Below are 128,959 nucleotides of genomic sequence, written 5' to 3'. Positions count from 1 at the left end.
AATTAAAACAACATAGTGTATTCATTGATAAATGAAATTGTGTTATGTTTTTTTTTTTTTGTCTGATTTAAATTTTAAATCAGTGATGACAGTGAACAGATTGCTTCTGGGTGCCACAGGGAAGTGGAAGGGCAAGACGCTTAGGAAGTAGGCAGCCTGGGTTTTGACTCTGCTGACCAGTTCTCTGACCTTGGGCAATCCACTTTGTTTCCTTGTAACTTCCCTAATATCAATCCTTATACCAAATCCACATTTAAATATCCATGATGTGGGGACTAGTCCTAGAAGTGGCTAGTACTCACCTCAATCTTCTGGAGTTTGAATTTTTCTGGAGGCTGGCTAGCAAGCTTCAGGTATCCTCCAGACTTCAAGCCTGTCCCCCAGTGCTGCATTTGCAGACAAATGCTATCACATTCAGCTTTAAACGGCTGCTGAGGATCCAAACTCAGATCTTCATGCTTGAGAAACAAGTATGGACCCACTGAACCATCTCCCTCAAGTGAGGCCCTCAGTTCTCACGTGCGCCCTGGGACTCTCTCCCTTACGTCCTCTTTTCTTGCTGGTACAGGCTGTTTTCCCATTAAAAACATCAGGTATTCTGTTGTGATATTAAACATGATTTTTAAAATATTTCTTAAACCATCATCATTTTTATGTTTAATAATCATCTGGCTTTTATTATCATGGAAGTAACCCTTTAATAATTAATTTTTCAGGCATCACTTAAAGACATAGTGCTTGCTCCCTCCCAAGAGTTCCCAACCATGTTTATTATTGGGAGACATTTCTTCATGGTTTTCTCATATTTTTGCATTCCTGTGCAGCAGAGGGACTCTTCTTTGTTCCAAGATACCTCTTTGAGATACACTTTGAGAGTATCTTTATAACAGAAGTTTTGAAAGTAGAGATCATTTCTCTGTGGAGCAAAGGCCAGGTGTGTCCTGCATAGTGCAGATGCAGAGTTCCTCCTGGACAAAGGCCAGACAAGCTTCCTGCCCTTAATAAAGACTCCATGCTCAGATGCTGTTCTTCTAATGTAACGTTTATGGGACAAAACGTGGCCTGTTGTATTGCCCACTGACTGATGCTGTCACTGTGGACGACAGAGTCTTTGGCTTTGTCTTCTTATATTCTGCAGGCATCACCGTTAGCTTGCAACAGGGTTAAAAATTTTCCAATCCTGTCTTAGCTGGTTTTCAATTGCTGTGACATGACACCATGACCAAGGCAGCATATAAAAGGAAACATTTAATTGGGTCTCAATGTTCTAGAGGGTTAGAGTCCATGGCCATCATGGTGTGAAACATGGGAAGCAAGCAAGTAGGCATGGAGTTGGAGCCGTAGCTGAGTGCTTACATCTGATCCACAAGCACAAGGAAGAGAGTGGGATGGTGGAGGGCCTGGCATGTTCTTTTTGAAATCCTCAAAGCCCACCCAGTGACAATCCTCCTTCAATAAGGCCAGATCTCCTAGTCCTTCTCAAAATAGTCCCATCAGCTAGGGAGCAAACATTCAAATTTATGAGCCTTGTGGAGACCATTCTCATTTACACCACCGCATTCCGTTTCCTAACCCCCATAGGTTGATAGTCATACCCTAGTGCAAAATGCATCTGGCTCAACTTCCAAGACCTCTCCCACCAGTCTTTCAGTCTTAAAACTTTACAGGGCCAAAGTCTCTTCTGAGACCCAAGGCAACCTCTTAATTGTAACTTCTTGTAAAAACAAAAGCAAAAAGCAAATTAAATAATCCTCACATACAGTGGCACCTACATTACCATTACAAAAGGGAGGAATAGGGGCACAGTGAGGAGATACTGGACCAAGCAAGACCAAAGCCCAGCAGGGCAAACTCTAAATCCTGTAACGCTATGTCCCATGTCAAAGGGCTTATATGGCTCCTCAAATATCCCATTCCTTCTTTAACGACTGCAACCCTTTCTTCTCTTTCGGCCTGGTTCCACTCCCTGCATGCAGCGTTCCCTGGCAGATATCCCATGGCTCTGGCATCTCCAACATCTTGGAGTCCCCAACAAAATCTAGGCTTCATCTTCTCAGCTTCAGGCAATGTCCTCTCCAGGCTTCCATGCAGGGACACCCCTAACATATGCCTGGCCTTAGCCGATTTCCTTTACCAAGGAAGAAGGTTCCACAACTTGACTCTAAAGCTAGAACCGCATGGCTGATGCTGCCTGCTGGGGATGAAATATTGGCCCCCTCCTTGAATTATATTTGCATAAGCTTTTCTTTATTGTTGCTCCTTAGGGACAGATAATTCCTTAAGCTTTTTATTTTTTTACAGATTGCTGGATTAACGTGTGTGTGTGTGTGTGTGTGTGTGTGTGTGTGTGTGTGACACCTTGAGTGTACCACTCCCTGTACTCCATTTAGCATCAGGCCTTTCTTTAAGCTACTCATTTCTTTGAGCATGAGACTTGGCTTCAGCATTACCTTCCTGGTGCTCTTTTCCTCCAAAACTGTGTATTTGCACGTCCTTTTGCCCTGCTTGCTCTTTTTCATTGTAGATCTGCATAAAAGTGTTCATTAATAACTACCCAACAGAATCACCGTTAGGCTGTCTTGAAATCTCTGCCCATGAAATTAGTTCAGAACTCTTCAATTTTAGTCTCTTGCAGATTTTTAGGACAAGGGCAGAACGCAGCCACATTCTTTGCCAAAATATCACAAGAATAATCTCTTGTCCAGTTGCTAATATTGTTCCCCCTGAAGCCTCCTGAAGCAGGCCTCTTTCAAAGTCCACATTGCTCTCAGCACTATTGGCTTCCAGGCTCCTACTGGGATGGCCTGTTAATCCTTGCTTACAGTGTTCAACTGATTTTTCTAGTCTCAAGTCCTAAAGGTTTCCTCTTTCCCCCACGAAGCAGGATGGTCGGGCGGGCCTGCCACAGCAACATGCTGTGATCTCGTCTGACTTAATCACTTTTCCATTGCTGTGATGAGACACTGTGACCAGGCGGCCTATGGGAGAAAGCATTGCATTTGGGACTCATTGTTCTAGAGGGTGAGTCCATAACTATCAGGGCAGGAGGCATGGTGGGAGGCAGTGGGGAAGGGGAGGAGGGGGGGGAGAGAGAGAGAGAGAGAGGAGGAGAAGGAGGAGGAGGAGGAGGAGGAGGAGGAGGAGGAGGAGGAGGAGGAGAAGAAGAAGAAGAAGAAGAAGAAGAAGAAGAAGAAGAAGAAGAAGAAGAAGAAGAAGAAGGAAAGAGGAGTGGAGAGACAGAGATACTGGGCCTGATGTGGGCTTTTGAAATCTCAAAGCCTACCCCAATAACACACCAATAAGACCAAGTCCCTAATCCTTCTCAAAACAGTTCTGCTTGTGGGGTTCATCCTCATTCAAATTACCACAGACCCTTTGGAATTCTCAATTGGTTTCTATAGCATAAAATATATCGCATAACAAGGCATCCTGCTCTTTTTCTGTTGTCATTTGTTTGAGGGGAAACTGAGACACTGGGATGAACTGAGCTGATTTCTACTTCAGATGTCGTTTATCTTCTGTTCTACCATTTTCCCCGAATTATTTTTTACTTTGCCCCTTCAGCTTTCAGATACACAATCTCTTAGCTGTTTCCTGGATTTTACAAATGCTCTGCCCATCAATAATACATTTTGTGTGAAAACTGCTTCTTTTGATTTGGTCTTCAATATAATCTCCCAGAGTGCCTTAGTGAACTCTGTGAGTAGAGAAACAGTTGTGAATGAATGCTCTGAATAAGGGATGAAATTGAGCGGGATCAGGGAATTAGTTATCTTTTCCACCAGAGGGCGCATGCCACCGTAGTTTAAGGATTATTTCAACGTCAGCTTTAGAGACTTGTGGGTGGGTCACATACTTAACAGGATGCCTTAGTGAATGTATAAAAATATAATGGAAAATATTCGAAAACGAAACCTTTGTTTAGCTACACTGAATGATGCAGAAGCTCCAGGTGATAGCGAAGATCAAATCTTAAAACATGAGTTCCTGTGATTTTTCCATTTCTACAAACCTGAAAATGTATGTCAGCATGCACAGACTGACTGCAGACACACAGTAGCAGCCTGGCTAGAAATGTGCACTTTTGGCCACCTTGACAGCTATGAACAAACAGACTCTATGTCCCCTGTGTTGGTAAGAGACAGTATTTGACTACTGAGAGAGTGAAGGCAAAAGTGGCAGATGATTGTTTTCTTCACCTATAAATGGGTTTATTTCCTCTCACCTTTAACATTTCGCACAAGGATGTCAGAGTTAACTTCCAAATAAATTTCCAGAAGTCTTTGACTTTTAATGAACCTAAGTAGTCCGTCCTAACCAGGTGTTACAAGTGAATTCTGTGGTTCAGAAACTTCATAATTTTCTATGCAACCTCTGAGGTTTGAGCTGAGATCTTGCATAGTAAGATACATGTGATAAAATTCCTTTCTGCTTTTTGCTCCAAAGTTGCTCACACCCTGGACACTGGTCAGGGAGACTGTGCTTTTAGCATAAGTGAGGTTGGGTGAACTATACACAATCATTGGCTTTACCGAAAGGAACACTGTGAAGACACAGAGCCTACCTAGAAGATAGGAGTGAACTGCACCCCATTCTTTCCTTTAAGAATGGCTTTAGTCTTGGGGTTCCGGAACTTTGCTAATGAGACAGGGCTGTTGTCTATGGGGCCCATTACTCAGGAGACGTGAGTGGGGCATATGAAGTTGCCAGCTGTTGTTTGAGAGAAAGGCCTTGTCTTCATTATCTTTATATTGGCTGCTTGGAGCTTAGCTTTTGATGGTGTGCTGGTTAGAATAAGAACGGCCACCACAGGCTCATATATTTGAATGCTTGGTCACCAGGAAGTGGCACTGTTTGGAAGGGTTAGAAGGCTCAGGAAGTGTGGCCCATGGTGTATTTTCACAGCAATAGAACACTGGCTAAGATGGACACAGAAGGTGCTGGTTAAATGCATATTGAGTTGCCTACAGGGACAGGAAATGTTCAGACACCTTTTCTGCTCCTCCTGGTCAGGCTGCCCGTTGGCCTCTGAGAACCAGGAGGAGGAGGAACGCCAGCGCCTCTCTCTATACCTTTGTCTCCAGATGCTCACAGTCATTTGCTGGGCGCACAGAGACCTCAACGTTGGATAATGCCCGAATGTTTTGCTTAGGTCTCGCCTTTCCTCTTGGTGAGGCGGGAAGACTATGCAGTGGAAGCACAAACTGTTTACACTGTCTCTAGGGACCTTCGTTAAGTTGATTTCACGCTCTTTTCAATTTCTCTGGGAGTTAATGTTGGTGCTGGAGTCTTTGCTTCATTCTAAAATGGATCTTCCCCCTCTTTACTTCTTCAAAAACTGTCTAAAGCCTCACAGCTCTGGAGCAGGATTTCTACAGAGAGCGCCTGAACAGACGCCAAGATCTTGCCTCCACCCTCCTTGAAGCATCAGTCCTAAGAGTCAGGTAGACAATGGCAGATTTCCCCCTATCCCCTCCAGCTCTCAAAATTCAGGTCCACCTCGGTAATTGTGATTTCCCAACTCAGACTTCTAGTTGGCCACTAGGTTGCGCTGTGTGACAAGAAATCTCAGGATCTTGAACCCCCGGGAACCCAGGACTCGAAGGGAGAAGAGGTGGGAGCGGAAGAGAGGGAGAGCCAGGATAGTCGATCCGGTGATGTCCTCCGAAGAGTAAGACCCACAGGAAGCAACTAGACTGAATGACTACAGTCAGCTGTGCTTCAGTCAGCCAAAACCCACTGCTTTACTGCGAACCTAACGGATTCCAAGCGGAGTTAAGAACTAAATGCACCGTTTGAAAGGCACGGGGTAGAAGAGGGTTCGTCCGCGTTTGTCCATTTACTGTCCTGGGAGTCAAGCGTACAGGCCCCAGGAGACCAAACAATTCAGCCTGTGAGGAGTATTTGAATTGCTCCGTATTTCCTTGGGAATATGTGTGCTTGCGTTCGTTTGCGACTGTTCCTGTCTACTTCACCCGCGTGTCGCCTCCCTTTCCTCTTCTAGTACCCTGAAATTTTGCGCAGGGATCTTTTTTTTTTTTTTTCTCTCCCTGAGGGCGAGAAGGCATTTGCATGAATTACTTTTCTGGCAGCAATTACTTCCCAGCCTTCCTGTTTAAGACTGACCAGAACAAAAGAAAGCCCCCGCGTGGGTGCTCCATTCTGGAGAGGGTGTGTGCGCCCAGAAGCTTCTTCCACTCAGTATTCAGGCTGCAGACTGAGCAAGAGGAAGCTAGGGGCAGAAACTCTTCATTCTGGCAGCTTTCCTTTTCTACGTAGGGAGTGAGTGTCCTTGTGCCTGCGTGCTTCTGTCTGACTGCTTGCCTGCCGGTGTCTGTCTGTCTGTCTGTCTCCCCTATGGCTGGTGTAAGCCTTTACCTGCACCGCATAGCCCCCATGGGGCGCTGGGACGTGGCCCTTGGGGATTTCTCTGCTCTGTCTTGTTGCCGCCTTTCCTCACGTGTCTGGGAACCATGTTGGACTCTGTTCCCTACATGTGCCTGTGGTGCTGAAGAGCAGGCTTGGAAGCTGAGGTCCCTGCAGGCTTGAGAGGGGCTCACTGCCTGGGGTGCTCTAAGCACCACAGGGGTGTGAGCCAACAGCTGCGTCGCACCCTTTGGTGTTTGCGCTCACATGCTGGAGATCTGTCGGACGTCTGAACTGTGCAGATGGGAGAGAAAAGTCTGCGCGCTGTGTGGGTGCTTTGTGCAAGTTGCTCAGTGGCTTTTGAGTGGGCACTGTGTGCTCCAAGAATGTGCAGAGGTGGCCATTCTCATTTTTCTCGTTTCTTTCCTTCCAGACTCCTCTCTTGGTCCGGCTGGCTCTGGCCAGAGGCAGTCTGTGCGTGGGGCGAGGCGCAGGAGGGCTAGGAAAGAACGTGCAGAAAGTTTGTGTCTTTCTGAAGACTATGGTGCCTATAGGAGGCAAGGTCAAGTCGGCAGAGATGAAATGAAGCAAGCAAGAGAGGCTTACATCAGGTGTGACCTCAGCTTCTGCTATTAGGGGGCGGTTGATTCCAGGGTCCAGGGTTCACTCCTGTTCCCAGTACCTCCTAGCCCAACCCTATAGAGGCAACTTCCCTGGCCTTCAAGAGGCTGAAAGCTGCGGCCGAGTACCGAGGTCACAAACGTGTGTAAGAAGAATCCGTCTTCGGATAACATCGTGCGACTACTGGACGCTTCCTCCCATGCGTCTTGTACAATTTGGCAATCTCAAGTGCCAGACTCCCACTGTGGCCAAGGGGTGGAGTGCCGGGAAAAGGGGAGCTGTAGAAAAAGGCTATGTGCTGGCAGTGTCCGGCTCCTCGTTGGCCTTCTCAGTAGCGTGTATACGTGCGTGTTTTTCTTTTTCTCTCTCTCTGTGTCTCTCTGTCTGTGTGTCTGTGTGTCTGTCTGTGTGTCTGTGTGTCTGTCTCTCTCTCTCTCTCTCTCTGTGTGTGTGTGCGCGCGCGCGCGCGCGCGCGTGCTCACGAACACCTCTTCGCCCTTTTCACCTCTAGGAATTTTTTAAGGGCAGAGCTGACAGTCTGAAGCCCCAACTTGGGCCAAGTTTTTGCTCCCAATCTGGCAAGACATTTCTATGGTGAATAAAACTTGTTCTTGTGTGTCCTGCTGGGATGACCCCCAGGTACCGACAGTTTTCCTCTCCCTCCCTCTAGTTTGAATGGAAGCTTCCCAGCTCTATCCTGAAAAACCAGGTTAGGCAGACAGGCCTGGGAAAGTCATCCCATCCCTGAACTGGAGCAGGAGACCGTTCGAGTTTTCAGTCTCCACTTGGAGACTGGGAAAGACAGAGGCCCGCCGCGTGCACAGACAGTTAGTTAATGGAAACCCTGTAAATCGGTTTTAAGTGCACCCAGGACAGAGGGGGAAGAAGGTGGAGATGGTGGTGGCAGGGGATGGCATAGAGTGGAGGGACCAGGGGTTGGTTACCCATCCCACCGTTCTGAAACTAAGAACAGCTTCCCCGTCTCCATTGTTCTTAACTTAGAAAAGTAAACGTATAAAAGAAATAAAGCGGGATAGGGAAACCCGAGCCCCCTGCCCGCCCCAAGCGGAGGAGTCCGCGGCCTCCCTTGGCAGGGAACCCGGCTGCGGCTGTCCCCCTCTCTCCCTCCCTCCTCCCCGCCCCCGGAGGGGCATTGCTACTAGGGCGATCGCCAGCCACCTCACGCCGATGGAATGCTCGAAGTATGCACACGTTCCCAAAAGTAGACCTCCTTCACCGCCGAGTAGCATACATCACCCGTGGCAGCCTTCCACCTTCTCAGGCGTTTCGTAACCGAGTAAACTGAGAGCCGGGAACAGCCCTCTATTAAGTAGCCCGCGGCGCTGAGCCTCTTCCCAGTCGGCGAAGGCAGCCGCTGCAGACGCGTCCGCCCGCCGCTGCAGTCAGTCCCCCTGCCTCCGCTCCGCGCTCCAATCGCCACTCCCGGGTGCTCCGGCTGCCCTTCCCACGCTCGCGGCTGCCAGGTGCTCCCCGGAGCGCAGCGCCCTCGCCGGCCCAGGGGGTCCCGCACGCTGGCTGCTGGACGCCGGTTCCCTCTGCCACTGACGGCTCAGGTCAGTATGGGTTCTGTGCCCCCACACCCCAACCCCGCGCGGCCTTCTCCAAAGATAATTGGGAAAAGTCGCTTCTTGCTTGCATCTTGACCCAGGCCAGGCAGAGCGCGCGGCAGGAGCCGGCTCGCTGGGGAAGCGGTTGATTTGTGTGCCTGAGACAGATCTGCGGCGCAACAGAGGAACTTTGCGATTTCTTTGGAGTTTTGGAGGGAGAAGGAAAGGTGACTTGTTCGGCTCAATTTGTCCGTCTGCAGGGGAATGTCCCCTTATAGACGTTGTCTGCTCTCAGTGAAGTGCATGGGCTGCTTTAGATCGCTCTTTATTATCTGGTGGCTGCAGCTTTGCCAGGGTTGTTGGCTTGCAACCTGGGCACAAGACATTGCAGGAAAACGAAGTGAAGTTCTGCACACGAGGTGCAGAATTCCTTGGAGGGCCAGTGGAAAGCGCTCCTGCGTGGCGTGGCTGGGCGCGAGTAGCATTTCCAGATGCTCCCGGGGAGTGGCCCTGGCTGGCTTCATCCTCCACTGCTTTCAAAGGGTTGGTGGGTTAGGCCGATTTTTCACAGCTTCTGAGACATCCTTTTGAGTTCCTCCTGAACGCATTGGGATTAAGACCTACCTAGGGTCACTCAGTAGGAAACCTTGAAATGGTTTCCTCTCCAGTTCTTGGGTACAGAAGTCAGAGTGTAAGGAGTTCGCGCGTTTACAGAGCCTTGACAAACGGGACCTGCCTCTGGCTTTTTCAGCCACCCTCCAGCGACCAGTTCGGATCTCTGGCATACCTCCCCACCCCCAACTCCAACTCCAGGGTTGGAGCTTTCAAAGGAATCATGGGGAGGGATGGGGAGGGAAAGAAACTAAGCTCGCCCTTGGCTAACTAGGGTCAAGGTTGCAGTTATAGAAGAGGTATGTGACTTCTGGAATCTGGATGGGCCCATGGAACATATGTGTGCCTGTGGGTACGTTTGAAAAAAAAAAAAATTAACTTGAGAGAGTTAAGGAGTTGGCCTCTTCCAGCAAGGGGTAGGGGATGGGCGAGTTGTCCAAAAGGGACCAGTTCCCATAGCGCCCCCACTCCAGGCAGCTGATTCATTTTCATTCATGAGGGGGAAGTGAGGGAAATCCTACTGCCACGTAGGGGCGGCCGCTTTCAGACATCTATGTCTGAGAATGCTCAATGAAGTGTTGCTAAGCACTCCCATAAATGTTTTGGCTAAGAAGGAGAGAGAAGCTTTTCTTTTAAACGTATATGGCTGGCCGAGAAGGTTGAGTTATTCATCGGATACCCCAATGAGAGATGATTCATTCTTGATGCTGAGTCACGAAGCCGATAGGTGGCGCACTAGACCCAGATAAACGGACTTCCAAGACAGGTTTTTGTTCAGCTTATATTAAAGACAACCCCCCAAAAAATGCTCACAATTTTTTGTGAGTAGATTACTACACTTTAACTCTTCACGAACCCAACTGCCAACTTTATTCCAAGTTATTATATCAACGTTATGGCCGGGTGACGGCAACAATGGGTCAGTCATGCTTTTTTCCTTAAAAACATTTTTTTTTTAAACGAATTTAAGAAAGGGTTAGAATGTCACAGTTGTTAATTAGGAAAAAAAGACATTACTAAAATCCTTTAAATCCCCGAGCTGCGCCAAAATTTTAATCTTGGCTTCATAAAAAGGAGCTCTGGGCAATTTGGCTTGCCTGCTCGTCAGACATGTAAAATGCAATTTCCACCCAGAAGAAGAAAGCTTTTCTGACCCGTGTGCCAGAGATTTGGAAAGGCATGGCTGGGGATTGTCAGTTTCTTTTCTCAAGGAGAGCCCACGTTTTGGCTTATTTTTGGATTCCCAAGCACCAGTGCCCTCCTGCCAGTCCCCGCCCCCAGTCCCTCTCCCCCAGTCCCTCCCCCAGTCCCTCTCCCCCTTGCATTTCTCACAAGGCCTACGGTGTTGCCTTACAGTAATGTGTAAGGACTTTCCTCGTGTGTGTGAGTGTGTGTGTGTGTGTGTGTGTGTGTGTGTGTGTGTGTGTGTGTGTGTGTGTTTGGCCACAGGCACCTTCTCAGTCCAGCTCATTGATAGTAACTTTTGTTTCTAGATTGGACCTTAGAGTATATTAGGATAGTCCATTGTGCTGATTAAACAGCTGCTGTGTGTTGGGAAGCTACAAAGAAAGAGTAGGACTCTTGGTCATTAAGGAATTAACCTAGTTGCAAAATCAGGAAAAAGTCAGAATAGAACCTTCTTGCCTCTGGCGCTTGGGTTAATTGTAATCTTCCAGCATTAAGAACTAGTTAAACACAAAGATGAATTAGTGTGTTTATTTTATTTATTTTATTTTTTTGAGTCAGGGTTTCTCTGTGTAGCTTTCCTCTTTTCCTGGAACTCACTTGGTAGTCCAGGCTGGCCTGGAACTCACAGAGATCCTCCTGGCTCTGCCTCCCGAGTGCTGGGATTAAAGGTGTGTGCCACCACGGTCCAGCTCGAATTAGTGAGGTTTTTAAAAATATAAGAACTTTTAGAAAACAGACAAGGATATTTTACTTCTTTCTACTGCTTTGTCTCTCTTCGTTACGCATTTTAGAGTTGGTTCCCCCTGGTCTTTGGTAAAGGGTTCATCAGATGGGAAAACAATAGGGTTATCAGAAGAATTGGTTTTCAGTTGGGCCTTGCATATCCCTATATCATCTCCTATATAATCTATTCCAGATCTTAAAGACTTGCATATTTTTATTCAGGACAAACTGAAGAAAATGGAATGAAAGAGGATTATTATTCTTTCCACGTCATCCTGTGGTCACTACAGCACAGTTACCTAAAGAGTTCAGCCGTAGGAAAAAGTGGTTAAATGAAATCCCCAGCTGGCAGAGACATTTGGTTGAGTCAGGGAGGGATAAAGTGACCTCGAATTTATCCATCACCTTGGCAGGAGGAGGCCATGTGCGGTCTGGTCAGGCCTTTACAGGGCACTAGTACCCCGGGGGAAGAGTACCCTCTTTAATCTAGAATTCCCTGCTAGTTCCCTGATCAAATCTATTGGAGGAACTTGACCTCCTTGGCTCCACAATAGGTCCATTATGTGCTGGGCTGGGCGCTGTTGTTATTAAGGCAAAGTTGTCTGGGTTCTGAACCATGTTTAGGCCCCTTCCTAACCTGTTCCTGGCCTGCTCAGGCTGGGTTCTGATGGATCACTGATTCCTCCTGCAGATCCCTTCATGAGGCTGTGAGCCTGAGGCCAGAGCATGAAGACCAGGCTTCCCCGAGCGCTGGCCGCCCTGGGCGTGGCCCTTCTCCTGTCTTCCATTGAGGCAGAAGGTAAAATGCTTTTACTTCTATGGCAAGTGACCCTGAAGAATTCAAGAAAGGAAGACTCTCTTCTCTTCTGCTCCTGTTGCTTGCTCTGTTTCCTCTGCACTTCTCGGTGACTTCTCTTCTCCAGAGAAACGTCCTCTTTCTGAGGTGTGTCTGTTCCCAAGCTTTCAGGTCCAGCTCTTATAGTCTGCTTCCCCTGTTCTGTTCAGTGCTGTGTGGTCTCTTTGCACTTGTCTGCAGTGTGCTGTCCACACTGCCGCCTTCACTGCCGCCTTCCCCGAGGACCAGTCCCCTGGATAGGGCAACAGCTGCATCCTGCTCTACCAAGAGGATCCTGGAGGGCTGGGTACCAGGAACCTCAGAATATGGACATCCTCACCGGATCAACAGCTGATCACCTGGGTCGGGACTGTGACGTTGGTGACAACATGAAATAAAAGACTCCAACATTGCCAGCTCCGCGCGTCTGGTTTTCTTTTCTTTTCTTTTTGAGCAGGTTAGGGAAGCTCAATTGGCTAGGCAGACTTTCAGGCAGAGGAGCCAACTGTCAAACTGACTGCCGCTTGGGTGGGTGTGCAGGGGATGAGTGACAAGCAGAAAGCTACACGTAGGAGGTGCTCACTCAACCTAGGGACTCTGCTTTTGGTGTTTGGTTCCAAGGTCTCTAAAGCACGTGTGTCCCAGAACAACCCAGCTCAGAGAGGTTGGCTCTGGGCCAGGGTTTCCAGCCTGGAGGCGGCTGCAAGCCGGGCACCCCCTTGGCGTGCTCTCCCTTGCTTGGCTCAGGGAGACCTGGCCGCGTCTGACCTCAGTGCCTTGGCACTAGGTGACCAGGGACACCACAATACAGCTCCAAAATGGCTCCTTGTGACCCTGCGCTCTAGAAGACTTCCGTTAAACTTTTAACCTAATTTTGTTTTGTTTGGTGCACTTGATGGTTTAATGTCTCAGTATTTATTGAGCAAGGCATTTCTATGTAATAGTCTTACCGGCTCTTTCAACTCTCATTTGAGTTTTGGAAACTAGTCGTATTCCACAAGATAAACGAGTTAAAAAGCTTTTTACCCTCTCTAATTAAAGAAACACCTCTAATGAAGTTAGGGGGGAGACATCTGTAGGCTCTGGAAATTCCAGGGTGGATTGTGATGCTTGTAGAGGAGAGTAGGTATGTAGGGCTATTTCTTGACAGCCTTGATTCTATTATCTATCTATCTATCTATCTATCTAATGTTCTACTTCAAAACTGCAGGCACAGAGAATTGATGTTAGGAAAAAAGAGCATCTCCAAATGTGTAGCACATTTAAGACCCAGAGACGCTTGCTGGCCCGGCTCACTTGATGAGTAAATGTAGGCTACTCTGCCCTCCTGCAGGAGTATTCTGGTGAGGTGGCCTTTCAGTAATCCTTGCTCTGTCGTCAGTTAGGAAGGAATTTTATTTGAGAAACTTCTGGAAGCACTACTAAAGATATCTTTAGATAAGTCCCTGAAGTGGCCCGTTTACTGCTCATTAAGAAAATAGTTCTTTGAAAATAAAAGTTTTGAGAATTCTTAAGTATAGGGTTAGGTTGGAGATAAGGTGAGTGGAAAACATCCCCCCTTTTTTTCCTGGTTTTTTGAGACAGGGTTTCTCTGTGTAGCTTTGCGCCTTTCCTGGAACTCACTTGGTAGCCCAGGCTGGCCTCGAACTCACAGAGATCTGCCTGGCTCTGCCTCTGAGTATTGGGATTAAAGGGATGCACCACCACCACCCGGCAAAACATCCATTCTTAACTGGTAATGACCAGCCAACAAAATACAGTTAAAAAGGGACATTATACTATTTGCCTCCCTGATTATTTCTGTTATTTCTCATATTTCATCTTTTAACTTTGTATTAATTTCCACATGGCGTATTTTTTTCTTTCTTAAGTTCCTGTCTTTTCCTCCCTTAGGTCAGTATGTTTTGATAAGATTAGTTTTTGAGTTGTTTTCTAGCTTGGCAGTGTCAAGCAGAAGTATGAGTCACAAATAGAAGCCATATATATAACTTAAGCATTTCTTCTAGTCATATAAAGAAAGAAAAGGGAATAGGAAAACTGATTTTTTGATGAAAGGTTTTAACATAATATTAATGTTTCAACATGTAATTGATAGGAAAACCATCAGCGACCTTTTCTGCATTTCTGTGCTAAGTTTTGGAAGCTGGGCATGTACTTTACACTTGCAGCACATTTCATTTTGGACTGGCCACAGGTCAAGTGCTCCACAGCCACAGGAGACTGTTTGCTCCTCGTAGGGCAGCTCAGCTCTGGTGTTAACTACCAACTAAGTGGCCCCAGGAGCCTGTGAAGAGCTAACAAAATTTGTGGCCAAAGTCTTTCTGAAGATACTGGGCTAGAAAAGGAATTTTTTCTCCCTGAAATCTTTCGTTTGGGGCATTTCAAAGTTTGAACTTGCTCCTCTGGTTGCAATCTTCTGCAAAGAAAGCCAGGGTAACAGTGCATCCTTTTGTGTGACTCATATGCTCTTGTAGTCATATGGTTCCTGGCTATTTTTAATTTGCTTTTTATGTGCTAGAAACACAGTTCTTTTGTGCTAATTTAAATTATTTTGAAATTTACATTTTGCCTTTTAAAAACCATGATAATAATTTTCCACATTGCCTCTATTTGTATGATGAATTATATTTCCATTTACTGTGTCCTATAGAAATAAAGGCAAAGATTGCATTCTTTTTTTTGGCCTTAAGGATTTATTAAATAGACTAGCAAACTTTAAACTGCACTAGTGCTCTGTATGACCTAGATTGTGTGAATTAGTCTGGGATCATGTATCGTATGTTAATAGATTTCTAGAAAAGTTAACTTTGTATTAAACAGTTAAAGGTCAGTGTTCCTTGAACATTGAATACTCTTTTCCTTTATCTAGTACTTGAGATGGACACAAATTTTGTGAAATAGGGTTTTAATTTTTGTAAGTTTTACTTATAGTTTATAACATGTAATAAACAATCATTATCAGTTCATCAGTGATTTTAGGTCATGTCTTCAACTGCCCTGTGTTTAGATTAAGGGACTAATTTAATTTACATTTCTATAACTCTGTATGTAACATGCAAGAAAACATTCAAACCAGAGAATGTAGATGTTATGTATTCTGATAGTTTTATTTTCTAAATGAGGAAGTGAAAGTTCCTCAAGTTGATATTTAAAAGAAATGTATTTATTTTATTTTGGCAAATTGGTGTTTTGCCTGCATATATGTCTGTGTGAGAGTGTTGAATCCCCTGGAACTGGAATTATAGACAGTTGTGAGCTGCCATGTGGGTGCTTGGAACTGAACCCTGGTCCTCTGCATCTGAGCCATCTCTCCTGTACCTTAACTTGATATTTTAATGTAGCTTTTAGATTTTCTTTATTTCTAATGTATTATATTATATCCATTGATTCATCTATCCATTCACCCATCTATCCACCCGCATATCCATCCATCCATCCACCCATCCATCCATCCATCCACCCATCCATCCACTCAACCACCCATCCACTCACCCACCCATCCATCCATCTATCCACCCACCCATCCATAAATTTGCCATGACTAATTCTTGAATATAGACTCTTGTTGGGTGCTACAATTGGAAAAAAGATGATTTTTCTTTTAAAACAAGATAGACACACTAGTTTTAAAATTGTTTGGACAAGTGTGTGAGGTTAATATATCAAGTTCTATTTATATCCACATTGATGGTATAGTGGTGAGCATAAATGCCTTAGAAATTCTATCTATATTTGAGTTGCAGATATCTGCATGCCACCTATATATTATTAAGCAGACACAATTTCTTCTAATAGTGGCTTTTCAGAGCATAGAAAAATATGTATGTACATATTAAGAAGTACTATAAGTGTTGAGTCCTAAAGTTTTTTTTTTAACTGAAATATTTCTTCTATTTACATCTAATCTAATGTGTGGAAAACTATACAGACAACAAGATAGAATTGTTGCCTATGAGCTGTGATGATTTCTTTTGAATTTTAATTTGTAGGACAAGGATTACAAGGCCTATAGTTAGGTTATTATAAATACAAAAGGAAATAACAAGTAAAATGTCTAAATGTCTGCATGTTATATAGAAGACATTGAATATTTTTACATAGTATAATCAATCTTACCATGTCCTAAATCCCACCAGTTTATATTACAGATATCTCATCAGAATGACACTTTCATATCACAGTATTTTGATAACAAAAGCATCATGTTTAAGTATAAAGTTAAACTACCAGTTATAAATTCTTAAAATTTCATTTCTTCATGAAAAATACCCAGGCTTTATGAATCCGATTGTTCTTTGTAATTTTAATTTTGTTTCCCTTGGCTTGACTTTAGTGGTTTGCATTTACAAGTCATATGTAGCTAGTTAGTGTTTGTACTGTGCCAGCATCAGCATTATTTTTGGGAACACCTAGACTCTGTGACAATGTAATGGTGGTTGTGAATTAATGTAAAAAAAAATTCCCAAGTCAATAAAACATAAATTTGTAATGATTTAAATGAATGTGGGTTATACCCACACACCTACTTCATCATTTTTTAAAATGAAAAATCCCAAAATTATAAATGAAATGACAATTTGAAATGTTGTATATTTGGTAAACTCAAAGAGACGACCGGCAGGATGGGCTCTGCTTTTTACCTCGATAGGTCATTTTTCCTACTTTCAAGTCCCATGTACCACATCTGACTTCCCATGAGCACCTTAAAGTCCTCTAAAATGTTCAAGACTTTTCCCCCACAGTCATTTTTTCAGTCTATCTGGAATCCTGGTCACTTGGATATCAACAAGGTGGGCCGCTGCTGACCTTCAGCAGTTTTAACCTAATGTCCGCTGCTTCAGGGCTATTTCCTCCAAGGTTGGTGGTACTATTTTTCCATGTACTGATTTTTTTAAAAGCTGCTCAGGCCAGTTGTGTCTGCCTTTGCATTAAATTTGTCCTGAGCCATTGCTATCAGAACAATATTTTATAATGATATTCTTAATACCCATCATCCTATTAATATCTGTTGCATGTTTGTTACATACACTAAGTGATGACTTCAGCTAAACGTTGCAATATGGTTACAGAAAGAAGAATGCTGAATGATTAAACTGTGCATGCAGATTAATAGTCCTAATCTCACTGCCTGTGTATGGATAGTAAGAAAGTAACATTCATTCTTCTACTGGTGTAGCCAATAAAAATAAAGACATCTCCCACAGTTGGAGGTGGTGATTTATTAAAGCAGATATTTGCCTGATGAGTTTTGTTTCCTTTAAAAATGTGCTATAAATGTTAAAGACAGCTCTAATCCCATTAAATTCTGACTTGTGTCTCAGAGCTATTACTGCATTTTGATTGACTTTCATAAAATTCTAAAAGGAGATGGTACCCCTTAAAACAGAGGTAAACCATCTCACTCACAAGGAATAATACTTGTAGACTAAGATATTTAAAGAAGAATATGGCTGAAAATCATCTGCTTTATCGAACTCGCTTCAAGTGTAATGATTTTCAAAGCATCGACCATGCACTGACAGTGAGTCAGTACAACGCTGCATGAGGAGGCATGAACATTGTTGTGGAGAATATCATTATAAGATATTTCAGGAATGTCTTTGTGTAATGACTATTGTACATGGAAGCTTTCGTTCATTGTGGGAAACTAAAAATAAGTCAACATTTTATTGACACATGCATGATGCTGTACAGTTTTGTATGTAAACGTTCCTTTCTGTACTTTGCAGTTTTTTCTGTCATTGATTTCTCCAAGTTTTTATACACAGTCATGTCTTCCAATGCTGATCCTTCCTTACTGTTTCTTCAAGTCCTGTAAATAATTGCCCATAAATATATATTGATGTCATCTTTTCATAACTAGCCATTGTTTTGTAAAAGGCCATACAGGCATTTTAACTTTAAACCCTCCTTCTAGTATAGAGGATGCCTACTATCAAGGCAATGACCATGTTGGTTTACACTTTGGGAACACAGCAAATTGCTGTAAACAGGCAGAATATCAGTTTTATAAACATATCTAGCACTGTTTATATACTCATAAATTATTAACATTAATATGACATTAATATAACATAACATATAACATTAGTATGAATATACACTTAAATGTATATTTCCTTGTGAAATATATTTCATTTTCTATAATTTCTACTTTCTATTCAAATACATTTTTAAAGCCTCTGCCACAGACTGAGATTTATCCAAAAACAATAACAACGCAACAATGCAGAGATTGAACCCAAACCATCAGTGATTTTCTTTCCACATTATAAAAATGTATTATGTCACTGTTCTAAATTAACGTCCATGGTTGTACGCAGGTCGTGATTTGGCATGCTTGTACAAAGTGCACTCAGCATGTATTGAATTTCCTTAATCGTTATGTGAATTGTTTGCATATGTGGTTATTATATGTGACTTCATTGTTCTTGTATCCAGACATGTTTCTATTCTGCTTGATTTTGCTGGCCATTCTTGAATGACCTAGCAACTCAAGAATCAAGTGTTCTGTGCTGTCTTCTGTAATTTGTACACTTTCTGATGTTTTTGTCATATCTTGTCAGCTTTTAATTTTATTCTGATCCAACAAGATATCTTCTATATTTGTTGGAAACAAATTTATGCAAAGACAACTTTAGTAAGCTTTGCTCAACACAATTCATCATTAATCATGTTAACCATTTTCTGATGTTGGAAAATGCAACTAATTTCAACTCTCTTTTTGCAGTTGACCCACCTTCCAACTTGAATTTTAAAATTATAGATGAAAATACTGTTCATATGTCATGGGAGAGACCAATTGATTCAATTGTGGGTTACAGAATAACAGTGGACTCTACAACAGGTGAGTTCCAAGAAGCTGAGGTTTTAGGACAGAGATATCAAGATCATACAGTTTGCCTAACTTCACATTTGATCCTGAGGAGGGCAAGAATGAGCAAGCCAGAGGGATTTGGCTGATGTCACCTGGTATTTGGTGGACTCAGGACTACAGAGTCCAATCCAATACTTACTGTATGCAAAGCAAAGCAAAACAAAACTTGTTTCAAATGGTCTATTTTGTTATCTATAGTGTTAACCAAGTTGCCCAAGTGTGGAGAACCAACATCTCAGAATAGGTGGGAAAGCTACTATTTGTATTGGTTAAGTGATAAGAAGTCTTCATTGGTTGGCAGTGAATATGGGTATTGCCAATATTGCTAATTCACTAGGGCATGCTAACTTATCTCTTGGCCTTTCAGAATACCAGTTGTTTAAAAATGCTTTCTCGTAAGGGAGCTTTTAAAAAAGGACAATATGGCTAAAGAACTGAAGAAGGGGTAAAGTCTTTTCCTTTTGCTGTTTCTTTCCAAGTTCACTTGGTTAATGGCTTCACTTATTTTAAAGAATATTCTAAAACAACCCAAATAGGGTCCACCCTTTTCCTAGATACTGGGAATACTGGCTTCCAATGTTCAGAATGGGCACTACAAAGAGCCAATCTAATATATCCCTAATGTCCTCACGGCCCACTGTGCTTTGGCCCACATAGATATAGTACATGGCCAGGAGCATTTCTCAGAGTTTTGTTACATACGCTCTCTTTCTTAATTATGCTTTGTGAAATATTTAATGTAATTGAAGTATTAACAAGCATGAAGTCCCTAGATACTATCAGGCTTTCTGACTGAACTAAAAGTTAAAAAGAATCTAAATGAAAGTATACTGTACATAAGTAAACACTCAATATATGTTATCACAAAACGTGATACTCAGTTCAATAAATTCAGAGAACTACTGGTATGGTCCACATTTGAATGTGGTTCTATCTATCTTTCTGTTCTTTTCCAAATTATAATTTAAAATTAAATTACTTTCTGAGTCATATCTTATTTACAACATTATTTATTTATTTATTTATTTATTTATTTATTTATTTTTGGTTTTTTGAGACAGGGTTTCTCTGTGTAGCTTTGCACCTTTCCTGGAACTCGCTTTGGAGACCAGGCTGGCCTTGAACTCATAGAGATCTGCCTGCCTCTGCCTCCTGAGTGCTGGGATTAAAGGCGTGCGCCACCACTGCCTGGCAACATTTTTTATTATTTCATGTTGTTATCAAAAATGATGATATATTTTTGGTCTGATATTCTAACATACCTTTAATTTAGAAGAATTTTGAGCTTTTAAAAAATATTGAATGTGATTGTCAGATAAAGGCAAGGCCATTGTAAATATTGGGTTTTCTAAAAATGCAAGGTCTTATTTTGGGAAGACAGTTAAAAACAATGTTTGGATGTCTTGAAAAAGTTCATATGGCAAAAATTTCAGTTTTGTGGTACATTTAGACTTTTAAAAAACATGTTATTCTTGGGAAAGTTTTGTTGCAGTCATCTTTTCCTTCTTGTATTTACAGAGGGGCCTACTAAAGAATTTACCCTTGCAGCTGGTACCACTGAAACTTTATTATCAGACCTTATCCCTGAAATCGAGTATGTGGTGACTATAACTTCCTATGATGAAGTAGAAGAAAGCGTGCCAGTTATAGGCCAGTTGACAAGTAAGAGCACGGACAAGTTTAAGTACTTTAATAATACCATCCTATCATTTTCTTCCTTCCCATTCATCCCTCCAGCCCCCACCCAGTGCCCTTCCTCCAACTCCTTCCATGTCCTCCCCACTTTCAAACCGATAGCCTCTTTTTCTTTGGCTATTACTGTCACATAGATCCATATATATGTATTTTGCAGACAATTTTCCAACTTCAGATTTAATGTCCTATTATATAGGTAACATATCACACCACTTTCTGTGATCCTTGTTATTAGTGTTTATGAACAATTCATTCAGGCCTTTTAACCTTGGTCTTTGGAAGTAGCAGAAATGTTCTCAATGAAGATTATTTGAAATATCAAAATTTTCAAACAATAATGTAAACTGTTTTTGAAATATTTCGAACATTTCATTAACATAATTTATTTGTAAGGAAATCATTGTTTGACATTCTGACAAGCTGGGCAAGACCAAATATTTGAAAGACAATATTAAAGAACAATGTGTATGTTCTGTTCTTATGATATATATATATATATATATATATATATATATATATATATATATATATATATATATTTAGTAATTTAGTTAACAATGGGCTTTTGACTCAGTTCAAACAGGTGGTCCGACAAAGCCAGGGGAGAAGAAACCTGGAAAAACAGAGATACAAAGTGAGTTTCTTCCTATATTTTTGCTTGGATTTGTAGAAGTTACAAATGCACTATAGTAGATGTTCTAATTATACACACAGCTTTGATCATCTTCCCCATATTAGTAACTGTAATCTTACTCTAAAAGAAGTAAGGATAGATGAGAGAAATGTATAACTAAATACTTATAAACCTTGAGTCCTTACTTTCTGGCCAATACATCCTCCTAAGACAAATTATATTAACAGATGGTACTTACAGGTTTGTGGGAAAAGACTGAGATGGTCTTAGTGCTTGAAGCAACTCAGATGCTATAAAACACACTTTAAGTCTACTTGTAGATTGAGCTCATCTCTGGGATATTTCTGTCAACTTGGCTGATGATGTCAGCTTTTCCAATCTTTCCAGAGTTCCTGCAGCCCATCTCTAATAAATTGACTATGTATCCAGATGAAAAGCACTTTTATTTAGTCTCGGCTTTGAGGCTGTTAGCTTCCTATTGTCTGATACTGCTTTGTGTGGCTCGCTAGAATGAACTCCTAAGGAGTTTCTTGGACTTCTGATTTTGCCACTTTGTAAGTTGGATTTATGACCCAAATTGATCATAAAAACATTATAAACACAAAGGCCTCTTTCTCTGGAAAATTTTCCTCTAGATCACTGTTTATCATTCTCTCAGATGTGGAATAATCTAAAATGAAGTTTCTCCTATGCAGTTACATTATTATTTTTCCAAACTATCAATATTTATTCTAAATCAAAATATTCTGCCAGATATGGGTTTTAATAGACTAAAATTGCCCTATTAAACATCATACAAAAATTATTTAAGCATGCAACTTGAAATTGTCTTGCACAATTTTCCAGGACCTTTTCCTGCTCCTCTTTGCCAAAATATTTCTTTTATTATCTACCAACTAAATTCAAGGACAAAAACATCTTCAGAAATCCACTAAATGTTGCCTTTCAATGTAGATTTTCATGAAAACTAACTTGCCTCCTTGACCATAGAAGAAGGAAAGATAATGCATGGTCATAGAAGTGCATTTCATTTTAATCTCTTGAGGATACCACATGGCCATTTGGACTTGCATTAGCAATATTTCCTCTTTTTGTTTAGTAATGGAGGTTTTAGTTGTCAAATTTGAATACAGAGATAATGAAGATAAGATATTTTGGCTACTTTGCATGACTATATCCATAGACTACCTTGACTATAAACTTAAACATTTATATTGGAAAATATGACAGACTATTAAAATATTTGCTCTTCTCTTCAACTCAGATGCATCCGCTTGAAGAGCACAGGTTATATTTACCTGTTGATAAATAGCAGGGCAGGAGAAGACTCTGTTGCTGTGTCTTTTGTGTGTCTCCAGATTGTTTGATGAAATCTTCATTTGGGGAAGAGTAAAGACATGGTTTAGAAAAACAGATTGGCACTGCATGTGCTTGGACTGCGTTCCCTGAGCAGCACACATCACATATCTAGTTATTTCTTTGCACAGAATGTCTTAGCTAGCAATTTAAAGACATCCAATCCTGTAACTGGATCTTGATAAAGTGCGCTGAAAATGCTTTGATAGTATAAGATTTTATATTCTTTTATATGTGTAAATGGAAAATAATAGGTTCAACACATTATAAGGAATAGAATGATTCAGGAACTTTTTTTTGCAATGTTAGCCCATGTTTTTTTAAAGTGACTGATTGAACCATTAAAAAATATGTTAAATATGTTTCAGAGTGCTCTGTCAGTGCCTGGACTGACTTAGTCTTTCTTGTGGATGGCTCCTGGAGTGTGGGAAGAAATAATTTCAAGTACATTTTAGACTTCATTGCTGCTCTTGTGTCTGCTTTTGACATTGGGGAGGAGAAGACGAGAGTTGGGGTTGTTCAGTACAGCTCGGATACCAGGACTGAATTTAATTTAAATCAGTATTACCGAAGAGATGACCTGCTTGCTGCAATTAAAAAAATTCCATACAAAGGTGGCAACACAATGACAGGTATGTTTCAGAGATGTCTTTATTGTTTAAAATAAATGAAGTGTTCATTTGGGAAGAAATAAAAAAAACCCATTTGATTATATAGTAAGTGCCTTTGGAATTAACCTTTTAGTCTTTAGCTTTGGCAAAATGAAGGAGAGCCTAGAGTAAATGAAGATGTTTCTTTTCTCCCTTCAGGGGATGCCATTGATTACTTAGTTAAAAACACTTTCACTGAATCTGCTGGCTCAAGAGCTGGCTTCCCCAAGGTGGCAATTATTATCACGGATGGCAAATCTCAGGACGAAGTGGATATTCCAGCACGGGAGCTTCGGAATATTGGAGTTGAGGTTTTCTCTCTGGGTAGGTTAAATCTGACCAGCCATTTTCTTTCTGGATCTCCTACAGTACACTCAATGCTTAAGAAGATAAAGGTTTATTTCCCAAGGAATGATGTTGTCAAAAGTGCTTACTGCATTTTATAGGATATAGTATTAAGCCAAATTGTCTTTGAGTAAAAATTCTGCTTATCTACTTCCTCATAAAGCTCTTTTAGCAGATGAATTAAGTGAGGTGATAGTAACATGCTTTGCCAGCTCTCTACTTTTCAAAGAACACTCTGCCCATGATTCTAATAAAGATCCTCCTTGTATTATCATTAAGTGGATTTTCTGCATTATATAATACTTGAAGTATTCGCAGGGCTCCAGCTCATTCAGCACTGTGGGAGAGCAAATACTGTCTTCACAGACGTCAGAGACAAGTGCTGACAAGGTTAAAATGGGGGCTTTCTCTATTAACCATTTGTCTTTTTTTTGAAATTATAAAATCTTTTGTCACTGAACATTTGTTTGTCCTCTACGTATCATCTATAATCTATCTATCTGAGATAGGGTCTCACTATGTAGGTCTGGCTGTCCTTGAATTCATAAAAATCTTCTGGCCTCTACCATGAATGTGCTGGGACTAAATGCATGTGTCAAAGCAACTCTGAATTTTGACTTGAAAAGGGTTAAAAATACTTTCAGTTTGGGATTTGGAATTATTGCAAAGATTGAGAACTATTGCAAAGAACTTCTTGTAGTTGGTATACTTCCCATTTTAACATATTCCCACCTTTTTTCCCCCAAGGTATTAAAGCTGCAGATGCAAAAGAACTCAAACAAATTGCATCCACACCTTCCTTGAACCATGTTTTCAATGTGGCCAATTTTGATGCAATTGTGGACATTCAGAATGAGATAATCTCCCAGGTGTGCTCAGGAGTTGATGAGCAACTTGGTGAATTGGTTAGTGGAGAAGAAGGTGAGTGCTTGTGTCTTGAGAGGCATGGAGAAGCTAGCACTTTTTGACAGCGGTTCCTGCTATACAGGTATTCTAGAATAGATTTATCTTAACCATGCCCTCCAGTGATAGTCTGGTTTCTGAAGTCATCTTGTTAACATATTGGTATTATTTCCTCTTTCTAGTGGAAAATTTGACAAAATATTTAATTTTCTGTGAAGTCCCCAGACATTCTTTTTGGAGGGGCAAGTTTTGATTAGACCTAGTTTATTTAATATTTTTAACTTCAATTAAAATATAATGACAATTTCTGCCCTCTCTTTCTTTCCTCCAAACCCTCCCATGTTCCTCCTGCCTTCCCTTCAAATTATGGATTATTTTTCTTTGTTATTGTTACATATATGTTTGCATGTAAATGCAAAAATATATTCATTATTAATCATCACAGTTCTTTTTTCTTTTCTTTTTTTCAGTCATTGAGCCTCCTTCAAATCTGGTTGCCACAGAAGTGTCATCAAAATACATTAAGCTGAGCTGGGATCCATCTCCCAGTGCTGTGACCGGCTATAAAGTCCTCCTCACCCCAATGGCCGCAGGAAGCAGACATCACGCTTTGAGTGTGGGGCCTCAGACGACCACGCTCAATGTCCGTGACCTCTCAGCTGACACGGAATACCAGATCAGTGTTTCTGCCATGAAGGGACTGACATCCAGTGAGCCCATTTCCGTAATGGAGAAGACTCAGCCAATGAAAGTTCAAGTGGGTAAGTTAGCCATTTCATCTCTGGGGTTGGAATACAGCAGTATGGCCTTCATTTTAAACACAGTCTTTACAGTAGTTTTCTTCTCCATTGTTTTTGAGTTTTTTATTTTTATTTTGCAATGGATAGAGTCTTTTCTGGTACCTGGAGCTTGTTGTTTTGGCCTAGACTGGCTAGTTAGCAAGCCCCAGCATCTGCCTGTCTTCATATCCCCAGCACTGCATTACAGGTACACTCGGTTCTTATGTGGGTGCTGAGTAGCCAAACTTAGGTCCTTATGCTTGCTGAGGAAGCACTTGATCCACTGAGCCACCTATCCAGCCCTGCAGCAGTTTTTTGAAAAGAAGTAGACTTACAAAGAAAGTGAGATCTCTAGAGATATCCAGACATTAATTTTATTGTATTTTAGTTTGTATTTGTGTATGAATGGATTTTCTTTCTCTTCACAGAATGTTCACGTGGTGTGGATATAAAAGCTGATATCGTGTTTTTGGTTGATGGTTCCTATAGCATCGGGATTGCAAACTTCGTTAAAGTTAGAGCCTTTCTGGAAGTTCTTGCAAAAAGTTTTGAGATATCACCAAACAGAGTACAGATAAGCCTTGTCCAATACAGCAGAGACCCTCACACTGAGTTCACATTGAAGGAATTTAACAGAGTTGAAGATATAATCAAAGCAATAAACACCTTCCCCTACAGGGGAGGATCCACAAACACAGGCAAAGCAATGACTTATGTCAGAGAGAAAATATTTGTGCCTAACAAAGGCTCAAGAAGTAATGTACCGAAAGTCATGATTCTCATCACTGATGGGAAGTCATCAGATGCTTTCAGAGACCCTGCTATAAAACTCAGAAATTCAGATGTGGAGATCTTTGCAGTTGGTGTAAAGGATGCTGTTCGCTCAGAGTTGGAAGCCATTGCCTCTCCTCCTCCCGAGACCCATGTGTTCACTGTGGAGGATTTTGATGCTTTTCAGAGGATTTCGTTTGAACTCACACAGTCTATCTGTCTTAGAATTGAGCAAGAGTTGGCAGCTATAAAGAAGAAAGGTTGGTAGATTTTGGAAAGTAAAAGGTATTTGCCTGTGAACAAAGCTTCCTAGTTCTAAAACTATGGGGAGGACTCTTCTTCCATTCACTGGGTACATGGAAACGCCCCACTGCTATTGAAAACCACTGAACTGCATGTATTTGTGTTTGGCACATAACTTTCTCCCGGGTATGCATATAATTTCATTTCTGGTGAAAAAAGTTGTTTACTCAAAGAGTCACGAGATTTCCCTCCCTAGGTCTCTGGGGGAGTTCAGGACCCAGCTGCATCACACTATGTGTCATAGCCAATTAAACAACCACTTACTGAGTTTTCTACTGTGTAGCTTCAGATCCAAGTCCTTTGAACCCAAAGCAACTAAAACATTCCTGGACCTTTGGATTCTTTTTGTGCATTCCCTTTCCTTGTTTTGGGATATGACACCTCACATCTGGAGTTCTCTAGTCTTTCTTCTTGATTTGTCTAAATTCCGCTTTCCAATGTTTAAAGTATCACCCCCCACTTCTAAGCCCCCCTTAAGTTTTCTAGTGCATGGCACTTTTACACATTTGGTGTTTCTGTTAGTAACTTCATACTTTCATGTCTCTCCTGTTTGTGTGCCCCCAAGGACAATGTGCATTAAGCATAGTCTCTTCTTATGATCAGTTTAATGCATGCTCAGTTTAATAAGAATTCTTTTCAAAACCTTTGTTTTGTAAATGTGTATATGTCCATGTGCATATGTGTGCACACACACATTTATGTTTGTGTAATGATGGACATGCACATGCCATGGCATGTGTGTGGAGGTCAGAGGCCTTCGGTGTTGTCCTTGACTTCCACCTTATTTGAGACAGTGTTTGCTGCTTGCTGCTGTATATGTCAGGCTGTGTTCTCTTGTCCTCAGCCCCGCTTCTTGTAGAAACACTGGAATCCAGAGGAACCCCACTGCACCCAGCTCTAGATGGATTTGGAGGATTCAAGTTCAGTATCCTCACATTTTTATGACATGTGCTTTCCCCACTGAGGCACCTTCCCAGGTGTTATAATTATTCATTTGCCAGAAAATTCCTCAATTTTACTTTGAAATATGTGCCTACCTGCCACTAAGAGTTAATATTCAAGTACCAGGATGATTGGGAAAATTGTCATAGTTCATTTAAAATCTGCTGTTTAAATAAACACTTGGTGAATATTTATTCTATTACTGCTTTGTCTTGAGAAACTCAGAATTCAAGTTCCATTTTAATTAATTACTTTCTTTGTATAATATAATCACTGTTGTGGAGAACCAAGGAAAATGACCAGGACTTCCTTTTAAGTGGGAGGCCTTCTCTCCCTTCTCTCTGTGGTCATGTACGTGGGTCTCAATGACCCTACCCCCAAATGAATGGCAACAATTTGGAAGCACAGAGTCAAGAGGTCTATTTTTATTTCATAGACTTAAAAATTTAAATTATTTAAATTATTTCTTTTTCTTTTTCTTTCTTTTTTTTTTTTAAAAACAGCTTATGTGCCACCAAAGGATCTGAAGTTTTCTCAGGTGACTTCTAATAGTTTCAAAGCTGAATGGTCTCCCGCTGGAGAAAATGTATTTTCATATCATGTCACATATAAGGATGCTACTGGGGATGATGAGGTCACAGTGGTGGAGCCAGCTTCGAGCACCAGTGTTGTTCTCAGCAACCTGAAGCCAGAGACCCTGTACTTGGTAAATGTGACTGCAGAGTATGAAGATGGCTTCAGCATTCCCTTAGCTGGAGAGGAGATCACAGATGAAGGTACAGTGGGGGTTTCTTCCATGTTTTCTCAAAACATTGTAATTAATTAGATAGCAAAGTTATAGCATGAATAAAGCTCCTGCTTTTAGTACATGTTAATAAAATGAAAAGCAGCAAACAAACCCTTTTCAGCCATTTCAGCCATTCTTTAGGTGCATATTTCAACTGCATGAAGTGTACTGACCTTGTATAGCCACCATCACCACCATCCATGTGCAGAATGTCATAACAAAACCTTATAGCCATAGTGGGTCTCCATTTTCCAATGCCCTGCTCCTGGACTGTCAACCTACTTTCTGTTTCTTTGAATTTGGTTGTTTGAAGTCCTTACTGAACATAACCATGTGATATTTATCTCTTTGTCTGACTTCTTCCACCTAATGTAATTCCTCATCCATGTTGCAGCTTGTGTCAGAGTTTATGTATTTATTGAGACAGGGTCTCACTATGTAGCCCTGGTTGACCTTAATTCGATGTGTAAACCAGTCTAACCTTGAACACACAGAGATCTTCCTGCCTCTGACTCCTGAGTGCTATTGTTGAAGGCCTATACCACCATGCTTGGGCAGAATTTCATTTCTTTTTAAGGATGAATGAATGTCACCTCATTGAACAAATACACCACTTTCTATTCATCTATTTCGGTTGTTCCCACTTTTAGCTGTTATGAATAATGCTGCAAGAACATGAGTGAATTAATTCTACTGGTGTTTGAGGTGTGTCATCTTTACTGATTAGGGCTGGATACCTTTTGTCATAATTAATTTCATTTGACATTCAGTCTGGCCAAGAAGAAAAAATTAAGACACGTCAAGTACTCTTCGTATGGCGACAGTGATGATTCCAAGAGATGTGGATTCTCTTCTCTGTTTTGATGGGTGCAAGGGAAAGACTCCAAGGGGCATCATGGGAATTTAAGATGTGCAAAGAAGTACTTGCAGACAGATCTGGCACACATTGCACTCCTTACTGATAAAGTTAGGGAATATCATCTTTGTCTCTAAAACATTTTTCAAAGGAGATTTTTTCCCATTTTTACATGATATAGGTATAGTTATAGCTATAGCCCAACAAAAGTATCCAATATATCTTTTTGTGTGTGTGTTTCTATAACTTAGATATTTGTACTTAAGATATTTCTGCTTTTTTTGTTGATGGTTTATACTGTCTACCACAGCTCAAGAAGAAACTTGAGTCTGACATCTTTTAAAAACTGAATGCTGGCCGGGTGGTGGTGGTGGTGGTGGTGGTGGTGGTGGTGGTGGTGGTGGCGGTGGTGGCACACGCCTTTAATCCCAGCACCTGGGAGGCAGAGGTAGACAGATCTCTGTGAGTTTGAGGCCAGTGTGGTCTACAAAGCGAGATCCAGGACAGGCACCAAAACTACACAGAGAAACCCTATCTCAAAAAAAAAAACCAAACCAACCAACCAACTAACCAACCAACCAACCAACCAACCAACCAACCAACCAACCAACCAAACAATGAAACAAACAAGAAACAAAGAAACAAACAAACAAACAAACCAAACAACTGACTGTGAAACCGTCTGCCTAGCTGTTGAATTTCACTCTCCTATTTACTTCCACTTAGCTTCTGGTACAAATAGACAAACTGTTTGTACTGATGGTTTCTTATCCTCCCAGAACACCAAGGTTTGAGAGGCTGCCATGCTGGATGGTTTTATTTCAGTTCTCTCTTCAAACACAAGGGAGCAAAGTACAAGTTATCTGTGGAAAGAGGTAGAAGGCACATGAGACAACTATGCTATTATTCACTTTAGGACACTAACCTTGGAATTAAGCACTTAAAAAAACAGTTGTGTTATCTTTACTTAGTGTTATTTTCATTCTACTTTGCCGACAAATTGTTCGCTTTTGGCCATGGGGAACTGCTTTCCCCTGTAATAGTACTTATAGAGTTCTTTTTATTACAACTTTTTTTCATAAAAATAAACTGTCAAAATAAACATACTACATTTCCATTCTCTCTCTCAAAGAAAAAGAAGAAGAAGAGGAAAAGGGAGTTTTGAGTTGAGGCCAGTGTATTCACATACACTCAAATTTTTAGACATTAGACTACCACAGAAGAGCTTAATGCCTGACAACTTTGCTGCTTTTCAGGAAATTGTGATATCTAAAGTTTCATTTGTAAATATTTGTAAAAAATTCAAGTTTTAACATTTAACATCTTAGTTGAGCTGGTGGTTTTTTGTTTTTTTGTTTTGTTTTGTTTTGTTTTGTTTTGTTTTGTTTTTTTTTCTGAGACAGGGTTTCTCTGTGTAGCTTTGCACCTTTCCTGGAACTCGTTTGGTAGACCAGGCTGGCCTCGAACTCACAGAGATCCACCTGCCTCTGCCTCCTGAGTGCTGGATTACAGGCATGCACCACCACCGCCCGGCGGTTTTTGAGCTCTTACTAGGTGTCCTATGCTATGCTACTAAGTGTTTCCCATGCATTGTCTTGTTCAGGCACTAAAGTAATCTAATGAGCAGTCATGTTTAACTGCTGAACAACCTGTGGCTCAAATTATATAGCTATTAAGCTTCACAGCCATTAGTCATTCTGCTTCATATGTTTTGACTAATTTGGTCTTTTTTCTTGACATACTTAATGAATCATAGGTAAAGTTTGCCAACTACAACTTCTTTCTTTCCTTGCTTCTTTCCTTTCTTTTTCTCTTTCTTTCTTTCTTTCTTTCTTCCTTCCTTCCTTCCTTCCTTCCTTCCTTCCTTTCTTTCTTTCTTTGTTCCTTCCTTCCTTTTTTTTGGTGGGAGGAGGAGTCAGGGTCTCACTATTTAGCCCTGGCTGACCTGGAACTGTTTACGTACACTAAACTGGCCTTTAACTGACAGAGATCCACTTACCTCTGCCTTCTGAGTGCTAGGATTAAGGTATACAATTACCCTATTCCACATATTTCTTTTATTGATGGATTTATTTTCTTTCTGTTTTTTTTCTATCTGGAGTGATCTATTGGTGTGTTAAATTTTTCTTTTTAAATTCGGATTTACTCATTTTACTTTTATTTATATGCATTTTTATTTATTTATATGCGTTTCCTGCATGTATGTCTGTATACCATGTGTGCAGTGCTCTTAGAGGCCAGAAGAGGGTGTTGGATACCCTGAAACTGGAGTAACAGGGGCTGTGAGCTGCAGTGTGGGTGGTGGGAACAGACCTGTGTTCTCTGGAAGAACAGCTAGCTGTATTTTCAACCACTGAGCCATCTCTCCAGCCCCATAATGTGTTGAAATTTTCAGTAAACTTCTAATCCTGTTTGTCAGTCACATACAACCACATTAGACTACAGCTTTGCCCCAGTGAATTGAGAACATGATGACTTTGAGTTCACCATTGTTGAATGTGTTGTCCATATGGACAGTCTTTCTTCTTGAGCATGTTTATTAAACATAAAGTCCAATCATGTTCTCATTTGGGCTCTTACTTGAAAATGTCATTGAAGGCCCCAAGTCCATGTTATTCACATTGCAATTCGACTTTGAGGTTTATATTTAATAATATTCATTAAGTGCTTATCACATACTTCTCACTTATAATACATAGTTCAATTTTTCCTCCACAGTAAATGACCACACACATAAATTATTTGCAGAATGGTTTCAGAATCTATATCTAGTCTGGCTAAATGAATGTTGTAACCAAAATCTAGTTTTTTGGTACTCATATAAAATCAGCTAGCTTTTAAAAAATATGCATTTTTAAATTTCAGTAAAAGGAGTTCCACGAAACCTGAAGGTGTCGGACGAGACTACAGACAGTTTTAAAATTACCTGGTCTCAAGCTCCCGGGAGAGTCTTAAGGTATCGAATTCTATACAGACCAGTTGCTGGTGGAGAAAGCAAAGAAGTTAGTACCCCAGCCAATCAGAGGAGGAAAACACTGGAGAACCTGACGCCAGACACAAAGTATGAAATCTCTGTAATTCCCGAATATTCCTCCGGACCGGGCTCTCCATTGACAGGAAATGCAGCCACTGAAGAAGGTAGAGGAAATATGCTGATCACATGGGAACAACACACATTACTCAGTTCCATTTGTAGGAAAGCTTTAAGGAAAATACTTTATGTGGAAGATTCCGATGACAGATTTTACATAAAAGATTTTTTCCTTTGAGACAGAATGCATGTATGTAGCCCAGGCTATCCTCAAACCTATGATCTTTCTATCTTATATTCCTAAGTGCTGGAATTGTGGGAGTGGGCTACTATGTCTGACTTCTATGGAAGATTTTAATTTGCATGAACACAGAAAAGGAATCAGATATTGTTTGCTCATTGTTTATTATCATGTAGGACACTATTTAGCAAGGCTTATATTTTGTTAGCGAGGCAGTAGTGAATATTGCCACAGAGTCATTATATAGGATGTAAATTTGATATAGCACACATATGGAAAAAATGGGTGTTTTCAAGTCATTTTTTAACTAAATAATGCCTTTTGATACTGTCATCTTTTTTTTTAATGAAGTTAGAGGGAATCCAAGAGATTTAAGAGTTTCTGACGCTACAACATCAACTCTGAAGTTGTCTTGGAGTGGGGCACCAGGAAAAGTGAAACAGTATCTTGTCACATACACCCCAGCAGCAGGAGGTGAAACTCAAGAGGTCACTGTGAGGGGAGACACAACCAACACGGTGTTGAGGCAATTGAAGGAAGGGACCCAATATGACTTATCTGTGACAGCATTGTATGCATCTGGGGCTGGGGAAGCCCTTTCCGGTAAAGGAACAACACTTGAAGGTAATTAATGTCCTGTGTTCCAGCAAATCTTGAGCCTGTGTGTGATTCTGCATGAAGAAGCTGGAAGTGCTTTTAGAGAATGAAATTTTGAATATGTAGTCTTTTTTTCTTAAAAGGAATGTGTATTTAAAATGAGTACTATAAAACAACCTATTATATACAGATATAACACAAGCAACTGATATAAAGCCACAAGCTGCTGCAATGAAATAAAATGAGCAATATTCAAGGGAAAGGACCTTGGGAAACATGTACATTGGAGTAGCTTTCAGAAGGTTTATGGTCATGGCTCCATTCTTCAGGTCCACATGGGAGCTACTCTCTGGCTTTAGTTATGCCCTTTTCATAAAACATTTGTAGTTGCTTAAGGAATATGACACTACACTATAGACTCTTACGATTATAATATTTTACAGCAATTATGTGAATTAATCATTAGAGAAAAGTTAATCTGAAGTACACTATGAGTGTAAAAACTATAAAACAAAACAGTGGAGTTGGGCAAAATATTCAACATTAGTTGGACCCAGGAGTTTGGAGTGTTGTAGGCACTGTAACTGGCAGCAACAAGGCCTGGGAGAGACAGTTTTGGACTGAAAAAAAAAGTTTTAGTCAAGAATTGAAAACAAATCAGAAAAGATTAAATACTAGCAACCACGAATTTCATCTCAATAGTCAATAGAATCCATTTTGGCAGAGGTTTTAAATAAATTGCTAAATACCAGTATTAAAGTACGGATAACCAGAAGAACACTGGATATGCCACTTGTCTATGTGACCTTGAAAGGAACCCTTTGTTTCCTCCCCCATGTCAGTTTGCCTCTGTACAGAAGGCTGGTCCTTTTCCTTTCCTCCTCTTAGGGTTACTAGCTCAAATGGGAGAAGGCTAGTGAGATCCTTGGGAACTGTAAAATACTACCTATAAAATAACTTAGCGACTTCAGACCTGTTGCCTACAAGTAAATCTTCTGTAGTTCATAGTTATTGACTGGCTGCATAAAAGCCTTGAAAACAAGAGGCAGACATGGAAATTACCTTAACTATGGAAAAAAAGAAGCACATGGTCTTTCTATTTGGAAGAACATCCGAAGTGTGCTCTCCGACCTTTCGATATTCTCCTTTTCACAAACTTTGCATGGACTTAAAGCGTAGACTGTTCAGAGAATATTTGTTAAAGTATAAACTTTAAAGTGTTATTTTTTTACAGGGTAGGTGTGGATTATATTTGTTAAAATTTCTTCTGTATAGGGAGATTCCTGGAAATAATACTTTCCCTTTTGGATGTACTTCTAATTTTGATACTCACCTGTACTTTCTGGATTTTAGACATACACACATACTTAGTCAAAACCTTCTTCATTACCTTTAGTTTCTATTATTTATGTGTTGTTACACTTCTATGGGTGTATGCTTGCTTGCATGCTGACCATTTTTACCCGTCATCTCCTCACTACCCCTGGTCACCTTCTCTGGTCCCCACCACTCTTTCACATCCTTTTCTTTTTGTGTTGTCTTGGGATCCATCGAGATTCAACCAGGGCCGTCTGTGGGACTGTAGGTTTGGAGCTATCTGTTGGAGCTTTGTGGATTAGTAGTGGGCAGAGACCACTGAAGACAGTGACTCCCACTCTCCCAGACCTGTCGTCAGCCAATAGTTCAGAGGTCTTCCCCTTTCCTTGAATGATAGTGATGGGAGCAGTCTTGTAAGGGACTAGTGCAGGTAACTACAGCTGATGTGTGTGAAGGTTTACAATAGTTGTACCCAGTCTAAGAAAAGGTATTTCATAGCCCCTCACCCCACCTTTCTCTTTTTTAAAAAGCAAGTTACTGATTTGTATTTTTATGTACATTGGTGTTTTGCCTGCATGTATGTCTGTGTGAGGGTGTCGGATTCCCTGGAACAGGAATTACAGACAGCTGTGAGCTGTCATGTGGCACTGAGAATTGAACCTGGGTCCTCTGGAAGAGCAGCCAGTGCTCTTAACCACTGAGCCATCTCTCCAGCCCACCCCATCTTTCTTGATTTTAAAAATTAAAATATTTTTTAACCAAGAATAATGTACTAGAACTCTCACATAACAAAATGAGCTTTTTTAACCTTTAGCAAACATTTTCTTGGGCTGTAATTTGTTTTAGATCAGATGAGTAGTATAATTGTTTATAAATTTATAACTTTATACAAACGGTATGGAGGGATTGCCAAATTATCTGTGCATATGAGTGTAAGTAAGCACACACACATCTACATGGATTTGACCAGAAACTGTTTCTGAGGAAATGCAGAGGAAGTGAAATGAATTTTAAAAGAGAATTGTTTCTTATTTATTGAGAAGGAAGAAAACTAGTTTGTGGACTTGCTTAAAAACATGGTGATTCTGAAACTAAACTGTGTTGATCAAACACTTCTTTCTCACTTTATATTAGAGCTTTTGACCTATCACGAAGATTACAAAAATGCTGTCCTCCTGCTTTCATGAACATATTTATCCTGTTGCATTATGTGTGGTAAACTTGATGAGTCCATGGAAGTGTAGTTGTGGCTAAATTAAAATAATAGAAGACTTTTGCCCCTGCTTATTCCATTTTGTTTTATTATACCAACTCAGCCAAATCCACATACCATATTCAGGAATAGGAGATGATGGTGAATGTGGGGAGTGGAAAGCCCAAAGCTGAGCCAGGCAAATGCTTTTGAGGGCTGCTGTTTTTCTAATCTGGTTCTCTCCTGGGACAGGAGGTGGTAAGAGCAGACCTTGAAGGAATGCTTCTTCTATCCAGCAAGAGCCTTCTGTAGGTTAAGAATTCTGCAGATTATCTTGAGAACATGTGGCTTTCAATTTAAAGAACAAAAGTTCTGCCTTATTCTTTTTAGAATACTTTGTATGGTCTACAACCACTCTTAACCTGAATTTCTTTCCTCATGCTTTTTCCTTTTGCAATGCAAGCGATGATCTGAAAATTCCCTGTCTCTGGAAGAGAGATTTATTAGCATTGGCACTGGGGAAGTTCATGGTTGGCTTAGGACTGTTGTGTGATAGAATCACAAAGGCAGAATTTATTACTATTTCAGATCCAAACTTCAGAGGAATCTGAGCAGAAGCCATTAAGTTTGATTTATATTGTCCCCAACTGCCGTTGTTGTCATTAGAGTAGATAGGCTTAAATGTAATTACTAAAATTCTGCTGTGCATGCAAATGTACTTTAAGTCTGGATAGAAACCTTAGGAGTCACTGTTGGGACTTGAGAAAGAAGGGAACCTATTCTAAATGAATAATGCTTAACTTTGATTCAGAGATTCACACAAATGAATGGATAGATCAGTTTGGGAATAATACAGTTCTGTTTTTGAATTTTGAGTATTTTCTAGCTATGGAAACCATGCCTTTTCAGGATTTCCTTTGTTTCAGTTACTGTAGCAACCTGTTAGTGCCTGGCATATGATTGGCTTCCTACAGATCAAACCAAGTTGACATTTTGTTACAGTGAGGTTTTCAGCACAGTGCAAGGATTCTGCTTTATGCACAAAAACACAGGGTTCTCCAAGGTGGACTGAACAAGGCTTCTCTGTTTTCTGAAATTTATTGCTGTCTCATAATTTGAAAAATCATACATTGGGAGTATAAGCACTCTGACATTGCCAGGGAACTTTATCACAGTCATTGAAGGCTAATTCAGTTTCTTGTCTGTGGCTTAATTGCTTACCAGAGAGAAACAGCTAAGTCAGATTTGGAGAGGCATTAATGAGGGAAGAAATGTTTCTACTCGTGTAGCTCTGAAGCTGAACTGCAGTTTTGTTAGTTGCCTATTTCTTTAAGGAGCTGAGCTGAGTCATCAACAGTGCACTTTACCCTCTGGAATGGTGGCTCTGGTTCTGTTTCCACATGAATGTTATCCAGAAGCAGGTCTTCTGCAGTCTGCTGTGGAAAGTTGGATGACTTTTGAGCTGAGCTCTAACGGAAAAGACAAATTGATTTAGAAGAGCATTTACATTACATTTTAAATTGAACTTCTATTTTTGAAAGTGCTGTGTGAAGTCCAGTGAAGGCTGGCTGGAACAATCTATAAGATGAAACACAGCTTCCTTACAGGGTGATTCATTCTTCAGTTATCATTGTTGGCTAATTTATATTTTAATTATGTTTGAATTGGATGCTAATTTCCTTTTCGGAAGGCAAATGGAAAAGAGCTAAGGAAACATAGGAAAGTTACTTAAATGAGACCTTGGCTCTTTGGCATAGCATGTGGAAAATATTGTATAATTCAACTCTTTGTGGACGTTCAGATCATGAGAAATACACCTGTCTGCACCACTTCCACAGCATCGGCAATGAGGCGAGGCAAGCAGGCATGAGAAAAAATACATTTTGAATACATATACATATACATGAACATGATTTATAGTCAGAGCAGAGATGCTGAATACCAAAATTGTTTTAAAGAATATTAATTTTTAAAAATAAGTTCATATATTATATATAATGTATCTTTTTTTTTTTTGGAGCTGAGGATCGAACCCCAGGCCTTGTGCTTTCTAGGCAAGTGCTCTACCACTGAGCTAAATCCCCAACCCCATATAATGTATCTTTTTAAAAAAAATTTATTGTATTTGTGTTTTAATTTTACACATCAGCCATGGGTTCCCCTGTCCTCTCCCCTCCCGCCCCCGTCCCCCACCTTCCCCCCTCCCCTCCCTTCTCCTCCAGGGCCAAGACTCCCCTGGGGATTCATTTAAACCTGGTGGATTCAGTATAGGCAGGTCCAGTCCCCTCCTTCCAGGCTGAGCAAAGTGTCCCTGTGTAAGCCCAAGGTTCCAAACAGCCAGCTCATGCACTAAGGACAGGTCTGGGTCCCACTGCCTGGGTGTCTCCCAAACAGTTCAAGCTATTCAATTGTCTCACTTATTCAGAGGGTCTGCTCCAGCTGGGGGCTCCACAGCTTTTGGTTCATAATTCATGTGCTTCCATTCGTTTGGCTATTTGTCCCTGTGCTTTTCCAATCTTGGTCTCAACAATTCACACTCCTATAGTCCCTCCTCTTTCTCAACAATTGGACTCCTGGAGCTCCACCTGGGGCCTGGCTGAGGATCTCTGCATCCACTTCCATCAGTTATTGGATGAGAGTTCCAGCATGACTGTTAGGGTGTTTGGCCATCTGATAATGTATCTTAATCATACCTTCCCACTTCCCCTGGACACTCAGGCTCCCACAGTAAACATATCCTCTTCCTACCTTCATGTCCTCATTAAAAAATACAACCCACTGGAGTCCAATTGGTGCTACCTGAATGCACTAATGAACAGGCATGGGGCCATCACCCTGAGCATAGGCAGTCTACCAGTGGGCATACACTCTTAAGAGAAAAACAATTCTCCTCCCCCAGTAGCCAATAACCAACCAATAGCTCCTTGTGAACTCCTCCACATTGAAATATAAACTGGCTTGGTTTTGTGCACGTTGTTTAGGGAGCCACAGTTGCTGTGAGTTCATGAGTATAATCGCCATATCATGCCCCAAAGATGGCGTTCCCCAGCATTTCTTATTTCCCCTCTTACATGGTCTCTACTCCTCCTCTGCAATGGTCATGAAGGAGGTTAGCTAGAGGTTACTTTAAATGCTCTGTTTAGGGCCAAAGACTCAGAAGACACTTATGCTCAGCCTTTTGACTGAACACCAATATTCTGAAATCTGATTGAGTTTTATATTTTTGAATGTATGACAGAAATGCACTCCCATCCCTTATACTTACACGGGTGATAGGATGAACGTATAGGAACACTCCTGAGATGTCATCAAAGTCAAAAGAAGTGATGGTACTAGGAAGATACATTTGAAACAAATGCCACAGAGTCTATTCCAGAGATAAATTAAACATAGGAAACACAGGAATGCAGTGCGGAGCAGGAGAAAGCAAGCACTGTGAGATTAAGTGTTATTGGAACATGTCACTAAGGAAAAACCCTGAGCCATCCTTGGGATCATAAAACAAACATTTGAGGAACTCATGCAGGAGGGAGGGAATAACCCCTACAGCAGATGTGGATCTCAACTCATCAAGGCAGTGACAGAGGAATGAAGCCTGCTGGGTTCTGCTCACTGCCAGGAGACCAGACTCTGACTTCCAGTTTTCCTTTTCTCCTTTCTCTCCCCTAATGTATTCTAAAAATGGATGCCTGCTCAAACCCAATCTTACCAAACTAAAATATTTTCTGGTAGTTACTGGTAACTGTAGCTTCTTTGAGGACAGGATCTATAAATACATTAAACAAGCAAATGTCTGCCTAGATGACACTTTGACTAAACCCCGTAAGAGGGCCACTGACTGTTAAAAAGGAAGCATGCACTGGGTGTTGGTGGCACACGCTTTTAATCCCAGCACTCGGGAGGCAGAGGCAGGCGGATCTTTGTGAGTGTGAGGCCAGCCTGGGCTACAGAGTGAGATCCAGGAAAGGCACAAAGCTACACAGAGAAACCCTGTCTCGAAAAACAAACAAACAAACAAAAACAAAAACACACAAAAAAGCATGCATTGAGAAACATTTTCTTTTAAGACAGGATAGGGCAGAGAGAAGAGAGGTAGACATCCACATCACGTTTTATGATATAGAAAGCATGTGATAGTAGGTTAAATCAACTTCCCAGTTCTCTGAGTGTCAGTCTTGAAGTGACTTTGATTTAATATGTGTGGCAATAAAGGTATAAATAGAGGAACCACCAGCAATCTCAGAGATCATAGCCATGACCCACTTGTTGAACAGTTTTTTTTTTTTTTTTGTTTTGTTTTTTTTTGAGACAGGGTTTCTCTGTGTAGCTTTGCGCCTGGAACTCACTTGGTAGCCCAGTCTGGTCTCGAACTCAGAGAGATCCACCTGCCTCTGCCTCCGGAGTGCTGGGGTTACAGGCGTATGCCACTGCTGCCTGGCTAAAATTATAGACTTTTTTTTTTTTGAGCTGAGGATCGAACCCAGGGCCTTGTGCTTGCTAGGCAAGTGCTCTGCCACTGAGCTACATCCCCTAGACCTGACCAGTTTTGCTCATCATGAATTCTTCATTTTCAAGGAGCTGTCATTCTAGGCAAAAGCAAGGGTGAAGGTTCATTGTTGCTCTGGCCAAGTGTATCTTTTGAACAAACAGCTCCGTAGGTCTAAGAGAGGAGCAGCAGAAAGAGATTCGACAGGAGTGTGTGTGTGTGTGTGTGTGTGTGTGTGTGTGTGTGTGTGTGTGGAAGGAGAGTGGAAAGTGTGTGAAGAGAGACGTGAAAGAGCAAGAGCCACGGACAAATGAATCACAAGGAAGATTTAAAAGGTTTTTAGGAACTGTTGGTATTATACAGTCTCGTGTTCTGATTTGAGCAGGGTTGAGCTTTGCCGCTCAAGGCAAGTCTATGTACCTAATCATGTCCAGTCTAGATGCTTTGTTACCAAAGCACCAGGAAGTGGCTCAGGTGGTTGCACACTTAACCCCAACACCAGCTGAAAGCAAGCTTATGCTCTGCCTGTTGTACCACAGAGTCCTCTGCAGTTGCTTTAGGTTTTGGTAATCTAACATTTGACCAAACCAAAGACCCCATTTAAAAAGAAAACAAAAAACTTCACAGGTTGTAGGTCTGATATTTAGTCTCCTGGAAAATCCATGTTACGAAGTATCTTGTATAGAATGTGTTATGGAGAAAAAGCAGCAGTATGCCTGGTAACAGTATAAACTTAACATTGAAGAGTATTCTTATCACTTTTCTGATACAGGAAACCGGTTTGAACCATTTGCCTTTTCAGTCATGGCTTCTAAACTGAACATTCTCCTCCTATCTTTGGGGTCTGAACTTTATCTTCAGTGTGGACTGTGGCAAAATGTGTGTCTGCTGATGCTGTTCATACACCTCAGTCAGGAACTTTGTGTTGAAGGCCTGTTCCTTGTGGCTGAGAATCTTCTTGGAGGTCACTCAAGTCCTTGTTGGTGTGCCTTTAATGAGAAGTCAAATATCTTTTAGTTGCTATCTCATTTGTGTCTTAAAGAGAGCTTTTGCTAATTAATTTCAGGACAGTAATGCACTTGACAAAGCATTGTGATTTTATTAGTGTTTTGTTCTAGCTTTACAAGTCTTTCGAGTGTTAAAATAGTTGGTTAAACTCATGGGAAGACCTGTCTAGTGATCAGGGATCTTTTTGTTTTAGGATCAGAAACAATCTCTCTGAATATATTTTTGCTTCAACCACAATTCTCTTTCTGTTATTTTTCTCACAGTGAAATTATTTGCTTGTGTTGGTGAGACTGATGCCTGTTGTCATGGAAACAAACAATGCCACAAATTCAGTGCTGTAGAAATCAGGGAGAAAAATAGACTAAAAAGCATAGCTCTTAGGAAAAGTAGACACTGATGATTAGCTTGGTATTAATTTGGAAGAAAATTTCCATATTCTAGCTATTTTTTAATGTTTGGAGAATATCATTAATGTGTTAATTAGCTTATTTAAATCCAAAGTCACCATCAAGTGAGTCCTCCTGACTGCAGGCTAAGAAATTCAGAAGCAAAAGCGCGTATGGAAAAATGATCTACAGTAAGCAATGGAAAAGTGTACTGTAGACTTGAAACTTATCAGAGTTGTGGGAAATTAATCACCAAAACAAGTAGAAAACAACAAACAACCAAACCAAGCCAAGAAGCCAGTAATTCTGCAAGTAAAAAAAATATAGAGGTTATTACCATGCAATAGGAAATTCTCCTATAGAAGGCTTTTTAGCTCTTAAGTGTGGAGGGAAAAAAGTCACTATGTTCTTGAAAATAAGTCTTCTTGGTTTCAGTGAAATATGCAGCTAATTTCCTTTTGGAGATGAGATGTCCTGTCTGCTTTCAAAGTTATTTATAATGGAGTAAGAACTTTCCGTTAGGATCTGGTAGGCTTTCAGCTTCTGTTGTATTTATCTTTCCCTTTAAGTTGTACCATGGATGAGGAGAGTGTTTGTACACTGACTTTTTTTTCATTAACCATTATCATTATTTTTGATTGATGCTTAAGTGTTTATGAGTAGTTCTAAAATGTTCATTTTCATTCTGAGTTAAGAAAATAGCAGCTTTCAAAAATCTAGTATGTGCACTATCAATTACATGAATGTAAAACAATTACTGGCATAATGTATGCTGAGGAGGCAGATAATTTTATATTTATGTCACAATGTGGCATAAACCCTAGAAAAGCACTCAATATAAAGTGACCAGTATATTTATATTACATTTAAAATATGGAAAATGAAGGTTTTATTAGAAGACATCTGTGCCTATTATTAAGTTGAGATTTCTATGTTTTTCCATTTAGGAGATGTATATATTAATAAAAGAGCCATCTATGATTTAGTAGCGGACCATTTTGATCAGATAGAACAAGCAGTGTGCTCTTTTCGATGACTAATTACTTTTAAGTTGTCCAGATGTATTGGTGACTTTCAGTTTCATTGGAATTAAGCTATGTTGAAAGTTTGTATTTTTACTCTTTTGAACTGAATATGCAAGTAAAAGTTTATTTAGAAAGCTGTTGTGGGAGTTAAAGTTGCATGCAAGTTATATGCAAGTGGTATACAATTGTTGTTGTATCAACTGTAATTCATATAATGAAATTGAGATTTATTAAAATTAGAGAGAAAGGAAAAAAATCCCAGAAAGGACATGGAGATCTTTGTGAACAGTGGGCTATGTCCTAAAGCACACTGAAATGTAATAAATATTGATACTTAGACATTTTTTCCTTTGGAAAATTTGAAAGTGTATATTTCTTCAAATTTGGGTGTCAGCCTTGGCCTCGAGGGCCCTGTAATACAAATAGGCACATGAAGTAAGGTTGCTATTTAGGAATTGTGCAACATGGACTTTCTTCTGCGGATTTGTTCCATTGTTTAAAAACAGCTCCAAAGCTCAGAATTTTACATCAGTTTTAGAGAGGTTGAGTTTGAGTCTAATAGGTTAGGATATCTACCAGGATAAGTGAATATTTAATTATTCAGTTGACATTTAAAAAGTGCTACTCCTTTAACCTCTGTTCTAGAACGTGGTTCACCTCAAGATCTAGTTACTAAAGACATCACGGACACATCGATTGGGGCCTATTGGACATCTGCTCCAGGAATGGTTCGAGGGTACAGGGTCTCATGGAAGTCACTTTATGATGATATTGAGACTGGAGAGAAAACCCTCCCTGGAGATGCACTTCATACTATGATAGAGAATCTACAGCCAGAGACCAAGTACAAAATTTCAGTTTTTGCAACTTACAGCAATGGAGAAGGAGAGCCTGTGACTGGAGATGCCACAACTGAATGTAGGTAACTTCCCAAGTGTGTTGGGATGCATTTTGTACCACCTAATGACTAATCAGCTCAGGTGACATGCGATTTAACCACTGAGGTTTTTTCTTCACTTGGGAATAAGATCTGAACATTAATTAAGCTTAAGGAGTGTGGTTTAAGTTCAAATTAGGTTCTCATCTGAAAAATAGTGTTATATCTGGACAATTTTGAATTCTTCTCAGTCACATGGGTTTGTCCATTTTGTTTTCTAGTAAAAGGATATTCAACTAGTGAAAATATAGCTCCAAATTGTTTCTGTATTAGATACTCAACTAATGAAAATACCGCTCCCATGTAGACTAAGAGAATTTAGGAGCGTTTGTGATTGCATGATCTTAGTCAAGTGGCTTAGCTTTCTTCCAATGTCAGTTTTGTAATCTGTAGAATACAGATGATAAATTTCTCCTCTTATAGTGCCATGAGGATTAAATGAAAGGACAGTAGACAGAGCAAAAGGTACAGTGCCTAGTCACTTAAGGATGTCATTGAACGATGTGAGGCTGCTGAATTTATGCTTTTTACATGAGAGTAATGCTCCATTTGTACCATTTTCCTGTTACCTTTACTAAGATTAACTCAAAAGCCCACTCAATTTTCTGTGGCTCAGATTGACTTCTGTTTCATTACTTTTTTCTTGTGAATGAGTATGAACAGTCTATATGGGGAAGGAGGCATCAGGACATCTTAGTTTTCCTTACTGTTTTTTGATTGACAGTGTGGATGTTTAATAATTTCAACAAGTGTACCACTTTGGTGAGTATGTGGATAATGGAGAAAGCTGTGTGTCTGTGTAGGCAAGGAAGGATACCTGGGGCATATCTGTGCTTCTTGATCACTATTTTTTTTCTATTTTCTTTTTGAGAGAGGGTTTCATTACGTATATCATGCTAGTTTCAAATTCATAAAGAGCTGCTTGCCTCTGCCTCCTGAGTGCTGGAATTAAATGCATGTGTTGCTAAATCTGGCCTCTTTGCTCACTTTTGCTGTGACGTGATAGTGTTCTAAAAGAACAAAGTAGAAGGACAGGGTATGGAAGGAAGATACTCAATTCACATTCTATCTGATATAAAGGTGTCCTTATATAACTTTGTAGTATGTACAATGCATAGGCACAACAAAAGCAGAATAGAAACAACCCCTCCCCCAAAAGCAAAGACTATTTAAACCTAACCAAACAAAAACTAAACCAAACCAAACAAGACAGCAGCAATTATAAAAGCAAATAACAACAAACATCTGTTAGTCACAGACATTTCTAAACGTCTAGAGAAAAAATTTTTTTCTTTCATTTTGGAAAGTTTCACATTTTCACATGTGCTTCTTACGTGTGTTTAGAAGTGTGTCTACTTTCAACTGCAACTCAAGGACATGGCACATGGATGCTGATGCCAGGAAAGTGATGAATTGGGATTAGACTGTTCATTGTCCCCCCTCCAGGTGTCTAGTTCAGCAGTGGCTTGGCGAGTGTCTGAAAGTACACTGTGAGTGTTAAAACATGAAGAGAACTTGCAGACTGTAAGCCTGCCACAGCATTTTTGTAGCACCTTTTAGAAAAATATAGATGCCTACTAATTTTTAGTGTTTTTCAACAGTGATAACCTAATAAAAAGAAATTTCATTTTTCTTCTCTTTTATTGTAAGATACAATTAAAAATATTTTTTAGGATAGCATGTAAAGGAATGGGTTTCACTGTGGCATCTTCATAGCATGTCTCAGTATGTATTTATTTGTCCTCCTTCTAGACTACCAACTTCCATGTTTCCAGCTTTCTTTCCCTAGTTAATTCTCTTTTACTGTTTTCTAATCACAAGTATTTTATTGTTCTATTTATCATCCTCCATTGAAATCTCTTTTTCTCTTGTGAATCCCCGTTTTTTAGTTTCACGACCTACAAACACACCTATATAAACACACATGCTTGTTCACCCATACACATATACACACATTCTTTACATCAGAGATGGGAATAGGGAAGGCTGAGCATGAACTGGTGTCTCCTCTTTCTAAACTAAGGTCCCTGACATCATTAAATTAGGGCTTCATATATACAAACTTATTTAACTGAAACTGCCTCCCCAAAGTAATTGCTCCCTGCAAGTATCAACACTGTAGGTTAAAGCTTCAACGTGATTTTTAGGGAGGACATAATTAAATTATTACAACCAAAATTTAGGTAATAAATTTGTTCTTGGTATGCCTTATAATTTTTATTTGAATCTAGATATTGTGAGTTTCATTTTGTTGGGTTCTGGAAAGTATATTACTATAAATATCAATCTTACCCCCTACCTAGAAATATAGTTATTTGGAAATAGTTTGAACTTTTTGAAATTCACTTTAAGACCTGTTTTAGTTTAAGAGCACTTTTGCTGTATTATTGAAGCAATCACCTGTTGTATACTCTACATGTCATCACCACAATTCTAAGGTTTGGTCTTCTGGCTGGGGGATATTTTCTGGCCACACGTGGGCTTCAAGAGTGGTTATGCTTGTTTTGGGTGGTGTGTTCTCTGGTTTTTGGTACTTTCTTCACACATGGCCCAATTTATCCTGGGTTGGGAACCCAAAGAGGATCTTCTATATGTTTTTGGAGCATTTTATTTGTGGCATGCTCTCTAGGTCTGTGCTCTGTCTGTGGATTCCAGTTGATGTGGACTCCCACCAATTCCTCAGTTAAGGGAAGCCACAGGGCTCCATCTGGACCCCACCTGCCTGTGTTGGTTTATGGAAACACTCCAGCAGTATTATGGCCAACCACAGAGTCAGCCCAAGTCTGTTCTCTAATGACCCAGGGAACACTAGTGCTAAGTGATGTTTATTGTCTAAAAAGTATTTCAACAAAGTTCCCCCCCCCCATTTAAAGCTGTTTCGTTATGATTCTTATCCATTTGAAAATTATCCATGAAAATTTCTTTGAAAATCAGGAAAGACAGTTGACTTTGTTTCCCTCAGCAATAGTGCTCGTGAGTCTTCCAGTCTTACAACTCTTGCATAGAATTAAATGATCCTGCTGATAAACCCATTATTTATAAGAAAGGGGATTTTGGTTGTATGAAGGTATTTGGTGATCTATTTCTGTCAGTTATTCGTAATAGTGAAATATTAGTAAAAGAGCTAATTGAGTGAAGGTATTAGCTACACATTCGATGCATGTTAATATACAGTGCGTCCTAAAATACTCGATGTGTATGCTTTCTTCTACTAGCCTTTGAGATATTTTCACCGATTTCACCTAAGAGTTGCCTGCTCTTTTAGTTCATAATCTTGCTTGCACAAGGAAATCAAATCAGAGATTGGTATCAATCATCCTACCTCTGGCCAGTCATTTACAGACTGTAGCTTCTTCTGAAAAAGCCCGAATAAAATTTCTAACTCTTTATTTTTGATCTTTAGCATTCTTTGTGGCTGTATTACTAGAGGAATTCTTTTCAGATAAAACACATTAAAATTTTAAAACCACATCATTGGAGATGGATTTTTTTTTTAAACTAAAGTCTCTAGAATGCAAATAGGAAATCCCTGCAATATGAACTTTCATATTTTAGTATTAACTGGATAAAGCAAAGCATCCTACTGAGGCCACGCTGAGATTAGGCTCACATGCCATCACGAACCAGAGAGACTACAATGTTAAGCAAGACATCTGTGTCCACACTTAAGAATCCAGAGTTTCTTCTTACGTGAAGGATTATTTTCTTTTGACATGCTATAGGTTAATTTTTTTTCTTTCGTTTCCATAGTATCCCAAGATTCCAAAACCTTAAAAGTGGACGAAGAAACAGAACACACAATGAGAGTTACGTGGAAACCAGCACCAGGGAAAGTTGTCAACTACCGTGTTGTGTATCGCCCTCAAAAGGGAGGGAGACAAATGGTCGCTAAGGTGCCACCCACAGTCACTTCAACAGTGCTAAAGAGACTTCAACCCCAGACCACGTATGACATCACAGTTCTCCCGATGTATAAGACAGGAGAAGGAAAGCTCAGGCAAGGATCGGGGACAACAGGTATACAACAATAACAATTCTGATCATGCCTTTGGGGGAGCAAGTATGGTGCATTTTAAAGGAAAGCTGTAGTGTATCTGTTTCATTTGTGAACATTTCAAATTGAATCTGGGGTTGTGCCCAACAGGAACAAGATCCTGGATTCAAGGTTCTACATGCTAATATATCAATCTAAGACTCACTTGAATGGTGAAGATTGTGTATGCTGCTCGGGCACCCCAGCTGTTTCTCGGGGCTTTTATTTAACCTGACATCTTGTATTGCTGGACTTGACTCTTTATACACACATGTTTTTGTGGGTGCTAATAAAATACACCTAAGCCCATCTTATTGGTAATATTAAAAAAAAAACCTTTTTAATTTTACAGCTTCTCGATTTAAATCACCAAGAAACCTCAAAACTTCTGACCCAACAATGTCAAGTTTTCGAGTGACTTGGGAGCCTGCCCCTGGGGCAGTGAAAGGTTACAAAGTCACATTCCATCCTACAGGCGATGACAGAAGACTAGGGGAGTTGGTCCTTGGACCATATGACAACACAGTTGTCTTGGAGGAGCTTAGGTAGGAATGAACTATGTTTGTGCTAAAAGATTGCATCTCTTACTTCAATTAGTAGATTTTACACAAAGAACTACCTCATATCTGTTTGCAGAAACCAGCAAAGAATTAAGCCTGAATGAATAGTTTGTATTTTTTAAATATTTCTTTTATTAAGTGATTAGGGATAACTTAAAAGAAAAAAGAATACCTGGATTTTAACATGTCCATATCACATAGTTTCATTGCAACTGCAGCCATGTAGAAATGTGTGGCCTGCTAACTCGTTCTGAGACACTCCTTCCCCACGCAGTGTGGGTGTCCCTGCAATGAGGCATACTGGAGCTCACAGGCCAGAGTCTGAGCTTGTTGCCAGCTGGCAAACCAGCTTTGGGTCAATTAAAGGTCTAGTTGTAGACAGTGAGTTGGAAAACCAGGGAGTTTGAACAGCACTCCACATCCATCCAGTGGTACTAATGGGGTTACTGTACATTCCTCTTGGAAACTTTGTCTGTTCAAGTATTCATTTAATAATGTTAAACCTATATACTGCTTGTTGTTCATTATCACTTGAGTAGATAGAATGAAGGTTAGTGATGTCACTGTTTGATGCTATTCAGTGCTCAGTGCCTTCGGTTACCTGGCAGACATTGAACATGCTTAAACCCTGCCTCTCAGAGGCAGCAGAAGCAAGGCAGCTCCTTCTTCCCGATACTGAGGGGCATGGGGGAAATGCTGCCTCTGGCAGCAAAGCCAGTCCAGAAGTGGTGCTGTAAATCCCCGGAGCTCCCTGGAATGCTGGGTGGCTAATATCCCGTGACTCCTCACCATCAAGCTGGAATGTTGATGCAACTATTTTTTTCTCTTTCACAATACTGAACATTTTAAGCTTCTCTGGGTAAAAGTTTGTTAGTGAAGATGAGTGTCTTTAACAAGATGAAAACTGCTTCCCAGAGCCCATGGTCTATACCCATTTTGCACATCACTGTTACAGGGCAGGCACCACCTATAGAGTCAATGTTTTTGGGATGTTTGATGGAGGAGAAAGCTTACCACTTGTTGGGCAAGAAATGACAACCCTTTCTGACACAACCGTGACACCATTTTTATCCTCCGGTAAGAAATTGAGTTGTATTGCCATAGGAAATTAGTATTATAAAGCTATCTCAAATGTTAAGTATTAGATTATTAGACAATGATAAGTAATTATGATTTTTCACTACAAATTATTTAAGTAACTCACATATTTTATGTTTGAAAAAAAAACCTGCTTCCAGATTTGCAGCTGATCCTTTTTTTGGCTTATCTTTTTTAGTTTTTCATTAATTAAAATTGTTATTTAAAAATTAGTTTTTATTAAGTGTAATAATAGTAGTTACACTTACTAGTTTTTATTTCTAGCTATACAATTTTCTTTTGTTATAATAATTACATATTTTTACTTCAGTGGCTTATTTGGGCTGAGAAAGAAGGCTTGACATACAAAAAAGTCGTCAGTCATGATTTGCAAGCAAAATTGTAGACAAGCTCTTTAGACATTCTGCCGCTTGCCATAATTACAGGCTTGATGTAAACAAAGCCAGCATTTAATATAATTAGAGGTGAGAGTAAGAGGTAGAGTTCACTTCTAAACTTTTAAAAACTCATTTGCTGAAACCAGTAAGTCTTAGCATAGGCAGAGATTTTGAAGGTGTAGGTCCTAGGAGCAGTGTTTGGGAGTCTTCCATCTTGGGGAAGGTATTACATGGATGGTACTTTGTAATTGGTAGTGTTATGAGCATTACTTAATTTTCTTTCATTTTAAGAGTGATATAAACATGATCTGATAACATTGCAATAAATGGTAAACTTTATAGCTGGGGCACAAGCTTCTAGAAAAAAGAGCATTTAAAGTTAGGTATGGATAAAAAAGTCAAATTTTGATATTTTGCATTGTTTCATTGTGTCTCTTATGATGATATTAACTGACTTATATTTTTATTTTGTAGCTTGTCACTGAGGATATTGGGATTATTTTCTCTTCCCAAAGCACCTTAGCTTTGTATCTGTGTTTGCTTGTTGTCTCTACAGCCCCCAGTCTGTGTATTTCTTGCACACTTTTCCTAGTTGTCTTCCTCCTTCCTCAACTCTTTGAATGTGCAAACTTGGCTGTCTGATATCTCCAGTAGATGAAAAAGTTGAACAATTAACAGTGAATAATATAACAATCTGTTAATTTTCCAAAATGTGTCTTTACTTCATAAAGTTCTGATTTTAGGAGTCATGTGTCGATTCCTTATAGCATGTAATAGTTACCTTAATTATTACAAAGGATATTTTTGGCTCACTGAAACCATTTATAATTTACACACTTAATCAGTCCATTTTATATTTGTTTGCTAATATCTTAAATAGTGAGGAATGCAATATTTTACCTTGTATCAAATCCAAATCTTATTTAAATTATTCACATTTATTGTTAGAGAGATATACATTCTCATTTATTATTTTAAGTATGGATTGCGTGAGCCTTTCATACTGACTGCCATGGTTTAATTAAAATCTCTAGGTTCTATGGTCATGGCCAGGAAACATAGTCAAAGATGAAGATTTGCCACGGAAATAATCTTTGGAGAAATTGATTCTTGAGACTGTTATTTGAGGTTAATAAATTATAGTTGTGGCTTTGAATTATTAAGCTTAGCTGGTATGTTGAAATAGACAATGTGGGTGGCAGAGGCTGCCTGCAGAGGGAGCAACCTGCAAACTATGTGTTCCTTACTGTCCTATCTCATGATTGCTGTGTCAGGGATGGAGTGTCTCACCAGAGCGGAAGCAGACATTGTGTTGCTGGTGGATGGGTCATGGAGCATCGGCCGCGCAAATTTTAGAACTGTGAGAAATTTCATTTCTCGTATTGTGGAAGTCTTTGAAATTGGTCCCAAGAGAGTACAAATTGGTAGGTGCTGACAATACTGAAGACCTCTGACAATTTAATTGTGATCTTTAACACATCCTAACGTCCATGGTGTTATTTTTAGCACTTGCTCAGTACAGTGGAGACCCCAGAACAGAGTGGCAGTTAAATGCTCACAGAGACAAGAAGAGTTTATTACAGGCTGTGGCGAATTTACCCTACAAAGGAGGAAATACCCTCACAGGTAAGTCAGGATGCTTTGGTGTGGTTTTGGCATTGTGCTTTTGGTAAGGCCGATAGCTGAGAAATGATGTGACTGGTTGTCTTTTAAAAATCCCACTAGGCATGGCTTTGAATTTCATTCGCCAACAGAGCTTCAAGACCCAGGCTGGCATGAGGCCTCGTGCTCGCAAAATTGGAGTCCTCATTACTGATGGAAAATCACAAGATGATGTGGAGGCTCCATCAAAGAAACTGAAGGATGAGGGAGTGGAACTGTTTGCTATTGGTAAGCACTGGAGAAGATAATAATGTCCTCGAGTGGCAGATCTGCTGGGGACATTTTTGCAGTTAAAAATATTATTGGATTACCATACTCACTCAAACCAACAGATGGTAGAATTCTTGACCCTTCCAAACAAAGGTCTAGTGAAAGAGGAATTGAAATTAACAAAGGGGAAAACTTATTAATTTCAAAATTCCAGCTCTAGTTGTTTTTGGAATGATCAAGACCTTGCTATATCTGAGAAGAATAAAATTATACAATTGGATTTATTTGCCTACAAAAGCCTCTGTGAGCACCTGTGCTCATGTGCATGTACCCCAATACAGGCTCAGTGGTGGAACACTTAGAACAGGCCTGGTGTATTTGCTTCATTCCATTAACTTTTCCTGAAAAGTGCTTTCAGTTTGTACTTAACTCTTTTCCAAGGTATTAAGAATGCTGATGAAGTTGAGTTAAAGATGATTGCTACAGATCCAGATGACACCCATGCATACAACGTGGCAGATTTTGAGTCATTATCCAAGATTGTGGATGACCTCACCATCAACTTGTGTAACAGTGTCAAAGGCCCTGGTAAGCTTAGCCTGGTGCTGGTATATCTGGGTGGGGACCTTCTCTGAAATGCTCAGCAACATGAGAGGTTTTTGCCTCCTGGATGCCAGGAGCATCCCCTGAGTTGTGGTGAGTAGATCTAGCATTACAATTTATGATGTCTGCACATGGTAAACAATTGAAGGCTTTTGGGAAGTTAATTATGAAATTTTGTGCCTGTTACATGTGAAAATTCCTTCCTTTTCATATAGAAAGATTGGGGTAAATAAAGCTGCCCTTCATTAATTTATCTTGTTTCTGGGAAAGTTAGAATGAGTTGAACCTCACAAAAACAGTAGAAACTAGACTTCTGTAGAATTGTCTTTACTGGTGCCAAATGTCTGCTGGGGGGAGCTTCCGAGTTAAGGATCTCTACTTCAGTTCATTTTTAAATGATAAATGATTTTTTTTTTTTTTGAGGGGAATGGCACCAAATTAGAAAATGGGTTCCAACTTATTTAAAGATGTATTTAGGTTATATGGCTCAGCTAATGCACAAAAGTGGGAGGAGACAAAAAAGGAAAGTTAATAGACTCCTTCCTTTCTGGCACAGATCTGCTCTGGAATGGAGCAGCATCACGTCAGTGCTATGCCACACTGATGGCTGTGACTTAACAGATTTGACTTGCTAAGTAATGTTTGGTAGCCTCTTTCAGTTCCCTGATGTCTAAGCCTGGGAGAGGAGGCATCTTGTGTCTGCTTTATTGTCTTCAACTGTAGATTGTCAGGGTTGATGCTCTTCACAGATCATCCCTGAATGGGAAGTTACTATCTTAAAGTTGAGACCTTTCACGATCTCATAATCCTTCTTCTGGTGACAACATAGATCCAGAGATGTTACTGAGTTAGGGTCAAACGGTTAGGGATGTTGTGGGGCTTTGGATGAGGTAACCATGGAAAGGGATTAGGATTTAGGAACAGAATTTCGGCTGAGTTTGTAGAGACAGGGGAGGGCACAGATGGATTAATATCTGTGTAAACCATAGGATAGGACATGAACAGTACCAACACTGAAGGGCTTTGCAAAAATAATGATACATAAATCCATGATCCTTAGAATATAAGGACATTTTTCTTAAGCATGTGGGTTGTGTAGGGACAGTCTGTCATTAAGTTACAATGGTTTCAGAGAAGTAGAATGAATCCAGTAAACAGTGTGGCAGGAATGCTTCACAATGTTTGGGACCTTGGTTACATTCACATTTTTATTTTTCATGTTCCTTCTTGAACTTCTGTCTCCAAACTTTTACAGATTTTCTCTTTTGGATTTTGAACAACAGTCTGACCTTTTCCCTGGAGAAATAGACCAGCTGGGGAGCCAGAATTTGTAGGCTTCTGGCTTTGGGCTAGCTGAGAGAATTGTCTTTTTTTATTCAATTGGAGTGAACTTTGAGTGGGATGAAAACATCTTTTATCTGTTTTTTCTTTTTTTTAATCAACCAAGTAATAGTTGCATTCATTGAAGTTTCCCAGACAGTAAAACTACTTGATAATTTTGCAAGCTTGACTTTGACCCAAGTACAATAAAGGTTAGGCTGCTAAGAGTAGACATAAACCCAGTTTGGGCTTACAAAGAAACCCAAGGAGTTTATAAGAAAGTGATTTGTTGTGCTCATGGACTTAGAGGAGTGACTCTTTTCTCTTTAAATTATTATTTGCAACATCATGCTGTTCGTCACAATATATTTACCATGTCCATTTCTATTGTTATTTTCTAGGCACTGTTATTTACTCTTATCTACTCACAGAAACCACAACCACTGGCTATTTAAAAATGGCTATTGCCACATTTAAATATGTTAATATGTGCTTGTTTTTTCTTTCTTGAATGAAAAATAGATTTTCTTATTACTTACTTAGAACTAAACACATAAGAAGTGCTCTAAGGAAACTTAACATAGATAAGCAACTAGTGTTATCCTCATAGAACACAACATGCCTAGAAATAGTAATCGGGTAGTGATCTTGATTTAACTTTAGACAACAGAAAAATTGAATTGTCTGGACTCAGGTCCCTTCTACTGATTATGTGAATGGGGTTGAGAGAGGTGAGGGTGCCAGAAATGACTTAGAGGCCTTGGGTTTAGGTGACGTCTTAACTAGTAGTTTCATAAAGAACAAGAGATCATGTTCAAAGGGCAGTAAACTGAGTTTGAATCTTCTGAGTCTAAGGAACGCTTTGATCATTTGTTCAGAGAGGTCAATGGGCAATGGGCCTCTGTATAGATTCATTACCCTCTTCCCCTGTGAAGGCAAGGCTGTAAAAACTTCTGTGCAGGTCAGTGCCATCTCAATCTAATTTCATACTTCATCCCCTTGCTGCAGAAATGAAAGAGTGTGTACACTTTATCTCCGCATGCAGGTGACTTGGAAGCGCCATCTAACTTAGTTATTTCTGAGAGGACTCACCGTTCTTTTCGAGTGAGCTGGACACCTCCTTCAGACAGTGTGGACAGATATAAGGTGGAATATTACCCTGTTTCTGGAGGAAAGCGCCAGGAGGTGAGTGGATGACACAGAAGCACTCTTTCTTCATGAGTGCTTCTCATTAGAGCTCAGAGGAACACGTTGGGTGGGGGCCAACCAATGAATGAAGAATGGTACCCTCTGTTCCCCTGAAGACAGGCATTTCTCTTTGAACTTCATTAAAGGGAAACAGCTAGGGGAACATTTAAAAAATGTTCTTAATACTGCAGAGTATCAGTATGATTTTTCAAACAAGTTAATTGATCCTTAAGTTTGGACTAGACTCATAAAGTTGACAAGGGAATCTTACTAAGGATGACAAATTTCACTAGTTTTACAAATAGGTGATGATAGCTGGGGAAATAAATTATGTTATCACCTGAGATCTCTCTGTAATCTAGTCATGTCTCAGAATAAAGGGCCAGGCCTGCCTCCCAAGATGCCTTCTAAACTTCCTGCAGACAGCTGTTTGGAGGTCTAGCATAAAGAATGGAGCTGACTGTTACTCCTTTTATTTTCCCCTCCAGTTTTATGTGAGTCGACTAGAAACAAGCACAGTGCTGAAAGATCTGAAGCCTGAGACTGAGTATGTGGTCAATGTGTACTCTGTGGTGGAGGATGAGTACAGTGAGCCTCTGAAGGGCACCGAGAAAACCTGTAAGTCACATGGGAAATGGCCACAAGGATATACCCCGCCCTCCATTATTTAATTTCCAAAACAAAGAGGTCAGGGCACAGGGGAGATTTTTGCCAGCCTTTGACAGATTCTCTATGTTCCAGACATTGATATGTGAAACTTACATCTTAAGTATGTTTTCTTTCTCTTTCCTTCCTTCCTTCCTTTCTTTCTAAAGGAAGAAAGAAGTGAAATTATATGTTGGTAACTTCTGTCTGAAGTTCTATGACTAAAGAATTAAAATAGTTAGCTTAGTGATGTTCCAGAAAGAAGGATTAAAGACTCAGAAAGTTTATCTATTTTGGCTTTCATATGGTTTCATTGGAATGCCATTTGCAATCTGAACTTTTAGCGCTTTCCTCTTTTGAAGAGCTGGAATTTGTGTCCTGGAGGACCAAGTGCAATGAACACAGACATTGGGTCTTTATGGGTGGAGGGAGCTATAGTAGATCATTGATTTCTCAAGCAACACATTCTCTATTGAGCATACATGTAACCAGTGAAATAGGAAACATTTGTTTGAAGGGATTCGATTGATGCCCACTTTTCTGTTTTCACAGTGCCAGTCCCTGTCGTTAGCCTGAATATTTATGACGTTGGCCCCACCACCATGCATGTGCAATGGCAGCCTGTGGGAGGAGCTACTGGCTATGCTGTGTCATACCAACCAGTTAGAGCCCCTGAAGCAACAAAACCCAAAGAGGTAAGAGATGTCTGTTTCTTAACCACTCGGCTTTTCTCAGACTTCATAGGTTGGCAGTCCTATTATACTGCCAGTACTAATGAATCAATTTATAACACTATACCCCAAACAAAAATAGAAATGAGGTTTATGACCTGTAACCCATTTTTTTTTAAAACATTGGCATGAAAGAAAAAAAATCCAGTTCTTTTGAACGTAAAAGCTGTGTTCTAATCCAATGGTTACTTATAGGCTTCTGCTGTATTTCCCAGTAAGTGGAAGCATTTGACTCAAATGTCTTATTTCCCTCCGGCATTTCCTTGTGCAGATGCGTGTGGGGCCAACAGTGAATGACGTGCAGCTGACTGGCCTCCTTCCTAACACAGAGTATGAGGTCATTGTCCAGGCTGTCCTGCATGACCTCACTAGTGAACCTGCCAAAGCTCGGGAAGTCACGTGTAAGATGTTGCTGGCTTTCTTTCCTTTCTTACTGCTGTTAAATTTAACATTTGTTGGAATACTTCCATGTGATGTTAGGAATAGCTTGACAATGTACAATTATAGTTATTATTTTTTAGTTAATATATGAAATATTGGGTGTAATTGTGACATTCTATATATTTATACAATACTTTTCTTATATTTGCCCTTTTACTACTGCTCTGTCCCCTTTCCACTCGCCTTCTTTATTCCTCCAAGTAGAACCTTTCTATATTATATATTCTGTTGTGACATGCCATATCAGGATGAATCAATCAGTCAGTCTATCTGTTTTTACACCCATCTGTCTTTCTTTCTGTGTTTAATGAACCTTATATTGAGACATATCTTATAATCGGCAGAGTTTTAGAGTTGCTCTGGGCAATGTGCTAATTAAGGCCTAGATATGAAACAATACTGCATGTTTTAATCCATGAAGTACAATATGTAAGATACATGAGACCAGGACTATTGTATGACTATAGTTTGGAGAAGGATATTTAGGTTAAGTTCAAGCATTTTGAAGTGGAAACTGGCACCAAGTATGTCAAGTAATCAGTCCACTCAATCCTACAACACATTGATCACACACTATATACCAGTCTTCAGGTTTGGAGTTGGGGATATCACTGAATGATATAAAGCAATGTGTAGAGGCCTTTTCTTGGTTTACTGTTATTCTGTGTGTTGTTCAGTGTCTTGGACTGATGTTTTTTTTTTCCCCTGAGGGTTTAATAAGTTCCCTTCCTTGAGACATGTACTTGTGGGTTTTTTTTGTTTTTGTTTTTTTTTTTTTTTTTGCTTGAAGAAGTAAAAATTTCTGGGATATATATATTTCTGTCATTTATGGCTTAAATTTAGTGCTCCTTTGCCTACCATTCTAAGGAAATTGAGGAAGAAACTTCAGGGAAAAAAAGATATTGAGGAAACACAAACATCATGTGGTAGAGAAAAGAAAGAGCTTGGCAGTATAAATTTATTGACAACTTAAAGAGATTTAGCATTTTTATATGTTAGATCCTAACCAGGGCTGGAGGTTTTGTAGATGTGGGTAGTGATACATGAGAGGGTGAGATTCTGTTCAGATTGGAAACACTTGTTCTGAGGTGGCTGGGAAGAGAACGGTCCAATGGGCAGCTAGAAGGAGATACATTCATTATAACAAGAGAAAATTAAAAATAAATAAATAAATAAATAAATAAATAAATAAAAGCTAAGAGTGGTAGTGTACAACTTTAATTCCAGCACTCAGGAGGCAGAGTCAGGCAGATTTCTGTGCATTCAAAGACTAACCTGGTTACTCAATGAGTTTCAGGATAGCCAAGGTTATGTAGAAAGATCCTGTGGTAAAAAACATAGAAATTTTTTTGTTCATTATCTTTTCCTTTTTAAAAGGTAATAATTTGTTCAATTTGGCAAAATTTTATCATTTACATTTTCTTCCAACCATCTAGGTAAATATGACGGTTCTTATAAGCTTAGTGGGTACCTAACATTGGCCAATTTTAATTTTTAGTTCTCATAACTATTTTTTATATAGCATCCCCTATAATTCTCTTTTATTAGTTCTTTGAGAAATTTATCCAGTGTATTTTGATCATATTAAGCCCCCAATGTCTCTTAGATCCACTTCCTTTCTCTACTCTTCCAGCTTTGTGTTTGGTTTTCCTTTTAAAACCCATTGAGTCCAATTTGTGCTGCCTATATACTCTTGGGCATATGGGCATCCAGTGAAGCACAGTCAGTTTACCAGGGTCCACTCACTTAAAGAAAATTGACATACTCTCTCTCTCTCCCAGAAGGTGTCAATTGCCAATGGCTACTTAGCAAGGGTGAGACTTCCTGCCCACCTCCAATCTCCATGCTGGATTTTGTCTGGCTTGAACTTGCACAGGTCTTGTGTATGCTGTCACAATTCCTATTAGTTTGTATGTACAACTTCCCTGTTGTGTTTGGAGAATACTGTTACCTTGTAGTCATCTACTATGTCTTGCTCTTAAAAGCTCTCTGTCCCCCTTTCTCAAATTATTTCTGAGCCTTAGGAGGAAAGGTTGTAATACAGGTACTGTTTAGGGCTGAACCTTCATAATCTCTCATTCTTTACACCTTGACCAGTTGTGGATCTTTGTGTTAATCACCATCTATTGCAGAAAGAAGCTTCTCTGGTGATGGCTGAGAGACACATTAATCCATGGATACAATGATAAGTCATTAGGAGTTTATTTAATATTATATTTATTTATCAGAGTATTAGCAGTAAGGTCCATCTATCATCTATGTTCCTGCCCAGTCACAGGTTGTTGGCTTTGGTAATGGTAGTGATGAGTATGTATTTCATCTTGTGGAGCAGGACAAATCAAATCAGAAAGTAGTTGGTTACTACCATGGCGTTCATGCCACTATTCTATCAGTGAGCATATCTTGCCAGGCCAGTCATTATTGTAGCCTGCAGGGTTCCCAGTTATATAAGAATGATGGTTACTTTTCCTTTCTGGTAGTGTATATAACCCCTTCTAGCACTGTGAAAGCTAATCATTATGGATTCAGTCTTTTCCATGCTCTATGACTAAGGTATGCGGTGTCTTCAGGAATAGGGTCACATCAACAAGTTCTGAAAAGTAATCAAGAGAGCTTCTGTAACATCCTTAAGGGAGCACACCTCGATTGATTTCATTTTCAATATTAATTTATTTAAATATCTGAAGACATATAAATGTGAATTTATGATTCATTATGGTTGAGCAACAAGCAATTTAACTAGACTGGGAGATTATTGTGTAAACAAGAAGTTTGCAGTGCAACAAAAGTATCTATCTTATTTCTAAAAGGCCTTCTAGTGAATAAAGCAACTCTGTCTGGTAAAAATGACATTTCTATTATCATATTAAAAATCAAGCTTGACATGGTGGTGCATGCCTTTAATCCCAGAACTTGGGAGGCAGAGGCAGGCAGATCTTTGAGTTTGAGACCAGCCTGGTCTACAGAGTGAGTTCCAGCACCAACAGGACCTCACAAAGAAACCCTGTTTTGAAAAGCAAAAACAAACAAACAAAAAACCCCAAGCCAAAACAAAACAACAACAAACCACTAGCTATACACTCTTCAAGCAGTTTCCTGAAGGCTTGTTTAAATGCTGAAGACTCTGTGGTGGAGACTTCACATCTGGTTCTAATGTCTTGTGCTTCTTCAGTACCCTTACCCAAACCTCAGGATGTGAAACTCCGAGATGTGACTCATAGCACTATGAATGTCATCTGGGAACCTGTGCTTGGAAAAGTTCGTAAATACATTGTTAGATACAAAACTCCAGAAGAGGAGTTCAAAGAGGTAGGTTGGAGATGAGAAAAGATATGGAAATAGTTGTTTTCCTGCAAGGCTTAACAAAATAACATTATCAGGGGTAGATAGATGACAGTGTGTTTTGAATACTTGTCATTTTGTTAATGAAAGATGGAAATTTTGTGTGGTTAAAACATGCTTTTGAAAATCAGTAATATATTGGACTGTGTTAGATTTAGTTTGGAAATGTTCTGCTGTGTGATGTTAATCTCAAAAACATCATCCCTTAGTAGATAAAGAGTTATAGAATCCATGTGGTATTTCCTTCCCATCTAGTTGCCTTATATGGTGCTCTCTAGTCTATGAATGACTAAAAATGCCAAATGTTCCAAAAATATAAAGTGGTGAGAAGATGCAGCAAAGAGGGAAGGCAGCGTGTTAGATAATGATAAAATGACACAGTTGGGCAGGTCAGAGAGAAAGGAGGAATAGGCTGTTGGAGTGCTATGCCTTTTGAATTGATCTTTTTTGAGGTGATGTTGGGGTGCACAGCTTTTTATACTGCAGTGTGATTCAAAGTGGGAGCGAAATGAGGTGGCTTCCTAGGAAGATGGGTTGAACAGAGAAGGAGAACATGGAAAAAGAGACCATGATTAATGAAGACCCTATGGGAATAGGAAGAAGCAAAGTGCTGGAGAGGTCCCCAGAAATCCACAAAGATACCTCCACAATAGACTACTGGCAATGGTTGAGAGAAAGCCCGAACTGACCTAGTCTGGTGATCGGATGGCCAAACACCCTAACTGTTGTGCTAGAACTCTCATCCAATAACTGATGGAAGTGGATGCAGAGATCCACGGCCAGGCCCCAGGTGGAGCTCCAGGAGTCCAGTTGTCAAGAAAGAGGAGGGATTGTATGAGCGAGAATTATTGAGATCATTATTGGAAAATGTACAGGGACAAATTGCCAAACTAGTGGAAACACATGAACTATGAAACAATAGCTGTGGAGTCCCCAACTGGATCAGGCCCTCTGGATAAGGGAGACAGTTGATTATCTTGAACTGTTTGGGAGACCCCCCCAGGCAGTGGGACCGGGACCTGTCCTTAGTGCATGAGCTGGCTGTTTGGAACCTTGGGCTAACACAGGGACACTTTGCTCAGCCTGGGTGAAGGGAGGAGGGGACTGGACCTGCCTGGACTGAATCTACCAGGCTGAGCTGAATTCCCAGGGGAGTCCTTGCCCTGGAGGAGATCTGAATGGGGAGTAGACTGGGGAGGGGGGGCAGGAGGAGGGAGGACAGGGGAATCCATGGCTGATATGTAAGATTAAATTAAATTATAGAATAAAAAATGGATCATAAAAAAATGGGGTATGCTTGAGGGAGTTTTAATGCCAGAATTCTAGAGGCATTTTTGAAGCCAAAATTTCACTCCTTTGTATGTATTTGCCATTTATGTATTGCACAAAAGTTAACTTATGTGTCTGTATACATTTATTTCATTTTGGGTTTCCATTTCAAATGGATTTAATGACCAGTAGGCCTCACAAAGTTCTTGCACACAAGAAATGAGATACATATAAAAGACAATGACATTAAAAGATGCAGATAAAAAATGGTTTGGTTGCTTGAAGCCATAAGCATTCATTACTTGCCTGAAAATGGGGTCATCATGACTCCAGTACATACATTTTCTGGAAACATTTAAGTTGTGCCATGCTTTGGATTTTTATACAAATTGAAAATTCTACTTTTTTGGAGTCATGATTGTTCTGTTCTTGTGCTGAGAGCTTTAGTAAGCATCAGAGAGACCAAAGCAAATCCTTTAAAGAGTGGTACCACTGCTTTCTTTCTGTTACAGGTAGAAGTGGACAGATCAAGGGCCAGTACCACCCTCAAAGACCTCTCCTCTCAAACTCCATATACAGTGAGCGTTTCTGCAGTGTATGATGAGGGTGAATCTCCTCCAGCGAGTGCTTATGAGACAACCCGTGAGTTGTGCCCTGTTTTATGGATGCATAGGAAATATTTAACATTCTTGCAAATATCTACTTACTAGGACATTCCGTTTCTAATGCTCTTTGTCCGGCATTTAATGATTCGAGGGCTTGTAGACTACTTTCCTTGGTTTTCTTCTTATGTAAAATGCCTCTGGACAGTAAATATCAGCCTCTTTCCCTTCAGCAGTTCACAATTCAGTTGTCAAGATAAAAGATTAGTGGAGAGTCTCAGGGTCATGGCAAGATCAGGTGAGTGGGACTCAGAATGTGCAGTCCGACCCCAGAAGAGGGGAGGTGGCCTTGGAGGCAGCATGGTACAGAGACACAGGCTAACCTTCTGGGACCCTCCTCCCTTGCTCCATTCTGCTCTAAGTTCCGGGGATGTCAGATTTTCTCTGCTTTGGTATATCTGTAGTTTTTAACTTAGTTATTATGCCTGCTCTTCCTTTCCTAGTTACTGGATTCCTCTGGTTCCTTCCCAACGAAGGCAGAGAATTTTATTTTGTATCTCTCGCTCCTATAATTTAATTACTTAACTCAATGCTAAGCATATAATGATCTAATCAAGTGCTCCACTTATAATAACTTAATCACAATATTGATTAAAACGAAAGCTGAGAGCCAGTAGTGTCCTAACTAAATAACAGGAGCCTCACATGTAGTTTAAAAATCTTCAACATCTGCTTTAATAAAACATAAAGTGACATATAAATTTAATAAATGATTTTATTCAAGCCACAAAATGATAAAATATATCATTTCAATGCTGCAGCATTATAATAAGGTATTTCACATTTCCTGTAAAAGTTCTTATATTTTTTGTACTTACAGCATATCTTAGTTCAGACTAGCCACATTAACTTCTGAATAGTCACATGTGGCTAGTGGCTCCCATAAGACAGCAAAAGTCTAGAGAATCTAAATAGCTTTCTGGGCTTCGAGAGTAATCTACCGGTGGGATTAGCGCTAAGGCTTGGACCTTTTGTAGAGGCCAGGGTGCGGAATCTTTGCCTCTGATACAGTAAGAGGGCTAGCTACTGCCCCAACCCAAGTGCAGCCGCTTTGTTGATGCCAGTTTGTCTATATTTGATCAGAGTATTTTGACAAATGTCACAACCCATTCCATAATTCAGGTATGCACATTTCTCTCTCTTTTTTAACTTTGCTAGTTTGTTGTGATGTGAAATCTTGTGGTCATTTTGATTGTCTTCTTGCTGTCAGCTCTTATCTGGTAAAGATCATAGATAGAGAAGAAGATGACATGGTGAGTAGACTAGACAGCTCTGCATATACAACAGATAAAAAGAAGAAAGTCAGGAAATAGACAATCCAGTAATGAAATTTATGCTTTCCATGCATATTTTCAAAAACCAAGTTTTTTAAATTTTGATAGATTTTTTAGATTAGATTAAAAGTTTAGATTAATAGTTGAATGGTTTTGAGTTGTACTGTGGAAGTGGTACCACTCTCTTTATGCCCATGGTCCTTTGTACTCCATGATTAGACCAAACTTCGGATGGATTTGTGTTTACTCGTATAGAGTTGGCTTTGATTACCAGGAGACAGGACTGATGTTGAGAGTTCAGGAGTGGTGGCAGGAAGTTCTGCTGGGCAGAAGTTTTCTTTTTCTTTTCTTTTTCTTTTGTTGTTTTTGATTTTATGAGGTCCCCTTTGTCAATTGTTGGTATTATTTCCTGCATGACTAGAATGCTATTCAGAAAGTCCTTGCCTGTGCTTAACATCTTGAAATGTTTCCTCTACTCTTTAATCTAACACTTTCAGATCTTACATTAAGGCCTTTGATTCATTTGGAATTGAATTTTTTTCTGGGATGAGAAATAGTGATTTAGTTTCGTTCTTTGACATGTGGACATGTAGTTTATTTAGCACCATTTGTTCAGTACATCGTCTTTGCTTGAGTGTATATTTTTAAAATCAAATGAGTGTAGCTGCATATGTTTATATCTGGGTTCTTTATTCTATTGAACTGTATGTATCTTTTTTCCTTTTACCAGTGTCATGCTGTCCTTGATACTATGGCTCTGTAGTGTAACTTGAAATCATATATTCGGGTAACTCTAGTGCTCTTTTTGCTCAGGATTGCTTTTGTTATCTGGGTATTTAATATTTTTTCCTATTTCTGTGAAGAATGGCACTGGAAGTTTGGCTGAGATTCCATTCAATTTGTAGATTACTTTTGGTAAGATAGCCATTTTCTCAATGTAAAATTGTTTGAATGCATGAATATGAGAGGTCTTTCCACATTATAGTGTCTCCTTTAATTTCTTTCTTCAGCCTTTCAATGTTTTCATTATAGAGGTCTTTTATAGCCTTGGCTAGCTGGAATATAGCCAACTTAATCATGGTCAATGACCTTTTTGATGTGTCCTTGCACTTGTCTTGGAAGTGTTTTATTAGTAAGTTTTACATCTATGTTCATCAGGAAGTTTGGACTATAGTTTTCTTTAAATGTATTTATCCAGTTTTGGGATCAGGGTAATGCTGGCTTTGTTAAAAGAGTTTGGTAGCATATATTCCCTTTTATTATTTTTTTAATGGAATATTTTGAAAACCATTGATGTTAGGGTTTTTGTTTTGTTTTGTTCTGTTTATTTGTTATTTGGTCTGATAAAATTCAGCAGTGAATATATCTGGGTCTGGAATTTGATTTTGAGACAGAGTTTCCCTATATAGTACTGACTTGTCTGGAACTTTCGATGTAGACCAGGCTGTCCTGGAACTCAGAGATATCTGCTTGTCTCTCTCTCTCCAGTGTTGGAATTTAAGACATGTGCCACTGTGCCCAGCCTGAATTTTTCTATTTTCTTTATTCTTTGAGAATTTCATAGACAAATACAATTTATTTTGATTATACACATTCTCTACCTGTTCCCTCTAACTCCTAAAGGACCTGCTCTGCCATACATTAAATACACCTTCCAACATAATTGGACCTTTTACTATTTTTTAAATTGTGGTTTCAATTCTGTTGCTTGTGAATCTGTTTAAGCTGTGGTTTATTTTTGGTAGGTCATATCCACCTAGAAATCCATCATGTCTTCTAGATCTTCCCAATTTACTGGAATATTGGTTTTTAATATATGTCTCAATGATTTACTGAATTTCAGTGGAATTTATTGTACTGTTTCTAAGATGAAATACCTCTTAATCTCAGCCTTGGGATCTCTGGGATTACTTATGGACTGACAGAGGTCCATGAGCTATCTAATTGCATGACACAGTTTGATCTTTGTATATTGTTGCTACAATAGATCCTCAAAGTACTGGAGATACAAAAACTTTGGGAACCATTGAAACAGAAGAGTATTACTAAACAGTAATGTAAAAAGGTCATCATTCAGTATACCTATGTTTTAGTAATAATGTATTTTACATATTTTAGTAACCTATGCATTATAACCATACACTGCTCATCCTATGTTATTTTTCAAATGGGCTAAGCTGGTAAAACATTTCATTCTAATGCTTCATTATTTTGTCATGTTTTACCATATCCTTTAAAATAAAACATTTTAATCATATTAAGTTGATTTTATAGTTCCCATTGAAACATGGATTCTTGCCTTTTCTATGATAGGGCGTGTTCCAGCACCAACAAACCTACAGTTTACTGAAGTAACACCAGAGAGTTTCAGGGGAACTTGGGACCATGGAGCTTCAGATGTATCTCTCTATAGAATAACCTGGGCACCTGTTGGAAACCCAGATAAGATGGAGGTAATGTTAGCTCTCTGTCTCTCCATTCTGTATCAATCTGTCTCCATTTGCTTCTAGGGAAGCATGGCTAAGATATATATTACTTCTGTGCTTCAGTTACTTTTGTTGTTGTGATAAAATACAATGGCCAATGTCACTTATGGAAGGAAGAGTTGATTTGGGCTTAACATTCCAGAGGATGAGAATCCTTTATGGTGAGGAGGCATGGCAGCAGGTAGACATGTAGTCAGACTAGAAAGTTGAAGAATTGATGAGGACTGAGCATATGGGGGACATTTCTCATCCAAAGCACTACATTCTGTTACAGATAAACATCATTTTTTTTTAAGTTCTGATTTTTTATTAAGAATTTTTTTTACTCATTTTACATACCAATCAAAGATTCCACTTTTCCCTCCTTCTGCCCCTCCAGCCTTTCCCCTTCCAACCCATCCCCTATTCCTTGCTACAAGAAGGTAAAGCCTCCCATGGTGAGGTACATTTAGTAGAGGCAGGTCCAAGCCCCTTCCCCTGCCTCAAGGCTGTTTGAGGTATCCCTTCACAGGCAGTGGGCCCCCCAAGGCCTGCTCACACACCAGGGATAGATCCTGATCCTATTGCCAGGGGGCCCGTTAAGCAGATCAAGCTACACAACTGTCTCACTATGCAGAATGCCTAGTCTAGTCCGATGTAGGCTCCACAGCTGTTGATCTAAATTTCATGAGTTCCCACTAGTTTGGTTTGGTTGTCTCTGTAGGTTTCCCCTACAGATAAACATCATTTTTGACTAGTGGCTTTGGGCTCATGTCCTAGAACAGTAGAAAGGAATATTTACCTAACGATATCAGCACAATGTCATTGGGTATGCATAATATAAATGGATTATTAATTTAATGTGCATATGATTTTTCCTCTTTGCCTAAGACCATCTTAAATGGAGATGAAAATACCTTGGTGTTTGAAAATCTCAACCCCAACACTCTGTATGAAGTTTCCATCACTGCCATCTATCCTGATGAATCTGAAAGTGATGACCTGAGTGGCAGTGAGCGCACACGTAGGTGTTTAACTTTCAAACAGGATCTTGATAGTTTGAAGCTAAATGTTAAGAGACAAAACTACAGCTATGTTACTAATGTTTCAACAAATTCTGTTCTCTTTTAGTGCGCTTGATACCCTTAACAACACAAGGTAAGACATTAACCTACCAGACTGTTTGAATAAACAAGGTCTAAATTATCAAATAGGACCATAACCTTTCTTGAGACACTTACTTTTTCTGTTACATGTTGAAGAGTGTATGAGCCAGCTTGGGCATCCATAACAAAATGCTAGACTGCATGGTCTAAGCAGCAAATATTTACATACCTATAACTCTAGTGAACAGAAGCCAGATTTTGTGCAGCAGGCCTGTAATCCCAGTTGCTTGGGAGGCTGAGGAGGAGGATCATGAGTTCTATGCCAATCTGGCCAATTTAGTGAGACCCTGAATCATAATTAAAAAAAAAAGTATAAAGGTTAGGCAAGATGACTCCATAGGTTAAAGCGCTTGCCATCAAGCCTGACAGCCTTAGTTCAAGCTCCAGTGTTGACTGAATGGAAGGAGAGAACTGACTTCTCCAGATTGTCCTCTCATCTCCACATGTAAGATGTGGCAGGTGTGTGCTCTGCCCCAAACAAATGAAAACAAATACAATAACAAAATATCAGTATTTGCCTAGTATCTGCAAGATCCTACCTTTAATCTCTAGCACTGCTCAAAATAGTCTGGATAATAAGAAGTTTAAGAGCAAGACAAGATGGCAGCCAATTCTTGGGGAAGGGTCTGTACTCATCTTCTCATTGTGTTCTTACATGGCAGAGAGAAAATCAGTTCTCTTTCTCATGCCTCCTTTTGTAAAGGCTAATTTCATTTGAGTGACCCACTTTCATGACATCATCTTCAAAAGCCCCAATTGCAAATTCTACCATATTGAGTGTTAGGGCTTCACTAGACGACAGCGTTTGGGAGGAACCAACACATTCAGTCCATACCAAATAGCCATTTAACATTCAGTGACCATATTGTTGGCTTAGAGTTAATTCTAAACTCAATGGTACATAACCCTCTTGATTTCCTTGGAAACCATATAGGTTTTTTGTTTGGTTGGTTTTGGTTTTTGGCAAAAGGAGGGCTTATTCTATGTTCTCAACAATCTTTCAGCTCCAAAAAGTGGTCCACGGAACCTTCAGGTGTACAATGCCACATCTAACAGCTTGACTGTTAAGTGGGATCCTGCTAGTGGTCGTGTGCAGAAATACAGAATCACGCATCAACCTTCCACAGGAGAAGGCAGTGAACAAACGGTAATTCATTTTGTGAATATTTAAGTTGGAAATATTCTGCCTATTGTTCTTCAGCTATTTCCCCTGAGTGTTTATAATATTAACCTTGTTAGGGATGTAGGATTTCCTGTTCTGTATAGAATCATTTGAGCCTCTGTGGAGTGCATGATGGAGATATGCAGGATGCTCTGGTGAGACCTGATAGTTGTTCTTCATAGTAAGTACACATTAGTCATGTGCCCAAGTAGCATGATGATATCTAGAATGTTTTTGAGTCTATGCAGATATTCAATATTTCTGATTATATCAGATCTATTTTTTCCCGATCTAGAAGCCCATTGACCTAATTAAAAATATTTACAAAATGGAGGTCTGTAGTTGGTAATTTTTACTCTTTGTTCTTTACTCTTTGGGGGCCTACCACTAAGCTCCCAAATAAATACACAGAGATTTATTATTACTTATAAATGCTTGGCCTTATCCTGGCATATTTCTAGCCAACTTTTCTTAACTTAAATTATCCAGTATGCCTTATGTACCTGGGTTTTTACCTTTTTCTATTTCTGTATATCTTTTACTTCTTTCTTATTCCATGTCTGGCTATGTGCCTGGCCCCTAGTACCTTCTTTCCTTCTCCTTTTCTCCTCCCTTTTCTCTTCTTCTCTTATATTTATTCTCTCTACCTGCCAGCCCTGCCTATTTCTCTCTCCTACATAGCTATTGGCCATTCAGATTTTTATTAGACCAATCAGGTATTTTAGGTAGGCAAAGTAACTCAGCTTCACAGATTTAAACAAATACAGCATAAAAGAATGCAACATATCTTTGCATCATTACACAAATATTCCACAGAATGAAAGAATGTAACACATCTTCAACTAATATTCCACAACAGAGGTCCTTGCAAAAGATAACACTGGGAGCTCAGCTGTCATCTTTAACATCCTAGACCTCCCTTATTTAATAGAACCTTTGTCTGTTCCTCTTACTTAATTTAGCTGCTTGTCTGGGATTCCTCCAGCTTTGCCTTTTATGAGGTGCACTTTATCCTAAGTCAGGAAGCATCATAATTTTATATAGATATGGTTATATTTTCTGATTTATTTTCAAATGTCTTTTTTTTGGTGAGCTCTAGAACTTTGCTGGCTTTTGGCAGGGGCATAGGCTATATTATTTCCTCATATAATTTCATAGGGAAACAATTTTTGAATTTTTAATCACTAAATGTGTTAAGATCAAGCAAATAGATTATATCTCTCACCAGTTTAGAAAGTTAGTAGAGTTGAGGTTGGCAGTGGATAAATGTGTGTAATAAGGGTGCTGGCAAATGAACATAGCTAGACCACATATGCGCCAGTCCCATTTGAATACCCATCTATGAAATAATCAAAGCAACACATCGCTAATTCTGGGCTTGTTTTGGAAAGTTGGATGGGAGATATAAGTAGACACCCATTTCCTCCCTTATAAGATTAGTTCTCCTAAAGAAGTCCTTCCAACCTGCTACTTGTCAAAGTTTTATAAACATGGCTTCTACCTGTATTCATCTCTTTCTCCCATAACCTCTGATAGTAGATGGTTTGAAATGAGCTACTGTAACTCAGTTTCTTCATACTGAAGATGACTACAACGATCCACAGTCATGTTCCTCCCCCTACCCCCACCCCTGCCTAGAACTCAGACTGAGTGAATGGGTGCTAAGTTGGAAACATCTGTTAGTGCTAATACATCCAGCCATGTTCATGAGCACGCACTGTGGGCAGCATGCCATTTTCATGTGATTTTAATTACTATGGCATAAACATCTGAATTCAGTAGACTGTTAACAAATCGTACAAATTTTCTTTCAACAAGATAGCAAGACAGCCTTGAGCAATGACTGAAAAAACTTCAGACTCCATAATTGGGGGAAATTGAGACACTTCATACCTCATGGCTTGTATCATGGAGATCACTGGGAACCCCTGCCTGAGTGTGGCTTGGCGAAGGATCCCGACACGTCGTTCACACAGCTAATGCTGTTAGAATGACAGTGTTTGGGGGAAACACCAAGAGCTTTAGATCCGTTGCCGAATCATTTTAATGTGTTTCTAGAGCAAATATAAAACATCTGTAAAATAGCAAGAATAATACTGAATGGTGAGGAGCCTCTAAAATTATGCAGTTCTTTGGTATCTTAAAGACCCTTTGTAAGTCATTTATGGTTAATGCTGTGTTTTTGGGAAGAGTTCTGTGAAATGTGTTTTGGATGAAATTTTGCAGTTCTGGCTGCTAGCAAGTTGAAATATCTTTTTGAGGTCTCCAGTTTAAAGCTTGGAATTCTTTTCATGACTCAAGATACATATTCTACATTTAAAATTATGCCGTGATATATATTTTAAGACTTCATTGTGGGACATGGTTCCAGAACTTGGCAAGGGTCTCAAATAGTTCCCCCAGAGAAAGAGCTGTGTTTAATAAACTGGTGAGTTGCAAAGAGTAAGGCTGATGCTTACCAAGAAGTGTTTTCCTGAAGACCACAGTAGGAGGACGGCAGAACAGCGTGGTCCTGCAGAAACTGAAGCCTGACACTCCGTACACTATCACCGTGTCCTCCCAGTATCCAGACGGTGAAGGAGGCCGAATGACCGGAAGGGGCAAGACGAGTGAGTGCAGCTTCTTAATAATCACCATGAATGAAATCATATCTTCTAGAAACACTGAGAAAACAGAATGTCTTACTGATTTTTCAAAAGTTTAAGTTTAAGAAGTTTTAAGAACATTTTAAATTGAAAAAGAATTACATCACCTCTTGCTCCCTTTCTCCTTCTAGCCCAGCGTCCTTTACCTCAAACCCTACCCACCAACCCACCACCCCTCCCTACTGTCAAGCCTGCCCCCCCCCTCCCTGTCTCTTTGAGACAGATTCTGTCTACATAACTCTGGCTATCCTGGAACTCACCATGTAGTCCAGGCTAGCTTTCAACTCACAGAGATCCAACTACCTCTGCCTTGTAAGTGCTAGGATTAAAGGCGCGCACTACCTGGCAATAGCCTCTTTTTCTTTGATTGTGTTTGTTGCGCGCACGCATGGTGTGTGTGTGTGTGTGTGTGTGTGTGTGTGTACACAAGTATATGTAGATACAACCAGTTCAGTCCATTTTTGCTGTTTGTATGTATATAGTTTCAAGGCTGGCCACCCTGCATTGAAAAACGAATTAAAAAAGACTCAATTAAAAATCCCTGAGAGAGGCTAATTCTCCTCCCTGAAGTCAATCATTGTTTGTAGTTCTTTGTCTAGGGGTAGGACCCCATGAAAATATTCTCATTCCATGTCTAAATGCCCATCGATATCACTACTGTTCTGATCTTGTTTATGCAGCTGTTTTTAGGAGAGACTGTTTCACTGCAGACTTCCTGATATTCTGGCTCTTACAGTCTCTCTGCCCTCTCCTCCATGATGTTCTCTGAGCCATAGATGAATCTTTTAAGACGGTAGTTGTTGTTTTTAATGTTCTTGTTTTTTAACTATGTCTTTATTTGTGTAAACAAAATGTTATTTTCTACCAGGATTAAAAGAAAAGTTCAGGGAACCAAAATGTCTGGCAGATAGATGAGACACACATACCACAGATGTGCTAACCTTTTATTTCTTTAATTATTATTTTAACAAATATCTGTAGGGTGTCTGCTATGTTCTAGGTGGGCTAAAGATATTGTTTAACCCGTGTTTCAGATATATTTGCTAGTTAGAGCACCACTACAGTGTACTTCCTGTGTATTTCAGAACCTCTGAATACTGTGAGGAACTTGAGAGTCTATGATCCTTCTACCAGCACCTTGAGTGTTCGCTGGGACCATGCAGAGGGCAATCCTCGCCAGTACAAACTCTTCTATGCCCCAACAGCAGGTGGTCCAGAAGAACTGGTAATTATTATTATTATTTTTGAGACAGAGTCTCTCTATGTATCCCTCGCTGTCTTGGAACTTGCTATGTAGACCAGGCTGGCCTCCAACTCACTCCTAAGTGGAAAATGCTAGTCTGTTTAAACTTTAGGTGATTGGTTTTTAAAAGGAAATTGGGAAGAGTTAAGTTGTTTAAAAGGGAAGAATTTATATTAATGCAAAGGAATTGATAGAGGACCCATACTTGGTGCTTTGGAGTCTAGGGAGTAGGAAGACCATGGTTTGGGTGCTGATTGAAGTAGGAGATATAGGGACACACTATATAAAGAGAAGTCTTCATGACTTCTCGCAATCACCTTGAGGTGGTTGGTATTATATTGTAGCTGGAGTTTTCTCCAGTCCTGCCCAGCACCATGGACCCTGCAATTACTTATAAACTAATCACTCAGAAACTTATATTAATTAAGTTAGCTGGACCATTAGCTCAGGTCTACCATTGACTAGCTCTTACACTTAACTCAGCCCATTTCTGTTAATCTATATGTTGCCATGTGTTCCGTGGCTTTACCTGTTGCCTTTACATGTTGTTCCCTGGATGGTAGGTTGGTGTCTCCCCTAGACTTCCACCTCCCAGCCTCTCTTCTCTGTTTGTCCTGCCTATCCTATACTTCTTGCCTGGCTACTGGCCTATCAGCATTTTATTTATCAATTAATCATAGCAACATAAATTCACAACATACAGGATATCCCATAGCATTATATTACTTGTAGAATTAGCTCCTTTATCATTTTCAAATTCAATGCTCTGTGTTTTACTATAATCTTTAGGTACCAATCCCTGGAAATACCAACTATGCCATTCTTAGGAACCTGCAGCCAGATACTCCATACACTGTCACAGTGGTTCCTGTCTATACAGAAGGTGATGGCGGACGCACATCAGACACTGGAAGGACATGTAAGTCAAAAGCAGGAGAATTAACTTTTCATTATAGACATTGCTCTGCCTGGTAAAGGTCTCATTGGTCGTGAAAGAAAATTTTTAAAAAGGCCAGAATGAGAAGATTAAAAACATCAAAATGACCTATAGTTCACATTTCCAACACCAACTATTAACCTATTGGATAAAGTAACCTTTAAATGGCATTACTTTGAAATTATAATTTCAGAATCTATCAATGTATATCATATTAATCCTTGTGTGATCTTGGTTATTCTCTTTCACTGACAAAAACATATGGGGCTGTGCTTTGCATCTTGTAAGTTTGAATGAAGCTTGGTTTTGTCATTGTATTTTATAGTGTAGGTTGTTGAAACCTGTTTGCTTTATTACTTGGTTGTGGATTTCTCTGGGTTGCTGCTGAAGTGCTTTTGGTATTAAGAACCTGTGTGCTTTCATTCACTATTAATGTAGATAAATTAGTTTAAATGCTTTTATTGTTCCTCTCTGGATATTGCTTAGGCTTTTGTGCACACTTATAAATATCTTCCTGACTTTTAAAACATACTTGCAGCTGGTTGGAGGGGAACAAGCATGGGTAGCTTCCTGGGCGGGGAGGGAGATCAGGGGTCTAGAGAGATGATGCTGTTGATTACGCTAGAGTTTGGGGTTAGTATGCCAATTTAATTTTCTAAATTTTATTGGTGGACGTTGATTGAGAACTGACTTGTCTCTTCGTTGGTCTTTTTTTTTTTTTTTTAAATCACAGAAGATATTCCACAGCCAGTGTTGAATAATGCAGGAATGAATGATTGAAAGCAGCTCACTGAATCTGATAGGCTCCATATCTTTCTGTTGGTCAGAAGGCGGGCTATATAAAATCTTTCCTCTGGCCCCATTACTTTACTGGAAACTCAGCTACTTTTCTGTTTCCTTTCCCTAGTTCCACGTCCTTTTAAGGCCAGCCCAACCTTGTTGCTCATACTCACTTATTTTTATTGAAAGCAACATTGACTCCATGTTGGCAAAGGCTAACTTTGACTAACTATGTGTTTGGAGAGTTTTATTGTGCTTTCATGTGTAGATAGCAGCATAAAGTGGATAGGATTTTATCCTATTAGAGAGTGTAACTTGTGGAAAAGTGATGAAAAGCTTGACATGTATAAACAGACATGAGAAATAGTCATTGGCTTTCCTTTCCTCAGTGGTGAGAGGACTGGCAAGAAATATCCAAGTGTATAACCCTACGCCCAACAGCCTTGATGTCCGCTGGGACCCTGCTCCAGGCCCAGTACAGCAGTACCGCATTGTATACTCTCCTGTGGCTGGCACAAGACCCTCAGAATCTGTAAGTAATTTCATCATCTTAGAGCTCAGCAAAGAATCTTGTAGATGGCTAGGAACAATAAGCCAATTATTGCTGTTACTGCCTCTCATGGAGATTATACTTCCTGATTATTATAGTTGCATGTTTGAGTAACATTTAGGAGCCTTTAAGAATATAGTCCACAAATATGCTATTGTATAACATTTAAATTATTGTGTTTGATGAGTTAAGACAAGTATATTAATTATAAGTTTTCTCAGAAAAGAACTTGGAGGAAATGCAAATTGGCTAAGTTAATAATAAGAGATGCATACCATTTCTAGAACTTTCAATAATAGATACGTTGGGAAAGTTCACATGTCCTTGCTATGAATATATGTTAAGTTAACCTTTATTGGTTCTTACAAATTACAATGTCTCTTCAGTATTTCATTCAAGTGCTAGCCAGACTATTTAACTTCTGAGACCAGATGAAATCATGCATGTTTGGGATGATATGGTTATAGACTTGCAGTCATCTTCCCGATACAATTCCAGTTCTGTTTTGTGAATAGGCCAATAACATACAAATCAGAAATTACTTATGTGAATAATAATAGCATTACAACACTGAAGGGGAAATAAATTTATGCAATGACAAGTCTGTAAAAGTGAGCAATGGTGAGCAAAAATAAGAAAGTGATAAGCAATGAGTGTATTCTGCAGTAGCATTGATTTTAATGCCCCTGTATTTGATATGACATATTCACACAACTTTACCCTTATCCAAAATTTCTGTCTTAACAGTAAATCTCTCTGGCACTGGCATGGGATCCCTTCTCTCATATGTACGTGACATTCAGGATCTACTCTGAGCAAATGTGCATCCTAGATATTCCATTTACAAGTCTTTATGAGCAATATAAATTGGAGATAAGAAGCAAATAAGGGCATTTCTGAGAATAACTTGCATCTAATAATGTGCTAGAGGCAGATCTTGCAGAGGAGCACACTTGGCTTCTAACGTGCCTGGGCTCAGCCTTTCACGATAAATACTATTATGCTGACTAACTGAAGACCTGGCAAGTATCTGGGTGGCTGTCAGACAGACTTTGGCATGTTTTCTCTCCTTTAGATTGTTGTGCCAGGGAATACCCGCACGGTGCATCTGGAGAGGCTGATTCCTGACACACCCTATTCTGTGAACATTGTGGCTCTCTACTCAGATGGAGAGGGGAATCCCAGCCCCAGCCAGGGCCGAACACGTGAGGCAAAAACCCCTTTTCCACTTTATCTCTTGTCATTGAGTGAGGAGTGATTGGTGGGTGGTGAGTGAGGGATGTCAAGGACTCTTGTGTAGGGCAGGGTAGCCTCTGCATGTAATTCTGCCTGGGATCTCCCACATTTACATTTCAGGCTCAGGCTATGTGTCCACAACCATCTCTTCCACTGGATGAATTTAATTTCACCATTTAAAAAAATATGGGCTCTAAATGAAAGAGGGTTTTCCTTTTTTGTCCCTCTTCCTTTTTAATGCAGTGGATTTTCTCACTAAACAGGCACTTTGGAAATGTGAAGGCTTAGTCTCTCTATTTCATTAAATGGAGGATGTTATAGTGGCTAAAAGGATCCCTTTCTTTCCCAATCTGCATATTTAGGCTCAAACCTAGCTCTGTTTTGTTGGAAGATCAGCTTGTAACTATAGCTTTGACATGTAGCATGCTATGCTGTGTGATGCCACATTAAAACCACAGAAGAATGTGTACTGTATCACAGGGGAGTAAGCGTCGTGAACGGTGAAGCTCTCATAAGCACTTTCTGTAAACTGCCCTGGGAAATGCTGTCAGGCAAGCAGCAAACTCAACTGTATTTTCTTTAGTTCCACGAAGTGGTCCAAGGAATCTACGTGTCTTTGGGGAGACAACCAACAGCCTTTCTGTAGCCTGGGACCATGCCGATGGGCCAGTTCAGCAATACAGGATCATCTACTCTCCTACTGTTGGTGATCCAATTGATGAATATGTACGTATAATACCCATTTATTGTCATTAAAAATCATTCTTCTAAGAAGAATTAATTAAGCAACTAAGCTATTACTGAGTCCTTGGATCTTGTTTGTCAGAGTTTACATAGTTTTCTCTGATGTAATATGTGGGACAACATGATTTGGGTATCATTTCTATTATAAGGACTGATTGAAAAGCTGTCTTGTTTTATATTTCTAACTGCCTACTTACATTAAAAGGTCTACTGTAACATGCTGTATATTAATTTGTAACATCCAAATTAATGTTCAGATGATGGGATTATTCCAACCTTACCTGTCAACTCTAATTCCTCTGCATGGTCTCCCCTTATTAGCTCAGTCCCAGTCTCCATTTTCTCTAAACTCACATTTTTTTTTTCTGTACTCTTGCTTTGGAACGTATGCAATCTCCTGTTAGTTAGTTCTAAGATAACTTTCTCCATTTCTCCCTTCCTTCCTCTTTCCACCCCCTTTAACTTTGATTCTCTGACTAAGAATTGAACGCAGGACTTTGGGCATGAGAAAAAATCTCTCTCCCAGTGACTTATATCACGAGTCTCTCCAAAGTCTTTGCAGTGGCACATTGTGTCTCCCTGGACACAGGCTCAAGTTTTTCCCTCTTCCTTTGTGTGGTTCTGAGGATCTACCAGGGCCTTGTGTGTGTTAGTCAAGCACTCTGCCCTGGGGCCACCATATTTAGCCCCTCAAGTTTCTCAGATTTTCATTATAGCTGGAAAACCATGCACACTGACACTTACTGATTGGTTTCTGTGATAAGCTCCTAGATTACCTCAAATGGTGATTGTAAAGTAGTTAGATTTGTGGTTTGCAGCCCTTTCACCATGTATATCCTCTTAGAATCTTTCTTCTTCCATACACTTATTTCATGTGGTGAAATATTTAATCTTGTTTTAGACACAGCAATTTTTAATTGAAGTCCTATTTTATTAATAAGAAATGGGTAATTGTCAATTAGAATTTTAAGAATAAAAATGAGATAAATGATTTTTTTTTCCGAGACAGGGGTTCTCTGTGTAGCTTTGCGCCTTTCCTGGATCTTGCTCTGTAGACCAGGCTGGCCTCCAACTCACAAAGATCTGCCTGCCTCTGTCTCCTGAGTGCTGGGGTTAAAGGCATGTGCCACCACCGCCTGGTGAGATAAATGATTTTACTACTCATGTTTAATGTTTTTTCTTCCTCGCTGGGAAAAAAATGTTCCCATGCTTTCTGAAAACATTGAAAATATGATTTCTTTTAGCACTTCACTGGTTGTAGTTAGGGGATTCCAGGCCAGGAGGCTTAGCCACGGTGTTTGTACAAGACTGAAGTGAGGTTAAGCCATGACTGGTCCATTCATCTTTGAGGAGGGAGTCTAATGCATTTTCCATTTCCTTTTTTTCTAACCTACACTTAATTAGTATCAACTAAACTAATATTCTTGAGGGTGGGAAACTGTCCATTTTTGCTGATTAATGGGCATCTGGTCCACAGCATGTCCTCCACCTAGAAATGTGATGTGCTATGATGAAAGATGAGGCAGACAAAATCAGCCATGGTAGGCTCAGTGATGCACTCCAGGATGTGTTACTGTCTTTAGTGTTCATACTTTCCTCCAGCGATGTTTTGTTACATGACTGCTTATTGGCTGGTTTGGGATTTGAGCCCAGGTCTCTCCAGCCTTAAACTATTCTCCCAAGCTGTGTAGAGGCAGGCTAGATAAATTTGCCTTTCTCAGAGCATTTTGAAAGAAAAGGAAAGCATAAAGAATCATTTTTGTTCACAGGACTATATAAAAACAGCATAGGCTGTTTGATCTAGGTGTTTTCTTATTGGAAATAAATGTATAATTGAACTTTCCTTACAGACCACAGTCCCAGGCAGGAGAAACAATGTAATATTGCAACCCTTGCAACCGGACACTCCATATAAAATTACTGTCATTGCCATTTATGAGGATGGAGATGGTGGTCATCTGACTGGAAATGGAAGGACTGGTCAGTATGTTCATGATTTTTCCTTCTTTGGAGTGCTCATGCTTTAACACCACTATACCATTTACAACTGTGAATTTTTGTCTTCACCAGTGCATCTTGTCCACTACATTAATAACCCATATCATAGTCTATGTTAGACACTGAATTTTGTTACAATGATGACATGAGGGTATAATTTATTTCTTAACCTTTTAAAGGTATAATAAGAGGAGAAAGAGGGTGACAAGGATCTACATATTTCCCTTTGCTTGAGATCATTTTATTTTTCTTTATAGTGTGCTCTGAGTAATGCATGGTGTCAGGCAAGGCTGTAGTTGTAACTTAATGTAGTACCAGCTAGACATCCTCCGTTATGATTGAGTCCCAACACACAAATAAAGAAGCAAAATGATTATGAGTCATCTTCCTAAAAATGTAGCTTAAAATTATCACTTCAGATAATCTACAGAGAGTAACCAATGTTCTGGCCCACTCTGTATTGGTAGCAATTTCATGAGGCTTAAAGATTCTCTAGTTTTTTTTTTTTTAATTACCTGAAAACCTTTTAAAAAAGTGCTTACTTGGGAGCCTTTTCCAGAGGAGCCAATGCACTTGGCTTGAGGTGTGGCCTGTGGCTCTTCTGATGTGTAACAGCTAAGGTTGAGAAGCCATTGGTTCCCACAAGGCAGGCTGGGCTCCAGTTCTGTAAATACTGACATGGTGTGTTCTTACTCCATTCAGAAAATCTCCTTAGTTACATAGTTCAAAGTCTTTTTGGGTTTAAATGTTATTGACCACATTAGAGAATTTGTGAAGAGTAACACTGGGACACTTCTAACAGAAAAACTGACTAGAGTTGATTCAAGTTCGTGTCTACAGCATGGAAATCTGTGTTATTTATGGATGCTCTAGTGACTAGATGTTTCTAGCTTAGCAACTCACTTTCCTACTTTCTCATATTTAAAATATATTTTGATAACTTTCTGGGGAAAATGGAGTACTCCAGAATTTTGGGCTTACCAAAATGTTAAATAAACTTTGAATTCTCTAGGAAGGGTCAAAGCCATGTCTAATTTCCCTCATGGAAACAAAGTTTTTATGTTGGATTAATAATTTCTTTAATGCAGTAGGCAATAACTCAATGACTGTGTAGAATACCACCTAAACAGCACTGATTTTCCAAGTTACGCATTTTGGGTAAGATTATAGGTTTGGGGCAAAATCTCTGGCTGACTGAGACTCTAGGCTGTGAGGAGGACAGAGAGGGTAGGGACAGAATGTGACTTTAGTCACCCTTTTGCTGGTCTTTTGTGAATATTATATCTTATTTATGTAAGGAAGTATCTACCAGATAGTCTCTAATGTACCTCTGGTTCTAATACTGTGTGTGGTACATACATTGCAAAGAAGATTCTGAGACCTCTTTAATTGTCTTCAATTTGGAGCCTTATTGCACACCACCTCTGGACTTTGCTACTGAGATCTTCTGAACATAATCCATTTTAGTGTCCATTTGAATTGCTGTTTGAATTTGAAAAACTGCAAAGTTTTCTTTGGAACTTGACAATGGCTTTCTGGATAAAGAAACTATAGGCTATTAGAAATTAATCTGTTCTCACAGAAATGTCCTAACAAGGCAGTGACGTTTGCCAATGTGTGTTTGCAGTGGGATTGCTTCCTCCTCAGAACATACACATCTCTGATGAATGGTATACAAGGTTCAGAGTGTCCTGGGACCCTTCACCCTCACCAGTTCTTGGATATAAAATTGTGTACAAGCCAGTGGGTAAGGAATCACATTTATCATAATAGGAATATGTTGGTAAGTTATTTACATTGGATTTACTATTGGATTCTCCTGTAAACACATCAAGACCTTTTATACTAGAGGTACCATTTCCAGAAACAGTATTCAATTCATCAGCCTAAAGTATCATTATTACTCTGGGTGTGCATGAGGAAATTTTTACAATTGAAAATCTTGATCTGTGGCCATTCTCTAATGGATGCCCCCACACTTTAGAGTATATAGTCCGCACAAATTGGATTCAATGGGCTACTAAACCTAAAAGAATACACAGTGTTTAGAGAGGGTGGGGTAGTAGAGGTAGATCTGGGAGGAGTTAGGGGAAGAGTGGAAATGAGTACGATTAAAATACATTGTGTGAAATTCTCAAACAATAATACAAATATTATATATAAAAGAGAAAAATATAAATATAAAAGAGAGGGGAGACCTTGCCTTGGACAAAGTGGGAGTGGGGGGTGGTTTGGGGGAGAGGGCTGGGGAGTGGGAGGAGGGAGGACTGGGGAATCCGTGGCTGATACATGAAATTAGGTTAATTATAAAATAAGAATACTATAAAAAAGAATTAGAGGAATATAACAAAATCAAGCAAATTTTCCATCAAATAAATTTGTCTAAGTCCTGAATTTAATTTTATTGGAAAATGTCATCATACCAATCACAGTTGATATATAAAATAAAATAAATAAAAGAGAAAAATTTTTATCTGGTACATAAAGTTGAACAGATTGAAGATGCTTACATTCAGGCATCATCTATGTTGTTATGATCATGAAATAATGAATATTAACCCCATGTAAACGTGTATATTTTTCCTATGGCACTAAAATTTTATTCTGTTCAAAGCATAGGTTTTTATGCACTGTGGTTTGTCCAGGCTTGCTTTCAACTCCCCAGTGAGATTTTCAGCTAAATCACCACCTCCTTGAAAAAAACAATTTGATGTCTTTGTATATTCTGTCTGTCTGTGTCCAGTCTAGTTTCCTTGGGCATCTTCCATGTGCCCTGGGAGACTGTGAACAATACAAAGGTGAGAAATCAGGAGAAAGCAAATGTGAAGCTGTGCCAGAGACAGACAGAGAATCCGAAGTATGAAGGGGTTTTGATAATTGAGGGCCTCAAGTAAATAATAAATGTGGAGTGTGGGCCAAGACAGACATTCTTAGATCATTGCTACAACAAATACAAATGTTAGCTGAGTCTTTAGTCTGTGGAAAGCGCTATTCTGGCTGGCAAACAAGGCTTTAAATAAAAGGAGAGAATGGGTTCACTAAGGGGACACTGATCCATGCTGACCTTATTCTCTATACCACTGTGCACTGCTTTGAGGATAAGACTTCGGACTTTAGACTGTGCTTGCAGGTTCCTAGTCACTGCACAATGTGGCATGTCTATAGTAAAAAGTGCCTAAAGGACTATTGGAATTCAGGTGTTAAAATCCTACCATTTGATTTTTCAAATTAATATGTTTAATCTTGAGCAAAAACTGAAGCTAGGGATCATGTAATTCTGTGTCCTTTTGTTGTTATTAAAGGTTCCAATGAGCCCATGGAAGCCTTTGTTGGAGAAGTGACATCATACACATTACACAATCTCAATCCCAGCACTACCTATGATGTCAGTGTTTATGCTCAGTATGACTCTGGACTCAGTATTCCCCTCACAGATCAAGGCACCACATGTGAGTTGTACATCACTTTGTGATTATAAGAAATGGTAGAGTAAAACTTTCCAGGCCATCTTTTTGGAATTTTACTTTTCCCTAATGTACATATTTTCTGCAGTATCAAATTGGTAGACCATTTTGTGTACAGTTAAAACATCTATATAAATCTCTAAGCAACTTAGATTATATGCATGTATATAGGAGGAGGAAGTGATATTTATTTGATATAGAATATTATATTTTGATATTTAAAATATTGAAGTTATACAATATCATTTAACTATGTATTGTTGTGTTGCTTTTTTTTTTGTCTAACATTGGATGTTAACACACTTGCATTTGTTGACATAATCTGATAGAAATACCAAATCAGTGATTTATCTCTCAGGTTTTATTGTCCCCAAGCTTTTTTTGATAAGTATTATAGGATTCAAGAGCTAGTATTTCAGAAAACTTTATTGTTATTTTGTAAATGACACTCACATTTTCAGGGCCTATACGATTTCTTTTCCTTGAAAATTACTGATGGAAGCCAGGTATAGTGGTGCACGCCTATAATCCCAGCACTTGGGAGGCAGAGGCAGGGAGATCTCTCTGAGTTTGAGCCAGCCTGGTCTACAGAGTGAATTCCAGGACAGCAAGAGCTATGTAGTGAGACTCTGTTTCAAGGAAAAAAGAAAAGAAAAGAAAACCACTGGTGGATGATTTTGTCTCTGCCACATTTTCATACATGTTTGATGTAAGTCTCTCATAACAAGACACAGTGAGATATCAAGCATTTATTTTCATTTTCTTTTATTGTGGATACTTGAACATTGTATTACAGTCAACAGTATGCTTTTTTCCCCCTTTAGTATACAAAAGGAATCTATTTTTTTCTTCTGTAGTGTACTTAAACGTGACAGATCTGAAAACTTACCAGGTTGGATGGGATACGTTCTGTGTCAAATGGTCACCTCACCGGGCAGCTACTTCCTACAGGCTGAAACTGAGTCCTGCGGATGGTATGTGTACAAGAAAACAGACTGAGCCTGGAGTCGAAACATCTCACCCTGCAGCCCTGCAGAATTTGTAGATAAACCATCATGTAACACGGCCTTAGAGATAATGGATGATAACCCTTGCATTTCCCCCTGTTGTCACAATCAGGAACCAGAGGACAAGAAATCACAGTGCGAGGATCAGAAACCAGCCACTGCTTCACCGGCCTCTCCCCAGAGGCTGAGTACGGCGTTACTGTTTTTGTGCAGACACCAAATCTGGAGGGGCCTGGTGTCCCCATCAAAGAACAGACCAGTAAGCTCCAAGTCACCTGGAGAGTAGAGCCAGAGGTGTACTGATACCTGTGCAGGCCTTTCTTCCCTGGGGTAGCAATACTAGGGTGATGGTTTCCAGAAGCAGAGCATGTGGCTAGTTCAGGACCTATGTCTGTAGCAACTGTCTTTATTGGTGGTATTTTAAGGAAAGGGCTTTGGAAAAGAGACATGGTCCTGATGATAGTGAGCAGATGAACACATTACTCATGTGGCCTCTCTGAAGGTCGCAGGTCCTCCCTCTGAACCTCTGCTTTCTGTAGTGTAGTTGATCTGAGAGCTGACTGGGGATACAGACTCTAGATAGAATGGAATCACCCTTCAGTCATTGCCAGTGGGCCGGACCTCTGCTTTCTAAGTCTTGAATCTTAATGGGTTAGAGTACTCCTTTCCTTTGTGGGATAGGGAATGGGCACATGTTATGTTTTTCTAACTATGTCTTTGGAATTCTAGCTGTAAAACCGACAGAAGCTCCTACAGAACCACCCACACCTTCTCCCCCTCCCACTATTCCACCTGCTCGCGATGGTAAGTGAAGCTAATCTTAAAAAGTCAGCCTGAAGGGATCCTAGAATTATGCCACAGACACGCAACCTACAGCTGATTCAGAACACTCTGATACTATTTCTGTTGAGGAAGTTTTACAGAGGAAAACAGGATTACCAGTTACTTGTTCCTCTTTTTCTAGGCACATTTTGGGGTGAATCAAATCAGTCATAAACTAACCCAGGCCTTTCGCTGGGACTCTGTTTCCTAAGTTTTGCAGCAGAAGATCTAACAGGACCTTCCATCTTCCACAGCCACACTTCCACAGCCCTTTTCTCTGGCATCAACAGGCACTGTGATCCTTTTTGGCTATATCTCAAACCTAATCACTTAGGCCTCTGACTTTAGAATTCCTGGCTTCTGAACTGAGAAGAGCCCCAGATGACACAAAGCTAAAAATATTTCCATTCATCAAAATCTGAGACTCAATTGTCAGTTGCAGTGAACTGGTAAAAACACACTGAGCTATTATTAACACTGCTGTCTCAGTAATTTGGGGGCATTTTCTTTTCTTTTCTTTTCTTTTCTTTTCTTTTCTTTTTTTTTTTTTTAAGTGTTGCATCAAGTTCAGTTCAAGCAAAACAATTGCTGGTTTATTCTTTCCCACATTTTGGATTTTAGAAAACATGTAAATTTTTCAAAGTTTTTTTTTTTCATATTATAAGGATCTAGGTGGTTGGACCCTTATTAAAACTGCTATATAACTAAATTTAAACACTTAAAGCTGGGTGTGGTGGTATATGCCTTTAATCCCAGCACTCAGGAGGTAGAGGCAGGCAGATCTCTGTGAGTTTGAGGCCAGCTTGGTCTATAGAATGAGTTTCAGGACAACCAGGGCTACACAGAAAAATCCTGTCTTGAAAAACCAAAAAAGCAAATGAAACAAAAAATTAAGATATAATATTTAAAAGGTAAAATAAGGGCTCTCTTCAAATTAGACTGCTGAAAAAAATCATGGCTTCAGGCATGTTAAGTTTTTAAAAAGATAGCTTTTTTTCCCAGGGACATCTTGGATTCACAGCACATAGAGCAGAAAGCACACTTACCATCTTCTCCTGGTCCCTACCCTTCTCTCCATCTGTCACTCTCATGACCAGACTGATGCATTTGTAACAATGGTTGGAGCTCCATTCACATGTTATTACCATCCACAGCCCATAATTTACCTTCCAACTTGCTCTTGAAGTTAGATTTTATATGTTAAGTTTGGATGAACTAAGTTTTTCTGAACATTGCCTTAGAACTTGGTTTTTTAAGGTTGCAAATCCAAAATAAGCCCAATTTAAGATTTTATCTTTTTCTTCATTCTTTCCCTACTTATGGTTCTGATACTCTGATTTGAAAGTAGAGACATTTTATTTTGTGCTAAATATTTGATAATTATATTGAAAAATCCCCAGACCCAGGGATGGCCTATATTTAGCTTCGGATATTACTGCATTTCATTTGATTCCCTTCATTTATTCTTTGAAGCAGCTTGCAGAATTGCATGTGGCAAGATGATATCATCGCAGAATGAATCTAGTCACTGTATCCCAGAACCAAAACTGAGTGTCACTTAGACCAACGCTTTTCAACTTTATTGTACATTTGCACCATTTGAGTAGTGAGGTTTTATTTGCATTTCAATTACATAGTGCCAAGTGCTGAGAAAATTAAGGAGATTTGGGTGTTCCTTTTTTTTTTTTTCAGTGTGCAAAGGGGCCAAGGCAGATATTGTGTTCTTGACGGATGCCTCTTGGAGTATTGGAGATGACAATTTTAACAAAGTTGTAAAATTTATCTTTAATACTGTGGGGGCCTTTGATGAAGTCAACCCTGGTGGGATTCAGGTGAGTGTTGCATCACCAGTGACGGCTTGTTTGTAGTGTCTACTATTTTCTTATTTGTAATGTGTACTATTTTCTTTCAACTCTATTAAGGGAGAAAGCCATTTCCTCGTAAACTCTGTCTTTTTATCTTTGTGGTTTGCTACATCCATGACTTGTGTCTTTGGGAAGGAACTTGGTGCTTGGGGCAAACAAATAGTAAAGCAAATGTTCCTGTAGCTTTCCCCTTTGTCTAGATGATAGTCCTTTAGCTTTCCCCTTTGTCTAGATGATATTCCTTTAGCTTTCCCCTTTGTCTAGATGATAGTCCTGTTGGAGAATTTAGGAGATTCCAACTTTAATATCCTACTTGAAACTTCCCACAAAGCACATTCCATGGAAGGTCATCCAAAGTTCTGCCCATTAAATGCATTGTCGTGTCATGCCCTTAACATGAGAACAGTGATTGGAAAGGGTGTGCGTCTACTCTACTATTACATCGCATACATTATCCCAGCCCGAAAAATGTCTGTTAGTGACCCAAAGGATAGTTTGTTTTTCTAAGATGGTAATTACCAATTATATTACTATGGAATCACTTTCAATGTATTTCCTTTTGTACTAGAGTAGGAGCTTAGAGAAGTTTATGCCTTCACAAGAAGCCTCAAAGAGTAATTAGTCATTTTATAGTAACCTGCCACAAAACTAAGACCCTCTTCCACTGTTTCCAGCATACTCATGAACAGATAAACATCCTCACTCAGTGGCTCTAAACTCTTTGAAGTGATCTTCCAAACTCCTTTTTGAATGTCATCCAAGCTATTATTTAGCTATTTCTTGTACTTCTATAAACAATGGCTATTACATTTTATTAATTTTGCTCAAATAAACGATTACCAATCCTTAAAACAGTCCTACAAGGTAAATATAATTATCTTGATCTTGTTGATAAGAAAACCAAAGTCCAGAAAAGTAGGGATTGCCCAGTATTACACAGCTATCATTAGACAGAATTAGGATACGATCCTGGTGAATCTTGACTACACACCACTAAATCACATTTTCCAGTAAGTCATACTGCTACTAAGTTTGTTGTGAGTAGAGATTATGACCATACTATGACATTTTCATTTACTGTGAAGAACAAGTGAGGTCCATGAGAAGGTGTAGGTGGCTGAGAGCCAACTGTTAATGAGTCATGATGATACTTTGACATTTTCATTTACTATGAAGAACAAGTGAGGTCTATGAGAAGGTATAGGTGGCTGAGAGCCAACTGTTCATGAGACATGACGGTGTGCTCTGGTTTCCGACACTGGGATATCACCATTACCCTGCTTGACTCATCTCTTCTAATGTTTTGGAGAAGAGCTCCTATGAATATTTTGGCATTAATGTAAATGATTGCAATTTCACTAGAGACTGGAAATTAGAGAAGGCAGTGAGACCACACCAGTCACAGTTACAGTATTAAGTATCAAGAGTTAAAATATCTTGTTAAGTCCTAGACCCTTCAGTCTCCACTTTGCCACTGGAGCAACCACTGAAAGACTGAGATCAAACTGGGTAACCGACACTTGTCTCTAAATGTATTTCCTTTCAGGTTTCTTTTGTGCAGTACAGTGATGAGGTCAAGTCTGAGTTCAAGCTGAACACATACAACGATAAGGCTCTAGCCCTGGGAGCCCTCCAGAACATCCGGTACAGAGGAGGAAACACAAGAACAGGTACAGTGTGGCAGCACTGGTGCAGCCTCCTCTTCCTAGGGTTGGCAGGATGATGGAAGCTAGCTATCATCTCCTCCTGATGTCATCCCCCTATCACCTGGGCATGGTCAATGGCTAGCTCTCGCTGAGGTGACGCTAAAGCACTCGTACCTCACTCTGCAGGCAAGGCCCTCACGTTTATCAAGGAGAAGGTCTTGACCTGGGAGAGTGGCATGAGGAAGAATGTCCCAAAGGTGCTGGTTGTGGTCACAGATGGCCGGTCACAGGATGAAGTGAAGAAGGCTGCATTTGTCATTCAGCAGTCAGGTAAGCACAAGCATGGATTCCATGGCATAGAATATTTTAAGTTTTAAGTATGCAGGAGTGAATATAAAAGACCCAAACTGCTAATTTTACTCTATTATTTTGTTATATTACTTCATAATTCTAATGTTAATTTGTATTTCATTATGGAATTAATTGGTAATTCCATAAAAATAGCATGTATTCTTTGCATGAGATGTGATCCAGGGTTGTCAACTGAATCTCCCCATGGAGCGTGAAAGACTACAGGAAACTGTGATAATGGAAGGCTTCTTGCTATATCGGAGATGAATCTTGATACTTGTTCCTGTGCAAGGAGTGATAGGATTCTTCTGCCATAGCTCATCCTTGCCAGTGCATACCAAATGCAGAGTGACAAAAGACATGCTGCAAATAAGAAGTATGAGGTCTCATGGAGATGGTGTTGGGGCTGATTTTTGTAACCCGACATCCTAAGAGTCCCTTGGTAACATGTCTATTGATTCATTGTCCAAACTTATTAGAGATAAGAGCAGGCCTTTCTAGGATTTTTATTACATTGTCTCTTTTGCCATTGCCCCAAGCAGGGCCTCAGGTGAGCGTATTTTGGGAAGTATTCTATGCTGTGCGTGGTCTGCTACACTCAACGGTGGAGAACTCTGTTACACAGAAGTTGTCATCAGCTCACACAATTATTTGGCTGAGACAGTAAGCCACACTTGGTGTGAAGTCGTTCCACTTTCTTTTAGCTTTAGTTTAAAATTATCATATAAAACAAACAATTTTCCTTATGGGATTTTCATACACACTTAATTTGGTTGCTCCTTTCCAACCTGCTTTTCTCTGCCATCTCCTTGCACTTGCATCCCTGTTTGTATCCTTCCACCCCTGGTATTCCTCCACCTGTTCTCCTGTGACATGTGTTCTGTCATTCTCTCTACCCCCTCCCTTAAGGCTTATTTTTCTCTTCTCTCAGGTTCTTGTCTAGTTATTGGCTTCTATCCACCCTCAGGACATGTAACTACACATATATACAAACCAGAAGCTAGGATCTGCTCTTGAGATACCATGTAGCATTTCTCAATTCGAGCCTTGGCTACCTCCCTTGATAGAATAGATGAAATGATGACAGAATGTGATATCCGTGCACAAGGAAGTTTGTTCAGCCATAAAGAAAAGTTGGGAAAATGAGTGTCTTTTTCTGTGTATATCTTCATCCTTAGAGAGCCTGTTTCTTACAATGTCAAGTTAAGCATTTAGAATGAAAACTTTACTTGTAATAAATAGTAGTAATAAATAGTTTGCTTAAATAGTAGAATGTTTCCAGAAAGCACTGTAGTATTTAAAGGTGGTCAGAGTGCTACCATTGAGCCCTGATTTTTCAGGTTCAAGAATTCAAATTTAAAACAGCCCATTCTGCATTTGAGTGGTTAATGGAACCCAACAGAGCTGTTGAAGTTGTGTGTTTGAATTATGGATCTGTGGAAGATAATGTGTACTGCACAGTCCTTCTGGTATTAAAACTTACACATTTTAATTATTAGGGTGTCATTTCTTTTTTTTTATTTAAAAAATTTTAAAAATTCATTTGACATACCAACCACAGATCCCCCACTCATCCTTTCTCTGCTCCCCCCACTAGCCCCTCCCCGACCCACTCCTCATCCCCTCTTCCAAAAGGGTAAGTTCTCCCATGAGGGGACAGCAAAGTCTGGTATAGTTAGTTGAGGCAGGACCCAGCTAGGGTGTCATTTCTAATGCACTGAATTTTATGAGCCAGAAAATAACATGACCGTGAAGAGGTGTATGTTCATTTACAAGTACACATTCTTCTCTTAGAGGGAGTTTGTGCCAAAAAAAAGTACTTGCTGTCCATGCTGAGAAAATAAAGCATGATTTCTGATGCTTTCATTCTTGATTGCTCAAATAATAAATGATGGAAAGAGGATATGTGATTCCCTTGTCAATGGGACTTTGCAGGGTTCAGCGTATTCGTTGTTGGTGTGGCTGATGTGGACTACAGTGAACTCGCCAACATTGCCAGCAAGCCCAGTGAAAGGCATGTGTTCATTGTGGATGACTTCGAATCTTTTGAGAAGATCGAGGACAATCTTATCACGTTTGTTTGTGAAACTGCCACTTCAAGTAAGTCATGGTCAGCACAGAGCCATGACCTCATTTGTGACTACTTATAGGCAGTTTTCCATACAGTATGGGATCAAGCCCAGGACATAAATAGATTCTGGGAAATCACTTGAAACTGATGAATCATTGCTCTTTTGAGATCAGTCTAAACGTGTGCTTGCCTGAGGTCCATTTTTAGCCTTGAAGATATAATATCCCCCACATGGAAACAAATCATTTTAATACAACCCTTTTCTATTAGCCCAATGCCTTCAGCTTTGAATTGTGTATTTAGGAGAATTTCAGTAAGATGGTTTCCTGTTTGTAATCAACTGGTCTCTTGCTGGCTTGTGCTCCAAGAGAACAATAAGAAAGCCAGCCTTTCTCTTTTGTTTATTTGTTTTTCTTTCTCTGTAGTACTAGATATTAAATCTAGGGTTGGACATATGCTAGGCCAGTGCTCTACCATTGAGCCTTGTTCTTAGTTCAAGCTTAGGGTTTTTTTTTTTTAATTTAATTCATTTATTTAATGTGCATTGTTGTTTTGCCTGTGTAAGGGTGTCAGGTCCCCTGGAACTGTAGTTACAGACAGTTGTGAGCTGCCATATGGGTGCTGGGAATCAAACCCTGGTCCTCTGGAAGAACACTCAGTGCTTTTAACCACTGGGCCATCTCTCTCCAGCCCCACGATTTTGTTTTCAATGTTAAAATTTCAAGTTCAGTTTTGAACTATAGATGCTAAAGGGAGATTAAATCAATTTTTCTTCCCCTCAACCATCAGCAACAGTTCTGGTGGTATTAGGTGATGGAGACAATTATGTGAATAGTTCAGAGCACTAGGCCTAGGCAGGGCTATACTTATGTGTGTATTATGTCTAGTAATAAATAGTACATTAAAATGAAAAACTCTGCTTTGTACACATGAATTGCTACTTTCTGTGCATTTATTTAAATTATGTTGGTGACTCCTACTTAAAGAACACTCATGTTCCAGGTTGTCCCCTCATCTATCTGGATGGCTACACCTCACCAGGTAAGCATTGGTATATACTTCTGCTAATTTATTTCAAGATTTTAAGATATTCCCAATAACATAACTGAAATGTACTCATTTGATATCTTCTTCTTTAATGTCAAGGCTTTAAGATGCTTGAAGCTTACAACCTGACAGAAAAGAACTTTGCTTCTGTCCAAGGAGTTTCTTTGGAATCAGGGTCTTTCCCCAGCTATTCAGCCTACAGGCTTCAGAAGAATGCATTCATCAATCAGCCAACAGTGTAAGTGTGAAAACAGGGGGCTCCTCTTTTCTTGGAGTGGACAAGAGGCTCTTGGAATTGCTGTTGATTTTCTATAATCTTGGAACTTAAGAACTGCCAGAAAAGTCCTTATAGATAATCTATTGTGCTTTCCTAAACACAGCTTAATTATGTTCCTAGGGTTCTGTAGCAGCTTGTACACAGAAATCTGGCTCCCAAGCCTCATTATTCCCAGACCCAAACCTCTCAGCCTGGTAACAGCCGGATGGATAACACACTCTTTAATTGAAGGCTAGGGTTTTAGTTTACTCCCTTCTAAGGGAGGCTGTTAAAACAGGAAGGCAGTTTATTATTTTGAACATTTCACCCCTGTGGTGCAGTAGGGCTGGGTGGAATAAGTGAGAAATGAGAGCAGACATTCTATCTCGTGTTTCAGACCTTAGAAAACGAAGGGCTTGGCCACAATCAGGCAGGCTGAGGGCAGTTTTTATTGGCAGATACTCTAGCAATCTGTTGGGTAGCTGTAGATGTATTTTATTTCATGAAAGTTTGTACCTGGGTATGATAACAGACATTAATATTTCTTAGTCATTAAGGTGAAAAATGTTTTATGTTGAAAAATATGCGTTTGCTAGTCCAGGGAAGAAAAGCACAAGAAGAAACAAAACTTTTAGAAATTTAGGAGGGGGGTCAGAAAATAATGTCTGAAATTTGAATTGCACTGGGAAAGCCAATGGAAAACTAATTCTAAAACCAAAGCTAATTTGTTTTAAGGAGGAGCACATAGTGTGGTTTGATCCATTGTAAATTCCGAAATCTTTTATATTCCTAAATCTTTCTTTTTCTTTTTCTTTTTCTTTTTTTCCTTCGAGACAGGGTTTCTCTGTGTAGCTTTGTGCCTTTCCTGGAACTCAGTTGGTAGCCCAGGCTGGCCTCAAATCACAGAGATACACCTGGCTCTGCCTCCCGAGTGCTGGGATTAAAGGCGTGCGCCACCACAGCCAGGCTTATTCCTAAGTCTTTTATATTTAGTTATAAAGGGTAAATATGCTAGGTTTTCCAGTGGACATTATTACTCTATATTTAACTTTTTTCAGTCACCTCAAGATGTGAGTTTAAATGATGGTGGCCTATTGTTGCTACAGAAGTCATAACTTTTGACTTGAAGGAAGGAAGAATAAATGTCATTAGGTTTTTGTTGTTTTGCCAAGGAAGGAGAAAAATGGGCTAAACAAGAGAGATGGGGGTGATACAGGAAAAAAAAAAACTAGAATCAGTATTTTTAACTAGGAACATGAGAATATAGCTCTTAAACACATAAAAGACATCATGTTAGCTTTTTCAGAGCTTATGCCCAAGGAGCAAGAGTGCATCACACCCTAGGATGTGTTAGTGATACTGCATTAGGACACGGAGCCCCCGGAGAAATTCCGTGCACTCTGCCCAAGCTTGCAGAGGAACAGCTCCTTTATTCCCAGGAATCACTCTCTAGGCTTTTGTCCTGCCTCCAGGGAGAAAGGATTATGTAGTATCAGACAGAAAAGCATTAATTCTATTTCAAGCATTCTCCCAGAACAATGGTTTATTCAGTGCTAGAAGGACACAAGAGATGGAAATATTTGTCTCAAGTCTTTAGAGACAAAACTCATTTCTGTCTAGTTGAATCACATCCCTGTTTTATTACTAATTGTTTACATATGTACATGACCTAAACATGTACAATTGGTCTTGTTTTGGGGTATTTGTAAGTTTATTGAGGTGCTTTACTTGATTTTTAAGGGAGGAATTTTAGAAGTGTAGGAACATTGTGTGAACAAGAGAGAAATTAAAACTTTAAGCCATTTTATCCATTTCCCCGCCACTAGAAATTAAGTATATTTGGGTAAGACTCCCTCTCTTTACATTGTATCTATAGTCATAATGTTTATTACCTTAAAATGAACACTTCCATGTATCTAGAAAAAATTAATTATGGATAGGAAGATAAAGGCTGTTTAGTACTAATTTTCCACACTTTTGTGACATGATCAAATTATAAGTAATCTATTAAGTGTTTGTTCCTTTGATGTGTTTCACAAGGTTTTTTCTTTTTGCTTTAAGGTCTGATGACTATAATTAGATTTTAATACTACCTATAATGAGATTCTCGTGTAAAAGCTTAAGATGGTCTCTTTCTGATGAATAATCCCATTTATTTATTTATTTTTCTCTATCCAACAGAGAACTCCATCCAAATGGACTCCCTCCTTCATACACGATCATATTATTGTTTAGACTTCTTCCAGAAACTCCCAGTGACCCCTTTGCAATTTGGCAAATTACAGACAGAGACTACCGGCCCCAAGTTGGAGTGATTGCAGACCGTAAGGGACTTTGTCCTATGTTAAGGCCTATGTATAGTTCCTTTTTTTCTTTATTTTTTAAAAATAAATTTATTTATTTGTTTGTTTTACATCCTGACCAGTTTCCCCTCTCTGCTCCCCTCCTAATCCTTCCCCTCTCCCTCTGTTCTCATCCCCCAGTTCACTCCTCCTCTGTTTCTGCTTAGGAAAGGGCAGGCATCCCATGAATATCAACAAAACATGGCATATCATGTTGTAGTAAGACAAAGCACCTCCCCATGTATTCAGACTGGGCAAGGTGACCCAGTATGAGGAGTAGGGTCCCAAAAGTCAGTAAAAGAGTCAGAGACGCCCCTGCTCCCACTGTTAGGAGTCCCACAAGAGGACCAAGCTACACAACTGTCACATCTATGCAGAGGGCCTGGGTCAGTCCCATGCAGGCTCCCTGGCTGTTGGGTTCAGTCTCTGTGAACCTAGCAGAGAGGCTTTATCCAGCAACTGAGGGAAACAGATGCAGAGACTCACAGCCAAACATTAGGCAGAGCTTGAGGAATTCTGCAGAAGAAGGGGAGAAAGGATTGTGGGAGCCAGAAGGGTCAAGTATATTGCAAGAAAACTCACAGAACTCACAGAATCAACTAAATTATGTTTAGCTTTGACCATATTTTTTTCCTTTCTTCCTCTTTAGAAACTATATATATATATATATATATATATATATATATATATATACATATAAAAATATGTATATATATGTATGTATAGATATGTTTATTTACTTGGTATATGATTTAAGTTTAAACTTCTTCAAATAACATGTCAACAAACACTCAAATGGCATCTTATCACAATCGAAATAATTCTATTTCTTTTTTCTCATTTATTTTTAAAAGTTAACATATTTGTTCTTTGACAATTTTGTAGTATATAGTGAATCTTAGTTCTTTTCACCTCCATTATCCTCTCTCATCTCTCTCTCCTTCTCTGCTGAAACCCTTCTTCCTGCAAAACCTCCTCCCTCTTATCCATTTATCTATCTATCTATCTATCTATCTATCTATTTGTGAAGCACTAAGTTTAATTTGGATTGCATACATGAACATGGGTGGGAAGTTATTTATTAGAGTGTGGACAACTTTTCAGTGGGTACATCACTGAAGAAAATGATACCCTTCTCCCCAAGCACCCATTAATTGGCAATAGTTGTTTAGGGAGAGGTAGGGCCTCATGCGCCTTCCTCCATCCATGATGAATGTTAACGCACCCTGTCTTGTGCCAGTATTGTGCAGGTAACCACAACTACAGTGAGCTCATGAGTGCAGTTGTTATGCCATGTTTAGAAGACTTTTATTTGTTTGTTTTCTTAGTACATTTCTCCATCCTCTTGTTTTTACATTGTTTTTCCCTGCTCTTCTTCAGTGTTCCTTGAGTCTTGGAAGGAGTGATAGATGTCTTGTTTAGGGCTGACCACTCCACCATCAGTTGTTATTGACAACTTTATCTAGTTATGAGACTCTACCCACTGCCTGCAGTGATATGAAGCTTCTCTGATGAAGACTGAAAGCAGTGCTAATTCATTGTTATGAACATGAATATTCAGAAGGTAGTCTGATAGCATGTTCATTTATCAAAAAATAGAAGTAGACCCCTCTCTGATGCTGGCCTACGGCTTCATCAGTGGGATGCTGTCCAGGTATACAGTGCCAGGCCTGAAAGCCCTCCCATGGAATGAGCCACAGATCCAATTACAAAGTGGTTGGTTACTCCATCATAATTGTGAAACTATTGTACCAGAGATCACGTCTTCCCTGGAAGATACTGAACTTCTTTTTGATTTCTCCAGCAAGAGCTATTTGTGTACTTTGAATAGGAAGCACATCATGTATGTACTTTGACAATGATCTTATCTCAATTGCAGCTTCTAGCAAGACACTATCTTTCTTTAATAAGGATACAAGAGGCGAGGTACAAACTGTTACATTTGACACAGATGAAGTGAAGACACTATTTTATGGAAGTTTTCATAAGGTAAAAATATAAGATTATCTGAGTCTTATTTTTAGAATAAGAATATGAACTTAAAAACAAAAACTTAATTATTTTATTGTGTTTAATATTACACTAAATTAGAATTCTAGATGTGTCTCTTACAACCAAACATTTATTTTAAATAATTTGATTACTTCAAAAGAGAAAATTTAAATAAGATGGTAACTGCCATTAGCATTTTGATATATTTTCACTGTATCTTTCAAAGTTTGAATTAACAATTATATATATATTTATATGTAATGAAGCTCACCTGTGTTTTTGCTTCTTATTTTTTTCAATTTAGGATTTATTGATATTTATGTGTATGTGTGTTTATCTGCATGAGAATATGCCATATGTTTAAGGCTGTACTTGGAGTCCAGAAGAGGGCACTGGATCCCCCTGGAGTGGGAGTTACAGGCAGTTGTGTACCACTTGACCTGGGAGCTAGGAACTATATTCAGGTCCTCTGGAAGAGCAACAAGTGCTCCTAACCATTAAGCCACCTCTCTAGATCCTCTACTTATCACTTTACTGTAAACATTTCTGTCATTTATTTTGAAGAGCTTAATAATTTAATGAATTATATTTTAATTGGTCATGTTATCATTTTATAGAGTGCAGGCACTTTCTTTAGCTTGCTTGCCTATTAAAATGTTACAAGCATGCAAGCTAACTGTAGAACAAACATTTTTAAGTTCAATCATTCACAATAACTAATAAAATAATTAAGATAAATGTGTAATAAATTATTACATGAACACACAGTCAAAACCACCAATTTCTTATTACAGAGTTTTCTAAATAACCACATTAAAGTTCTAAGATATATTTGAGATGTTTTCTTATTCTTGGAGATCTTCAGTTTTTGTCAGCATCTAGAGAATTATTGAAACTTTCAGGTTTCTAAAGAACAATCAGTTGACAAAGAGCAGTAATAAGATTGAATGTGTTAGAAACAAAAGGAACAGTCTAGTTTAGGAATACATTTTTAAATGCTATTTTACGCATACTGGATTTTGTTAGCAGGAATACAAGTTATTGTACTGATCACCTAAAGCTTCCCTATGTACGACATACCAAAAGAGCCACATACACAAAAACATGCTGGAGTCTTCCTCTTGTTTGAGTAGGTCACTGAGGTCTCTTCTTCCTTAATGCTCTCAAGCATGCCTAATTTCCTTCCATAGCATTTTCTAATTCATAAAGTAGATTCTCTTTCCCCTCTGTATTAAAAAAATATTAGTTCTTCAGGAATTTCTTCTCAATATTTTATTTGAAATAGATTTTCTCCCATACAGTGTATCCTGATTATGGTTTTCTCTGCTCCCACTCCTCCCAGTTCCTCTCCCACTGCCCCTCCCATCTGGATCAACAACCTTTCTTCATTCTTTAGAAAACAAACAGGCATCTAATAAATATTAATAAAATAAAATAAGATAAAACAAACAAATTGGAATATGACAAAACAACAAAACAAGAAAAAGAGCCAAAGAAAAACCATAAGAAATGCAGAGATATACACGTTCACACACTCAAGTATACCATAAAAACTCCAAACCAGAAGCCATAATATATCCAAAAATGACCTGTAATGTAGAAAAAAACCCCACCCTGACTTAATGTTATGAGACAAAGAACCTCCAAAGATGCCATTGAGTTCATTTTATGTTGGTCATCTATTCCTAAACATGGGGCCTACCCTTAAGACTGGTTTGTTTCCCTAGTGAGACTCTTGGATAAAAGTAAGTTTTCATTTGCACGTGATTATCAATTGTTGAGATAGCTTCTGGACTGGGGATGAGTGTGTGTGTGTGTGTGTGTGTGTGTGTGTGTGTGTGTACTTCTCCTTTCAGCCCTAGGATCTCATCTGGTGTACAACTGTACAAGCACTGTGCATGCTGCCACAATATTTGAGTCTTTATATATGCCAGCCTTATTGTGTCTAGAAAGCCTTGAGTCTTTGGTGTTCTCCACCCCCTCTGGCTCTTACACTCTTTCTGTCTCCTCTTCCATGAGTTCGCTGAGCCCCAAGGGGAGGTATTTGATGGAGACATCCAATTTAGGGCTGAGTATTTCAAGGTCTCTCATTCCTTGCATAATGTCTGGCCATAGGTCTCTGTATTTGTTCCCATCTGCTACAAGAGGAAGCCCTCTGATGATGGTTGAGCAAAGCACAGACCTATGAGTACAGCAGAATGTCATCAGGAATCATTTTATTACTACATTCTTTAGCTCAACAGTAGTATTTGGTTTTCCTCTAGGTCCTTGGGCTATCTTGCCTTAGGGTCTTGGTCACCCAAGCAGTGTTGGATATGGGTTCCATCTTACAGAGCATCCCTTAACTCCAATCTAATAGTGGTTGGTTATTCCCACAAGCTTTGTGCCATTATTGCATCAGTGCATCTTGCAGGCAGGTCACCATGTAGATCGAAGAGTTTGCAGCTGAATTGGTTTTTACTTTTCTCCTCTGGTAGTGTGCAGAGTACCTTCCCATACCACAAAGACTAATCCATAGAGGCTAAGGCTCTAGGCAGGCATCAGCTTGATTTCTCCATGTTCAATCAGTTGGGTAGTTGTTGTCTTCAGCAATGGTACCTTATTGTCAGTTTGTGAAGAGTCACTAATATTCTTGACAATAGCCTGGGTTGTTTGGGGGTTACCATGGGACCCCTTTGCCCAGCAATTTGATTAGATGCAATCCATTCCCAGTCCTGGTGAGAGATGTCCAGTTGGGAAGCTGTCTTACCCCTTATTTGGTGATTTCCTTTTGATTTATTTCATATATGTATATATTATAGGAAGCGTGTAGTGTATTAGGTTTCCATAAGATCCCTCAGATGGCCCCTTGTTTTAGCCGTCTCTCCCCTTACTCCTTTCCTCATCACTTTTCCTCCTCCTGTTTGCTCTTCCTGTTTCTGTCCTCTCCTGTGTGTCTGTCCACATTAGAATAGATAGTTATAGACTCTTGATAAGGATGGAGAAGGGCTTTCCTAATAGAGTTAAAGAGGATTTCTTGTGGCCAAGAGAGGCAATAATGATGACAACAACAATACAGCAATAGAGAACACCAAAAATCTCCAAGTGCTATAGTATAGTATTTCCTGCTTAGGAATTTTACAGACTTTGATGCAATGTATCAGATAAGTTCCTTCTTGGGAAAGCAAACTCTAATTTGGGGATGTGATCAACTTTGACCCATCCTTATCCAGTAGGAGTTGTTGATTCTGGCAAAGGAACAGCCTTGCCTCACTGATAAACCTATTAAAATTGCAATTGAGCAGCATGCTGAGAATGACAATTTTATGCTTCTTTTGTAGTCACTGAAGATGCTAATCTCCTGAACAAATTGTAATCATGTTGTAGCTATTTTAAAAATTTTCAGCTTTGATGGAAAGCTCCATTTTATTTATACCCAAAGGGCAGTATTTTCAGAGCTCTGTTCTGATAGTAATTATTTACTGCAAATCAAGATAAAACTTTCTTGGCATTGCCTTCCTTGTTCTGTTTGTCTTCCTAGAGAAGTGTCCATGCTTTTCATATTTCTTTCTTATCACTGGCTTTCTCTTTTCCCCAAATATCCTATGTTTGTCTTTTTAATTGATAAATTTTGTTTGATAATTTCATGTATATATCAAATTACATATCACTCTACATCTGTATATATGTATATTATTGGGCTACCCTTCCCACTCTCCTTTAGTCCTTCCTGTCAGCATCCCTGCTTCATTAATCTCTTTCATATTTACTAACTTTCAATTAGTTTAGTGCTTATCAGAGTCTAACTCAACCCATTTGTATGATCCTGAGTTTTGAACTAATCACCAGAGACTGGTGGCCTCACCAGTGGGTATACACTTGGACATTATATCTTCCCTTCTCCCAGAATCTGTTAGTTGCCAATAGGTCAACAGTAAGTGGTAGGGTCCTATGACCTTCCTCTCCATCCACAGCTGACCTTAGGAGGGCCTCAGTTGTTTGGACCCAGAGCCAGTAGGCACAGGAGCTGTGAGTTCAGGATTGCTGTGGCCATGTCCTGCTTAGAAGATGGCATCTTATAGTTCTTGTCTTTGTCTTCTGGGTCTTACCTTCTTTTTGCCTCTTCTTCTATGGGGTTCCATGAGCCTTAAGGGAGTGGTGTAAATGTCTATTTAGGGCTTAGCCCTCAACCATCCCTTGTTCTCAGCATCTTGTACAGTCATGAGTCTCTCATTCATCTTCATTCACTTCAAAGAGAAACTTCTCTGATTAAGATTGAGAGCAGCCTTTGTTTGGGATGTGGTGGGCCAGACCATGCATACCTTTCTTTTCTTTATACTCTACTGACTTAAAGTTCTTTACTTTTACAGTGTTTTCTTTTTCCTTCCTCAAACCATTCTTACTTTATTTTAATTTTATTTGTATGAGTGTTTGCCTGTGTGTATGTGCACTACATACATGGATGGTGCTCAATGAGGCCACCATATGGGTGCCAGGAACTGACCTCAGGTCCTTTGAAAAAGCAGCAAGTGTTCCTAACCATTTAGCCATCTCTCCAGTAAATCTCCCAATTAAGTAACTTTTATCCATAAGGCACTGTGGCTGCCTGACATGAAACTTTTATGATTTTTTTCTTGACTATTTCCTATATTATAGAATGAGTTTAGGTTACTGTCACCTCTCACCTGCTTTCGTGCCCCCCCCTCCCCCATCAGTGCCCCTGGTCTTTACAAGTCCCTTTCTCACACTCACATCTTTGTGTTTTGTCTTGAGATCAATTAAGTTAAACCATTGCATGGATGGAGAGGACTTATTAGCTATCTGTTGACTGTGAATTTCAAACTATCCACTGGGGCCTGGAGGACTCACTTGTAGTGTACATTGAAGACAATGACTACCTTCCCCGCCCCCCTCCCCCCCCACGCCAATCTACTAGTTGCGAATAACTAACTATTAAGCAGGGCAGGCTCTGGTCCCATGAGTCCTCCCCATCCATGCTTGATTGATGACAGATCGAAACTTCTTCAGGCCAATGCAGGCAACTGTAATCCTGAATTCTTGGGCCAATGATGTACAGATGAAGAATCCATGTTGAAATGTAATTATGCATATGTTTATAATGCAACAAAAAGTGAATAAATTATAGCAAAACATGTTCTTAAGATGTGTTGGTTTATGGTTCACAGTGAAAGATCAGTATATTTTGAATGATATAAATTAAAATCGTTTTGATTTTGAAATAACCCTTGTGAATGTTTGTTTCTGTCATGGTTCATTTAAAGGCACATAAAAAAATTCAAATTTTTGTTAGATACTAAATATCGCAGAAATGCTTATGTGATGTTTTTGAGTTCAATATTAGTTGACTATCTCACAGTTGTTTAAACTCTATTTTCAGTAAGCTATGAACCACTTGTATATAAAAACATGTAATTTCTACTTATCATAGATGTTATGAGCCAGTGCTTTGGTGGTGACTCCTTGTAAGAAAAATGTTTAGTTTTAAAATAAAACTTTAGAAAAATTTCTCATTCTACCTGCTTCAGAGCAGTTAAAACCATTTGTGTTCTTTTTAACCTCCAGTCAAACTTTTCACCATAAACACCAAATTCTTGCTTAAGTATTTGTGCTGAGACAGTGGAATCCATGAGCATAACTGTGAAGCCAACAGCTACATGCAGCCATTCTCTTCCTAACTTCAATATAAATGCTTTGCTAATTTTCTGTACCAATAGACTTCCTGATGTCCCTCTTCTTCATGTATAATCAACATGCACTTCTTTCCTTAAATGAATCTTGAGTTCTCTTGATTTCCAGGTTTGACTCTAGATAATGTGCCAGCTCTTACTATGTTAGAGAGCTGTGAGATAAACAGCTTATTTGTGAATGGGAAGGGTAAACAAATCAGGATTGACATCAATGGGAAATATCTACAGCTCATTGGTACTGAGTGAAGTATATAAGTGGTTTATTAAACCCATATTTAGATTTTTTTTACAGTCTCCAAAGTTCTTTATGTAATTATGAAATTATACCCATGTACATGGATGATAGATTCTGAAATGCAGTGAGTGGCTAGTACTATTTCATAGAACATCTTCTGAAACTTGGGTTCTTGAATTTTTTCAACCCAAGACTCTTGGCTTAGAATGAAATGGTTTAAGAAACAATTTATGAAGAATATAATACAAAGTATGCAAAAGTCAGATTATTTTTTGAGAGAAATTTCATGACGGAAATTAATTATCTTTTTAGGTCCATATTGTAGTGACCTCAAAAAGTGTTAAGATTTATATTGACTGCTATGAAATTGTAGAAAAAGACATTAAGGAAGCTGGAAATATCACAACTGATGGCTATGAAATTCTTGGAAAACTTCTTAAAGGAGAGAGAAAATCAGCGACAGTAAGTAATGTATTTTGATATTTTTGATGTTTAGTGCCTTATAGTAAATAAGATTGAAATGGTGTTTTCTAAATCTCTCAGCAAATTTATCTATCTATCTATCTATCTATCTATCTATCTATCTATCATCTATCTATCTCCCTCAGTGAGTTTTAAACTGTCACATTTATTAGTCAGTTTGAAGGTGTGGAAAAATTATAGTAAGAGAACTTGCTACCAAGAGAACACTATCATGTACTTTTTTACTACTGAAGTAAAAATAAGGTCTCCAGGCACCAAGAAACACCATGTAATCTCTTAAAACAAGGTCATGCTGGAAAGAAACAAGGCAAATTACTGATTACATATCCAGAGAAGTCACAATAGTTTATTTTTTCAAAATAATTGTTAGCCTGAATTTGTGCAACTGGGACATGAAGCCTCCATGACCATTAGCTGTGCCTGTCACTCACAGAGAGGTCTGTCTTAGAAGGATTGCCATGGCAGTGCAGCCAACTGCCACCAGATCTCAAGTTTCATTGCCTTGGGTTTAAGGAAAGCATATAGCCTCTCTGTTCACTATGTTATCCAGAAGTGGAGACTGAAGTCTCAAGCTTTCACTATCCCTGGCTCATCAGACACACTAAATGTCAACCAATAAACATTGTCTTAGAAGCTAACAGTTTTGGCTTCTGTTACTATTATTTTTGAATGACATTATTTTAGTTTTTTTTTTTATGTAGACAAGATGTTATTTTAGATTTGAAAGGGAAGTGTTTTTGGCTATAATATGGGAACAATTATTTTTGAATTTAATAGAATTATGATAAACCCAACATTTTGATGAATATTGGCTTTGATTTTTAAATAAAGCTGTCATCAGATATTTTTATTCATGTCTCTCTTCCCTTTTTTGAGACCTACTGAGTTTAACAACATTGGCTGTGTGGCCATAGGTTTGGAACTATCCATTAGTATCCTGTGGATTCATCAGTGGTTATGTAACTGATGACTATGTCTTCCTTTCCCCCAGAATTTATCAGAGGCTAATAGCTAATGGGGAGAAGTGGAGCCTTGTGAACCCCTTGCTGATACCTAATTGACAGTTGACAGGACCAGTCTTGTGCAGGCCCATTGTAAGCAACCACAGTTACTGCGAGATGACTTCATTGGCTGTGTAATGCTCAGATGACAGCATTTCATAGCTCATTGCCCTGTCTTCTTGACAGTACATTCTTTCTACCTACTACTCTGTAATTTTTCCCAGGCCATGGCGGGGCATAAAAGGGAGGAATAGAGAGTGTGGCATAAATGTCCTGCTTAGGACTTGAGCACTTACTTTCATGGATTCTCAGCACCTTTGGCCGCTCTGCATCCACTGCCATTTATTGCAAAGAGAAACTTCTCTGATTAAGGCTGGGGATCCCATTTGTCCATAAATATTTAGATGGCAGATTAGTACCATGACAGTTTAACAACTAAGAACTCCTCAGTCAAGGATATCTTGACTGGGTTTACAGTTTGACTTCCCTCTAGTGGAGCACACCTCAGATCCTATCAGAGAACAGTTGGTTACTTGCTTGGCAGGTTGGTAATTATAGTTGCAGAGTTGATAGCTGGATGAGATGTCAACATCTTTTCTCCTCCAATACCCTATATGGTACCTTCTGGCTGCAGAGAGGAAATGATCACCACATCTTTAAAAGAATGGCCGTGTCTAGACAGCCTTTTTCTTTTTGTCTAAACAGCTCTATCTTAAACTCTGGAAAGTCAAAAGGCACATGCTTCGCTGAAATAGTTGAACTGAGGGCTGTAAAAATTATTAGTCTATTTTTAGACAATAATTTCTAAAGCAAATATTATCAACTAAAGAATAAGATGAAAGTTTCTCTAATGTTACTTTTCTACAAAGATACATCTTTAAAGATTGATTTAAATTTGTGTAGTATTCAAATGAATTTAAACACATGGACGAATGTTCTTAAATACCTCACTCAAGCATTTCTTTTCAGCAAGTGGATCAGAAACAGGGTCTGGGTAGATGCAGTTTTCATTACTGTCCCTTTTAGGTATCCATTTTCATGCTTCTCCTTACCACATAAGCCTAACAGTGCTCTTGGGAGTCAGCTAGAGAGAGAATCTGCCTGAAGTTGGCAAGAATACAATGTTTAAAATGTCTTCCTGCCTGCTGAGCTGATGTGGCTTTTGGTTGTTTGCAGTTCCAAATCCAGAGCTTTGACATTGTCTGCAGCCCGGTGTGGACCAGTAGAGACAGATGCTGTGATATCCCCTCTAGGGTGAGTAAGTCCTGTCATTACTTATCCCGGAGAAGGAACCTTAGGATGCAAATGGTCTGGGAGAGGAAATAACACTCAGCAGCTGCAGCTCTAGATAGGAGCCCAGGGATGTGGAATGTGTGCGAGCTTTTCAGCTAGCACTGCCCTGGCTCATGTGACCCTTTGCTTGAAGACTAGGCATGCACAAGACCATATCTGGAAATTCTCTCAACAACAACCAGGAAGGTCCTATCGAGCCAATGTGTTTGATAAACCTACTTACCGCAGACCTCCTACTGTGAAACAGACTTTTACTGAATAAGCTATCACTTTTCTGGATTACTAAGGATCTTTTGATGGAAGGAATACATACACACATACATACATGTGTGTGTCTGTGTTATGTGTAGGTGGTGGTAATAGTTATAAGGTTCGATGTTGGGGATACAAGACTTTTGGCAGGCACAGCTGCATACATCTGCTAGATAAATAATACTGGTAAATACTTAGTGACCATTTATTATAAGCCATCAACCCACCAGTATTCTAAAAAGTGAGTGTCTGTGAAAGGCAATGAGAAAAATTAACAAATAGATATATTGGTTCTCCCTGATTCTGGGAGATTCAACCAAATACAGACTGGAAATATCAAAAAGACTGTGTCTATTGAACTTATAGACATGTTTTTGCTCTAATGCTTTCCTAACAGATATTTACCAACCTCACACAAACATTTTTCTTGCCATTATTTCCTGAACAGCAGAAGGTAACAGCTGTCCATAGCACGTATACTGTACTAAGTAATCTAGACACGATTTGAAGTATGCAGCGGGGTATACTTAGGCTACATGCACAAACTACAGCATTTTAGATGAGGGATTTTAGTATCCTTGGGTTTTGGCATTTCCGGGAGGTCCTGGAACAAATAACCCCAGATACGTAGGGATTATCTGCGTGTTACGCTGCACAGTGGGGATCCTAGGATGAAAACCAAGTTAAACTGAAGGGAGGGGGATGGCACTCTGAAGCAGGTGCCATCAACTTTTGGTTATGAGAAAGTTAAGCAGAGATCCCAGTGAAGCGAGGGAGCAAACTATGTGGATCGCATAGGAAGACACTCCGGCTCTAAGGCCCATAGGGTACTCCAATTATCTGAGAAACATGACATGATGGGCAGTGCTGGGCCGCTGTGAAAGTGAGGTAGGAAAGTGGTACACATGGGATGCACATGCTGGTTTACAGAATAGGGAGAGTCTTGGAGACCACAGAAAGAAAGGGCTTTGCATTTTTTTCTGAATGAAATGGGAGTTGATGTTTAAGATATATAGCATTTCTACAATAGGGATTAAAGAAAATTGGGCGAAATTACCAGTTGTCCTACTAATCTTATCAACATTACTCTGTTGTGTGTGATTTGCTTAAGTAAAGCACAAAGGATTTATAAGTGATGATAACGAGCAGGTATTTCTTCCAGTTGGCAAACAGATTCTCATGTATGTAAATAGGGCTAGTAGATGGGATGTCATCCTCCATTCCTCACTAATTTTATATGCAAGTAACTTTTTCAAAATTTCAGAGAGATGAAGCAAAATGCCCTGCTCTTCCGAATGCTTGCACATGTACACAGGACAGCGTTGGACCTCCAGGCCCTCCAGGCCCTGCAGTAAGGAGACTAAAATATTTATTTATCATTATTGTTTAGCTTTGAAATTTTTTTGGAGGAGGATCTTTGGAATGATCACCCATTTGTCAGTATGGAAGCCATAAAATGCTTTTTATCCATTTGTGTTTTCAGTGATAAAATATGCTAATCTTCCAGCCATCTTTATAATAGATTTTTTGTTTTTGTTTTGTTTTTTTTTTTTTTCAAGACAGGGTTTCTCTGTGTAGCTTTGCGCCTTTCCTGGAACTCGCTTTGGAGACCAGGCTGGCCTCGAACTCACAGAGATCTGCCTGGCTCTGCCTCCTGAGTGCTGGGATTAAAGGCATGTGCCACCACTGCCTGGCAGATTTTGAGATCTGAAATGAAGTAAATCAAAAGAGAAATTTGGGAGCTGTCAAGATGAATCAGTGGCTAAATGTGCTTACTGCCAAGCTTAATGACCTATGTTTTATCCCTGGGACCCACAAGGTGGAATAAAAGAACCAATTCCTGCAAGGTGTCCTCTGGCTTCCACTCATGTGCCATGGAACACATATATAAATGTAGTAAGAATTCTTTTTAAAAAAGAGGATAATTTGGTCTAATACTTGGCCCATGTCTCTAGTCACCCAGGGATAACAACATTGGCACTCTTCAAGACTTTTCTTTTTAAAACACAAGTTTGGGTTTCCATCTGTAAATTCAAGAGCTTGGAAATGTCTTGCAAGACATACAAATTTTCTTGTATGAATGGAACAGAGCCATGGTTTGGAAAGCTGGTCAAGATCAACTAACTTAGAACCTAGAACATATGTACCTGACATAGACACACCAATGAATATAACACATGAAGACTCAACTCAAATGTGTTGTCATAGTAAAAGTGCTGGGAGAAAATACTAGAGTTTGGAATAACTTGAGTGGAGAGACTATGACCAGATACTATGCAATAGGGATGGGAGACTAAAAACATGCAAAGTGAAACATTGAAGACCACAGTTATGGTAGAGCACACTGATCAGTCAGTGCATAACTCCTCAATTTGGGGGTTGATTCATAATACCTGACTTCAGCTCCATTGAAGAATAGAAGTCATTGCTCTAACCTCATTGGCTTTTAAAGACAATAGGTTATTGATACAGGAGCAACTCAAAGATCCTGAGAATACCAATCCTTGTGATACTTGGGTTCTAGCAAATACTTTACTTGTTAATTACAAAGCAAATAGATTCAAATGTCACTGGAATTAGTATCATGAATCTTATATGTACCTAGCATATATCTTGGATCTGATAGGTACTTCTCAGGTCTTTTTTTCCCTCCAGTTTTGAGGTACTATTTTCTGAAGTCACTATCATATTTATTTTGGTTTTGTTTGTTGGTCTTTGAATTCTTGTTTCTGAGATCCAGAGACATTTGGACATTTTCTTTCCCTCAAGAATATAATTCATATAATTGTCAAATGCATTTTCCTTTTTATTCAAGTGCTGTAAAGTATCACAAGAAGAAACAAAGAATGCACAAAGTTTTGAAATTCTATTTTCCTGTGTGTTTTAATGATACAAATTTATTTCTTAGCTGTGCTGGAGCTCAATCCAGGGCTTCGCACATGCTAGGCAAGTGATTGGCCACAGAGCTGCATATCAGCTATGACATGACAGTTTTACTTCAGTATTTTGCAAATTGCCATGGAAGTATTGACTATTTAGGGACTGCATTCCTTCTTGAAACACTATTTTTATATGTCAATGTCTATTTTTCTTATGCTGACACCAAAATGTGTTCTTTCTTCATGTTCTAGGGAGGACCTGGAGCAAAAGGTCCCAGAGGTGAAAGAGGGATCAATGGGGCAGTTGTAAGTGTATTTTAACACTCCAAATATCGTCAGTATGTTGAAGTTTAGTGGTTTGAATCTCCTTGGAGGTGGTATTTGACTTTAGTTTAGTGTTCCTCAGGTTACGTCCCCATCCTTGACATAATGAGCAAGTATTGTAGATTAAATCTAATGAAATTTGAACTTTGAGCTCTTGGGAATCTATGAATGCAGCACATATTATGTAATGTTTTTTCACTTTCGAAAGTCTACTTTTAATAGGACTTTTATTGAAACCTAAGTGTTCTTGTGAATTCAGTAAATATCCACCTTTTAAGTGTGTAGTAAAGAGAATGAAAGAATGGTATCAACACAGTTTTATACCAGTATATATTTCCAAAGTGTTTATGAAGACTAAGTGATGATGCTTTCAGGCTATGGAGAGAAGTTTCTGACCATTCCCACTGAGGGTATTACATCACCTCTTCCCCCTTCCTCCCTCTTTTCTTTTACTCCTATATCTTAGGGGCCTCCAGGTCCCCGAGGAGACACAGGCCCTCCAGGCCCTCAGGGTCCTCCAGGCCCCCAGGGACCCAATGGACTTTCCATTCCAGGAGAACAGGTAAGCATAAAGGCTTTCTGTAGTAAATGAAAATGTTGGGTTAACAATGTGTTTAAATGGAATGTTATCCCCGCCTCCTAATATGTTTTGTTGTCTCTCCCCTCAGCTATTTTTGGTGGCAGAGTTTGAACTTAGAACCTCATAGATGCTATGCAATCTCCCTACCATTGATCTATATCCCCAGTCCTTTGTAAACTTCTTATTTTGAGATGGGGTCTTGAGTTCACCCTGTGGCCAGTGCAGGAAATTGATTCTCCTGCCTCAGTCTTCTGGCTAGCTGGGATGAAAGCCCTGAGCCACTAGGACTGGGTTATCTGCAATGTTTTCTATGTGGTTCTAAATTCAAATGTTTTCCAGGAGAATACAAGGCTAGTTACTCAGCTGCTTTCCTCTGACAAATGCTATTTTAGATATGTAAATGGATATGCAATAAATAACTGTAGAAAATTGTTCTACTTATTTGATTTCTCAAAAACTTCCTAAATGTAGTATCACTTGTGTTAAACTATATTCTTTCAAAGTAGATATAATTATATAAGAGTATCATAAATTAAGTAGAAATTACAGGATGGCATTTTCTGGAGAAAGTGAGTGTTAATAATAATAATAAAAAAATCTGGCTTATTCATCTCCCTTTAAAACAGACCTAATTGCTTGTCTCTGGACCTTTGCACTGTACTTATGAAATGATTAAAGTACGTAAGTGACTCGTTTCTTCCTTTTAAACTTAATCTCCATTGAGAACCATCTTCTCGCTGCCCACTCTAGGGTCGCCAGGGAATGAAAGGTGATGCAGGAGAGCCAGGGCTTCCCGGCCGGACAGTGAGTTCTTGAAATTACTCTTTTTTTTTTTAAACCTATCATGCATTGTTTGAAAAGTTGTCTTTGAGTTTTGCAAAACTGTTTGTTTTCTAAAGTGAAAGGCAGAGAGTTTGGTGGGTGGGGAGGAGATGGGAGGAGCTGGAGGAAGGGAAAGGCATGATCAGAATATAATACATGAAAAAAGAATTTAAAAAAGTGAGAAAGATCAAGTAGTGAAGGGTAAGCCTTTATGCATGCTTCACTGGACCTGGATTTCTTACTCTGTTCTTATTGTTCAAGTGTATACTGTTTAATTCTGATATTGCCTTGATGACAGGTCTACACGCCTGGTGCTATGTTTGGCCATGGTCTTCTGTTTCTTTCCAGAGCTCCCAAACTTTGTTTTTTTTTTTTTTTTTAAAACGTTTTGGAGAATGCTAACAATCATTTTCTACACAAACAGTATTTCACTGCATGCTAATGGTTTACTTTCTTTTGTGCAGGGAACCCCAGGATTACCTGGTCCACCTGGACCAATGGGACCACCAGGAGACAGAGTAAGTTTGGGGCCACACATATGTATTAATTACAGAATCCCCACAGTCCTGTTTGCAGGGTTGGAGATGTGGAGTTCACATATCTTGTGGAAGGCTTCAGACTGGTGTCAGTAGACCATCCAACATCTGAACAATCTTGAATTCCCTTAAACAAATTGATGGTACTTTGGGGGGAAGTTTTTGAACTTTTAATTTTGAGAATTTTGAAGTTGTGTTAGATTAAGAACACAGTAAATAGTTTTTAACTGTTAGAAAAACATCCAAGAGACTTAGGAGTCATTTTCGATCCTAAAATTAAAATCTTCATCATGAGATAGATTTTATGTAACGTGGAGAGTAGCCTTAACTTTCCTAGCATTGTCTTTGAAGTCCCAAGGAACCCTCTACACCTTTAGAAGACAAGTGTCTCTTCTGAGGTTGATGCTGGTGTAAAGAGTTGGGTGTATTTAGTTGGGACTTTCTCTATTTGTGACACCCTTCAAATTTGCCCTTGACAGGGTAATAGCAAAGCAGGAAAGCCATTCCATTCTGGGACAAGTTAATTGGTAACCAAATGAACATGACATTCATGTTTCATTCACCAATGCTATAGAAACATTTGTTTCAATAAGAGACCAAAAATGCTTTAGTAAGAGAAATTTAGAGACGTCAGAATTGCTCAAATCTCACAAATCTCACAGCTTTTCGGCATTTTATGGTTTAAACAACAGCGTGAGGGTTGTCTGCGCTCTGTCAGGCTAAACTGCGCTCAGTCTTCTCTGGAGGGGTTAGTGCTGTACTTGCTGTCAGTGACCACATAAGTTACTAACCTTAATATCTTTAAGTAATGGAGGTGTCACTCAGTGGGAGCAATGGTTCACCAAGATAACTCAGAATAGCACATGGTATGCTCCTGAGCACCATTTCCCTGCTTCCTTTCACATCTGGAAGAAGAAGAGTCAAAGAGCAAGCCCTAGACTCTGATAAGGAATTTGGAGACTGTACTGTTCTTCAGCCTCGTTTGAGACTGACGCTTTGGGCACTATTGTAAAAGTTTTATTTTATGATGAAGAACAACAGTTAGAATACAAAGGTATTACCTTAACCCTCCCCCCAAAACAAAACAAAACAAAACAACAACAAACTGAATATGGCCACTGAGAAAATGACAGTGGGCTGAACTGCTGCCGAGGGCTGGCTATACACATCCCAATCTACCCCAGTGTGTGCTTCAGATGGAGATGGTGGGGGTCCTGAGGTTGACATCCCAGCAACAGGCAATCAGGCAGCCACTAATGTCATCACTGCACCCAGACGGATGAGGGGTTGGGAGGACCTATGCATTTCCTCTCTGAAACTCTAATCTGTGTCCAACGTTGTTGAGGGGGAGAAGGACGAAACTATTTTAGACAGTGAGAGACACTGTTGGTTTGGCAATCTTGGCTGACAAAATAACAAAGTAACAGGAATTCAGAGATGGAAGTAGGAGGAGAGTGAAGCCACGATTAAGGTTCTGCAGGAATAGCAGGGCATGCAACTGCCTTGCATAATTTTGAAAGGAGAAACAGCAGAAGAATGTACATGTATCTAATCTCCATGTTTGTATAAAGGTGATTGCTAGTCTCTTCTAACACTGTTACACGGAAGAACATTAATAGCTGCAGGCTTGCAACAAGAATTGAAACTAAAAGTTGAAGGGTGGTGGTCTGCAGGGAGCTCAAGATAGCCCCTTTAAGGACTATCAGACTAAATCCCCCTCATCCCAATTTAGATATGTTCCTTCAAAGTCCCAAGCACCACTAGATTATTAAAAATATGACACTCACTAAAAGTTGAGAAAGAGCATACTAGGCAGCAGTTGGCTATGTTTAGATGGAAGAAATGCCATTCCGACCGTCTCAGCAAAGCTACTGGAACATTTTTGTTTTTTAAGTGGCTCTCAGAAGTAATGTTGGTTTTGTATCAGATGGGACTCAGAGTCTGGTTTGTGTTAAGCAGACCTAGCTCCTTCAGAAAGCAGCCGGAAAGTTTATCCCTTTAAGTTTCTGGAAAGATTTTTTTTTTTTTTTTGGATATGGAGAATTTCTAAAATTCCCTTAAATGAAACTCTAAGTTTCTGCTATTATGAAATCAGTAAACTAAGAAATATGGATGCTGAATGATTATGGACAAATAATCATTCTTTCATGTTCAATTTCTCAAAACCAGGCTGGCCCAGAACTCACAGCAATTCTCCTGTCTCAGCCTCCCAAATGCTGGCATTACAGGCATGGAGCCACAATGCCCGGTACTGATCATTCTTATTCCCTTCAGAAAATGGGACAAAAATCACTTCTGACAGAGGAATGCAGCAAACATAAACAGAAAACTGACTCAGAAGTCCTCGGCTGGGTTTCAGAGATCTGTTCTGGGACTGAAAACTAAGTAGGTAGCGGGGTGACTCACTGCAGGCAGAGGTCACTTGGCACAGTACACAGAGAAGGAACTCATCAGCGTGGACACAGGAGCCAAAGGGCAGCCCTGTAGGGAGGTGTACCCTGCCTTTTCCTTGGTGCTCACACTGATACAGCTTGGTGCTGCTGATGAAGGGAGAGAGTTGACCGCTGGTTGTGAGAATGGAAAACTTCCTTTCCTCTTAGGGCGCAGGGAGTTAATACAGTTTTGCCCCTTTCAGAGAGCAACTGTCGAGCAGACAGAGTTGGTCTCTCTTTGCCCTTCTTTGCACTTTTACAGAAGTTGAAACCAGAATCTGCCTTCTTTGAAAAAGAGGAGTTTGGCATTTAAAATGTCTTTACTTGTAACTCCACAAATGAGTGAGTGCAGGAACTAATTACTCAGTAAAAGTGTAACGCAAATTGAAATAAGTCATTTTGATATGTTGGTCTTCATATTGAATGAGTACCTACCAAACACCAAATTGTACTCAGTCCTTTGTATCACCCTTAATGATCTACTTAGCATCATTTCGCTTGTTCATGTTCATTTACTCCCTAATCTGTAATTGTGATTTCATTCCTACATAGGGTTTCACTGGAAAAGATGGCGCCATGGGACCGAGAGGCCCACCCGGGCCACCGGTAAGAGCCGAGTGGGTTACATGTCTCCACCTGGTCTTCAATCTCCTTTCCCTTTGTTCCCGTTTTACTAGTGAGAAAACCTGATTTGAATTACCCTTCATCTGTGCTGTGGGGGTAGATTGTTATATGAGCTGTTTGTGTTTGTTTTTCTAAATCAAAATGTGCTAGAGGAAACAGATATGTCAAAATACAGATGCTTAATCAAGTTACGGTTGAGAAAAATCTCAGACTGACTTGGCCACTATCTGGTTAGTCTCATGATTTTCCTCTTTATTGAGTAGTTATGTTCAGGACCTCAGTGGTTACCTCCTGAATCTGGTGCTTCTGACATTTAAATGTTAAGGACATTATGAATGAGCAACCGTCGATCATTCTGGGGAAGTAGGTTTTATCTGCAACTTAAACAAAGGGTCTTCTTATGATTTGTGGAGAAGATACTGAAGGTAAGAGATTCTGAAACTTCTTAGAGTAGAACTGCTCATAGGTCACAGTGAGACAGAGACAGTGGCTGTGCCCCTGTCTGGATGGCAGAATTCAGAGATTCTGAAACATATGTTTAAATGATTTACTATTTATTTTTAATACATGTGTTTTCAGGTTTAAATATTAAGCTTAAGTATTTACTGCAGAGCTCATTTTTTCCCCATAAATCCCACAGAGAACTGTTTTATAAAAATCTTATGATTCCATTCAACGGAAATGGTAGGCTTTAGAACATGATGTATTGGATAATATATTATAAATAGCCCAATAGATAGATGGTGAAAATGCCTGAAAGTTGATTTAAAAGCGACAGGGAGAATTCCTGTGGTTTTGCTGGGTTGAAAAGTGCTGATAGGATGGAGAGACTTGGAGCCTGGGGAATGTCCCTGAGGAAGAAGTGACTTCTAGACTCCTCTACAGATGCCAGAAGTGTGGCTAAACTGTGATAAACCCAGCCACCTTTTTAATTCCTCTCTGGCCAAAGTTTCCATTTCCGTCTTTTGGAGATTTCATTTTGATTTTTTTTTCAAAAATAAGCTAAAACTTTAGGAGTTTCCTTCTGTAAAGATGCTTTGTAACAGATTTACTAAGATTGTAGTCTAGAAATTATGAAGCTGGCTATATGCATGTGTGTATTTTTCTATTGGTCTCAAGATCTAGTTCAAACTGAAATTCCAAGATTCCTACCTCGTGTTACCTTGAAATGTGTCTGTCCTCTTCTTTAATGTGGAATGGTATTCTGCTTCTTTTACAAGTTTTAAACCTGGCTGCAGTTCTTTAGTTTCTGTGGCTAGGATTTTTTCCTTGTTATAACATTCCCTTTCTTGGTCTGTGATTGTAGGGAACCCCAGGTTCTCCAGGAGTTACAGGGCCCAGTGGGAAACCAGGAAAACCTGGAGACCATGGCAGACCAGTAAGTAGATGCCTTGCATGCCAACTGACTTCCATTCTCTTGTGGACACAGATAATAAGAACTCCAAGGCTTGGCCATATTTAGGTTATCTCAGCCATAAATATGTTTGGAGCCTCTGCTGAAATAATGATTAAACCCATAGATTTGCCTTGGGAATAGTTCTAAAGGCTTTTTTCCCCCTGCTGGGTTGCTATAATATCCTGGGATGAAAATTGTGGTCATTGGGTTTCTTTAAAACGAGGAAGGGATTATGAGCCAAGACACATATTTCTGCACTGTATAAACACTCACAGCTTCAGAGCTGGGTCAGCAAAATCACTCTTTTTATTTATAAATGGTATGCTGTTTAAGACATAAAAATACATGATGAGAGTGCAGGGCGCCTTACCTCCCCAGTTTATGAATGTTAACTCTTCGGCAGACAGTACTACCACGCTCCATCATTTGCTTCTTGCTCCATAGCTGAGGATGCTGGAGCATCAGAGCAGTTAAAAATATTTATTGAGGCCTGAGGAGATGGCTTAGTGGGTAAAAATGCTAGCCATGCAAACATGAGATCTAAGTTTGTACCTTCAGAACACTTATAAAATCTGGACATGTAGTATGAGTAGCTGCACTATCCCAGTGTTCCTACAGAGAAATGGGAGGGAGAAAGGAGAGAATCTCTAAAAGCTCTTAGGCAAGATATCTGGCATCCACAGTGGAAAAACAGCAAAGAGACTTTGTCTCAAATAATGTGGAAGTTGACAGTGACCACCCAAGGCTGTCCTCAGACCTCCACATGTATGCTATGGCACACATATACCTATAGATGTATACTCAAATGCCCTCACCACATGTGTGCATGTGCAAACAAAATCATCTACTAGGTTGACAGAGTAGCTCAGTGGTGGAGTACAAGGCCATGAGTTCAACACTTAGCACAAACAAATTAATAAGAAGCCAAACTTACATTGGCTTTTTTTTACTTTTTCCAATGTGGTCCTTTCTCCATTTATATCTGATTTAGCTTTCCCTCATTCCTATGTTTAGTTAGAAATAAAAATTGCAATAGCATTACACCTATTATGTGCTTTCAAGTTAGTACCTTCCAACTAAATTTGGAGTTTCTAAATACCCACAAGTATTTGAAATGACTATTTGGCTCTTCATTCCCTTCATGCTTAATTTTGCATTAGTATAAGGCAAGGGTATTGCTAACCTATGCAAGCAGAGGCTCAAAAATTTCCATTGCTTTTACTTGAGATGTGATTGCTAATAACTGGTAGTAAAGATGCTTCTACAAGATCACAGACAAAATGACAGGGAAGATATTCCCATGAACTCCTAACAATATGATTGTCTAAACAAGACTGTATAATGACAACACTAGTTCACATGTCAACATGTGTGGGAGAAATATCACAAGGCTTCACCCCTAGATGAAGAACTAAAGGCAGTTAATGGCTGCTGGGAGAGGGAAACTTAATGCTTTGCTTTTTTAGAGATAAGATCCTGATAGGTTATCCAATCACAAGTGGTCATCTCTAAATATATGCACATATGAGAAACACTAAATTCACTTAGTAGGATGTGTGTGTGTGTGTGTGTGTGTGTGTGTGTGTGTGTGTGTGTGTGTAACAGTAATAATTGAGGGGGCTCATGAGAGAAGTTGTGGGGATCTGGAAGGGTAGTTATGATATACATGGTATGTGATACTCATGTATTAATTCCTCAAAAAATTTAAACAAGCAATTTAGAGTAGGAATAGATTGAAAAAGTAAATCAGAAACATTTCTAAAGAGTAAGAAATAAAAAATAATGCAGTTTTCACAAAGCTCCATTAGTATTCCATAAAAATATAATACTTTTGGTAATGGGAAAGCCAAGCACAAGTTTTACTTACAATCATTTTAATTCATTATGCATTTATTTAGACCTCATGTCTCAAAGCAAAGAAGTAAGACAATCTAATTTTTCTTTAAAAACACCATTCTGGCATCTGTATTGAGAATAGGCTATTAAGAGTAAAAGCAGAAAGTAGAGAGGTCAGTTAAGAGGATATTGGAATAGTTACACTAAGCCTTGGTTTGAACTACAGTGGTTTCCATGGGAACAGTACATGTTGGTTTGGCTGGAATAGTATCCCAACATCAGATTTGTTAATGACTTGGATGTTCCTTCTGTAATGGCAGCTGGCTGTTTGAAAAGATACTACAGAAAGATAGGAAGTTCCTGCCCTTGAAGTAACGCTCTTGGACAGGAAGGGGCATCTGATTGAATATGATAAAGATTATGTGGTTGTTTGGATGTGAGACCAATAAAGAAGAACATCTATTTTTTTTTCTACCCTGCACAAAGACAAACTGGAGGTAGAATGAGCTACATATTCATCTCAGGAGCTGACAGGAAGCCCATTAGTTCTTACTGGAAGTGAATGGATGTCAAGCTTTTGGGGATCCCACAATGAATAGTTGAGCTGAGTAAACATGGCAACTTCAAGTGTGATAGATCAAGTGCAGTTTGAGTTAAAGTGTACATATTTCAGTTGCAAGCCTACATGGTAAATGATACATATATATTTTATAAATGTTTTTTTAAAATTCACATCTGAACAAGGCTTTGGAAGGTAACTATTTGGTGGGGCATGAGATTATTTTTACAGAAAAGAAACATGTTAGTGGCACGATTTTAAGTACGATGTGTCATTTTGCTGGTTGATCAGACGATCGATGCTGCCCCCTGCATTGTCAGTCATTCCTGTCCATGCGACATTTTAGAGCAGTGGTTCCCAACCTTCCTGATGCTGTGACCCTTTAATACAGTTCCTCATGGTGTGGTGACCCCAACCAGAACATTACTTTTGTTGCTGCTTCATAACTGTAAGTTTGCTATTGCTATGAATCATAATGTAAATATCTGTCTTTTCGGATGTTTCTAGGTGACCCCTGGGCAAAGGTCATTTGATTCCCATAGGGGTCATGACCCACAGGTTGAGAACTGCTGTTTTAGACTCTCTCTTCCTGTTTCTAAAGTATGAAATTCTTGTGTTTCAGGGTCAATCTGGGTTAAAAGGAGAAAAAGGTGATAGGGTATGTATATCTTAAAATTTGGCTTATTTTTATTTCAAGGGTTAAATGTTGGCATCTGAAATTACAGCAATAATACTTAATTTTTAAAAATTTAATTAACCAGGGAGACATTGCTTCCCAGAACATGATGCGAGCAGTTGCAAGACAAGTCTGCGAACAACTGATAAGTGGTAATTCATTGTTTATCATCTGAGTCTGCAGACAGCTAATAAGTGGTAATTCATTGTTTATCATCTGAGTCTGCGAACAACTGTTACCTGGTAATCCATGGTTTACCATTTAAATGACTTTTAAAGTAATTCTGGGACAAATACAGAACTTGAGTCACAGAGTTGATCAGAGATGTTTCAAACTCATGCAGCTCTGTGCCTGAAGATGGAGTGCAGGCTAACCTTGAATTCAAGGCTCCCCTCATAGTTTAGATTGTGCTTCTCACAGCATGATCCTGAGGAACACATCTCCTAAAATTGCTTAATTTGCTTGTTAGAAATGAGAGTTCCTTGATCATGTTCTAAACTCAGTGAATTATTGTGCTTGGAAATGAAGCACCCCAAAAATGTATTTTCCAATATACACTTAAAAAAGTTCTCATTTGTGCTAAAACCTGGGTATTATTGCCTTGGGTACCTAGAAAAACGACACACTGTTCTAATTTCAAAAGGGTTCTCTTTTGAGTGACATCATTCAGCCCACTGAAAGGCAGTGTATTCCAGAGCCACACCACACCTTGATAACTCTTATATTCACAATAAAACTTATGGTTTGAATTGAACATTTTGTGGAAATGGCCATTGATCAAGGGTCATTTTGTACTGGGTAGCTGATGTACCTCATTTTTATTGTTTGTACTAATTAGAACACTTCCTGGAGAGAAGGAAGGAGATGGGTTTCCTTAGATGGTAAGGGAAAGCCACTTCCCAGTCCTCCCTCTCCCCCCCACCTTCCTGGGTTTCTTTCTAACAAGGCTTTCTATTTACAGGCCAGATGAGCAGATTCAATCAGATGCTGAATCAGATTCCAAATGATTACCACTCAAGTCGCAACCAGCCTGGCCCACCAGGGCCCCCAGGACCCCCTGGCAGTGCTGGAGCCAGAGGAGAACCAGGGCCTGGGGGGCGACCAGGATTCCCTGGCACACCAGGAATGCAGGGACCCCCTGGTGAACGAGGTGGGCCTTTCTGGCTTTACACAGAGATAAATGAAGAGCTTGCATGTGCCAGAATTGGGGCAGGTTGAAAGCATTTGGAAGGTGGAATTTGGCAAACCACTTCAGTGTTATTTACAGTCCAGACGAGCTGTCTGGGAGCCACCTTTCCCTTTAGTAATTTGCAGGTCACAGGTCTGTATCCTGGTGATGGGGGTGTGAGAAAACAGATGCTGTTTTCAGCAGATCTTAGTAGAGATGTTTCTATCCATTGATTTCTCTTGTGGCTCTAATGGGAAGCAGTGTCTTGGCAAACGGAATTAGGCATCACTGTGTTGTGACTGTGGCAAGAACTGAACAGCAACTGAGGACATCTAAGCAGCCCAATGGTTTTAGGTCCAAATTCTTTCTGCTCCTTTATTCAAGGCCTGGAACTGGTTCTAGGATATTTGTTTGACTTTAATTTCATGGTAGATAAATGAAATTGAAAGGGAGTGGGGGGGGGGGAGAAAAATGGGATTTTTCTGCTTCCAGATGTTTCAAGACATTGAATACCAGTTTAAGAGTTCTATAACCCTACTATCTGATGGTGTCAATGGTGTGCACACACAGCTCATGAAGTCTACCTGAAGGGCCTGCTCTAAGATCTCTGTTTTTAATTACTATTTGACAATATATTAGGCATATTTGTATCCTTCAAATAATTCCCCTCTGACTTTCAGCCAGATTTGTTTCTTGGCCATGAATCTGGAATTACACAAATGTCTAGAAAGAATTTGGCTTAAGGAGTGAACTTCTGGGAAAAATTAGGTTCTGTTTTCACTAAGGAAATGAGTTACTTGAGTTATTATTATTTAAGATGAAAAAATCATGTTTCCAGATAAAATTTTCCCATGCTTTTCTTTTCTCTCTTTCTTTTTTTGGGGGGGACTTCTTGTAGGTTTGCCTGGAGAGAAAGGTGAAAGGGGTATTGGGTCTCCAGGACCCCGAGGGCCGCCTGGACCCCCAGGTAGGTTGGTTAAGCCATCAGATTGGGAAAGCCTGTAAAGTGTGGGAGGCAATTTCATAGCATCAGCTCTTTCCAATATGGTGGTCTTTCAGCGAGAAGTTCAGATTGGATGTTCTCTTTGTTGAAATGTACGCTCTATCAGGCATTTGCTCACAGCCTCAGTAGAGGAAGGCCTGAATGGCACTGATAAAGAAGGACTCTTTTTGGAGGGACTTTTGCTGTGATGTTTGTTGTAGTTGTTTTGTTTTTGTTTGCTTTATACCCTCCAAATACTGTTTTTTCCCTAGTATTCTTCAATATGAAGTTATTAGAGTGAGAAAAATTTAAAGACTTGACACATATTTTCATTTACAACCTTTCCTCAGCATGTTTCAAGGCAACAATAGCTGTTCAACTGTTTCATGAATTGTTTTGACTAGGTTGAAAATGAATTTTTTCTATTATTTAAAGATTAAAAAATTATCTAAATATCTATCTCTCTGTCTGCATGTCTGTCTAAATATCTGTCTATTTATCATCTATTTATTTGTGTGTGTTACATGTGTGTTTATTTCATGGTGTACATGTGGATGCCAGAGGACAACTTGTGTCCACAATGTGGGTCCTGGGATTGAACTCTGGTTTTAGGATTGGCAGCAAGTACTTTTACTTACCAAGCCATTTTGCTGCCCCACATTTTTCTTATCGTTATGTGGTTTCTAGATCTTTGCACCAAGGCCAGCTCTGTGGTTAAATCTTTGCATTTATGTTAATCATAACTAAGTACCACTTTATCCAGAAAGAATGTTATTTGCTTCATGTAAACTGGAGATGTGGACCAGATACTCACCTGGTTAGCTGATGTAGCCATTCCAGGCATCCTTGTTCCTGCATGAATGGGAGCAAACAAAAGAGTTCACAGATAATTTTAGCTTGGCTTAATTCTTGCTAAATCAGTTTTCCTTTAATGAAATTACTACATTAGTGAATTGCTGGCATTAATTCATCACAAGGAAGTTCTTTGGTTCATACTGGGAATTTCTTATGGAATTATTTTCTTATTCCACTAGTGAATGGTGGTCTAATGTCAAGTTAGTGGAGATGTCACTTGAGTATGGGAGACTGCCTCAGGTGTTCTTGACAAGAAGGGAAACATATTTGTTTTAACTTCATACTAGGTCCACAAGGAGAATCCAGAACGGGTCCACCAGGGTCTACAGGCTCAAGAGGACCTCCTGGTCCCCCTGGTCGTCCTGGAAACTCAGGTATCCGAGGACCCCCAGGTCCTCCTGGATATTGTGATTCATCCCAGTGTGCCAGCATCCCGTACAATGGGCAAGGCTATCCAGGTATGTTGTTACCATCTTAAGGACCCCAATTCCTCAGAAATAGAGCCATGGGATTGAAGGAAGGTAAAGTTAAGGATTTTGTGGGGATGTCACCTTTTTTCAGTTCTGTATTTTGAGCTTTGCTATCTTCTAAAGCACAAAACACCTTTCACTAATTAGGATTTAAGTAACCATTTTCCCGTCCTACATTTCTAGATTTACCAAACCACATCATCAACAGCTCTCCTGGGAGTTAAATGAATGCTACCAATTCTATGAGTTTTTTCTAAAAGAATAGAGAGATAAATAAAAAAAGAAATAAAGTTATAGAATGCTGAAAATATATACAGAAAGTATTTGGGGGAATTTAATTTACACGTGATAGCAGAGTACAGACAACTGAAATAATTCACTGTCTGTGCCAGCCATGGAACTGATGCTTATCAAATCTGAAACTTAATATTTTTGTAGGGTTGTTAATGAAATTCTAGTGTTCCCCAGTTGTAGACAGCAGAAGTCTCTTGTGCCTGACATTGGGGGATGTGAGGTTTGGGAGGTATGTTGGTCTGGATAGAAGATTGTCATGTTGTGGTCAATGGTGACTTTTCATTAGTGCATCCTCAAGCATCTTGCAAGTTTAAAAATGATACTGCTGTTTGATATGGTTTGCTACTAGCAAATAGTGCATGAGTAGTTGAATATCTAAGTATCTATATATCTATATATTTATGTGCATACTTTTATATGATCAAAAGTAATAATGAATCCAATGCATACTCCCATGCAACCCATTCCTAAGAATGTAATTTAATTCTTTGTAAAACAAATTTAAATTGTTACTGCCTTATGGCATACGTGAACTGAAAATATATGGATATATATATATATCTATATACTTTAACATTTACATAGATGGATGTGTATATATATTTATTTTGCATAGTAATTCAACTTTTAAAAACTATCATCTTTGACCTGTTTCAGGTTCCGGCTAACAAATTTTCTAAGTCTCCAGTGCTGCTTACAGTTTGAATACATGAAAATCCTGTTTCTGAGATGTTTGCGCACGTGCTTATTAGAAAATGAGTCTGTATGGAACTCTCACCACAGATATGGTTAATGAACTGGGTCGGCATCATACAGGAGGGTGGAGACTCGATACTAACTTGAATGATTCAAAAGCAGTGGTTTCAGCCTGATGCTTTTCAGCAGTAATGTAAAAAACCATCTTTAAAAAAGTTCAAGCACAGCCATGAGGAGCCTTGGCTGAGAAGGATGTGCCTAATAAGCTACTAACCAGCAGAGATACGCCATGTTACAAAAGACAATTAACCTGGTTGAAGAGAAATGTCCTATGTAAATAATAAACTAATTGTGGCTTGTACATGATCTGGATGTGATCCTATCCACTAAACTTTTGTAACAACTCAACAGTCTGCTTCTGCACCAAAGCCTGCTGGCTGCTTGCTCTCTGCAGTAATAACAGAGAATGGATCTGCTCCCCTCTTGCTTGTTAGCAGTGTGTCTGAGTTCAGCGCATGTGTGAGTTCTCAGTATTCCGTGTGTGTACTCTGTTTTTTTTTAACTGCAGTTTTTCAAACCAAGGTTTAAAATCACCATTCCTTCCTGTTTGGACATAGACACAGGCGTTCCTCACCCGCTAGCTGTAACTCTGTGTGAGACACAGCTGCGGGAGACAGTGGACTGTTCATAACCTGGTGACAGCTCTTTTGACCCGAGTTCAGTTTCTAGGCACCAATATTCTTCATGTCCTCAGCTCTGAGTTGTTCTTTGACGTGAGGAGTTTGAAGTCATGAGCAATTATTTAGGGATTTGCCAGAAATCCTGACTATGTACCATGTTTACAGTTCTTTGGCCCAGTTTCTGATCCTTCCCAGGTTTTGTCCACTGATTATATTTACTGCTGGATCTTTGAAGGTGTGTCCCCCTGCGCCCCGCCCCCCCCCCCACTTGATTATCAAATTCTCTCTGCACATGTGCACATGGAAAGAATTGGACCACTGTAACACATCTATTTATGGTTGTGAGATTAAGACTGGAGTGCCATCACCTCAGGTGACGACTTAACTTTTGCTGTGTATGTACCTTCCAAGTCATGCTATAACTGTAATGTTGAATCGGACAGAGCCTTATGTGCCCGAGGGTGGGGCCTACCTGCCTGACCGTGAGCCCTTCATCGTGCCCGTGGAGCCTGAGAGGACAGCAGAATACGAGGAGGACTACGGTGCAGATGAGCCCGAACGGGAGCACCCTGACCACATGCGTTGGCGGCGTGCCCTGCGCCCAGGCCCTGGGCAGTGAACCTGTGACCGCGGGTTCAATGAGGTGGGAGGTGTTGGGATTCTCATTCACAGGTCAGACAGGGCAACATACATCTTTTCTGTGATGTTTTCTTCGCATTGCTTCATCTACAAGTGCTCTTTTCTGACTGTAGGGAACCTTGTTTTTGCAGGCAGCCTAGCTCACAACAGTCTGTAGTCATCCATGCCTTTGCAGTTCAAATGCTTACAACACCACACGCTGTTCACAGAAGCTGCAAGGAGAGAACACGCCCAGGGTGGGCTGTGGCAGCCAACTTCTAGGTGAAGCAGCAGGCCCTGGAAACCAGAGCAGCTATATGTTTGGAAAGAGCCTTTATCTTTTTCAGTACTAATCTGCAATTCAATCACATCCCATTTCCAGTAATTCTTCTCCTAAAATCAAAATGTGGGGAAGCACCAGCTCACTGTGGTGTTTCACCTTTTCCCTCTTCCTCCTGCTATGCGTTAGGACACAGAATCTTAGTGTCTTAACAACCGCAGACCTTCCTTCACGTAGCTGAAGTTATTGTATCAACTGGATACTGTTCCATATCGCTGTAGACGTCCTTGTTTTGACACACTAACATTTATGCCAAATTGCAGATTATTCTGCAGAAATGGAGTTGCATGTTTGTGTTGTATATTTAGAATGAACTTTTGCAGAACATATTTCTTAGTTATCAAAGCAGTTGGAAATGTCTGCAAGACTATGAACATAGAATTGCTGCTTTTATATTTTAACTGCAGATTGTGAATTTCACTGCCTTATATTATTTATTTCTGAAACAAAAGAGGCATTTTTCAATAAAACTACTGAAAATTTGACATGGCATAGTCTTTTTTCTTTGAAGGGCCCTTTGGAATGCTCAAGTAGTGTTACAGCAAACAGATTCACATCCTTGGATACAGTTACAAATCTCGCTAATACTGTTAAATTATGCCAAATAACTTCAGATTTTTTAAAATGCTATGGTGAAGACATTGAAAAGAGTGGTGAGCCTAAAAAGTCCGGCAGATTCCAAAGGTTTTATTAGGAATGCAGAGGATGTGGGGGCTGGTGGAAAAATAATGAGGTATCCTAGGAGACCCTAAACAACCAAATAATCTACAACCCACACAATTTTGTATGCATTTAATTATTTTCCTATACTTTACCCAATAGCAAATTTAATTGCAAAGAGGAAAATTCCTTAATGGAAAAATATAATTTAGGTAACCTCTTCTTTTCCACTTATAAATGCAATAAAAGCATCCTAAATATCAAAGCAAATGATGTAGATGTCTGTTTGAAAAAGCCAACATCAATTTAAAAGTGAGGGGTAGGCAGTGGAAGCGTTTCTCCTGGGACAAAACATGAATTGAATTCTCCTTGGAGTCTGGAAAAGCACAGATGACACATTAATGGAAGTCGGTGAAGAGGCTTGAAGTAGACAGGTGAATCATAGCATTTGTCTCTCACTTTCTACTCTTCACTTACGTTTGAAAGCCAGAGGAGAACACTGAGGTTCTATCAGCCCCCCTCTTTCACTATAGGACGAACTCAAGTTTGCTGCAAGTATCAGAAGAGGACTGAGGCTCCCTCTTCCTCACTTTGTAGGTAGATGCTTTCCTGCCCCTCCCCACCAGTCCCTTAATGCTTATTCTCTAGGCAGGAGCTTTCAAATCTCAAAGATGGCCCAACATAGTTTCTGATTCATTTGTGGTTTGGATGTTCCTTGAAGAACCCTTGTATTAGGAGTCTGAGGACTCAGTGGGGTCACAGCTACATGATTTTTTTTTTTGTTGTTTTTTGAGACAGGGTTTCTCTGAGTAGCTTTGGTACCTTCCTGGATCTCACTCTGTAGATCATCAGGCTGGCCTTGAACTCACAGAGATCCGCCTGACTCTGCCTCCTGAGTGCTGGGATGAAAGGTGTGCGCCACCACCACCCGGCCACATGAATTTGAAGCACAAAGTAATAATTGACTAGATGTGGGTTTGGTTCTTGATGTTTGTGATGCATTGGTTCACCACTGCTTTCTAGATTGCATTGGAAGAAAGGATTAGGGTCAAGCCATTCCTGAACAGAGAATTAGTAAGGAGTTAGGACACGTGGTTTTTTTTAATTGAAAATAATTTTTTCATACAATTCTGACACATATGATTTTTATTTTCATAGCATATTTCATTATTAACTGTGCATATACTCAGTAAACTTTGAAGAGAAGAGATGATATAGTTTGGGTGTAAACAGTGACAAAATCCCAGAAAAGTCAAATCTATAGGTGCTGGTTTATTTATTTAAACTTTCTTGGAAGGGAATGTTGTACAACTCAAAGGACATTCTTACTAATGTTCCAATATGAGAACACTGTACCATCCATTGATGTCTACTTAGTATTTGAAGGTGCGGCTCCAGTTTCAAGAAAAGAGCCTGAGATTTCTATTGTCACAAGTTATTACTTTTAGTGAGGTCTATAGCAGGAAACAGCATCTACACGGACCTCAATTCCTGAATATTTCATATAGAATATTTTGTATAATAGAATTAACAATTAGTCAAGTGTAAAAGCAGGTTGCACATTTATTTTCTTAAATACATGAGCATTCAAGCATTCATTTGGGCCTATAAAGAATCATGCTGTTTACTTCCATGTTATTTTCCATACAAATGAAGTCAATGCAATTTCCCTAAACATTTACTACCCATTAGACTGGATTAAGCACATATGAGTCTTTATCTCTTGGTTTTTATTACAGTTTCTTCGTCAATAAAAAGGGTTTGGACTTAACAGTGATTTAAGTGCTTCATGAAAATTAACCACTTTTTGCAAAGAATTGCAGTGGTTACTGATGTTTTCAAGGACATTATAAGTACAAAGCAACATTGACTTCTATGTTACTTAAGGTTTAATGTGGACATCTGCCCAAGCAAACACTCATTAACCTTTGCTTTCTTAGATCAGGCTACTTAAGGTCAGGAACAGAATCATAGTCCTTTCTTTTTTTAGAAGGGCCTGTATTCCCTGTCTACAACTCCAATATCTAGCCCAGATCCATGCCAATGTTCAATTACACATCCCTCAGGACAGGCTTCATGCTCAGGAATATCGAGCTGTCCAACACGAATCAGATCCTGCGTGTGTGTGTGTGTGTGTGTGTGTGTGTGTGTGCTCCCGAGTTTTTTTTTTTTTTTTTTTTTTTTTTTTTTTTTTTTTTTAAAGAGAGAGAAAGAACATGAAGTTGGATGAGTAAGGAGAGGATCTGATAGGAACTACCGAAAAGGAAATAACATGTTCAAAATAAATATTGTCAGAAATTCTCAAAACATAAATAAAAACCATAAAAGTGTTTCCCAGTACCTCAAACTTAACAGATTTATTAGGATTAGGTTCAGCTATAATAGAAAGCAACAAATTAAGAAGAAATTCCTTGGAACCCATCTATGTAATCCCAGCTATTTGGGAGGCATTTGCAGGGAGATTACAAGTTCAAGACCAGTCCGGGAAACTCTGTGAGAACATGTCTTAAAACAAAACAGACTAATAAAATAAAATTCTGGGGATCTAACTTAATATTCAAATTCTTGCTGAGTGTGGTAAGGTCCTGGGTACAGTCCTTAGTACCAGAGAACAAGTATACCATCACAACAAAACATCCCTCTATCTCTTGTGTGTAAGAAGGAGTAGACTTATGCTTTTATATTTTACTGCTCCACTCTTTGTGGTTGCCATGGTTAAATTAAGTAAATGGCCAAGGAGAGTTAATAGAGTTATAATTGTCAGACTGAGGAAGAGGAAAAATAAAGCATCATTCATTTGATGCATATTTTTGAAAGCTGCAGGTACAATGCATACTACATGTATGCATCCAGAACTTAGTCTCTTTGTAATATCTGCCTCTGAGGGAAAATAGGGAATGTTATCTGTCTTTGGAGTTGTCATTTACCCAGCTAAAATGGCAGCTCTTGTAGCAAGAATCTTAACAGGTCTTATTAATAAAATCAAACCTGAGGCCAGGTTTTGGGGTGAATACTGGAAGATCAGAGAAGCAGAACAAGCCACAGCTACCTCACCCTGCCAGTTCCTCAGCTGATTCTGTTTCCTCAGACTGTAAGCCTCTCAGTCCTCATCCAGAATGAATCTCAGCTGAACTGTGCTGCTCAAATCCTAAAAGCTTAACCAGCCAAATGCTTCTAGTTTCTGGTCTTCATTTCTTATATGTCTTTCCTTTCTACCATCACTGCCTGGGATTAAGGGCTCACTTTCTGGGATTAAAGGCGTGAGTCACCATGCTTGGCTGTATCCTTGAACAGATGGACTTCTGCCTCTTTCCAAGGTATTAATACAAATTTGTTATAAGCTGCCAGTTCTTTAAAATCACGGAGGGTGCCACTCTGCTACCTGTTTATCCCCAGTGCTTCTATCCTCTGGTTTTGCAATAACCCCTGCCATGGTGAACCTTCTGTGCTTTCCTTGTCCTTCAGGCCCTCCTTGTCTTGACATGATGCTTCCCCAGCTTGATGTTTGGGCTATGGTCGTATGGTATATTTACTGAATATCCTTGACTGAACGACATGTCCTTTTTGTTTTTGTTTGGTCATTGTCAGTTGCTTTTAGTTATGCTTAGTTACCATTACTGTCTTAGAATTCTATTGCTGTAACAAAACACCACGACCAAAAGCAACTTGAGGAGAACAAGGTTTATTTCATCTTGTAACTCTCAGGTTATACTCAGTCATAGAGGGAGTCAGGGCTGGAACCCAAGGCAGGAACCTGAAGGCAGGACCTGATGCAGAGGCCACGCAGGAATGCTGTTTAGTGCCTTGCTCCTCACAACTTGCTCAGTCTTCTTTTGTATATACTCCAGGACTACCTGCCCTGGAATGGCACTGCCCACAGTAGACTGGCTTCTTTGACATCAATCATTAATAAAATGTCCCATACACTTGACTGTATGCCAATCTGGTGGTGGCATTTTCTCAACCGAGGTTCCATCTTTCCAAACGACTCTAGCTTGTGCCAAGATGGTAATGCGCTAATCAGGACAATTGCCCTCCTTCAATTGACACACCAATGCATTACTACTAAACTGCAAGCTTTCCTTGCTAATCCCTAGTACCACATATTAACATCAACATCTCAATATAAAACACACTGTGTTTGAAAAGTCCCACAGTTTTAAAGAGCTCAAATACTTTAGGACTTTAGTCTCTTTAAAATATCCAACCTATGTGTAGCTAGAGTTTTCCTGCCTGGCCCATAGTCAGGACAAATCTCTCTTACCCGCCAGTCCCACAGTCGCTCAGACCCAACCAAGAAAGCACACAGAAACTTACATTGTTTAGAAACTGTATGGCAGTGGCAGGCTTCTTGTTATCTGCTTCTTCTATCTTAAATTAACCCATTTCTGTTAGTCTATACTTTGCCACATGGCTTGTGGCTTACCAGTGTCTTTCATGTTGCTTTTCATGGCGGCGGCTGGCGGTGTCTCCCCAGCCTTCTACTTCCCAGAATTCTCTTCTCTCTTGTCCTGCCTATACTTCCTGCCTGGCCACTGGCCAATCAGAACTTTATTTACACAGAGCGATATCCACAGCACCTATGTAAAACTCCAAGGGCTTGGTTAAACTCCAGTTGGGGCTGAGGCAGCTAAAATTAAGGGCCATTTGTGGGATAGTATGCAAGGCTTCCCTATTTAGAAGAGAATCTAAATGAAATTTCCAAATAATGGGGGAGACAGAGTCCCCACTGACTATTTCTTGCCACTAAACATAGCTTCAAGTACCAGGATTGGGTTACTTCTAATTGAGTTGTTGACCAGAGGGATCCCACAGGAACCCCAAAACCACTTTCAGGCTGTGGCCAAGACTACAGGTTGCTTCCCATAAACTGACAGCAAGGCTCTATTGCTGCAGACAGCACCTATACAACACATCAAACACCAAGAAGTCCAGCTGGTGCCTACCCAGAGCCTTCACTCCCTACCTTCTAGCATTTTTGGTACAGAAAAGTATTCTGCATTTTACCAAAGGGGAAACATAAGCATCAAGCCATTCACAAACTTTCTCATCTACAATGGTATCCTGTCTGCAAGATATGCTAGGGCAATGGTGACACAAACTTATGGGAGTAACCAACCAATATCTGATTTGACTTAAGATCACTCCATGAGCTGGAACTCATACCAGACACTGCTTACTTGGGTGATGAAGAACCAGAGAGTAGATATCACATACACCTTGGGTAAAACCCAACACTGCTGGTCTAAACAAACAGGCAAGCAAGCAAGCAAACAAACAAATAAACAGTGCAGTGTTATGGAGTTTGTGAGCCCTGGGAAAAGATCATAGATTCAATGCAATGAAAAGATTTATTGATTAGCAACTTGCAGGACCAAAAAAATCTCTAAGCCAAATTTGAGATTGCCATGAAGGAGGGGGATGGGGAAAGGTATTTTAAAGACAAAAATCATATGAAGACCTTCAATATCTATGCAAGCAAGCACAATTTGGTCAGTTTTGCCATGTTTAAGTGGCAACTCAAAACAATAACAGAACAATAACAGAACAGACTTCTCAAACAGAACAATTCAAAACTTAACAGACACCTCAAAACAATCTTTGTGTATCTGCCTAAGCAAATTACAGAAGACAAAAAAAAAAAAAAAAACCAACCAAAAACAAAAACAAAAAAAACCCCAGACATATCATAACAAGTAAATATTCACAACTGTGCATTTTTGGGTGGGGTCACTGAGTCAGGGTTTCTGGAAATTTATCTTTCAAGGGACTGGAGTCAGAGACAAACAGCTAATGGGTACCCAGACAGATGCCTAGCATAATGTCATTAGCCATCACAGTAGCTACAAGCTACAAAATGACTCCTAATGGCACGTTCTGTTCCACTCACATGAGTGCCTTGCTCAGCCCTTCATCAGATGCTTCTTTGTGCAGCAGATGGGAACAAATACAGAGACCCACAGCCAGACATTATGCAGAGAGTGAGAGATCTTGGAACACTCAGCCCTACATGGGATCAAATTCCTTCCTGCAGGGCTCAGGGAACCTTGCAGAAGAGGAAGCAGAAGGAGTGTAAGATCCAGAGGGGAAGGAAGACACATGCACACACAAAAACAAAAACAAAAAAATCTAAAACAAAACCAAGGCTCCCTAAATTAACACCATCAAAGCTCATGTGAACTCTCAGAGACTGAGGCAGCATGCATAGGGCCTGCATGGGTCTGCACCAGGTCCTCTGAGTATATATTATGACTTCCAGTTAGTGTTTTTAATGGGACTCTAAGGCGTTTGAACACATGGATCTCTGACTCCTGTGACTTCTCTTCGGCTCCTTTCCCTCTCTTTG

At 39.5% G+C, this 128,959-nt stretch overlaps 1 protein-coding gene across 3 annotated transcripts; it reads left to right on the top strand.

The window, feature by feature from the left end:
* The first annotated feature begins 7,472 nt into the window (after positions 1–7,472).
* On the top strand, positions 7,473–122,438 carry Col12a1 (collagen type XII alpha 1 chain). Of its 3 annotated transcripts, none has more exons than XM_036193003.1 (66): positions 7,473–8,561; positions 11,770–11,877; positions 18,644–18,760; positions 20,309–20,452; positions 21,060–21,119; positions 22,844–23,107; positions 23,285–23,449; positions 24,218–24,391; positions 24,844–25,134; positions 25,581–26,183; positions 27,672–27,944; positions 31,677–31,949; positions 32,435–32,707; positions 42,740–43,012; positions 46,782–47,048; positions 47,417–47,609; positions 48,580–48,701; positions 50,374–50,523; positions 50,606–50,725; positions 50,825–50,989; positions 51,413–51,559; positions 53,940–54,079; positions 54,571–54,700; positions 55,280–55,422; positions 55,730–55,859; positions 59,072–59,208; positions 61,023–61,152; positions 64,760–64,899; positions 65,803–65,935; positions 66,043–66,069; positions 67,082–67,224; positions 69,719–69,848; positions 70,970–71,109; positions 71,917–72,046; positions 73,234–73,376; positions 74,470–74,599; positions 75,214–75,356; positions 77,225–77,354; positions 79,000–79,119; positions 80,675–80,821; positions 81,694–81,810; positions 81,956–82,102; positions 82,573–82,647; positions 84,358–84,497; positions 86,077–86,200; positions 86,363–86,506; positions 88,463–88,627; positions 89,601–89,639; positions 89,745–89,883; positions 92,083–92,225; positions 94,123–94,232; positions 100,470–100,619; positions 102,818–102,895; positions 104,451–104,537; positions 106,318–106,371; positions 106,856–106,951; positions 107,720–107,773; positions 108,256–108,309; positions 111,312–111,365; positions 112,690–112,761; positions 115,797–115,832; positions 115,936–116,002; positions 116,812–117,000; positions 117,917–117,985; positions 119,143–119,313; positions 120,277–122,438. In XM_036193003.1, exons 2-66 carry the CDS (start codon positions 11,805–11,807, stop codon positions 120,285–120,287), a joined length of 9,198 nt encoding a protein of 3,065 aa, XP_036048896.1. In that variant the 5' UTR covers positions 7,473–8,561; positions 11,770–11,804; the 3' UTR covers positions 120,288–122,438. The 3 variants fall into 3 exon arrangements, with proteins under 3 accessions (XP_036048896.1, XP_036048895.1, XP_036048898.1); XM_036193002.1 differs by having other exon boundaries at positions 121,439–121,682; XM_036193005.1 differs by lacking the exons at positions 18,644–18,760; positions 20,309–20,452; positions 21,060–21,119; ... (10 more) ...; positions 47,417–47,609; positions 48,580–48,701 and having other exon boundaries at positions 7,474–8,561; positions 121,439–121,682.
* The last annotated feature ends 6,521 nt before the right edge of the window (positions 122,439–128,959 follow it).

This window comes from Onychomys torridus, chromosome 7 (genome assembly GCF_903995425.1).
Source record: "Onychomys torridus chromosome 7, mOncTor1.1, whole genome shotgun sequence".
NCBI classification, from domain to species: Eukaryota; Metazoa; Chordata; class Mammalia; order Rodentia; family Cricetidae; genus Onychomys; species Onychomys torridus.
This window is presented reverse-complemented; position numbering and strand designations above follow the sequence as displayed.

Bases quoted from the DNA above. Each gene is read 5' to 3' on its own strand.
- Col12a1 (XM_036193002.1), top strand. From the start codon at position 11,805: ATGAAGACCAGGCTTCCCCGAGCGCTGGCCGCCCTGGGCGTGGCCCTT. The intron at 69,849-70,969 runs GTGAGTGCAGCT...TGTGTATTTCAG, and splicing joins GACCGGAAGGGGCAAGACGA to AACCTCTGAATACTGTGAGG. The intron at 111,366-112,689 runs GTAAGAGCCGAG...CTGTGATTGTAG, and splicing joins GAGGCCCACCCGGGCCACCG to GGAACCCCAGGTTCTCCAGG.